At 36.0% G+C, this 144179-nt stretch overlaps 3 protein-coding genes across 6 annotated transcripts; all 3 read right to left on the bottom strand.

Moving 5' to 3' along the window:
• Positions 1 to 34550: 34550 nt before the first annotated feature.
• On the bottom strand, positions 34551 to 90240 carry LOC145030648 (uncharacterized). 4 transcript variants are annotated; one of them, XM_078979033.1, is made up of 4 exons: positions 89815 to 90240; positions 84789 to 84866; positions 64836 to 64905; positions 34551 to 34569 (listed from the first exon to the last, which is right to left on the bottom strand). In XM_078979033.1, the coding sequence occupies exons 1-3, from the start codon at positions 90172 to 90174 to the stop codon at positions 64837 to 64839; spliced, it is 507 nt and encodes a 168-aa protein (XP_078835159.1). In that variant the 5' UTR covers positions 90175 to 90240; the 3' UTR covers positions 34551 to 34569; position 64836. The 4 variants fall into 4 exon arrangements, with proteins under 4 accessions (XP_078835159.1, XP_078835158.1, XP_078835157.1 ...); XM_078979032.1 differs by lacking the exon at positions 34551 to 34569 and adding an exon at positions 39157 to 39303; XM_078979031.1 differs by lacking the exon at positions 34551 to 34569 and adding an exon at positions 64225 to 64399.
• Positions 90241 to 122438: 32198 nt separating this feature from the next.
• Positions 122439 to 128019, bottom strand: LOC145030650 (la-related protein 1C-like). Its single transcript, XM_078979035.1, has 6 exons — positions 127337 to 128019; positions 126586 to 127168; positions 125305 to 125461; positions 125125 to 125215; positions 124189 to 124260; positions 122439 to 123061 (listed from the first exon to the last, which is right to left on the bottom strand). Exons 1-6 carry the CDS (start codon positions 127802 to 127804, stop codon positions 122870 to 122872), a joined length of 1563 nt encoding a protein of 520 aa, XP_078835161.1. The 5' UTR covers positions 127805 to 128019; the 3' UTR covers positions 122439 to 122869.
• Positions 128020 to 130580: 2561 nt separating this feature from the next.
• Positions 130581 to 132520, bottom strand: LOC145030651 (expansin-A11-like). Its single transcript, XM_078979036.1, has 3 exons — positions 132358 to 132520; positions 131655 to 131973; positions 130581 to 131174 (listed from the first exon to the last, which is right to left on the bottom strand). The coding sequence occupies exons 1-3, from the start codon at positions 132488 to 132490 to the stop codon at positions 130868 to 130870; spliced, it is 759 nt and encodes a 252-aa protein (XP_078835162.1). The 5' UTR covers positions 132491 to 132520; the 3' UTR covers positions 130581 to 130867.
• Positions 132521 to 144179: the final 11659 nt, after the last annotated feature.

The raw sequence follows: 144179 nt of genomic DNA on the forward strand, positions 1-144179 counted from the left end.
TTTAGGTTTTTCTCATGACATCTTATGTGGGATAGTCGTATGGTGGTGGGATAGGTTAAGGTGATCCTGCTATATGTTCTAGGCCAAGAAACGTGGTGCGGCCGGCTGTAAGGTGTAGGCACGGAGGCTCGAGAAGAGCGGTTAGGTTAAGGCGACATGCCGCCAAACCATGGGTATTCAAGTCTGATGACTGATTGGATTTATTGCATGTTGGCATTTCAATCCGATAACTGATTGAGCCAAGGTATTCAAATCTGATGAGTGTGGGCTCGTTATGCAAGATAATATGTTTGTTGTATCGAGTATTTTGGGGAAAATTGACAAAACTTTATGCTTACCCAGTTGTTTGTGTTTTCAGGTTCTATTATTGATCGTGGCAGGGCGAAGACATGATTGTACGCAGAGACCGTCTGTGAGGTTTTTAAAGATTAGAGACTAAACGTTAGATTTTCGGAAACCACTGGGACCATTTTTGAAGTTTTGTCTAATAATCATAATAATAAAAAGACTATCACCATTCTTTGTTCATGTTAAAAACATGTATGCTTGATGAATTTTGAATGTAGTAGAAGAATTTTTGGATTTTCTACTATCCAAATATGATGTTGTAATTTTTCTCTTTCCTTTAGCATGAGTATAGATAATGTTATTATTTGAATCTGTTAAAAAATTAATAATGAATATTAAATATCATTTGTAAACATGTTATAAGAAATGAATGAATAACATTTAAGATTTGTAAAATATTATTAACTCGTAAACATGTTATAAAATAGGAATGAATAACATTAAAGATTTTTAAAACATGTTACATAGTTGACGGTATTTCTATGAATTTTATCACATATAATGTCATGTGCGATTAGATATATTATATAAATTTGTATATATTAAAAAAAAATAGAATTATAAGTTAAATTTATATGGATTTAACATGCCTATATATGGCATATAATTATTTATGTTAACAAAAATAAAACTTAAATTCAAAATATTAATAAAATAGTATTTATAAATTTCATTTTCAAAAGTTTACTTCATACATGAAATATAATTTTTTTTATGAACTCAAATGAAACAATTCAATATAATAAGATATTTTAATAAATATCCCTTGAATATATATATATATATATATATATATATATATATATATATATATATCCTCCCTAATAAATAAAAAACTTTTTTTACTACATGGTAAGCTCTCTTTCAATTTGACAAATGTCAATTTATGGTAATTTTGAATTAATTTTTTTCCGCATGTATTTTTTGTGTTTTCCTATTTTATTAAATTTTATATAATAATTTATTGTTATAATTGGAATAAATATTGTAATAAATAGATATGAATTTCTTTAATGAGTTTACCCTTAAAGGAAGAGTATATTAAATCTTGAACATTTGAAATAGCCTAAATTTCTCAATCTCTTCCATCACAATTTTCTACCTAATTAATTTTAATTGATTCAAATAATTCAAACTATTTTGTTTGACATAGACTACCGACTCCTTTCACAATTTTCTACCGATCACCCCAAAATAATGCCTAAAACCTACAATATACTCCTTTAACTTCAACCATCCATATAAGTTCTTTATTAAATCTATTTTCTCCTTTCTCTTCATCTCTTATCACCACCATTAATATACTCTGATTCTCAGAAGAAAGTTGCACAACAGGTATGAGATATTATTTTCTTACAATCTCATTTAGGTTCCGTACTTTTGTATAACCACAACCTACCATCTATTGAAGAACGTCGATAATATATAGATACGCCAGTGAAGACACGATTTTCAAAAGAAAATAAAGACTAAGTCAAGTACCTAATCTTGAAGATATGTTGTTCAAGAACAAAGATGAGGTGGAGATTGACATAACAAATCAGTAGGGCCAACGGAGAGCCCATCAACAGCGCTAGACAAAGATCTGGAGAAACGTATTGGATAACGACAATGGTCGATTGTAATAGTGCTTTCACTCAGGAATTGGTGACTCACTGTAACACTCCGTTTATTTATTTAATAAATGAATAAATTAATGAATGAATAGTAACCCTGAAATAAATAATTATATGTAGAAGGTTGGTCTCGAGGAGTTAATTGTCACACTTTAAGAGATTGGGGGTTAAAAGAGTAACATATGGACCTTATTTAGAAAGATCTTGAAGAGAGAGGGGGGGGGGGGGGGGCTGTTTGGTAAGTATTATACTCAATTTGTAAGGAATTTAAGACTGAGGGCTGAAAAGGTAAATATCGGGTTTACTTTGAAATAATTTCTAGCTGGAGGGTCTAAATCGTAAATTTTGGATGTTATTTAGAAAGAATAATGGAAGGAGGGACATTTTTGCGTTTATGGGATAGATCTTAAGGGAACCGGGTATTTAACTGTTTCATTGTCTCATAACCCTAATCCTAAGTTGAAGCAACCGCAACCCTCTCCATCTTCACTTCCGGTAGCCGCTATCTCTCCCTCCGTTGTCAAGGATGCAATCAGTGTACCAGAAAATATGTTTTACCACAGCCCTATGGTCACCGATGGAGACAAACCTTAACTGTTGCTATTACCGTCCATGGTCGAAGAAGTGAGCCTCTCCCATCTTCTCTCTGTATCTATTCCGGTGGTACGCTATTGCCGTCGATCTCACGCTCAACACCTTCTCCGCCATCGGTTTCTATGCTCCTGCTCATGCTCCGCCGCCACTGTGACATCTCCAATTTCACGGCCAGAAAAGACCTTTTTGTTTATGCTTTGTTCTTATCAAATCTGAGTAATCTTTTGATTAAAAGAGTTGCGGAATTTGTTCCCAAAATAAAATATGATAAAATTTATCAAAACATTTCCCAAAGAGAATGTATTTTCATTAAATAATAAAACCTCGGGATGTCATGTTCGATACAGACCAAAAGCATAAACAATATTAAATAAACCTTACGACAGTTATTTATAACTACTGATCTATAATTCAAAATCTCTCGTCAAGTCCACCAACTTATACTCTTGTGCCATCACTTGTAATGTAAAGAAAACTGAGTGGGTCAGGCTTGGGAGCCTGGTGAGCATATAGGGTTTTCAACCCACAATAATACATTTATTATATTCAATTATCAAACAATCAACCCAAATACCCATTCCCATATCTACTTTATTTTCTCAAGGGTTTACCCTAAGAATCCACTATCCTTCATTCATTCATTCCTAAGGATTTACCTAAGGAATTGGCACAAGGTCTATTTGCTACCACGGTTTATACAACATGCACTACGTCACATAGTTAGTAGGGTTCATACAATAGGCATGAAGTCACATCGTCACCAAGGTTTATCAAATAGGCACGAAGTCGCATCATCACCAAAGCTTTACTTAATAGGCACAAAGTCACATCGTCACCAAGGCTTTACTTAATAATAGGCGCTAACTCCATAGTCACCAAGGTTTACTTAACAATAGGCGCTAACTCCATAGTCACCAAGGGTTACTTAACAATAGGCACTAACTCCATAGTCACCAAGGTTTACTCGATAGGCACTAAGTTGCATAGTCGCCAGGGTTTACTTAATAGGCACGAAGTCACATCGTCACCAAGGTTTACTCGATAGGCACTAAGTCGCATAGTCTCCAAGGTTTACTTAATAGGCACAAAGTCACATCGTCACCAAGGTTTACTCGATAGGCACGAAGTTGCATTGTCGCCAGGGTTTACTTAATAGGCACGAAGTCGCATCGTCACCAAGGTTTACTCGATAGGCACTAAGTCGCATAGTCGCCAACTATTCCATCTACCCATGTTCTACCCAACATTTTTGTAGATATAAATACAAACACAATTTAAATCATTTAACACCTGTATAAGAAACATCAATTCCAAGCCCATCTCAAATAGACAAATAATATATAACACATAGCACGTATTTCATAGATAATACTTTATATTTATATGTTAGAAGAAAGTAACCACACACTGATACATATAAACAACAATATATATATACACATAGTACGTATTTTATAAAACAGTTCATATCTATGTGTAAGATGAAAGTGACTATACACTCACTTGATTAGACGATGCTCGGACAACACTACGACTCTTCAAGTAGAACTCTTTGGTGAAACCGGGATATCTTCACACACCGGGTTTCTCACGGACAGAGCTTCGGCTCGAAAACTCTTTTCATCTCGGGATCTTCGGGCTTCGGGACTTGCTTCGGGTCTCGGGGTTGATACCGGGGCTTCAGGGGGTTAAAATAGGGCTTAGAGGGTGTATCGGGAGTGGGAGAGAAGGGATGGAGAAACCATAGTCGGCTGGCCCTTTAAATCTATTTATAGGGCAAATTTGGCCCTTGCCACGTCGTGGCACCCTTTTTCCACATCGTGGGATTGGTCTTCACTGCATACGTCATTGCAAGTTGCATCTGGAGGACTCCCAGAGGTGTCAGGAGACTTGCCACGTCGTGGTCTCTGACACAGCTTTTGGGTTCGCGCCCCGAACTTTAGAAATTCATAACTTTCGCATACGAACTCCGTTTTCGACGTTCTTTATATCGACGCGAAGGTGAGATTATGCTCTACAACTCTTGTTTAGACTCCATTGGCTAATTTTGACTTTATTTTTAATATGTTATAATTATATTACTTATATATTATTTTTAGTAGGTCGGGACAGGAAAACTCCGTTATAAACTCAGAACTCCTTCGTCCGACGTCCTTTTTCGTCCGTCTTTCCGTCGTTGCACTACTATCGATGAGATCTTTAATTATCATTTAGATTGTTTTGGATAAATATCACTCTAACGTAAATTCACTATTTACGTCGCGATGTGTCGTGCCGGTTCTGTCGCGAAACTTCGACAGGTCATAACTTCTTCGTTACAACTCGGATTTCGGCGTTCTTTATATTTTCGGAAACCTTGAGACCTATACTAAAACTTGGTTAAGATTAATCCTTCTAAATAATCTTCCAACAAAAAGCCATTTTTGATGCTTATTGTCTCTAAATTGACTAGCCCTAATATACGGGTGTTACTATTATCTCCCCCTTAGGATGATTACGTCCCGGAATCATCAACGAAATAGGACTTTCATAATGATTCCACATGTTATTTCTTCATCCTAGGTCATAACCGTAACTTCTATGTTTCCTTGAAAGAGTATTTAACTCTATGGCTTTCTTGACCGCAGAAGATGCCCAATCTTGCATCTGCTTATCGTACTATGTTGTACTTTCAATCGTAACCTTCAAGTTACCAAATAAGTCCTTATTGTGGACTCCTTCTTCTCAGGATAAATTCTTTTATCTATCTATTGTAACAGACCGATGGGTCATGTTCTAACGACCTCTCATCATAGTCAGACTCAATTTGATATGACCGCTTGGGTCGGAATAACAACCATCTTACTAGTCATTACCGAAACAATGGTAACGACATAATTGAATAAAAACGAACTCAATTACAAGCTTCTTGGTAACCTTGTGTCACACCCTGAAAACCAAAGGCAGAAACGTTTCCGGGGCGGACTCCATGTTAAGTATCAAATCCAATGCACATAGTAAAGCAGTAATCACAAAACATTACATTACATAATATTGTTTACATCTGTTTGCAAGTAAAGTTGTACAAGTGTTTTATACATATATGATATGAACAAAAGTAAAGACGAGTCTTCGGGACGCTCCGTCTTCTCCAAAAGGTTGTGATGTACCTGTCTAACGCTGACCTGAGAATACAAGCAGTTTAAAAATCAGCATAAAGCTGGTGAGTTCATAAGCGGTTTAGTTTTGAAAAGAACGAGTTTCCTTTGCTATCTGAAAAGTTGTTGATCAAGAAACTCCCATATTTTCTTATGAAAACGGTTTGATTATCCTTTGTTACAATTTCGAAAACGGTTGGTTATATCATTCCAGAAAAATCCCATATTTTCCTTATCGTTTTAGTTATTCGTTTGTTACTTTATTCGTTTATGTGTTGTTGTACTATCCAGGAAAATCCCATATTTTCCTATGTGTTGAGTTGTCTAATTGTATCTAGGTTTGTTACTGGTTGTTATGCTATCCCAGGAAAATCCCATACTTTCCTATATGTTGAATTGTTTGTTCGTTTCTAAATTCATTACTAACTGTTATGTTAACCCAGGAAAATCCCATATTTTCCTATGTGTGGTGGTTGGCTCTTAGGTCTGATTTCGAAGTAATAGTAATTAACATGTGTGTAGTATTAGTTACGTGTTCTAAACCCTTAGTTATTCTACATTCGAATGACTATTATCTACTAACTTAGTTGTATTTTCGAATATTTGGAATCACACAGAAGCGTACATTACACTATTTTTGAAGTTCTGATGTTTCCAAAAGAGTACATTATTCGTATATTCGAAGCTCTGTCGACATTCTGAGGCGGATTCATTCGAAACTCAGTAGAGGTCCAGAGGCGTATTTTCGCATTCGTAGTCGTATTCGTAGTCGTAGTCGTATTCGTATTCGTAGTTTTATTTGTGTTCGTAGTCGTATTCCTATTCTTAGTCGTATTCCTATTCGTATTCCTATTCGTATTCGTACTAGATTACATTCGTATTCATATTCGTATTAGGTTACATTCGTATTCGTATTCGTATTAGATTACATTCGTATTCGTATTCGTATTAGATTACCTTCGTATTTGTATTAGATTACCTTCGTATTCGTATTAGATTACATTCGTATTCGTATTCGATTACATTCGTATTCGTAGGCGTACTAGATTAGTATGATTTCTTATTTAAAGAGAATATAGTTATAACACTTTTAAAAGAAATCTATATTTAACCTGCAATTCGAAACGTTAGTTATCACAAATATTTGGAAATCAAGACATTTAGTAAGTAAAACCATTGAGTTGAAAATCAGTTTTAAGTTCAAAATACACATGTACTTATTGCTTGTATTCCCCCCTGAAAACATTGAAAAACACGGAAAAAGGGTAGGGGTATGAACTCACCGGACGAGATATGTGACGGTTTGGATGCTAAGAGTTGATCCGGGGCTTGTAAACACACGAGGTTGCTACGTATAATGTAAAGATACACATTTGTATCTAATTAGGACTTAGATTGATTATTTGATAGGGACAATTGTTTCTAGTCGCGAAAACACTCCGATACAAGTGTTTGGAGGGACCCGGGGGACATTTAGGGACACATATAGTTAGGATATCGAATTTGGACTTCAAAGGAACACTCCTTAGGGAGTTTACGGCCACAAGACCCTCTACCCATGAGTTTACGGCCGTAAACTCATGGTGGGGTGAGATATGGCACAAAATGGCTTGTAACACTTAAGGACATTTTTCTAGGTTTGGATTTAAAGGCTTGGAATGGATTTAAATCATTCAAAATGACATATTTATGGGAGTTTATGGCCTAGCATAGGCTCCTAGCCGTAAACTCCTTAATACTCTTGAAAATGGTGTTAAATGATGCTAAAACAAATCACATGTGATTGGAAAAATTGTTTCAAGGCTCTACATGCATTTTCTTGATGTTTTGAAGAGATTTTTGGAGTTTACGGCCTATGAGACCCCTCTCATGGCCGTAAACTATCTTAGAGAGTATTTCCATGTGTTTTAAAGCCAAAAACTTGTTTGTATGGACTTCTAAAATTCATTCCAAGGCTTTAGGGGTGTTATAGGGGATTTTTGACACTTTAAAATGAATTTATACCATATTTTAAGGAGTTTACGGCCCAAGCTTTTGCCTTGGCCGTAAACTCACAATAACCCCTCAAAATTTATGTTTCAAGTGTCCAAATGATAAAACCAATATTCTATAATTCATATCTAAGACTTATTAGTGATTTGGAAGGGTTTAAGGTCAAGAAAACCCTATAAACATGAGTTTACGGCCCAAGCTTGTGCCTTGGCCGTAAACTCCTTCAAATCCATTAAAATCCATGATTAAAATGTTATAAGTCCAATTCATGAAGCCATTAAGCCATATTTAAAGTCCAAATGTGTTTAGGAAAGGTTTTAGGGCTTAAAAACCCCTTAACTATGAGTTTACGGCCTAAGCTTAATCCATGGCCGTAAACTCAAATTCAACGCTTTAAATCATGATTAAATCCCTAATTTGGTAGCCAAATATGCTATAGATTAAGGTTAGGAAGGTACCTTAGGGATTTGAGGCCTTAAAATTGAGTTTTGGACTCTTAAACTTTGGATTTTAGGAGAGAGGTTAGAGAGAGAGTAAAGAGAGAGGGAAAAAGCTTCAAATGAAAGGTTTAACTTGTTTATATAGTTCCCAAAACTTGGACATGGTGGAATTCTACCCGATACCGGCCTTAAACGAGGCTTTAGGTCGCACCCGATTAAGTTTCCCGTCACCCGGCGGGGACGTTTCTAAAACTTATGAAATAAATATTTTGGGCTAATTACATGAGTTCCTAAAGACTTTAGACACTCATTGGAGGATAATAAACATATAACTTTAATTAATTTAACCCAAAACGACATCGGGACGTTTTGATATACGACGAGTTATACGGGTAGATTGTGTTTTCGGCGATAGAAAACTTCGGGTTGTTACATTATCCCCCCGTTAGAGGGAATTTCGTCCTGAAATTCTAAGAACAAGATACAGATCATGAATTGGAATGAGACATGAATGGATTTGTTGTCTCGGATCTTCACTTTCTCAAGTGGAATCAGTTCTCTATAGGGCGTTCTAACGAATTCTCACTATCGGAACGTGTCTTTGTTTTGCACATTGACTCTCTCTCAATCGGTTTTCTCATGGAAGTTCCAATCCTGGACGACTTCGGTTTCCTCAAGGAATCACTAGGGTTTCGTTGAGCAGACGTTTCTAAGGATTCGAGATATGATGGACTGGATAGATGTTACCAAGCTCTAAGGGCATCCGAACCCTGAAGATTGCAGAATCAATCTCTACGAAGATCTCGAAAGGGTTGATGTGGAACTAAACTAGACGTTCACAAGAAACTCCCGGGAATCCTTCGGGATAGACATTTAGAGGAAAGAGCTGCTAACTTCCCGTTTCTCAATAATCACAGAAACGAGGGATACGTGGTAATTCACATGGGGAAAACTTTTGATTTCTAAGACATGGAATGATACGAAGGTTTGATGCCGAAGATCACGAGAACCGGGTCGAGAAAAAGATCTAGACGAGCGACCCTTTCGAAACCAAGGATAACAACATGAATGAAACTCGGTCATTTCATGTTAAACATAGCATCAAAGTATTTCCATGAAAGGTTTACCTTTAGATCAAATAGAAAGGGATAATCATCCGAATTGAGGATATGATCTAAGGGTATGGCGTTAACGTTTTCTTTCTCACTGGTTGGTCACCTCGACGGTGCACGTTTTGATTACTAACGAAGGATTTAGTTTAGAAAGATGTTTGAATTAATGACTAGCAAATTCTTACGGCATTAGAATCGAAAAGGATTACGGGCACAAGATTCATCAAGGAGAAATATACCTGTGGCAACGGTGGGGTCGGTGATTGTTCTTTCCTGTCCCAAAGTTAGGACTCTCCCGGTGTTGCCAGATGCTACTGTCTTTGGACAGCTTCGCTTTTAGTGCCCGACCTCTCCACAGCTGTAGCAGGTTTGACCGATACCAGCTCCGGAAGCTTGACTAGTTAATGGAGTTGGGGTTTTGCAGGTTCGTGCGAGGTGACCTTCCTGGCCACAGTTTCTACAGAACTTTACACGACAAGGGCCAGAGATGCGATGGTGGTAGTTACATCGGTCACACCACGGGAGGGTACCGACATATCCGGTAACAGGTACTTGAGATGTGGAATTGACAACAGAAACAACAACAGGAATAATGGCAGCGTGGACCGCCACTATTTGCTATTTCTTTGAGGGTTCTGGAGAAGACTGACTCTTCTTCTTCTTTTTCCAAAACTTTCTTTTCTCGCCACTCTTTTCTGTTGACTCGGGAGTGGTGTCTGCTTCTTCTTGGTCATCATTGTGATCGATCAAAGTTTGTGCCAGACACTTGGTGTTGTCATAGATATCTGGCTTTGCTGCAATAACGTTCCCTTTGGTCGGCTGAGTCAATCCCTAGATGAACCTTTCTACCTTCTTGCTTTCCGGAGTAACCATTCCCGGACAAAGAGGTGCCAAGTCATCGAACCTTGAAGTGTAAGAGGTGATATCGGAACCTTTCATCTTCACGTTCCACAGCTCATGTTCTAGTTTTTGGATTTCACCCCAAGGGCAATACTCCGCACGTAGTTGTTCCTTCATAACTTCCCATCCCATAGCATTGGCTATAGGTAAAGTCAGGGATTTGACTCGACCGTTCCACCAAGTCAAGGCCTTATCAGTGAGCGTACAGGCGGCAAATTTCACCTTATCAGATTCCGAACAGGCACAAATCTCGAAGATAGATTCAATTTTCTCTAACCACCGAGTTAGAGCAATAACACTCCCTGTGCCATCGAAGAAGGTCGGTTTTGCGTTCATGAAGTCTTTATAGGAACACTCCTTCCGGTGTCCATGAATACCTTCTGGATTTTGGTTTTGGGAACCACCTCCTGGACCATTGGGGTTTAGTTGAGGCAGGAGAGCTGATATAGTGGCAGAAATGGTTGCCTGAAGTCTTTCTAGATCGATTTGAATAGGAGGTGGTGGTGGCGGAGGGTTGTTGGTGTTCTTCAAGCTGGGTCTTTTCCTTGGAGGCATCTTGATATAAAAAGATCAGGAAAGAGAGGATCATAAGTCCTCTGAATTGACTCAAGATATATGGATCGGGGGATATCTCATCAAGACAAATATAACATTATATTAACGATAAGGCAGGAAAGAGTTATCAAGGCAGAAAATTTTATCACTAGAGGAATGACCAAGGAACAACGCGTATACAAGGACTTCTACAAAGGATCGGCTCGAGAAATACTCCCATAGTATTTCATGGTTCGCTGCAGCGACGACTCGTTGTTTGGAATATTGGGTAAGTTTTAGGCATGCTGCGTACCACAGTCACTCCCAAGCACATGTTGGCAGTGTCTCGAATGAATATAGTTGGCCAGGCTACATTGATCCTAGACACGACTACATAACTGCCCAGGTTTAACCGCAGTGTACAACACCCATTTACTTATATTTTGTTCTACTTGCAGTTACAGATTTCGATGGTCGATATACTTGTATACTTTAGAAAATACTTATATTTGTAGAGTATACTTTTAGTTCAGAGCACTTAGGCCCTTTAATGTTTATAGTCTTATACCATGTAAGCTTTGGTATACCAGTTCACTATAAACAAGGGCTCTGATACCAATCTGTCACACCCCGAAAACCAAAGGCGGAAACGTTTCTGGGGCAGACTCCATGTTAAGTATCAAATCCAATGCACATAGTATAGCAGTGATCACAAAACATTACATTACATAATATTGTTTACATCTGTTTGAAAGTAAAGTTGTACAAGTGTTTTATACATATATGATATGAACAAAAGTAAAGACAAGTCTTCGGGACGCTCCGTCTTCTCCAAAAGGTTGTGATGTACCTGTCTAATGCTGACCTGAGAATACAAGCAGTTTAAAAATCAGCATAAAGCTGGTGAGTTCATAAGCGGTTTAGTTTTGAAAAGAACGAGTTTCCTTTGCTATCTGAAAAGTTGTTGATCAAGAAAATCTCATATTTTCTTATGAAAACGGTTTGATTATCCTTTGTTACAATTTCAAAAACGGTTGGTTATATCATTCCAGGAAAATCCCATATTTTCCTTATTGTTTTAGTTATTCATTTGTTACTTTATCCGTTTATGTGTTGTTGTACTATCCAGGAAAATCCCATATTTTCCTATGTGTTGAGTTGTCTAATTGTATCTAGGTTTGTTACTGGTTGCTATGCTATCCCAGGAAAATCCCATATTTTCCTATATATTGAATTGTTTGTTCGTTTCTAAATTCATTACTAACTGTTATGTTAACCCAGGAAAATCCCATATTTTCCTATGTGTGGTGGTTGGCTCTTAGGTCTGATTTCAAAGTAATAGTAATTAACATGTGTGTAGTATTAGTTACGTGTTCTAAACCCTTAGTTATTCTACATTCGAATGACTATTATCTACTAACTTAGTTGTATTTTCGAATATTTGGAATCACACAGAAGCGTACATTACAGTATTTTTGAAGTTCTGCTGTTTCCAAAAGAGTACATTATTCGTATATTCGAAGCTCTGTCGACATTCTGAGGCGGATGTATTCAAAACTCAGTAGAGATCCAGAGGCGTATTTTCGCATTCGTAGTCGTAGTCGTATTCGTATTCGTAGTCGTATTCGTGTTCCTAGTCGTATTTGTATTCGTAGTCGTATTCCTATTCTTAGTCGTATTCCTATTCGTATTCGTACTAGATTACATTCGTATTCGTATTTGTATTAGGTTACATTCGTATTCGTATTCGTATTAGATTACATTCGTATTCGTATTCGTATTAGATTACCTTCGTATTCGTATTAGATTACCTTCGTATTCGTATTAGATTACATTCGTATTCGTATTCGATTACATTCATATTCTTATTCGATTACATTCGTATTCGTAGGCGTACTAGATTAGTATGATTTCTTATTTAAAGAGAATATAGTTATAACACTTTTAAAAGAAATCTATATTTAACCTGCAATTCGAAACGTTAGTTATCACAAATATTTGGAAATCAAGACATTTAGTAAGTAAAACCATTGAGTTGAAAATCAGTTTTAAATTCAAAATACACTTGTACTTATTGCTTGTATTCCCCCTGAAAACATTGAAAAACACAGAAAAAGGGTAGGGGTATGAACTCACCGGACGAGATATGTGACGGTTTGGATGCTAAGAGTTGATCCGGGGCTTGTAAACACACGAGGTTCCTACGTATAATGTAAAGATACACATTTGTATCTAATTAGGACTTAGATTGATTATTTGATAGGGACAATTGTTTCTAGTCGCGAAAACACTCCGATACAAGTGTTTGGAGGGACCCGGGGGACATTTAGGGACACATATAGTTAGGATATCGAATTTGGACTTCAAAGGAACACTCCTTAGGGAGTTTACAGCCACAAGACCCTCTACCCATGAGTTTACGGCCGTAAACTCATGGTGGGGTGAGATATGGCACAAAATGGCTTGTAACACTTAAGGACATTTTTCTAGGTTTGGATTTATAGGCTTGGAATGGATTTAAATCATTCAAAATGACATATTTATGGGAGTTTATGGCCTAGCATAGGCTCCTGGCCGTAAACTCCTTAATACTCTTGAAAATGGTGTTAAATGATGCTAAAACAAATCACATGTGATTGGAAAAATTGTTTCAAGGCTCGACATGCATTTTCTTGATGTTTTGAAGAGATTTTTGGAGTTTACGGCCTATGAGACCCCTCTCATGGCCGTAAACTATCTTAGAGAGTATTTCCATGTGTTTTAAAGCCAAAAACTTGTTTGTATGGACTTCTAAAATTCATTCCAAGGCTTTAGGGGTGTTATAGGGGATTTTTGACACTTTAAAATGAATTTATACCATATTTTAAGGAGTTTACGGCCCAAGCTTTTGCCTTGGCCGTAAACTCACAATAACCCCTCAAAATTTATGTTTCAAGTGTCCAAATGATAAAACCAATATTCTATAATTCATATCTAAGACTTATTAGTGATTTGGAAGGGTTTAAGGTCAAGAAAACCCTATAAACATGAGTTTACGGCCCAAGCTTGTGCCTTGGCCGTAAACTCCTTCAAATCCATTAAAATCCATGATTAAAATGTTATAAGTCCAATTCATGAAGCCATTAAGCCATATTTAAAGTCCAAATGTGTTTAGGAAAGGTTTTAGGGCTTAAAAACCCCTTAACTATGAGTTTACGGCCTAAGCTTAATCCATGGCCGTAAACTCAAATTCAACGCTTTAAATCATGATTAAATCCCTAATTTGGTAGCCAAATATGCTATAGATTAAGGTTAGGAAGGTACCTTAGGGATTTGAGGCCTTAAAATTGAGTTTTGGACTCTTAAACTTTGGATTTTAGGAGAGAGGTTAGAGAGAGAGTAAAGAGAGAGGGAAAAAGCTTCAAATGAAAGGTTTAACTTGTTTATATAGTTCCCAAAACTTGGACATGGTGGAATTCTACCCGATACCGGCCTTAAACGAGGCTTTAGGTCGCACCCGATTAAGTTTCCCGTCACCCGGCGGGGACGTTTCTAAAACTTATGAAATAAATATTTTGGGCTAATTACATGAGTTCCTAAAGACTTTAGACACTCATTGGAGGATAATAAACATATAACTTTAATTAATTTAACCCAAAACGACATCGGGACGTTTTGATATACGACGAGTTATACGGGTAGATTGGGTTTTCGGCGATAGAAAACTTCGGGTTGTTACACCTTGTGACTTTCGCTGATCCAAGTGTGAGTCCTGTGCTTTCAGTAGTATAGATCTCTACTACTATTCACACCTACTCATACTCGTCCCAAGTATTGTCTCTCAGTCCCCAAGTCCTAAAATCACAAAACAATTTAACACATACGAATGTGTACAATTAATCATAAATTTTTTTCCTAAACTCTACTAGGACTTCTTCCAAGCGTATCTTCTATCATCAATCGTGCTTCAACTCGATTAGTGGTGTAAAGTTCATCCGATAGGACAACTTCATGAATAACACCAATTGTTCCATCATTCCGCCAATCGAAGGTGTACTTCAGACGTACCGTACTCCTCTAAATGTTTCGTTATCTTATCAGACATAAACTAAAGGCGAGACACCACTCTTACGATATCTTCCGATAGGTGTCATTCACTATCATAAGCCTTTTGATTTCCTCCATTTATTTAATTCTCTACGAGTCTTCACCATAACGCTTTGTACACCCAAGCAGACGTTCGGTGCACCGGGCGAGAATTTAAGATAAGAAAGCTTTATTTACCATAGACGTATAAATCTCCTTATCACTCCGAAATGTTTACATGCTAGTCCTAATATCGTAATCATACGCTTAGAATCCTAAACACATAAGGTTTCCAGATCCGGTTGGCAACAAACCATAGATCCAAACAAACAATTTCATATATGGCAAACATATAGCATTTAGCACATAAAACCATTTTAGGCATCTTTCCTAAAATATAATAGTGCTCGTGCCTAAAATATGGTAGACACTCATCTCACAATCATCGCTTAGCATTCTAAGTTTAAGTCTAGAAATCATATAAATTCCTTGTTCGCTTAAACTAATGCTCTGATACCAACTGTCACATCCCCAATTTCACGGCTAGAAAATACCATTTTGTTTATGCTTTGTTCTTATAAAATCAGAGTAATCTTTTGATTAAAAGAGTTGCGGAATTTGTTCCCAAAATAAAATATGATAAAATTTATCAAAACGTTTCTCAAAGATAATGTATTTTCATTAAATAATAAAACCTCGGGATGTCACGTTCGATGCAGACCAAAAGCATAAACAATATTAAATAAACCTTACGACAGTTATTTATAACTACTGATCTATAATCCAAAATCTCTCGTCAAGTCCACCAACTTATACTCTTGTGTCATCACCTGTAATATAAAGAAAACTGAGTGGGTCAGGCTTGGAAGCCTGGTGAGCATATAGGGTTTTCAAACCACAATAATACATTTATTATATTCAATTATCAAACAATCAACCAAAATACCCATCCCCATATCTACTTTATTTTCTCAAGGGTTTACCCTAAGAATCCACTATCCTTCATTCATTCATTCCTAAGGATTTACCTAAGGAATTGGCACAAGGTCTATTTGCTACCACAGTTTATACAACAGGCACTACGTCACATAGTTAGTAGGGTTCATACAATAGGCACGAAGTCACATCGTCACCAAGGTTTATCAAATAGGCACGAAGTCGCATCATCACCAAAGCTTTACTTAATAGGCACAAAGTCACATCGTCACCAAGGCTTTACTTAATAATAGGCGCTAACTCCATAGTCACCAAGGTTTACTTAACAATACGCGCTAACTCCATAGTCACCAAGGTTTACTTAACAATAGGCACTAACTCCATAGTCACCAAGGTTTACTCGATAGGCACTAAGTCGCGTAGTCGCCAGGGTTTACTTAATAGGCACGAAGTCACATCGTCACCAAGGTTTACTCGATAGGCACTAAGTCGCATAGTCGCTAGGGTTTACTTAATAGGCACGAAGTCACATCGTCACTAAGGTTTACTCGATAGGCACTAAGTCACATAGTCGCCAGGGTTTAATTAATAGGCATGAAGTCACATCGTCACCAAGGTTTACTCGATAGGCACTAAGTCGCATAGTCGCCAACTATTCCATCTACCCATGTTCTACCCAACATTTTTGTAGATATACATACAAACACAATTTAAATCATTTAACATCTGTATAAAAAACATCAATTCCAAGCCCATCTCAAATAGACAAATAATATATAACACATAGCACGTATTTCATAGCTAATACTTTATATTTATATGTTAGAAGAAAGTAACCACACACTGATACATATAAACAACAATATATATACGCATAGCACGTATTTTATAAAATACTTCATATCTATGTGTAAGATGAAAGTAACTATACACTCACTTGATTAGACGATGCTCGGACAACACTATGACTCTTCAAGTAGAACTCTTTGGTGAAACCGGGATATCTTCACACACCGGGTTTCTCACGGACAGAGCTTCGGCTCGAAAACTCTTTTCATCTTGGGATCTTCGGGCTTCGGGACTTGCTTCGGGTCTCGGGGTTGATACCGGGGCTTCAGGGGGTTAAAATAGGGCTTAGAGGGTGTATCGGGAGTGGGAGAGAAGGGATGGAGCAACCATAGCCGGCTGGCCCTTCAAATCTATTTATAGGGCAAATTTAGCCCTTGCCACATCGTGGCACCCTTTTTCCACGTCGTGGGCTTGGGCGTCACTGCATATGTCATTGCAAGTTGCATCTGGGGACTCTCGGAGGTATCAGGAGACTTGCCACGTCGTGGCACTGCTTGCCACGTCGTGGTCTCTGACACAGCTTTGGGGTTCACGCCCCGATCTTTAGAAATTCATAACTTTCGCAGACGAACTCCGTTTTCGACGTTGTTTATATCAACGCGAAGGTGAGATTATGCTCTACAACTCTTGTTTAGACTCCATTGGATAATTTTGACTTTATTTTTAATATATTATAATTATATTACTTATATATTATTTTTAGTAGGCCGGGACAGGAAAACTCCGTTATAAACTCATAACTCCTTCGTCTGACGTCCGTTTTCATCCGTCTTTCCGTCGTTGCACTAATATCGATGAGATCTTAAATTCTAATTTGGATTGTTTTGGATAAATATCACTCTAACGTAAATTCACTATTTAAGTCGCGATGTGTCATGCTGGTTCTGTCGCGAAACTTCGACAGGTCATAACTTCTTCGTTATAACTCGGATTTCGGCATTCTTTATATTTTCGAAAACCTTGAGACATATACTACAACTTGGTTAAGATTAATCCTACTAAATAATCTGCCATCAAAAAGTCATTTTTGATGCTTATTGTCTAAATTGACTAGCCCTAATCTACGGGCGTTACAACCACCATAGCTTCAAGCGGCCACCTGTTGCGATGCTCCGGTTGCGTCTGTCACCCTGAGATGGCGAAGGTGTGTGAGAGTTTTTGGTTACGTATCGTAGTTGCAGTGGTGCTACCGTTTGCAAGATGGTTTATGTGTGTGTTTGCTGGCCGGTAGCCGAGAAAAACCACCATGGCCGCCAGCCATGGTGGCTGCCGCTTATGTTCGATCGTTAGCCATTACTGCTGCCACTAGCCATCGTGGAAGGTGGTTGTGCGTGCTTTGGTGTGTGTTGTTTATTGCAATAGTGGAGTGGGTGTTGTGTGGGGATTGTTTGATGGCTGGAAATGGAAAATACCTACCATTGCTGCCAGCCATGGTGGCTGCCACCTTCTACCACCACTGGCCACCATTGGGTGGCTGTATGTGTGTTTATGTTGTTTAGTGTGTGTGTGTTTATTTTGAGTTTCAGAATTGTAAAGTGTAAATTACAAATTGAATAATGAGAGGAAAACGAAAAACCACCACCTTGAGGTGGTGGCTGCCGCCACCGGCTACCGTATCGGGTGGTGGTGTGCTTTGATGTTGTTTTGACTGGTTTGGATGGTTGGTCAAAGGGACTAAGAAACCCTAATGGGCCCAATGAAGCTTAATGGACCTAAAATCCCAAACAGATGACTAAAGGGTCTAGTGAAACCTCAATAATTCTAATGAACCTTAATTGATCAAAAGACAAATCGATTGGGTCTATTGGGCTAAGATGGGGTTGGAAACCCTAATTAGGGTTTAGAAAACCCTAATATTAGATTTATGGGCTTGGACTTATTGGGACCCACTTTTGGGCTATTGGAATGGAATTGTATGATTAAGCTCAATCACACCATATGACTTACTTAAAAGAATGATGGACTTAATGGGTTAAGGGAGAGACACTTAACCCTAATCGTCATTTTATGTGAAACCCTAATTTCACTTAGGTCTATTGTTAGGCCTTTTATTGGGCCTTGATGATTGGATTATTAATGGGCCATCCAAGATCAAGCAAATGGACTAGAATAGTTAATGGGCTTTGAGGTAAGGCCCATATGAGGAGTTAGGCCTAATTTTGAAAATTAGGCCATAGATGGGCCTTAATGATTATATAATATTGGACCATTAGACTGTCAAAGTTTGGACTGGACTTTTGGTTGAGCCTTAGAATGAGACCATACAAAGGTTTGGGCCCAATTTGGAAAATTGGGCCATATGTTGGGCTTTGATTCATAGTTAAATTTGGGCCTATGGATTGGGCCTCGGGCTTGAATAAAATCCAACCTTGGGGTAATTTAGTAATTATCCAAGTATGTATTTATGGTTATGTGTTGGGACCAAATTATTAATTGGGTGCTATTTTGGTGTTGATAGTTTGGGAATCTGTCATCCAGCAGCTGAGGTTGAGTCTGCGGGACTTTAGCAACGTGGGGTTGAGTCTACAGGACTTCAGCAGTGTGAGGTGAGTTACCTTCCAGTAGGGGTGGGTCTAAGGCACCAATGCTGGCTCACCAGTAGGTGATTATGCTTGAGATGATTGTCTCTGTGATAATTATCTGTTTGCCATTATTTGATATGCTTATTGTGCTGGGATGCTATGAGATATGTGTTAGTAGTAGTAAGGGTGCAATAGTCCCTAGTTACTGGTTGAAAGATACCGAAGATGTTTACCAGTTGAAAGATACCGAAGGGGTGGACAGAACCCATGCATGCCTAGTAGTATGTTTATGATATGTTATTATGCGACCTTTATGGTTATGATATGCCAATATGTGAGCAGTATGTTTATGATATGATATTATGTGACCAGTATGGTTATGATATGCAATTATGTGATCCAGTATGTTTATGTTATATGATCATGGAACCAATATGTTTTTGAAATGTTATTATGTGATAGTGATAGGGGTGAAATAGTCCCCAGATACTGGTTGAAAGACGCCGAAGGGGAGGTTAGCTCCCGGTTACCGGTTGAAAGATACCGAAGGGGAGGTTAACTCCCGGTTGCCGTTTGAAAGATACTGAAGGGGAGTCTAGCTCCTAGTTATGCCAGATAGACACCAGTTGAAAGATACCAAGAGATAGACATTATGTGGTATGATGGGGGAGCTCACTAAGCTTCGTGCTTACGGTTTTCATTTTGGTTTCAGGTACTTCATTTCCAAAGGAAGGGAGCTATCTCGATCGCAGCGCATCACACCATGTTTTCCGCATACGAGATCCTTGGGATTACACTCTGATATGGTTTTATGATACTATGTCTTGATTGTAGACACTTTGGTTTTGACATGAGACATTATTATGAATGTTTTTATACTAATGGTTTTATGTAATAACTTAATTGAAACAAAACTTTTGGCATGTATTATTAGGATGTTACACTCACGAAGAGGGTTGAATCGAAGAGACGTAATCACTACAGATAGGGATCGACGATGTAGAAACATATCTTAGAAAAAGGTATTTAGTTTTTTTGATTGAGGGTTATAAGTACATTAGAATAAATAGAGTTTTACAAAAATTTAATCTCAATAATGAAAATACAGTTTTCAAAAATTTAAATCAGGATTGAGAGTATATTAATGCTTGTGGTTTTAGGGTTTTAGGGGCATTTGAACGCGATGGAGGATTGTTAGGGTAAGGTCCAAATGACACAAGGACGTTTAAATAGGTCACAAGTCCGAATATTAGGGTTTTTACCTCAACCTCGTACGCCCCGCGTATGAGCCTAAGTCACTCTATGTTTCCGATCGTGTATGCTAAGCGTACTCATATGTACGCCTAACATACGAAGGGTCCTCAAAGCCATAAATAAAATACTTCAAGGGGGTTAAATGGAATACTTGGATTTTTGAATGTTACAATACATATGGAAAAATAAACTAGAAAGAAAACATTACAAGAAATAATAATAACTTGACAAATTGCCTTATTCTTGAGTCTTCAATTTTTGAACTTTTCTTTATGATAGATCTTGATCTTCATGGGTTTGTAGACTCTTATTCTCAAAATTTTGCAACTTTTTTACTTTTTTCTACTTTTCTCTCTCTCTCTCTCTTTTTTTTTTCTTTTTTCATAACTTTTTTATTTTTTTCTTTTTCTTTCTCACCTTTTTCTCTAAAAATAAATACCTAAAATGGAAAACATATGCTTAAGAAAGGGAACTTGACTTCAACCCTTATTGGTTAGAGGTATTAGTCTAAAGTTCAATGACTACATAAACTCTCATGGATACATTTCTAGTGCACGATTCTAAAAAAAATGTGGCCCTCAAAATAAGCAAGGTCGTGTTTTTGTTCCATGATTTCAATAAGATAAGGAAGGCTCAAATACACTATAACATCTATTGGCTCAAATAAACATTGAAACTTGCATCGGATTGTCCCACACTACAATAATATCTTAGATCTCAACATAGCAATGTTTAACTAGATTCAATTTTAGATCACTATTTCAAATCTTTCTAATAATTTTTAAAATCCTATAATCAACCCCTACCCCACACCTAAATGATGCAATATCCTCATTGCATGCCAAAACAATTAAAGAACATAAAATTAAAAAGGAGAAATTGGAACAGAGTCCATTAGGATAGTACTGGTGAGGTCGAATTCTTGAAAGTGTGTGGAAAACTTAGACATCTTGAATTTGTACTGGAACTGGACTTGGGTACCTACTCATAAATTTGTTGAATAAAAGTGTGAACCACAAACTCACATCTTCAAAAAGCGTGGTGCTTAAAATCTTCAAAGCAATGCATTGTAATCTGGGAAAGCATACAACACATTTTATAGTTGAAAGAACGACAAAAAAATTGATTTCTTGATACCTCGTGTCACGTGTATAGAGAGCCACGACATGAGTCTAGAATGAATGTCTGAATCGTCAAAAACCAAGCTCACGACGTGTAGTAGAGAACTCACATCGTGAGAACTAGGCCAAAGCAGAATGTATGTCTTCTTCAAATTCGACATGTCGTGTAAACTCTAATGTCCGCTTAAGTCATTTAGACTTATTTTAAGACCATATGTTTTGCACTCTTTCCTTTCTTCTTTAGAATTGCACATGATTGTCACCCCACACTTATCAAAAAGTGTGGTCTTCGATTTTAAAACTACAAAGCTCTCGGTTTCTCTCTTTTCTCATCATTTTTTTCCGATAAATAAAAATTCTACAAACAAAACAAACTCCTAGGTTGCAAAAAAGAAAACAAACGTTCACCATTTCATTACATAATTTTAAACAAACCAAATTAAAAATAAAACTAAACATTAAAACACACCAAAAATAAACTAAAAAAAAACTCAAATAAAAGGATGAAAAAATCATCATGCATCATCATCATCACCTCCATGTGCTCTACTAGGACCGACTCTGTCATGTTGTCTCGATGCCCAAAGCTTTTCCCAAGTCAGTATATAGGATAGTAAGGTGGCATGGTGGCTAGACGCTCTATATGAAAATGTGAAAATAGTACGTACACGGATTGGTTGTGATAATTTACACCCCCTCGAAGATTGTATAGATAAGTACCAACCCGACTTTGAAATGGGTCAGTAGGTACACTTCCAATGGGAACCTCCTAAAATTGTTGTTGAGTTTGACCCTGCTCTCCTCTACCTCGTACATTCCTACGCCCCCGTTTTCTTGAATGCTCTTCGGGTTGCTACAATGGTCCTACTTCATCCGCCAAGGTATGCCATATTTGCCACCCAAATTTACTACAACATCCATGAGTCCCAATAATTGATTAGTGAGATCGGAATCTTTAAAACGTGTTAAATTTTGAAAAAAAAAACAGACTCAAAATTCCATAGGAATGTGCCAAACATGTAACCAAATGAACCCCCATAATTGGACTCCCAACTCTAGAATTGACCGCTTTTGCTCCCAAAAATCTTCCCAACATATATGGAAGATCACAAAATACCCCTGGTGTAACAATACTCCAAAGGTAAAATATAATTTGAGAGGGCACTTTATCACAATGATGTTTATGATTTATGGTAAACATGACTAAACGTTGCAAGAAACGGTGAATAGGTGATCTAATGCGGTGTTCTTTAAAATCCCGAGAACTATATTCATAGTTTGCTATTATTCTCCAAAATTCCACATCAATTGTTCTAATGGTGAAATCTCTAACACAAACTTTTAAAAACAAGATGAAATTTGGCTAGCGTGTTTCATCTTCCATGTATAACCTCATGCGTCATGCAAATTCAATCAAGCTAAATTTTCTATTAACTCCTCCTAATTGAAACACGAGAACCCGACTGTATGTAGGATCAACCGTTCGTTCTTCAAAGTTAATAGTGGCAAAGAATTCAATAGATAGTTCATGAAAAACCGGCTCATGTATCATAAAAAGATTGTGCCACCCATTGCACGTGAAATCAAACCCATTTCCAATGTATTGCTTTTTCCAATACCATTCCAATTTAGCTACAAGTCCAACCCTGTGTAACCAAGACCAATCAACTATAGGAGCTAGAGCAAACTCCCGATTGTATAACTAACCCAAACGGTTTGTGTGATTGTTCAACATTGCTAGTGAAACATTTTGCGGGTGGAGACTAGAAACATCCCCATTTTCTTACTCTTGGGTAACTGCCCTTCTTGGGCCCATAATACCTACAAAACAGAATAAACCAAATCCAAGCAAAAACAACGAAATTAGTGTTAACAAAAATCTCAGCGAACTTGTTTTCTAGTTCTCACGTCGTGAGCATTAGATCTCACATTGTGAGATGGGTTCGGCAGAAAAATGAAATCGACCATCATCATGTGCAAATCGAACCAAAACAACCATTGGGGTTTGCTTAAGCAGTACTTCTAAGTCCATAAAACACACATGCAACAACAATTCCCCTAAAATTAGGACTAATTTTCGACATTTTCATCTCAAGAACAAACCATAACTATAAATGCACAAAATTAGTAAAATTAACAAGATTATTGTATGGGTATCTTACCGAAATCGAAGTTAGAACACTAAATTGAGAAAAATCGGATCTAGTTTGCAGAAAATCAAAGTAGGGACCAGAAAACGTGAGTGCTCGTTTGAAAGTGACTTCTAAGAAAGTGAAAGTCAAATGTTTGTGGTCGAGTATAAGCTGGTCCCCTCCTTGTTTTTAAAGCTTGCATCATGAGGGTAAATGCTCACATTGTCAGTTTTTAGCTGAATAATAAAACGGGTTTTCTTTGATTTCCCACATCATGGTTTCGAACATTTTGACCAAAAACTATATTTTTCCTTTTAAAGTTTTTACCACTCTTGAATTTAATCCCACACTTGATGACTTATCCTGGATGTAGTTTGTTGAAAATCGAAGTGGGGACCAGAAAATGTAAGTGCTCGTTTGAAAGTGACTTCTAAGAAAGTGAAAGTCAAATGTTTGTGGCAGAGTATAAGCTAGTCCCCTCCTTGTTTTTAAAGCTCACTTCGTGAGGGTAAATTCTCACGTTGTCAGTTTTTAGCTAAATAAAAAACGGGTTTTCTTTGATTTCCCACATCATGGTTTCGAACATTTTGACCAAAAACAATATTTTTTCTTTTTAAATTTTTTACCACTCTTGAAGTAAATCACACACTTGATGACTTATCCTAAAAATTAAATGGAAATGTGAAACTAAATAAAAAGAAGAAAAAAAAAAGTAAATTCAAAACGAGCTTGGGTTACCTCCCGAGAAGAATTTCTTTTTGAGGAGTCGTGAGCCGGTCTCCTTTCCGCTCTATGTTGTTGCGGGTGGGAGTGGTCTCTCCTGATGCTTCTTCCATATTCTTTTGTATTCTTGAAATCTCCTTAAGTACACCTTCTTCGAATTTTCTTTCATTCTTTGATTAGCGTTTTCTTCATGCTTGTGTTTCAATCCCATATTTTTCCGTTTTATCTTCTCATCTTCTTTTTGTTCCTCTTTTTCTAAATCCTAATTGGTAATTAATCTGTTTTTGTTCTTTCTTAATATCCTTTTTGATCAACTCTTCTTCTTTTTCTTTAATTAGCTCTGTGACTTGATCCGGTGGTCTTATGTCGAGCTTTGGAATTACTGCACTGATAACATGTTGACCTCCATCTTCACTTGATTCTTCTATAGAGAAATCCTCCTTTGGGTTGTGATACTCTCTTGAATGCTTAGAGAATTCTTCAATCAAAGATGTATTCGTTGTCGGATCCTTCTTGTTCATGGGCCCTTGCGAGTTTAGAAGTTTAGAGTGCACACATTGACTCCATCATAAAATATTGAGATTTCTTGTTGCACATTGAAGTCAAGTTGAGGGAAAAGTCATAATAATATTTTGTATTGTTCCCAAGCTCCATACAACAACTCCCATTCTAATTGTTGAAAATTTGTATGTTTTTTTAAGCTTTGCCACTTTCGAATGAGGGGTAAATTGGCTTATGAACTCAAACTTAAAATCAGCCCAAGTCATGATTTCTCTAAAGGTAAGTGATATAAACCATTCCTTAGCTTCACCCTTCAATGTGACCGGTAAAAGTCGAAGCATCACCGCATCTTTACTCACGTTTGGTGCATGAAAATAGTTAGAAATTTCCACCACCTCTTCTATATGCTCATAAGTGTCCTTATCCTCCTTCCCATAAAATAGTAGTTCCTTTAACATGCCAAGAATATGTCCTGGTAAACTTCGTAGTGGTTAGGATTTTTGGTGGATCAAGACCTCATCTATTGACATTCCTTATATTTCTCTTATACTCTTCCATTGATATGGTCGTCAGTTCCCCCTTTTTCTTGCTAAAGTACACTAGAAAACACACATAAAAACGAACTAGAAAGAAAATAAACGAAAAACTATAAAGCACTGAACTCACTTCGTGAGGTATATCCCTCACGTCGTGAGAACTGAACAATTTATGCAATTTATATACTACCTAGTTTTAAATTTATAATTCTAACCTTCTTAACTAACTAATTGCACTTAGGCATTGTACCTAGTCAAATTTATAGAATAGTTTAGGTAAGCTAAGTATTGAACGTAGGGAACGGATTTAACTAATATTATAATTACTAAAATTAATTTGATAAATGATTAAAGATGGGGTTTTTATATGATTTTGCAAGTTTAGATTAACTTAAAACTAAGCACAAACAATTGTAAACAAGATTTAGAAGACACTTCATTTAGTTTTGAATCCCTCCTTTTCCTATGTTAAGAAATACTATGTAATGATCATATACAAACAATCACAAAATTGATTATTAATGATAAGTGGTCTATGTTAGATATATCTAGATAATCATCTGTGATCATGACAATTAATTTAACACAATTATGATCAAATTATGTTCTCCAAAACAGTTAAAGTTGTTACCTTTGTTACTTAATCTAAGATGTGATTAACTCTAGCTCTAGCAATTTAATGATCATAAACTACTAGGTAAACAAGTCTATGCAATTCAAATGGTCATTAAACTACACTTTAACATGAATCTAAGCGACAAAGATGGAAAATTGAACATGCTAGGTAATGATTATCAAACACATGCATTATCCAACTTCATAAAAGCCAATTATAAGCTAGAAACTAACACATAGTATTAGGATTCATCTATACTAAATGAAAGCCTAATGATTAGCTACTCATAGCAGAAAATATGCACACAAAAGATAAGAATTCGACATTGTTAATCTAATGCAAATTGAATGTGATATGTAATCTTCAAATTTTAGTCTCCAAGTGTTATCTCTTCCAAATGGTTGTTTTTCGCAGATCTCTTGCCTTTAAAATCGATGATCTCTCTAGAAAATTAGATCCAACATCCTTAAATTCGATATGCAAAGGGATATTTATAATTTCCAAATATCACTTCTCACGTCGTGAGTAGTAATGGCTCATGTCGTGATCTCAGTATAACCCGTGTTCGGCAAGGAAACTGCATTCCACATACCTATCTTCTAGAATCTTCATTCTCACGTCGTGAGTAGTAAAGTCTCACATCGTGAGCTTCTATTTGACTCAATTTTCTCTTATTTTACGCTCCATTAAGCTCCCAGCTCAGCTCCAGTCCTTCTAGGTTCCAATTTTTGGCAGTTTTGGTCCATTTTCCTCAAGAATGTCATATTTGGCTATAAAATGTAATTTATCTCAATAACTACCAAATATCTGTGCAAATAACCAAAATATAAATTAAAATGTATTAAAATAATGCCTAAATATATGTATGAATATGAAAATATCACTTAGACACCTTAATCCAACAAAAATGTCTTATTTTAGTTGAAAAAAATAAACATAGTTTCAAGCATAAAGCGTGATACGTCGACTGGATCATCATATTATTTTAGTCAATTGTTATGCACGACCGTGTATGTGATAGAAAGTTTAATGGGAAGGAGTTTGTGAACTATACATGGCTTCCTTTCAGTTCTTAGAAGGGTTCTAAAGTTTTGATACCAATAAAGAAAGTTGTGATGATCTAGTTTATCTTAAAAAAGGATTGAACGTAGGAACGATTTAATCAAGTTGGTTGCATTATGGTCCATCTATAAAATTTAACAAAAAATCATTTTGTATTTCCTTAAATATTTAACAATTAATACCCTTTATGTTTCTTAAACACTTATTATTAAAATCTAGGATCCAAGCTGAAAAATAAATAAATGGGTAAGTATCATTTATCCCATTTACTTAATTCAACAAGGTAGGTAGTGATTACCAATTACGTCCAAATGTAATTCCTAGTGGTATGATATATTTAACAGTTTTTTTTAATTGACATATTTGATCTCATCAATGCATTGGGTCTCTAATGCTTAGGTTTTCTTTCTCGTAAAAGAATCTCAATTAAATCATCCAACTTCAAAAACTTGTTCTACCGGTTTATAACTAGTTATAGGATTCGTGAAAACACCTCGACCATAAAAAAACAATATAAGTGGTTAGATATCATTTATCCCACAATAATTATACAAGTAAAGTGTGAGTGTTTTTCAAAAACATGACATTGATTTGCATTTTAAAAAAAAGGGTTTTATATATTATATAATTATACTTTTTTAAAACATATAATATCATGAATAGTACATGGATCAATATACCATGATACCTTTATTGAAATAATCATAATTTTCATATTAGGTTCTTTATAAATACAATCCAATTTTATTATTTGTTTCAATCGTGGTCGATTTTAAAATTAATATCTTATGTTAGTGTTTGACGTTTAAGCGCTAAAGAGCCAATTATAACCTTTTTAATGAAACTTATGTTTTAACATTTGGAATTTGGATAAATCTCTAAAATCACTATTTTGATACTTATTAATATTAGTCTCTCAAAATTTATCATTTAAAAGTTTGAGTGGATAAAACTCCATGTATTTTAAAACCATTTTTATCATCATATATTAAAAGGTTAAATTTTGAAAATCAAATTCATATGATGATTATAATGTTCAAAATACTATTTCACATGAAAAATCATATTTTCAACCATATATAATATTAACATTAATATAAACATCACAAACATACAAATATCCATAAACCAATCCATAAAACTAGTGACAATTTTTATTAGTCATCACAAGAATTATCATATCTATTCATAAATGACATAATGATAAAAACTCTATATTATGTCTTCAAGCTCCCACATGTTAACACGATGCTTGCAAGATCTTCAAGACTTCATTATGTGTTAGAAAATATCATCAAAATTATAGGATTTCAATCCTGTTAAATTTTTTATAAAATAAACTTGTTTAATATTAATCTATTATTTACAAAAAAAAAAAGAATTGAAAAAGCTAACTTTTAAATTATTACATATTATATGAATAAATAAATAACTAATATCGTAAAGGCACCATGACTTGTTTATGCACAACAAACATACATTTACATAAAAACAATTATGACCCAAAAGTACATGTAAACTTTGGTGATAAAAATAATTGTCATAAACTTTTAAAGTCGCCATAAAAAACATGTATGAGCATTTTCTTACAAAAATAAAATCATCAATAATCTAAACATGAATGAAAAGATGGTTGATACCACTTGTTAGGTTTGATACAAAATTTCGGTTTAAAAAATGACAAAATTGGCAACGTAAGTTTTATAAATCTTGAATAACATATAACAATTTTCTACCCACCAATGATTATTTTGTATGAACTTGAAAGTCTAAATCACAAGAATAAGAGGATCATAAATAACAACCTTTGAAATATTTGAATCCTCTTGAAAAGTCCACCAACATGTAATTAAGACCTTGGATGATAATCAATGACTTGCAATATAAAGCTCTAAAGCCTTTAAGAGCAAAACCATTTTTGTATTACAAGAGTGAAATCATCAAGATTCTTCTTTTATGTTCTAACACTTTAGATATAAAGAAGAGAGTAAAAGAGAAGATATCAGTTTGCCTTGTAAAAGGGATAGCTATGCATGAAAGCCTTTAAGCATTTTATTAACTAGTTATTACCCTTTTATTCTTAACATTTTAAGACCCATGCTTAATGATTATAACAAAGTATGCTTTATATACTTCTAAAGCATGACATATTTAATTAAATAAGCAAGAAAGACAAACCTATGTCCCCATGCTAGTCCAAGGTTTTGCTAGACAAAAAGAGGAAGAAAGAAAGAAAGTCTTACACTCTTTGTTTCTTTTATATGTTATGTACATTTTTAAAAGAAAGACTGGTTAACTTCAAAAAGATGTACATGTCATTATAAATCATACCTTATGATATTGGTTTGATATTACAATTGAAAATTATTATTTTCATAAAATATTAATTTCATAAAACTTTAATTTCCAATTAAAATTTAAAGAGTTACTAATAATTTTTCAAGAATCAAATTCTTATAAGTATTCAACTTGTGTCTATTTTTTATTGGTGTGGGTGTCTATGATCATATGTATTGGTAATATCATTGTAAAATGATTTTTGAGTGTGTGTGTGTGTGTATATATATATATATATATATACACACACACACACACCAAATTGGTACATCTATAACTCAAAGCATGTCAATTGATTAAAATATAACTCAAAGCATCTCGACGCTCAATAGTTGTAGTTGACTATTGATGTGACATCCCCAAAATCACGGCCAGAAAAGACCGATTTTATTTATGCTTTATAAAAATAAGAGTACTTCATTTTATAAAAAGGTTGCGGAATTTGTTCCCAGAAAAACATGGTAAATACGTTATTAAAACATTTTCGAAGAAACGTATTTATTTCATTTTAAAACGTTTGGGATGTCATCGTTAATACAGGAACATAAGCATAAACAGAACTTACAATTATTCACACTAGTGGTCTACATCTCTTTAAATCTCTCAGTGTAATGTCACTTCATATCAACACCTGTGATATAAATAAACTGAGTGGGTCAGGTTGGGAAACCTGGTGAGCACATAGGGATTTCAATCCCACAATGTTATACCATATATATAGTTTAAAATTCACAAAATATACAATTTCACCATACATATATATAAACAACTCTTATCCCACCCCGTCGATCCTCGCAACGAGGCTATCCATACTCTCGGACCTAAGATTAGTCGTTTTACCTACTCCATACTCTCGGATCAGGGACAAATGACTAATCCATACTCTCGGATTAAAGATGAATGATTATGCCTAATCCATACTCTCGGACTAGGGACAATAGTTAATCCATACTCTCGGATTAACGAATGATTATGCCTAATCCATATTCTTGGACTAGGGACAATGACTAAGTCTAATCCATACTCCCGGATAAGTGACATATACTAACTTCTATTCTCTGAGTTTAACTCACTTGTACTCGTGAGAATATACTACCCAATATTCCTCATATTTAATTTAGGTCTACTCTTTATCCTAAATTATCAAATATAATCAGGTATGTTCTTTAACACGAATTTCAAGCAACATCAATTAACTTGCACATAAACATATAATTAATATTTCAATCAATACTTGTATTAAAATCATGTTCATGAAAGGGACTATGCACTCACCTGAGAAGGTGGTGACTCGGTACTCGGACAGCGCTTCGTTTACTTTAAAATAATTTCCTTCGACGAAACCTAGTATTATCACCAATAGATTTTAGTCTATTATTCGCCGAGACTAATTAATAGTCTAGCTATTATTACTATTATATAAGCGTTAAAAAAAATACTTATATAACCCATAATAATAGCCCAAGTATTTATTATATGTCCTTAATAACGTTAATATAATTAAATAAAAACTATATTAAAAATAGTGTAGGCGTAGCTCACTTACAGCGGGTTTTATAGAAAACCAGGCTTTGCTTGGAGCAGCCTTTCCGAGCCGAAAAGCTCTTCTTCTCGGAGCCGTCGAGCACTCCGGGGCTTCCGCCTCGTGCTAGGGAGGTTCCCTAGGCTTTTCGGGGGATTTCGGGGCTAGAGAGAGGTTCTAGAGAGAGAGTAAAGAGAAGAAAGAATGGGAAAGTTGTGAAGAAAATGAGGGTGGGAGAGGTGGTATTTATAGGGTGAAAATGGCTGAACTTGGTGCCACATGTCACCATCTAGTGGCAAGACTTGGGGAGAAAGCAATGGCCAAGATTGTGCCACATCACCCATTTTCGCACAACACACTTCCGACTTCTAAAATCCGTAACTTTCACATACGACCTCCGTTTTTGACGTTCTTTATATCCACGCGTAGGTAAAAATAATATCTACAACTTTCATTTTGACTCTTTCGGCTAATTCTCGACCGATCTTAAATTTAACAGTACGAGGCGTTTAGACTGTTAAATGACCGCGAAGAATTCGTAACTCCTTCATACGGACTCCGTTTTCGTCTGTCTTTTTACCGTTGAGTTCCTATTAATGAGATCTTCAACTCTCATTTATTTCACGTAAGCCAAAAACCGCTTGAACTAAAGTTCGAGTTTCGGGTTGTACACTGCTAAGCCGAATCTTAGAAAAATCATAACTTCCTCATACGAAGTCAGATTTGGGCGTTCTTTTTATCGACGCTCTTAGTTTAACATATTCTACGACTTTTGTTTAGATTGCTAAGGCTAAAAAGTCTTCTATCGTAAATTCACTATTTACGTCTTCCGGTGCCGTGCCGGTTTTGCCGTAAAACTTCGGCGGGCCATAACTTCTTCGTTATAACTCGGATTTCGGCGTTCTTTATATGTACGAAAACCTTGTGACATATTATAAAACTTGGTTAAGAATATTCATTCTAAATAATCTTTTGTTGAAAAGTCATTTTTGACCCCTATTGCCTCTAAATTGACTAGCCCGGATCTGCGGGCGTTACAATTATCTCCCCCTTAGGATGATTACGTCCCGGAATCATCAACGAAAAAAGGATCGTATAATGACTCCATACATCATCTCTTCATCCTAGGTAATAATTATAACTTCTTTATTCCTTCAAGTCTATCTCTTAGACTTATTGACTGTAAGCAGTACTTGATCGTGCACCTGCTCTCTACCTCATATTAGACTCCAAATTATGACCTATCATCATGTGATGTACGTTTAGACTCAGGTCTCTTAAATTCTAAAATAGACTAAGCCTTCCTTCATGTTCTAATGTGATATAATCATACTTTAACATGTAGCATTTCTAGCTACCAACGAGCGCGATACTACTATTGATCGCTTTGATTTTTAATCGTTTGGTTTAAGTCGGATGCTATATCAAACTTGGTTCTCTGAACCACGTAACCTACTCATCGTAGTCGGACTCAAGGTGATATGACCACTAGGGTCGGGATAACAACAATCTTCTTAGTCATTACCGAAACAATGGTAACGACATACTTGAATAAAACGAAATCAATTACTGGCTTCTTGGTAACCTTGTGACTTTCCCTGATCTAAGTATGAGTCCTGTGCTTCCGGTAGTATAGGCCTCTACTACCATTCACACCTACTCATACTCGTCCCAAGTATTGTCCCGCAGTTTTTTTCCAAGTCACCATACAAGAAAACCATACAACAACTTAACACATCAGATAACAAAACAAAGGTTTTATATTATTTCTTGAAACTGTTACATAGGTGTTCAAGTTCACCCTAGACTATGCCTCTAACGGGCTACATCGTGAGGTACTATCTACACGATTACTCCATAACTCGATCCTCGGATGTCAAGCCTTCACTCTTGAATCCTTGCATTGCCATCTGCTTCGTCAAGGATCATTTGAAATGCTCTCGCCTTTGGCTTTGGTGGCACATTTGGCTTTGTAGCCCCTTCTCTCTTTGGGCAGTCTTGTTTGAAGTGTCCTTCTTCTCCACACTTAAAGAAGACTTCTCTCTTGATTGTGCATTCGCTGGCGTAATGACCAGTCTTCCCGCATTTAAAGCATGTCGTATATTTAGAGCATTTCCTGATGTGCTTCTTTCTACACTTGTCACACCATTGCGTTCCTTCTTCAAACTTCGAGAATTTTCTCTTCTCGCTGGACCTTGAAGATCCTTCAATATTTCTCTTCTCGCCAACCTCCATCTTGCTGGAGGTTCTTCCCTTGATCATATCTTCGACAGACTTGGCAGCCCAGATAGCTGCCTCTATAGTAGGTGCTTGACGCACTGGCACCGCATACTCCCATGGAAGTCCTGTTGCGTACTTGTCGATTTTCGTCAGCTCATCCGGAACAAGACGCAAGGCGAACTCCATCTTCTCTGTGAAGTTGTTGGTGTATTCATCGATTGACATGCTTCCCTTCTTCAAGGTTAGAAACTGGTTCTCTAGCTCAAGCAGGTTTTGAGCTGAGCAGTACTTTCGTTTGAATTGCACCAGAAATTCTGCCCATGTCAGTTGCAGAGGCTCATTAGGGCTCAGAGTCTTCCCCAAGGTATTCCACCAACGTACAGCGCCTCCTCGAAACTGACGCACTGCAAATGTGGTATGTAGCTTCCCTCTACAACCGCATGTCATGAAGGCTAACTCCATCTCCGAGATCCAATCCATGACCCCGATCGGATCCTCCTTTCCAGTGAAAGTCGATGGCTTGCAAGTCAGAAAATCCTTGTACTTGCATCCATTCCTCTCGACCTCGTCATCTTGCTTGTTTTGTCGAACTATTGGTGGGTTGACTTGACCAACAGTCCCACTGTAGTTTCCTTCCTCAGTCTGCCCTTCGTTCAACTCGGGCTGTTCGATCTGAATAGTGGCTTCCTCATGATTTTGCTGGAGCAAACGTCTAGTTTCCTCCATTTGACGATCCAACATCGCTTGGATCATCGCTTGCACTCCGGCCATTGTGACTGGCTCAGCGGCGACTTCCATCACCGGTATTTGCTCAATCACTGGAAGTTGGTTTCTGTTCCCATTTGCATTCACGTTTCCGCTACGGGTTCTTGCCATCTTGATCTATACACCAAATAAGGTGAATCTAGATCTTTACTTAGGATTGACGGTTAAATCATCCTTATCACTCTGAAACGTTTATATGCTAGTTCTAATATCGTAGTCGTACGTTTAGAATCCTAAACACATAAGGTTTCCAGATCCGGTCGGCAACAGACCATAGATCCGAACAACTAACAGCATATCAGGCACAAGTATTTAGCACATAAAAGCATTTTAGGCATAATTCCTAAAATAAGCTAGTGCTCACACCTCACAATCATCGCTTAGCATTCTAAGTTTAAGTCTAGAAATAAATCCATATTCCTAGTTCGCTTAAACTAATGCTCTGATACCAACTGTGACATCCCCAAAATCACGGCCAAAAAAGACCGATTTTGTTTATGCTTTATAAAAATCAGAGTACTTCATTTTATAAAAAGGTTGCGGAATTTGTTCCCAGAAAAACATGGTAAATACATTATTAAAACATTTTCGAAGAAACGTATTTATTTCATTTTAAAACGTTTGGGATGTCATCGTTAATACAGGAACATAAGCATAAACAGAACTTACAATTATTCACACTAGTGGTCTACATCTCTTTAAATCTCTCAGTGTAATGTCACTTCATATCAACACCTGTGATATAAATAAACTGAGTGGGTCAGGTTGGGAAACCTGGTGAGCACATAGGGATTTCAATCCCACAATGTTATACCATATATATAGTTTAAAATTCACAAAATATACAATTTCACCATACATATATATAAACAACACTTATCCCACCCCGTCGATCCTCGCAACGAGGCTATCCATACTCTCGGACCTAAGATTAGTCGTTTTACCTACTCCATACTCTCGGATCAGGGACAAATGACTAATCCATACTCTCGGATTAAAGATGAATGATTATGCCTAATCCATACTCTCTGACTAGGGACAATAGTTAATCCATACTCTCGGATTAACGAATGATTATGCCTAATCCATATTCTTGGACTAGGGACAATGACTATGTCTAATCCATACTCCCGGATAAGTGACATATACTAACTTCTATTCTCTGAGTTTAACTCACTTGTACTCGTGAGAATATACTACCCAATATTCCTCATATTTAATTTAGGTCTACTCTTTATCCTAAATTATCAAATATAATCAGGTATGTTCTTTAACACGAATTTCAAGCAACATCAATTAACTCGCACATGAACATATAATTAATATTTCGATCAATACTTGTATTAAAATCATGTTCATGAAAGGGACTATGCACTCACCTGAGAAGGTGGTGACTCGGTACTCGGACAGCGCTTCGTTTACTTTAAAATAATTTACTTCGACGAAACCTAGTATTATCACCAATAGATTTTAGTCTATTATTCGCCGAGACTAATTAATAGTCTAGCTATTATTACTATTATATAAGCGTTAAAAAAAATACTTATATAACCCATAATAATAGCCCAAGTATTTATTATATGTCCTTAATAACGTTAATATAATTAAATAAAAACTATATTAAAAATAGTGTAGGCGTAGCTCACTTACAGCGGGTTTTATAGAAAACCAGGCTTTGCTTGGAGCAGCCTTTCCGAGCCGAAAAGCTCTTCTTCTCGGAGCCGTCGAGCACTCCGGGGCTTCCGCCTCGTGCTAGGGAGGTTCCCTAGGCTTTTCGGGGGATTTCGGGGCTAGAGAGAGGTTCTAGAGAGAGAGTAAAGAGAAGAAAGAATGGGAAAGTTGTGATGAAAATGAGGGTGGGAGAGGTGGTATTTATAGGGTGAAAATGGCTGAACTTGGTGCCACATGTCACCATCTAGTGGCAAGACTTGGGGAGAAAGCAATGGCCAAGATTGTGCCACATCACCCATTTTCGCACAACACACTTCCGACTTCTAAAATCCGTAACTTTCACATACGACCTCCGTTTTTGACGTTCTTTATATCCACGCGTAGGTAAAAATAATATCTACAACTTTCATTTTGACTCTTTCAGCTAATTCTCGACCGATCTTAAATTTAACAGTACGAGGCGTTTAGACTGTTAAATGACCGCGAAGAATTCGTAACTCCTTCATACGGACTCCGTTTTCGTCTGTCTTTTTACCGTTGAGTTCCTATTAATGAGATCTTCAACTCTCATTTATTTCACGTAAGCCAAAAACCGCTCGAACTAAAATTCGAGTTTCGGGCTTTACACTGCTAAGCCGAATCTTAGAAAAATCATAACTTCCTCATACGAAGTCAGATTTGGGCGTTCTTTTTATCGACGCTCTTAGTTTAACATATTCTACGACTTTTGTTTAGATTGCTAAGGCTAAAAAGTCTTCTATCGTAAATTCACTATTTACGTCTTCCGGTGCCGTGCCGGTTTTGCCGTAAAACTTCGGCGGGCCATAACTTCTTCGTTATAACTCGGATTTCGGTGTTCTTTATATGTACGGAAACCTTGTGACATATTCTAAAACTTGGTTAAGAATATTCATTCTAAATAATCTTTTGTTGAAAAGTTATTTTTGACCCCTATTGCCTCTAAATTGACTAGCCCGGATCTGCGGGCGTTACAATTGACCTTCACGAGTTACTTGTCATCACCCGGAAATCACAAATCTTTACCAAGTGCCATAGATTGGTTTGGAACTTTCTTGAAGCATCAGTCTGGCATCCCAAAGCCAGCGTAGTCTAGGCAAACCCAATAATCCAATTTTCAAAATTGTGCCTAGCCAGCCTATCCCAGATCGGGCACTTATCAACGATTGACATGACATGAGTCAAAAGACAAGGCTTCTAGTTCCAAGCGCTTGCCCTCATGCCTGGTAAGGTCCTCCAAGGAAGAGGCACGAGCTAATCTTTTACTGGATGAAGGCCGGGGCGGTATAAAGGATAGGCTGGTCCAGCTAGATTCTCTCAAGATAAAAGGGTAGTTTACCCGCATTGGCATTTGTAACAAAAAGAAAGACTTTGAAACCAGTTAAGACTTTAATGATTTATTTCTATATACAAAAAAGTAGGTGATAAATAAAAAGAAAGACTTACAGTATGAACTGTGAGAAAGGTTTAAACTATTGATTTATCCCGCCTAAAGAAAGAAATTATAACATGAGAAAGAAAGCCTACGGACAACCTAATCTTCATCTCTAGAGGTTTAGAAGGAGATGTCTATGTAGTGACTGGAGTTCAAGAAGGAAGGACACTCTATTAAAGTAAAAGGAAGGGAAGCAAGATCATAAAGGCTAATGTCAGGTGTTTTTTGCCAAATCGGATTCGAATAGTTGATTCCCAATGAGTTAAGTCGTTGACATCCAAAGGAAGATGTGACATTAGAATCTTTTGTAGCAGAAGCCTATGGATAGAGATCACCTTCTCCACTCTACGCTGACTTGGTCAAGGTAATAAAATAAAGTAAACAAGATCATTGAAATCAATGCTGTCTTCTCGGGTCAGAATTAAGGGAAGATAATTACTAAATTTGGTTAGCTTGAAATTGAAAGAAAGGTCGCTTCAAGAAGCTATGCTGTATCCTTTCGTTGTTCTCTCACTCCTCTCTTGGGACTGTAAATGGATTAGAAACCTTTGGCATTACATTCAAAATTGAAACAAGGCATGTGTAACCGAGTCAGGGACGTAGCGATAGGACTAGTAAAGTCAAGCCTTACCTTACTCTTGCAAGTCTTTGCATGTGCTTTGTTGTTTTCAGATGCTATATAATAGCTCCTATAGCAGAATAACCGCTATTAGTACGAATCATCTGCTAGTATGCCTTCCCTTCGTACCGATCGTCACTGTCTTTCCTTGATGACTCAAATTAATAAGACAAAGAGTTACTAATAGTTGTAGTTAGGGCCTTTGCCAAAGAAGAAAGACTAACTTCTCCGATTTCTGTTCTAGAGCCGAGAGAAGAATGCACACTGCCTATCCCGCTTGAAGATTGCGAGATTTGCATTTACAATAGCAAGACTCTTATATTAAAGTAAAGATATTGGTTGTATTTGTTTTGTTTGATAAGTCTCTCCTTACTATACTCGTGACCCAGGAACTCCCCCTTAAGGTGCATTCATGGGGAGTAAGTCCAATCCCTTTTTTTGGATAATCCTTTACTGCACTATCAAGTAGTCGATCAAACAATCCGTTTATGACTCCGCTTTCTGAGTCATCCACTAATTCAACTAGATCAAGGCGTACAAGTATAAATTAACAATCCTAAGAACGTTCTAAATTCTTGATTTAGAAATTCCTTCAATCAATGGATAGTCAAACTAAGAAAGAAAGCCAGAACATCCATGACTAGGACAAAAAAAGACGAATGGAATCCTTTCCTTTTGCCTCTATGGCCATCCAACCCTCTCAAGAAGACCTAGTTAGAGTACTTTCTATCTTTATAGTTATCAGGCATGTGAAGATGCAATCAACTTAGAAGGAAAGTTGTTGTTGCTCAACTTTAGAGCACCATCTCATCATGTCATAAGCTTTCCAGATGTCAGTCTAGTGCCAATTCAAAAGAAACACTCTTGGCCGATTAGTTGGCTTAAAACGACCGATATAAGCTGAGATATCGGTCCTATGAATCTGTTCACGAGGTTTGAGCTACGTTAAGCTCTTATTCTCTGATTCTGTTAACGTCGTCAATGCAAACTGCTGATGCAGCTTCTGACTATGCTTTCTACGGTCTTCGTTTCGAATCTTCCGCTGTGAAAAGAATAGGTTGTTCTCTGGTGTAAAGGAAGAGCTGCTAGTAACAAGTGAGGGAAGGAACCCTAAGGAAAGAAGAAATCAAAGCTCTCTAGCTGGGATATCAAGATCCACGTGCGAAGGGACAAGCGAAAGGCTTCCTGGTATAAGAAAGAGAGTAGAGCTAGGCAAGGTCTTCTGTGAGTAAACAAGATGAGGATCGAGGCAATTAAGTTCCACCAAGGTAGGTGCTTTTTTTTGCAATTATGTATGTTGATGGCGTAGTGTCCTATCTGCTCAAGGAAAGCTGCCCAACTCAATGTGTTATGCATTAGCGAAATTTGCTACATAATCCACATCTGTTGTCAGATATTTTACTATAAGGTAAGTGAGGACTTCTTCCAAGAACAGATTCTTCTTAATCTTAATTAAGTTGATTTGTTGTTGTTGATTTCAATAGCCAAGTCAAGTGTAACATTCCAAAAATACAGACCAAAAATTTCATTTTTAAATACGTCATTATAAAACCAACAGTGTAATAAAACATCCGTAATATCATGTGATGTCAAAACCAAAGTAGAAATAATCAAACGTGTTATCATAAAATAATATCAGAGTGTAATCCCAAAGATCTCTTGTGCGGAAAACCATAGTGTGATGCGCTGCGATCAAGCCGGCTCCTTTCCTTTAAACACGAAGTACCTGAAACCAAAACTGAAAACCGTAAGCACAAAGCTTAGTGAGTTCCCCCATCATACCACATACCATATAACCACATAACATACATATATTTTCAGGCATATTTGGGTGCCCAACCTACCATTTCGGTCCTCTCGACCGGATATTGACTAGCATATCTGGGTGCTGGTCTCCCCTTCGGTCCTCACGACCGGATACTGACTAGCATATCTAGGTGCTGGTCTCCCCTTCGGTCCTCTCGACCGGATGCTGACTAGCATATCTGGGTGCTGGTATCCCCTTCGGTCCTCTCCACCGGATGCTGACTAGCATATCTGGGTGCTGGTCTCCCCTTCGGTCCTCTCGACCGGATGCTGACTAGCATATCTAGATGCTGGTCTCCCCTTCGGTCCTCTTGACCGAATGCTGGGGACTATTTCACCCCTACCACTACCAGATAACACGTATCACATAATCTATTTAACATGGTTGGGCATAACTGCCCCTTCGGCCCTATCGACCGGTAACCTGGGGACTATCTCCCCTACTATCACTAGCACATAGCATCATATCATACAAACACATAAACATAACACAGGTAGTAGCAACCCTAGATGAATATCACAGAGACAATCATCTAATCATACAATTCCTACTAGTGGGTCGGCATTGTGGCCTTAGACCCACTCCTACTAGAAGGTAACTCACCTCACACTGCTGAAGTCCTGAAGACACAATCCCACACTTGCTGAAGTCCTGCAGACTCGACCCCAGCTGCTGGCTGATAGATTCCCGAACTAATGGTGGTTGGCGGTGCGAACGGCGGCAGCCACCATGGATGGTGGCCATGGTGGTTTCTTGACAACTCCGTCCAATAGAAAAAGGACCATACACCAGATCACACACTCATGGCGGCGACAACAGAAGACTTGCGATGGCACCCACCACCTCACGGTGGTGGTGGTGATTCCTTTGGTTCTCAGTCAATTAGCCACACATACCAACAGCCCCAACTCGGAAATTAACTCGATACCCACCTGTGGTGGGCAGCAACGGTGGCAACAATGACTTGACGGCGGCAACAACCTAAAACCCATCCCCGATCTTCGATAGTTCCCCTCATCGGCCGTCCACGACGCCACAGGCGGCGACTGTGGTGTTTGGGTGGCGAAGTAACAGCATCAATGTAACAGTGGAACGGCGACGCCGATCCTTGGTTGCCATAGGGCTCCAACAGCTGCGGCTAGGGTAGGAAACTCCCACCGGATGCGATGCAACGTCAATGAACAGGAAAGGGAGGAGAAAGTGTGAATACGACGAGGCAGAAGGCGGTGGTCTTATCGTCATCAGCGAAGGGTGGTACGGCAGCAAGCATCCTCACCGGCATCAACGACTTGCGGTGGATTCGGCGGTCGGAGAAACGAGAAATAGTAGGGTGGTGGTCGGCTTGGAATGATAGTGGAGAAGGTGGCGGCTAGAGGATCCCGACGATGGCGGTTGCGCTCTATCAATTAGGGTTAGGGTGGACTGGGGGGTGACGGGTTATATACCCCGATCCCCCGTGAACATAATTTCCATAATGCCAAAAGTGGTCCCTCCCGTCCCCATTCCTTTCAAAATAAACCCGATAATTACCATCTAGACCCTCAGCCTTAAAAGCCTTACAAATTAGGTACAGAAGTTACCAAACAGCCCCCAAAATACTAATTATGACATATTCTGCCCTTGCATCTCATTTCCTTTTAAATTAGACCCAAATAGTTACCACAGAGCCCCTGACCTCTTAAATACTTACAATTTAAGTCCGGAACTCACACTTTTAACCCCTGACTTCCAGAACTGTGACAATTAGCCCTTCGAGACCATCCTTTGATATATAATTATTTATTTTTGGGCTACTATTCGTTCGTTAATTAATTTATTTATTAAATAAATAAACGGGGCTTTACAACTCTCCCCCACTTAAATTAGATTTCATCCTCGAAATCATTCCTTACCAATACTTACCTACCAAGCCACTCTAGTAACATAGTCATCTTCCTAGACACACCCTAGCCTTCCTAGTGTAGCCGTGACCAATCTTCGCAAAGCCTTACAATATGTAGGTGAACGAATTCCCTGCAACAAGACCACATGTAATCTATCCGATATCTACTATCTCGAGATGGTCTAAATCCCTGACAGACCACTCATACTAAATCATTATCGATGAATCTTGTCTGTTCATCCCTCAACTGACTACTTAACTTCTGATAGCATGTGGTTCTCGCCATAAACCTAGGTGACAACCCCAATTACCTCCGCAGATCACTTATTCTCGGCTAAGGCTCAACTGATCCCACTGTGGGTGACTTGTCACTCCCAATAAACCAGCTATTACGTGCGCATATGCAACTCAAACACACATACTATTACTGCCCAACGTTGAAACTGCTCGAACACTGAACCACCTAAAGCAGTATACGCTGCTACATAGCTGCTTACCAAAGGCTACCAAGACCTTCCTGGGTCCTAATTCGCTTGCTAATCCTTTGAAATACTGGGTTTCCACCCGACTGCGGAGTCAAAGGACTCCCTACTTATTTGCCTCACATGACTTCTAAGCGAAATCCTTCTCTGGAACTAGTTGCCACTAGTTATCATGCCACTATGACTCTACTACTTTCTGATTTAATCGATCGGGTCCATGCGTCGGATCCTGTCATCATCAAATCCAAGACTAAAAGTGATCGATACTTAACCAATGGTAGCCTTACATCACCCACACCCTTACGTAGTCCATTACTTCCTTGGTCTCATAACTACAGTGACATCCCGACTGTCATATCGTTGGCTCAACCAGATCTAATCCATCTGGGTAATTCCGAAATTCCAATCCGTGGATTTCCTTATCCTTACTGCTACACCTGAACTGGTGGGTACTACTGTTCCTCTACATCCTAACAACGCGCTCACACTATCTACTAACCTAGTGAACGCTGCGGCTACACCCGCAGTCTCACAACATTTTATCATTATCTGACCGCTAGTGAATGCTATGGCTACCCCCGCAGTCTTACAACACTTTCCATACTATCTTACTACTAGTGAATGCTACGACTACCCCCGTAGTCTTACAGCACTTTCCATACCAGGTCGGACACGCACTCGACCTAACACATCACTGAACTAGAGTCCTAACTGGGACTCTGACCTGGTTCCCAAAACCTGCTATCATGTGACCCCATTGTATTAATACCGTACCCATGCCCGTGATCAAAGCGTCATAGTAATCTATGAAATCATCTACACCTTCTTGCAGGGTGAGAATCAGTGCCTCGCACAACTGCTGTCTGAGAGTATTGAAGGTTGCCTGCTGCTCGGGCCCCCAACAAAAGGCCACCGACTTCTTAGTCAGTCGGGTCAAAGGAACCTCAATCTCGGAGAAGTCTCGTATAAATCTCTGGTAATAACCCGCTACACCAAGGGAATTCTGAATCTCAGATGGAGACCTCGGAATCTCCCACTGCATCATGGACTCTATCTTGGACGAATCAACTAGAACACCCTTCTGGTTGACAAGGTGTCCAAGAGATTGCACCTTGCGCAACCAGAACTCACAGTTGGAGAACTTTATAAAAATCTCTCCCCCACTTAGACTCGACTAAGTCTTCCCATTACATGAGAATTGAAGGATTTCTAATCCTTCTCGCTTTCTAATATCCCACTGATGACAACATGTGCCTGCCAATGTTAGCGTTTAATTGCCGATTAAACCTTGAGATCTCCCATCCTCAGAAATCTCGATGAGTACTCTTGGACTCTGATCCAGTCTGACTCCTTAGTCCATCCAAAATGATGCCAATTGAAGACCCTAATCTTCACTCTAGCTGATGAATCCTCGTTCTCATTTCCAATCTTGCAGTACCACTGAACTCTAACCGAACACAGCCCATGCGAAAACACAATTATCCTGAACATGCGATGACCAACCACTTATGCACTTAACATCCGCGACTGACACTACCCTCTTCCTGTCACCAGTTCCGTGCTAGCAACGGTAGTGCCTTGAACTCCAAAGTTCATCCATAAACAATTTCCGACCATACCTGAACAATGATAGAACCTCTGAACGCTGACTTCATTGGAGAACAATCACTCCAACCCTGATCGAGTATCCTTAAAATAATACTTCCTGCATAGATCCTGACAAAGATCCGAAATGATAACGGTATGCGCAGAACCCACTCCGCAAGATGCGTTCCTCTTTGGCTTCATCAAGGACCTTTCGGCATGCAGGATAACATATATGATCCTTGGTACCCAAACACTAGCAGAAAAACCGACCCGAGGTCTGACTTATCCCAACTCACTCACAATTCCAAAGCGGTATGTATTCCAAACATTCACCTAATATCATAGAAGATGACATACCCACAACACCTAAAGCAATACTGATCACCTTCTGCTGACATGACCAACCCTGCTACCATGTAGCAGACTAAACCCTTGGAGTGACAAACTCCCTTGTACACTGTCCTATACGTGCTGCACTGACTCTGGCCCTGCTGGCCCTTCACCTGATGATCAGAAATCATGGGTCTCTTCCCGAGATCCCTACTATATGCACCTGGCACACACCTCTCCTTCCAGGGTGCTCCCAAATCAATCCCGCATCTGTAACTCTGGGAAATCATATCCTTCAGGGTCTGACACTCTGTCACGCTCACTAGCTCGCTTGCCAATGGCTAAACTGCAACAACTAGAACAGCCTTTGTCCCCAAACTGGGTCACAAACTTTTCCCTGAAGCTTCTTAGACTCTCCAAGACTCTTACTGATTCTAGTATGGATCATGTGCTTTCAGTAGTACGGGCCCAATACTACCTTCCACACATATCCATACTTTCCTCAGCAATCCTCCCAGATCCCCCAAATCACTTCCTCAACATGTACACCCAAGTCTAACTGAGCCTCACTACTAACTCACTGAAACATATCCTAGGCTTCCCTAGGTTCCCGAACTCACCTAGTCCTCAGCTGCTGAAAGATTCCCAGTAATGTCAAATAGCTATCTCATGAATATAGCCACATGAAACAGAAATCAGATAGTCCTTCAAGTAACAGACTCATCCCTATAACGGTTAGACTCAAACGAGAGCTGTGCAATAGAGTCAAATCTATCACTCTGAGATTATCCAACTTGTGATACATGTGACTTAGCATATTCACTTAATAGCTAACTCACATTACTAAGAGTCTCACAAAGCACAAAGCAAGCAACATTCAGACAATGGAAAATCTAACCATCATATTCCAATCAAATCATTTTATCCTCTAATCAGGAATCTGTACATGCAAATAAAAGGCTTATACAATCAGGCATAACCTAAACAGGCTATCCTATCACTGACTGATCAGTACTAGCACGCAAGTCTACAAGCACATACAATAGGCATATAAGGCATCCTCCTAGATCCTTAGCCCTAATCTAGCATGCAACTCTCATAATCATATCATATCATACCATAACATAACATGTATAGGTATCTTGGGGAAAACTTACTTGAGCTCGGCTGATTGCACGCATCACACACTTTGTTCTTCTCAAAGTTCCTTTCTCTTTTCAGATTCTTTTCAAACTCTTTTTTTTTAAATGGTTTTACTTTTGAAAATTTTCATACCAAGCCCTTAGTTTGAGTTCAGACACACCCGAGAGTATATCCGAATCCCTCAAACCAAGGCTCTGATACCAACTTGTAACATCCCAAAAATATAGACCAAAAAGTTCATTTTTAAATACGTCATTATAAAAACAACAGTGTAATAAAACATCCGTAATATCATGTGATGTCAAAACCAAAGTAGAAATAATCAAACGTGTTATCATAAAATAATATCAGAGTGTAATCCCAAAGATCTCTTGTGCGGAAAACCATAGTGTGATGCGCTGCGATCAAGCCGGCTCCTTTCCTTTAAACACGAAGTACTTGAAACCAAAACTGAAAACTGTAAGCACAAAGCTTAGTGAGTTCCCCCATCATACCACATACCATATAACCACATAACATACATATATTGTCAGGCATATTTGGGTGCCCGACCTACCCTTTCGGTCCTCTCGACCGGATACTGACTAGCATATCTGGGTGCTGGTCTCCCCTTCGGTCCTCTCGACTGGATACTGACTAGCATATCTGGGTGCTGGTCTCCCCTTTGGTCCTCTCGACCGGATACTGACTAGCATATCTGGGTGCTGGTCTCCCCTTCGGTCCTCTCGACTGGATACTGACTAGCATATATGGGTGCTGGTCTCCCCTTCAGTCCTCTCGACCGGATACTGACTAGCATATCTGGGTGCTGGTCTCCCCTTCGTTCCTCTTGACCGAATGCTGACTAGCATATCTGGGTGCTGGTCTCCCCTTCGGTCCTCTCGACCGGATGCTGGGGACTATTTCTCCCCTACCACTACCAGATAACACGTATCACATAATCTATTTAACATGGCTGGGCATGACTGCCCCTTCGGCCCTATCGACCGGTAACCTGGGTACTATCTCCCCTACTATCACTAGCACATAGCATCATATCATACAAACACATAAACATAACACAGGTAGTAGCAACCCTAGATGAATATCACAGAGGCAATCATCTAATCATACAATTCCTACTAGTGGGTCGGCATTATGGCCTTAAACCCACTCATACTAGAAGGTAACTCACCTCACACTGCTGAAGTCCTGAAGACACAATCCCACACTTGCTGAAGTCCCACAGACTCGACCCCAACTGTTGGCTGATAGATTCCCGAACTAATGGTGGTTGGCGGTGGCGAACGGCGGCAGCCACCATGGATGGTGGCCATGGTGGTTTCTTGACAACTCCGGCCAATAGAAAAAGGACCATACACCAGATCACACAATCATGGCGGCGACAACAGAAGACTTGCGATGGCACCCACCACCTCACGGTGGTGGTGGTGATTCCTTTGGTTCTCAGTCAATTAGCCACATATACCAACAGCCCCAACTCGGAAATTAACTCGATACCCACCTGTGGTGGCCAGCAACGGTGGCAGCAATGACTTGACGGCGGCAACAACCTAAAACCCATCCCCGATCTTCGACAGTTCCCCTCATCGGCCGCCCACGATGCCATAGGCGGCGACTGTGGTGTTTGGGTGGCGAAGTAACAGCATCAATGTAACAGTGGAACGGCGGCGCCGATCCTTGGTTGCCATAGGGCTCCAACAGCGGCGGCTAGGGTAGGAAACTCCCACCGGATGCTATGCAATGTCAATGAACAGGAAAGGGAGGAGAAAGAGTGAATACGACGAGGCAGAAGGCGGTGGTCTTGTCGTCATCAGCGAACGGTGGTACGACAGCAAGCATCCTCACCGGCATCAACGGCTTGCGGTGGATTCGGCGGTCGGAGAAATGAGAAAGAGTAGGGTGGTGGTCGGCTTGGAGTGATAGTGGAGAAGGTGGCGGCTAGAGGATCCCAACGATGGCGGCTGCGCTCTATCAATTAGGGTTAGGGTGTACTGGGGGGTGACGGGTTATATACCCCGATCCCCCGTGAACATAATTTCCATAACGCCAAAAGTGGTCCCTCCCTTCCCCATTCCTTTCAAAATAAACCCGATAATTACCATCTAGACCCTCAGCCTTAAAATCCTTACAAATTAGGTACAAAAGTTACCAAACAGCCCCTAAAATATTAATTATGACATATTCTACCCTTGCATCTCATTCCCTTTTAAATTAGACCCAAATAGTTACCACAGAGCCCCTGACCTCTTAAATACTTACAATTTAAGTCCGGAACTCACACTTTTAACCCCTGACTTCCAGAACTGTGACAATTATCCCTTCGAGACCATCCTTTGATATAGAATTATTTATTTTTGGGCTACTATTCGTTGGTTAATTAATTTATTTATTAAATAAATAAACGGGGCTTTACATCAAGCTTTCCAGCAGGCGAGATAGATGTCGATTCTACCTCTGTCAACTACCTCTTTATTTTATATTTTGATAACTCTTTTTTCCATCAACGATTTCCACATGAAATCTCTAAGTCAAGAAGTCAAGCCAGCAAGAAAGTCTGAAAGTGAGAAGGTACGGTTTCATCATCCTAAGCTACCTCACCTCACTAAGTCCAGTCTATGCGCCTTTAGCCCAAGGATAGAGACATGGGTAATGCTTTGGTCATACTAGATGGAGAGGCTTACCGAACTACCTTTGCCGTAACTCAGAGAGAGAAGGCCGCTCAACCAAAATCTGAATACGACTCTCGCTAAACAAGAGCTCTTTACTACTAAGCCAATCACAACTTCATATTCAACAATAGCAAGAAGACGACTCTGTCCTGCTGAAATCTTTGAACATTCGCTTTTCTCGGGTTCCTAGCCCAAAGTTTCGAGATTTGAAGAGAGAAATTCCTACTATAAAGAAGGGAAGAAGGTAATCCAATTGGTAGAATAATGTTTTCTATTGGTTGATCACATTCAAGCATGAGTTAGTTCAAAGTCGGCAAAGGGAATCAGAGAAAGGGCAGTTTAGTCACATTCAAGCATGAGTTCATTTTGACTCATACTAGTCCATTTCTAATCCCTTTTAGCCAGTTTCCTTTTATCCCATTGAAGCTGTTGTACCAATTGCAACAGTCTTAAGGCTATTAGTTGGAGTGATAAGTGTTGCTTTGATAGTCTAGTTTTTTCTTACATCCAGTGCTACATCTAGAGGTCCAGTCCTCTAGGTCACTTGATATCTCTAGTCTGAGTTCTGTTCAATAAGCCAGTTCTGTTAGATCGCTTACAGTCCCTGTAGTGTCCAGTAGTTGTATCTTTTTCTTACCTTAACCTTAGGCAAGCAAAAGACAAAGGTTTGAAATCAAAGTTAAGATATCTCCATCCGGTGGGAGTTGCTATCCATATAGTTCCATAGTAGTTCTACTTGCAACCATTGATATTTCTCTTGCATCCGCTTTCAATCCAATAGAGTAAGGGGCAAAAGGATCTGACGCAAGTTGGAGGATTGACAGAAAGCTAGGGTTTTTCTTCTCCCTTATTATCCTTTTCTAAGGAACTAAGGAGTTAACGATATCTCGCTTAAGGAGATATCTAGCCAAGCGATTCACCTGATCCAGACACGCCAATAGGCGGGTTTGAAGATAGTAAGTAAGAGTAGTGGCATTCTCATCAAAAGAATAAGTAAGTTCGCAATCCAATGATAAAGTGAAAAAGGTGCTTTTTTCTATGTATATTCCCTGGTGAGGATATGCATATAATATTTTAGGTATTAGAGTGCATCAAGATTATAGGTTACAGTTTCTAATCTATAGGATTAATTCTGGCTTCTGTAGGACTACTAACTAGATTATGCTTTCTCTCTGGGCCTTTGCTAAAAACGTTGGAAGGAAATATGTGCGAAGGCTTTTTGTAGGTAAGGAAAAAGTAGATGTAATATTGCAATATGTGTCTTACCTTGGTAATTCCTTTATTTACCTAGTGGGTCTAACTTTATGTCTAAGGAAGAGGAGAATCACCCTAAAGAGATTTCCTAGTCCTTCTCGAATTCTGAGAGTTCTGTTCCATTTCGTAAGTGAGTGTTCAGTGTGAAGTACTTACATTCGCCCCTCCTCCAATTGCAGACTCCTTGGCAGAAGATTTACCAAGCGCAAGGGAAAAGACTAGCAAGCCAATTACAGTCTTAAGGGTTGGTGTTTGAATTATCTTCTCATTGGATCCAGTTGGAATTGTGGTTCTCTTTGCTATTGTGCCAAGCGAGGGAGTTCTTTGATAACTCTACCAAGAATTAGGGTGCAAGCAAGTTTACTCGTTTCTCCTCGAATTGCATAAGAAAGATGGTTCTTGAGATAAATCCTACCCGCAAGCATTTGCTTATAGAATGATGGAGGGAGAAAGAGGTAGCAATACATTTCGCCTGATGCTTGATCACTACATTCATGATATATCAATGAGCTCTCCGATCTATGATGAAGAGTTCCTGTAGATAGGATCATATTTCTTTCTAGTCCTAAGCATTTTAATTGGACCTTTCTCCTTGACTTAAGGAGAGAAGGTGAACCAAATTCATTTGGTTTCCTCTCTCGTTTGGTCGAGTAGCTTTCTCACCTTCCTACTTACTTTATTATAATATAAGCGGGTGGCCTATTGGAGATTTTTAGTCATAGTGGGAGCTTTCGGAAATAACTTTGCAGGTCAAGATCATAGGAAGAAGGAAGAACGAGGGAGAAGATCTTTTTGAAAAGAAGATGATTCCAAAAGAAACTCAAAATGAAGATTAGGATGCCTTAAAGGTAAATAAGAAAGATCATAAATAAAAAAGAAAGAAAATAGCTGCCTAGCCCGTGGGAAACAGAAGGTTAGGTTGGGAAGGGAGAAAGGATATTTACCAAGACTACTGAAATAGCACAGATTCGGCTTGGGAGTTCTCACTCATGCTACTAATCTCGTCTTCTCCTACTCATAAGAACCAGAATAGGCACTCGTAATCATCCCTAACCTCTGTCTCTAACCTATTCCTTTTCCTCTATCCTTTTACCCTTTGAACAGCAAGCTGGAACTGGATTACATTTCAATAGAGAAAGCTATCAATGGTTACATTGAGACGGGAATAGATGGGAAGTTCGCCCTCCGGTTCTATTCCTTTGGATGAGATGGCGGTGAGCAATCGATAGAGAGCTAAGGATGCTAGCACTCTTCTTCTCATATTCCTTGCTTCAGTTGGTTCCGGAAGCTTTGGCATCGAGACACATTATGATAGCTATAGCTAGGCCGGGTGGGATGCTCTCTCTATCTAATGGTTATGAAAAAATTGATGAATCAAGTGGATCCTTTGCCCCTTACCTCAGTAGCTGGGAAGGCAGGCCCTTAGATTAAACTAGTTCAACTTGAATCTTTCTCAGGAGTAGTTGCATTGCAAGTAGGCAGAAAATAAGTAGTGCATTAGCTTATCTGTTCATTTTCAAATAACCCTTGTTTGTGCTCCTTTATCTTTCTAAGCCACTCTCGCTAGCAGGGAATCTAGTTCAGCAAGGTCCATAGGGTGAGCTCGCTTGAAACTGGGGCGTGTCTGGTGGTATCGTATATAAGATCACACGGCTGCTTGCTTTTAGGAGCGATCTGTTCATCCAACTCGAAATATCGTAAGTAATAAAACAAGAAGAACAATCTGACGCCCAAAAGTAATGGCTTTTGTGCAACATCGAAAGGGTCCTAATGTAGTTGGATCATTTGGATTGTTACAACCTCTAGCAGATGGTTTTAAATTGATTATAAAAGAACCTAGTTCACCAAGTAGTGAAAATTTCTCCCTTTTTAGAATGGCTTCAGTGGCTACATTTATGTTAAGTTTGGTCGCTCGGGCCGTTGTACCTTTTGATTATGGTACGGTATTGTCAGATCCGAACATAGGGCTACTTTATTTGTTTCCATATCTTCGCTAGGTGTTTATGGAATTATTATAGCAGGTCGGTCTAGTATTTAGGGGGCTGCTATTCGGTCGCCTATGATACTAGGACTAGTAGGTTAAAAATGGGTTTGTGCCGCAGGTGTTGAACGATCCACTCTACACAGGTGTAGGCTTAAAGGGCTCATAATGCCTTTCATTCATCAATAGAGCCCTGGTCGGTCACTTTTATGGGTCAGGATCGATAAGTGGAATGGAATTCATAAAAAAAATATCTTGATCTTGGCACCTCAGATCAAGAGGAAGGGTAGCTTGTCAAGCTGGCATAAAATTTTAATTATTATTAATTATTATATATAAATATATATAATTAATATATAAATAAAAAATTGCCTTTTAACCGGCTGTTCTTCTTTGTCAACGCTACTAAGGACCTATAGGTTCGCAATAATTCAAATTGGTTATTTTAAAAAGAAAATGCGCTATTTAACCCTAAATTAGTAGAAGTAAGCGGTTGAGTTAGCCTAGCCTACCCTAAAAGTGGTATAGTAGGGTATAGTAGGCGATCGAGTTAGCAAATACACTTAGGATAATAGAAAAGAGAGTGTCAATGTGTAGCCTTCATTCTACTACGCTATGAAAAGGTTATGAAATCACTTAGCTCAACATTAGCAGAGTCAAGGGGGAACGCCATACCTAAATAGAAGAATCGTTGTTCGCTGACTTTATAAGGTATAACCTTTTGCCCCATAATGAAAAGGGGCAATTAGCTTTGCACCACTGATAGACCACTTAAGATTCAATTCAAAAGGCCCTACTTAGTTTCGCAAGCCTTTTTCATTGTCAGTCTACTAAGTAGTGCCTGAGGCCCCCTATGAATTCGCAAATCTGAGGAGCATGCCGCAACAAAAGGATGGTCCCCTATGCATTTCATTCTTTCCGGAAGGGAAAAAAAGAAGTACCCCCGCCCCCATCATTGCAAACCCCTCCTTATGATCGAGATGAGGTAGATGCCTCCCAGTCGGGGGGCGGATCGAATAGGAGTTTCCTTAGGTAGCCACTGACCTACAATTATCATTAAACTTATGTGCTTGGTGGAGAAGAAACAAACAAAGGTACACTTGCTTGCTGTCTTGTTCTCTGTCGCAAATTGGGATCGCTCGCCAGCTAGGCCACATTGGAGAAACATTGTATGAGAACATATTACCCATATTCAAGGACAAGGGGCGAAACGACCTCTTGATCGACTTACTGCAACCCAGGAAGAAAAACGTCGTCTAGGCGTTACCTGATGCTCCGATCTCCCTTAAGCCTAGGACGTTGTCTGGGCCCACCAAGAGCCATTGTTAGTTGTTGTTTCCATTTGGTAGTTTTTTTATCGTTGTTGATACCACGTGCAGTGACTGAAAGAAGTAAGAGGACTAAAACATGGAGAAGAAATTTTGATCATGAATATCGGTCCCTTGCTACTATTCATAGGATCAAAAGACAAAGATTCTCCTAAATGTTTAAGTATATGGTTTATGATTGAAATTGTTTATACAAATTTCATAATATTGTTCTAACTTGATTAAATGTAGAACGTTTTATATGTTTCCATTTAAAAGGAACATCATGAAATCTATGAATCTGGTGTAGGAACAATAGTTTAAAACTAAATTTGAATATTTTAATATGATGTACTAATGTGGAATCATCTTCTTGGAAATGAGAATTTCTTTACCAATGATCAATTCAGAAGGATTTTGGAATTCATTTGACCACGATTCTTATAATAAATGTAAGTTGTATTTGTCAAGATAGATGAATATCCAAAGGAATTAGTTTAACTGATGGTCCATTCGGGTTCAACCACAAAAACGTGTTAAATACATCGAATAGTTTGGCTGAAATGTACTTTGTGGAATCATAATATTGTTAATATAATTTCCATTACTAGATATCCAAGTGGATAGGAGTTTGGAAATCATTCAACCTCAAGTCTTATGATCAATGCAAATTTTGTTTATCAAGATTGATAATATTTCCATCACTAGGCGATGTGAATATCTGGTGGAATTGGTTTAGACTAATTACGTTGTTCAGATTAATCACAATGCTTGACCAACTTCCTATGAAAGTGAGTTTGGAACTTTTTAGGTGTTCAGAGCTCTTGTGAATTGAAACCAAGGGACAATTGGGCAAGAGGATGAGATACTCTGATCATGTAGGGATTGTGAGAATCTTACTCAAAACTATGTCGATCCTCTAAGCAATTGTTAAAGAGTTTCACGAACTATCTCCACCCATAACACCATTTCAAGAAGTGTAGTTGGAAAGAGAAACAAATCATTGTTTGATTTCTAAATTGATGAGTCGTATTGTGCTTAAAAGATAATGTATGGATTGTACCATGAATAGAGTATTAAGAGTCTTTGGTAATGCACCAAGTAGAAAGGTTTATGATACTCTCTAAAATGTGGAGTATGAGTTAATCCTTGGCTAGCACATTTTGAAGTTTATAGTTATGAGTTTTTCGCTAATTGTGAAGCGCTCGACAACATAGGACTTACAATAAGAGATTTGTTATCTCATTGGACATCCCAATAAGACTTCTTTGTAATTGTTTTACAAAATTTATAAGAAAAAAATGTTTATTGCTCAAAGTACAATCTTCCAAAAAACGAAGTCGATATCCAAAAGAGCAAGTTGGAGCCATATTGATCTTGATAAGATTCAAGAGTCAACTAACGAACAACTTAAGGTTGCTCCTAGCATTCAATTCGATTCTGAATAGGATATTAAAGAAACTACCATACCTCCAACTCTTCATAATTTGAATTGATATAGGACATCATAGGCCTAGTTATATATAATCTATATTATTGAGGAATATGAGTAACTGGTAAACAATAGTCGGAGTATGCCAACTATTGGAAGTCATGTATGCCCTAAAAAGCTGCAAGAAGGAAGGATGACACGAAAAGTAATAATCAATCCATGTAAGTTTGAATCTTGGTTGATAAAACACTTAACCTTAAAAATGTAATGTTTGTGTATCTTTAAGAAGATAAAAGTAATATGTATGGGTGCAAACACATTAGCAAGTAGAATTTTTAAGCTTATGAAATTCATTTCTAAATTGAAACAAACATCTTGCAAAATGGAATCTTTGTTTTAATGCAAGAATTCAAGGAGTTTTGAATTCCGAGAAACAAAGGAGGGCCATAAGTATGTCAAAACCAGTAGGATTAATTGGAATTCTTATTTTAATGAAAGTTAAAGGAGTATTGGATTTTGAAAAATGAAGAATAGTCATACATATGTCAATGCTAGTGGGAGTACCATTGTCACCCTTGTAATATATACAAAATTCATAGGAAAAAATGTTACAACTTAGCAAGTGTAGTAGCTTGGCTTAGCTTGTGAATTGATTTGCCTTGAATAACATGGGAGAAATAGTACACAAGGATCTACTGAGTCATTCGTTGAATTAAGCCAAAAGCATGGAATCTCGAGGAAACCCAAGATTTAGAACTTCAAGAAAATTCATACTTATGAAGTATGGTATGACGTTTAAACAATGTTAATGTCCTATTTCTATGATTGAGCTAGAAGAATGAGTCGTATCCTTCATTCTTCTTCGTGCAAGACCGACCATGACTTATACCAGATTTGATGATTCGTATGCCTTGAGCATGACAGGTATGATCAGATCAAGTTGGCAAGAATCAATGAAGTAACATCAAGTACATTCCTTAGTGTCTTAAGATGACAAATGAAATGTCTTAGTATGGAAGTCATGAATGTAAAGGTTACACTAATGATAAGTTCCACACAAATAAAGACAAATATGTTCTTAGTCAGAATTCATGCTTTTACTAAATGGTGAAGTACTAGCTTGGATAAGCACCAAGTAATACACCATAGTGGATTTATAATAAACTAATTGTGTATTGAAACTAGTTTAGAATGCAAAGGAAGCAATGTGACTTAAAAGAAATTCATTAGTGACATCACTGTTGAAGTTTAATCATTGATGGTCCTTATAAAGTTTCTTGTGAATATAAGGGTGAACTTACCTCAAGTATTGATCCTAATTCGCACAAGCTCACATTAAACATACTCTATAAGTACAATCACATTTAGTTGTTCGAGTGTGAGTACATCATAGGCAAAATTAGAAGATAATCTTGTTGATCCATTCACTAAGCCAATGTCAACGACCAAGTTTATTAGTCATACAAAGTATTGAGACATTAGATCTGCAAAATAATTGGCTTGAACACACTTGCATTTGTTTGATTTAATTAAGAATACACCAGTTTGAATTGTAATTGTTTTGATTTTTAGTGTGTGTAGACTTAATAAATAGCAATTGTTGCTATTAAAGTGGTGTTATTCATTACTATTTTTCACTTTTACATTTTTTAAACCCATTTCCAAAATATTTAATTATATTCATAACTCCACAGACGGTCATACTCTCAGGAGTAAGTATTGGAATTTAAGACTTTCATGAGTGTTAGTTAAGTGAACCATACGACATTCGACATCACATAAGAGATTGCGCTAATTGAAATGAGGAATTTAAGTATTAGAACAACCCACACTTAGAGATTACTCATGGATCGAGTCGTGAGTAATTCTAAGATTATAATATCTTTTATTCTTCAAACTGAGATGCATATGCAATTTTTTTTGCGTTGTGCATTGGAGTGCTCCAACGCTATCTGTAATTGGTAGTCATAAAGGTTATGACCATGTATGATTAGACAAGTAGAAAAAAACTATGTATTGAAATTTTATTTGTTCCTTATACCTGAATAGAATAAGAGATATCTATGGGATCCCTCCCCTTCCCTCCCTGATGATTCGATACTAACTGTAACAACTGGATTTCCAGGTATTATGTTTGAGTAAAAAACAGGGACTCAACGAGTTGAGGCGTAGACTCATCGAGAAGAACCGCGTTTGCTGACTGGATTAATGAGTGGAGTCGACGAGTCGGAAAGGGTGGACTCGACGAGTCCACACTGTGGGCTGGAACCCTAAATCCCCGGTCTTGTGCCCTATTTAAGGGTCCTTATAGCCCTCATTTTCAGCTACCAGTCCAGAGAGATAAACCCTAGAGAGCTTGAGCGAGTTGTGAGAGAGATTGAGCTATTTTGATCATTTTTGGTGTGGTTTAGCTAAGGAGAAAGTGTTTCCAACAAGAGGAGGTCAAGAGGGTTGCTATTCCGTGTATTTTTAGCTTGGATCTTCAATTTTGAGGTAGCAATTCGATCTATTCTTCTGTTTTGCATAAGAACCTTGAATCTAGGGTTTTCTATACCTTTTTATTGGTTTGTTTGGGCAAGTATAGTGTCCCATTGTGTGATAGACTCTGGATCCGAACCTTTAGAGATCCAGAGAGCCTTAGCCAACCTGCTTTATGTGGTTCCATGGAGGAAATGAACTTAGGTTGCCATTTTAGTAGTTATTTCACCAAGAAAAGCCTTGGGTGCATTTCATGTGAGTCAAGTTTCGACCTTTACGTGGTTATTGGTGATTGGGAAGTCAGATATATAGTTTAGGGAAGCAGATCTGACCTCAGAAGGTTATTTGAGAGTTATTATGGGAGCAACTCGCCGAGTCCGTAAGTGGACTTGACGAGTCAAGTCGGGGTTGCCCCGCGATTTGTTGTAGAGTAACCTGGCAAGTGGAGGAGGGACTCGACGTGCCAAATGAGGCTTAGAAGGATTCATGGGACCCACGTGGACTCGTCGAGTCGCCCGAGTGCACTCGACGAGTCTGGTCAAAGTTGACCTTTATCTAGAGTTGACTTCGTTGACTATTGGGGTTTAGTCAATGTTTGGACTTTTGAGCCATTGAAGGGTAGAATGGTCTTTTACCCTCCTAGGATAGCTTAGAGAGGGATTAGCCAAGTCTTTGAAAGTCGTATTGATTAGAGTAATTATGTTATGTGATTAGGCGGAGGCTAGATCAGTATTTCCGAGTTCAAGGGTTTCCGAGTTATCTGAGGTGACTCTTCACACTATACTTTACCTAGAGTGGTAATTTGAGTCATATGATAGACTATGTTGTATGCTATTATATGATGTGATATATATATATATATATATATATATATATATATATATATATGTGTGTGTGTGTGTGTGTGTGTGATTATGTGCTATATGTGATTCAGAGTTTATAGAGTTAGGACCAGAGGGTCCACAGAGTTATGGGACTGGAGAGTCCCACTGAGACACTTTGACCAGAGGGTCATACAGAGTTATAGCTTAGAGTGGATAATATGTGTTGTATGTGGTATTTTGGGTAACTCACTAAACATTTATGCTTACAGTGTTTTGTGTTATGTGTTTCAGGTACCAATGAGGATCGCGGGAAGGCGCCGACATGATCAGCACACACTATCGGAGTTTTATACGTTTTGATCTTAGGATGTGTTTTTTAATGGTTTTGAGATGTGATACAATGAGATTTGGGAATATGTATGAATGAAATTACATTTTTAAAAGTGAAAAAATGTTTTGAAATGTACGTTGTTACAATAACATTTAATGTGCTTCACTAGGTCATGACTAAATTGATTTGTTTGATTTAGAAGTCATATATGATCATCAAAAATCTTTACCAAGAAACAGAATTTTGAACTTTGATATTGACCCGTTATACATGTCTTAAGTTCGTACGAATATCTTGAATAAAGGAATATGTTATAAGTTATATAGGAACTAAACTTGACTAAGATCAAGTGTGTGACAGTTGCATTAGATGAGTTAATCTCTATTAGTTATTTGAAAATTATTAAGACGTTAAAAAGTTAATAATTTGTTCAAGTGGGAGACTATTGGAAATGGTGTCCAACATCATTAACTAGTTGGTAATATTTATAAGTAATAATAGTGTCATTTTGGGTTGGCCTCATGACATAATTAACAATAAGAAATTAGAGAAAAATAACTTGTTAATTTATATATAATTTAAATTGGAAATTATTTTGGTAATTAATTAAATAGTTTTAATTTATAAAAATGGTATAATATTAATAAAATCCTTTGGATTAATTGGAATATTTATAACGCTCCAGAAATAATGATACGGACGAATATATCACAAAGGATTAAGATAAGACACATTTTTTTAAAAAGGTTAATGATTATCATTAGGAATCTGATTGGCTTAAGGATTTACCTGGAACCTATAAATAGGATGCTTGGGGATCAAATCCAAGGGATTCCTAAGACTTAATTTTTTTTCTCCCTACTCTCTTCTTCTTCTAGTGGATGAAATTCACAACCCCTCTCTTAGGGTTAATGTTTTGCATAAACCCTAATATAATGTTTATTCCTTGTTTCCTTCTTGAAGTCTTGGGTCTAACTACATTAGATGGATTCTACTTTGGGTCCTTCATCCATTGGAAGAATGTCATTCACATAGTATAATGATCAAGAGGTAAGTGTCTTATCATTCTTTTAGTTAGTTTTTAAAGTACGTTGCTAAAACTAGTAAAACCTAGATCCTAGGGTGGATGTACACTTGAGTAAATTTAATTGTTTATGAAACCTAGTTAATGTGTATTTAATGATATTAAATCCCAACAAAAATAAGGGAATGTCATTAGATGACTATAAAGAACATTCTAAAAGTACTTGCAAAGAATTGAAGAAATGTTCGTAAGTTACTTAGTTTGGAAGAAGATCTTGATGTAAATTAGTACACAGATGCTAGCTTCCAAATAGTTGGAGTCAATTGTAAGTCACAATCTAGATATGTCTTCATTATGAATGAAGGAACAGTTTTTTGTTGGAAAGTAGTTCCAAACAAAACATGGTTGCACAATCTTACAAAATAAGAATACATTGTTGCTCTGGAAGCTGTGATACAAAGTGTTGGATGAAAAAGTTCATTAAAAACCTAAGATTGATTCCTTCCATTCAAGATCCCTTATAAATCTTTTAAGACAACAAGGTGCAGCTACATAAGCTAAGGACCCTAAGTCACATCATAACACCAATCATTTTCTCTACATTAACAATATACTAGGAATAAAGTTAAAGAATGAGATGATTATATTTGCAAAATTTACACATATCGAAATTTATTTAGACCTATTCATGAAGCCTTTACATAAGCTAAGAACGATGGTTGCGCTTGAGCAACATGACTTTGTTATTCTAGTAATGAGATTTGATTTGGACTTATTATTTAAATACTGGAAAATGTAAATAACAACTATCGCATCGAATTTGACATAACGGATATGATCTTTTCATTAATACGTTTTATGTTCAATATTATCATCTTAATCCCTGAATAATCTAGTTATTATAAAAGGTTCATAGTCATTCATAGTTGTGGTAGTTATGGGAAGAATTATGAAGTAAGGCTAATATAATTTAGATAGCTTGATTTTCATATGATGAAAGTGACAAAGCACTGCAACCAAGATTATATGTACTTGGTAACAAACAAGTATCATACATGACACATGTTCAAGATCAAATCATGGATTGCTATAATGAGTGATACTTGATAAATGTAATATATTTGTATCATTAGACATGAGATGCATATTTTGGACTTGAGTGTAGGGAATGTTCTGTTTGATATAGTTAAATGTTTTTTACCAGACATTTATAAAGGCCATTATTAAGTATAATATAAACTACATAATAGGAATATTTAGTGCAAATAGAATTTATTCCTCTTATATGTTAAGAGTTAGACATCTAAGGCACCTTACTAAAAGTTGAAAATAGATCATATTGATTGCGATCCAAATCTCATGTTTAACATGATGTATGTGGCAAAGCGATAATTGATAACTTACCTTTAGTTGAATTTGTGAGATTCTTAGGAATTGTATGTTGTTAAATAGCACCTATTTGTGTGTTGTTGGGGCAGTGAAATGTTACTACACATTTACCACTATCCATATCGATCTATAATGAATATTTTGTAAGTAGGATATTGAAATATCTATATTCTCAAGAATCATTTTTGAATGATATTACCAACAACATTTGATCATATAGGTCCATACTAATAATGAGTACACATAAAATGAATATTTATAAGAAGTTGATTCTAGATAAATATTAATAACTCTTTCATTTTTAATTGGAAATTAATATTAAATGAAACTAATAATTTTCAATGTTAGTATCAAAGTAATATCATGATATATGATTAAAAATGTTATGTACATCTTTCTGGACTTAAGATATTTTAGGTATTAAAACTGTGCATAACATATAAAAGAAAAAAGAGTGAAAAACATTTTTACCTTTTTTTTTCTTGCAAAACTATAAACTAGCATGGGGGGCAAGATTTTGTGCTTCTTTCTTATTTAATTAAACATGACATGCTTTAGAAATATGCCTTGTTATAATCATTAAATATGGTTCTTAAATTGTTAAGAGACAAAGGGTAATCACTAGCTAATAAAGTGCTTAAAGGCTTCCATGCATGGATGTCCCTTTTGCAAGTAAAACCATGAACTCCTCTCTCTTACTCTCTTCTTTTTCTCTAAAATGTTAGAACATAAAATAAGAAGCATGATGCTTTCACTCTCCTTTAAAACACAATTAGTTTTAGGCTTTAAGACTTAAGATCTTTATATTGCAAGTCATGGACTAGCACCCAAAGTCTTAATTACTTGTTGGTGGACTTCTCTAAAGGAACCCTCTTTTATCTTCTTATCATATCCATCAACATCCAACCTTCGAAGAAGATTCAAAATCTTGAAAGGATGTTATTTCTTATGGTTGTGATTTAACATTTTATGTTCATACAAAATGATCCTTAATAGGTATAAAGTTGTTTTATGTTATTCAAGTTTTATAATGCTTCTGCTGTCAATTCCATCGCTTTTGAAACTGAAATTTTGAATCAATCCCGACTATATATATATATATAAGAAATATTTGATATTTTGAAGTTGCATTGGGTTTATGTACCATTTGTATTTATATTTGAGTTCAAAAACCCTTTGATTAGATATGGTTCGAAAATTATCTTGGTTTTATATCTTGAGTATGGTTATATATTACTTGGGCTATGCTTTGAGACCGTTGAGATCTAAGTTACAAACTTAATTATTATTTGTAAAAGTGAGAAGCTTAATAAGCTTAGAATGTTAAAAGAGTAAAAATGTTGAAAATTCTAAAATAGGAAGAATGATGAGTTGGTTTGCTTCAATTATGGGTAGTTCATCCTTGCCATAATTGTAAGTTGGTTTGCTTCAATTATGGGTAGTTTATCATTGCCATAATTGTGAGTATTTAGTTGTTCGTTGTTTTCAAATGAGAGTAGTTAGTTATTGTTCTTTATTGCCCCATAATGAGGGTTGTGTTGTATTTAGTGTCTAAGGTTTTAACTAAATTAGTATAATTTAAAAAAAAAAAAAAAAAAAAAAAAAAAAGTAAAGTCATTTTTGGGTTTCCCTCATAACTGGGAAATAAATAGGAATTGTATTAGAAGAGAGTTATATGATTTATTGATATATTATTTGGAAATAGTAATAATTAATTAAGAATTAATCATAATTAATTTAATTATTGATTTTGGATTAATTAAAATTAATTAAAGTTGTAAGGGTTAGAATGCAATTGTTTAATAGTTGAACAAGGAAGGCATTCTAGAACCTCCCAAGGGGGGACAGTTTTAGGAGCCCTCTTTAGGGTTTCTAGAAGCGAGGTAATCAAATAAGGAAACCGAATTCGAACAGGTAGAAAATACTATTGTTTTATTATTTAAATTTAGGGGTTCTAGGTAATCTGGCAAATACAAATAGGGGTGTACCCTAGCCAAAATCGATCATACACCTCAACACATACATAATTTGGATTTTCTATCTCTCCAGTGTCTCCTTTTTCGATCATTAGGTTTCCTTGGGTTTGGGTGTGACCCATTAGACTTTCCCAGGAGATTTCAAGAAGACTTGTTTAACTTATTTTGATTTAAGCAAAGATATGTTTTCTACCTTGTGATTTTTTATTATCATGGTATTATTTTTTTTATATAAAGTATATAATATGTTTTAGGATGCATGCACTATAAGTGTTTATGTAAAATTCCGCATGTACATTGATTTTGTAACCTAAAAATCACAATAGTGGTATCAAAGCCTAGGGCTTTCACTTATAAGTGCATGATGGTGAAAAAAAAAAAAAAAAACAAAACAAAACAGGTTTTTCGCAGGCCGCGACGACTCCTAGGGTAAATCTGATTTGCAAAAAAAAAAGCTTGCATTTTTCAAATTTATAGGATAATTACTCATTTTTAAGATTTTTTAAATGGATGAAATTTGATTATTAAATCTAGATAATTAAGATATCCTAATTTAAAAATATGGAAAATTTATAAAGGTAATTATGCAATTATAAGATAATTAGATAATGGAATTATCCTTAATAAGATTTAATATAAACTAATTAACAGTTTAATTAAAGGAATCTAAATGGTTTAAAAGATTAATTAATTAAAAGTTTAAATAATTAAATTTAAATATTATATTTTCAAAATGTATTTAAATACATCATATATATATATATATATATATATATATATATATATATATATATATATATATATATATATATATATATATATATATATATATATATATATATCAAAATTGTGAAAATCAATCGGTGGTAGCTTGACGGTCGACTGACATTATAAGAATTAATCAGAGTAGACGACGATTAATCGGGACCCTAAATTATTAATAAAATTATTTAAAAAATTAAAAGATCCTAAAAAAATAAGTATTTGAAAATTTTAAATTTTCAAAATTTTAGTATAGTATTTTAAAATTTGAAAACATAAAAGTTTGAAAATTTAAAATTTTGGTGTGATGTTTGAAAATTAAAACATTTGAAATTTTTAAATATTTTCCGCCTACAACCGCCAAAGGCCGCCAAGCCCGAGTTTGACCGATTTTGACTAATTTCCGTCAAGCAACCTAATCGTCATCTTTAAAGTTTGCATCTTTAAATTCTTTATCAATCGGTTCAAGGTATCTTGTATCGTAGAATTTAATGAAACTAGTCGGCCCTTGGCGGTTCTCGGTGGTCGTAGGCAGGAAACATTTAAAACATTCAAATTTTTTAATTTTCAAATATTACACCAAAAATTTAAAATTTAAAATTTTTATGTTTTCAAATTTTAAAATCGGGCAACCCTTTAGCAATTATATTTGGACTGGATACAAAATTTAAAGATGACACTATGATACGAGAACAAAGATGATGTTTTTGAGAATCTTGTTCCAGAAATTGATAAAGAAACTGTTACTCCTAAGGAACTAGATTAATACAAAAAACATGTTGATAATACCACTAAGGTCCCTTGCATTATGATTGCAATCATGGCACCTGATCTTCAAAAGTCCTATGAGGACTACTGGGCATACGAAATGAACTTGGATCTTGCTCAAATGTTTTATATGAAAGCGAGACAAGAGCGTTATGAAGTTCAACGCCCGATGTACAATTTGAAAGAAAAGCATTTTTTTTATGCTCATGTGTAGAAGATGCAAAGACACGTAGAGAGATTGGAAAGCTCGATGTGAATTTTGACAAAAAGCTTGGGATTGACATGGCGCTCAAATCATTTCTAAGTAGTTATGATTAGTTTATTCTAAATTATAATTTGAACGCTACTAAAAACACATTGATTAAGCTTGATAATCTCTAGCAAATTATTAAAGTAGAAATGAAGAAGTCTCATTCAAACAGTTATGTTGGCGCCCCAATTTTAGCAATCCATCAAGATAAGGGGAAGAAGAGGAAGGCATATTCTCAACCCAAGTGGAAAGAGATAACCCACATTAGGCATATTCTCTCTCTCTCTCTCTCTCTCTCTCTCTCTCTCTCTCTCTCTCTCTCTCTCTCTCTCTCTCTCTCTCTCTCTCTCTCTCTCTCTCAATCTTAAGGTTTCCTAGGATTTAGGTGTGACACATTAGAGTCTACCACACTGTTGGAGCTAGACTTTCAAATTGTTTAGCTTAATTCGATTTAAACAAATGTATGCTTTCTAGCTTGTGATTTTCGATTACCATAGTATTAGTTTTGTTTAATAAAGTATTTTGCCATAATAATGAAAAGTCATAAAATGTTTCTGGCTGCATGTACCCATAAGTGTTTATGTGAAATTTTGCATTTACATTGATTTTGTAACTTAAAAATTTTCATAGGTTGTTCGTCGTTGCCCAAATAAAAGTAGTTAATTGTTGTTGGTCGATCCCACTTAAGGCCGGTGATTTGATGAGTTTGAGATATAGAGAAAAAATCTATTATATACTTATGATTTTAAATGTTAAATGTTTGGATGTGAGAATTGTTAGACTTATGATGACTTTCCGGGTTTGATCACTCAATTTTATATTATACTTATCTAAATATACATTGTTTGTTGACGTACATGTTATAGGGAGTGTGATGCTTATAGTAACGTGCTTTGACATGTGCTATGTTTTCTTCCGATTAGGGATTTTGTTGGTTTCTTAAGTTTTATGAGGTATGGATTAATACCTTTGCATATAAAATAGTGTTCATTTATATACGGTCTTTATAAATGTTTGACCAGAAATGGCTCAAAAAAAAAAAAAAAAAAACCCCTCAAAATTAACATGAATTTAAACTTTGAAGGAAGCGTATACATGATTATGGGGATATTTGTCTGCTTTCTCATGATGGATACTTGCAACCTGTATGTAAAATATCTTGATATCACATGTTAAACCATAATACTTTGTACCAAATTTTGTCTTGTTATAAATATCGTGACAACTCGTGTTCTCGATATTTGCTATAATATCAAAACAAAAATACGAAGTTAACACGAATAACCTCACATTTTATAGTTTGGTCATATATTTTTAACTATTAAATTATCGTACTTCTAAGACTACTTTTAAGTCCTTGAACCAAAGTTAGTACTTTTTAGCGAAACTAATTAATTTTTATCGTACAACCGATTATTAATAAACCATAATCAGAAACCGATTTGTTGTGAAAAAAGTTAAATTGTCTCTTTTTATATACTTTTAGAAATTCTACGATTTAAAGAGATTCCTTGATTACTAAAAAAATTAATAAAGATTGGAATTGAAAATTAGAAATTCCGAAATGAACATGAGTGACCTTAGAAAGGGGCACTTCTTGTTCTTTGAAGCTTGGGCTGTTTAGGAAACTGGGAAGAGGCAGAGCATAACTGGAAAAATAGAAATATAAAATATAAATTAATTAATAATCAATAATCAATAACAAACACACTTGTCTCTACATTAAAAGAAACCTTTGTAACTGTCCATAAAAAGCAAATATATATATATATATATATATATATATATATATATATATATATATATATATATATATATATATATATATACACCACCATTAATAAAATTTTCAATTCTTATTTTAAAGTTTATCTTTTATCAAAAAAATATCTAAAAATATATAAATGTATCATTTTTCAATCTCTTCCTATATTTATATTAAAAAAAATATATGAAACATGTGAGCCATATACACTTTTTAATTGATAAAATGTTTTTCTCTAATTTCTTTTTCAACGAAGCACATCCATACCAACGTCTTAACCAATTAAAACGTTATTTAATATATATATATATATATATATATATATATATATATATATATATATATATATATATATATATATATATATATATATATATATATATATATATGTGCACAAACTCGAATATGAATGAATTTTAAAAGAAAAAAATAAGTAAAATGTGCAGATGTACCATATGCACATATACACATATGCAAATATTCAAATACCCACTTATGCATATGTGCATATTAATATACATATAAAAAACATGCTAATAAGTTAAAACCTTGCAATATAAAATGATTTGTTGAAAAAAAAATTGAAAAAGAAAAACGTTTTACTGTTAGATGTGCATAAGGTGCAAATTTTACGTTTTATTCAAAAAAATTGAATATTAGTATGGGTAAATGTTAAATAATCATGAATTTATATATTTTTAGTTGTTTTTTTTATAGAATATAAGCTCCAAAGAATGTTTTTCCAAATTATATACATATGATGCACATGTTATATATATATATATATATATATATATATATATATATATATATATATATATATATATATATATATATACTATCTTATAAAAAAAATCTCACTATTTATAAAAATAGATTGAATATAATAATATTATTTTTTTAAGACGTTCAAATCGTTAAGCTAATAGTACAAATAGTCATCAATAAAATAATATTAAATTTTAACTTGTGTTTTGAATATTTATTTGTCTCAACAAATTCTATTTCTTTTCCTGAATTTTGGATAATTCAAAATTTGAAACCATCAGAAAATACATGTTGATTCAAATATCCCTCCTACAGATATCTCTTTCTTAACAAGTTTTTATTCTAATTCTTACTTGTAATTGATTTCATCATTTTTAACTTTTTGTATTTTTATCTTATAAATATATTGGGTGAAGGCTTTATTATATCAGATTTGTTCCTAAAAAGGTTTTACTATGTTTGTTTAATGTGTTGGCTTTGCAGGTTCAAAAAACTCAACCAAAAGGGCCAGTTAGAGCATTGTATTATCATTAGTTTGTATATTTTGACATCTTACTTTTGCAATAAAGAACGGTTAAACACAAGATTTGACATGATTAAGGTAGTTTGTATATTTTTCATCTTGTTTAGTCTAAAAATGAAACCTTTTTCATCATTGGTCCTTATAATATCAAGTTTCATCACATGGACTACCTCATTACGGTGATTATTGTCCTTTTTATAAGGTTCTATATAGATTTTGTTCAATATTTTAAGGTTTCGAGAACCTAAATCAATATGAATTCTTGAATTACATACCATCGTTGAAAATGTTTTAATTTGTGATCAAACTTGGTTTAAAATCACAATGAACAAGTTGACACCTGAGTATTTTAGCCTTCTCAAAGGCCTATTTATCGACTTTTGAATCATAACACCTGATATTCTAAAAGTTTATTTTTATAAACTATTATTTATATATTTTAGCATTTTACTTAGTAGGATATTAAATTAATAAAGGAATTAAGGAAAACGAAAAAAAAAAAAAAAAAAAAAAAAAAAAGTACGATAAACAGTACAAGTGGTTTGGGTATGTATAAATTGAAGTAATAACCATTTAGGGGGTGTTTGACAAAAAAAAGTTTATTGCTTATTAGTTTATTAGCTTATAAGTTAATAAGTAAGTGTAGGGTAACTTATGAAAAATGAACGTATTAGAGGTTCCCCACCGGAATAAGTTATTTTAATCCAAACACTTTTTTAACTTATAGTAATGTGGAACCTAATAAGTTGTTTTAAAAAAAGCTTAGCCAAACACCTTCTTAATATGGTATAATGCTCTTGAAAAATAGATGTCATTTAATATTCATTTCTCGAACTGAACGCAAAATGGTTTTAACTCTAAAGATATCAAATTATTTGCCGTCCGCCGCTTTGCGCGGGTAGACGGCTAGTATATATATATATATATATATATATATATATATATATATATATATATATATATATATATATATATATATATATATATATATATATATATATATATATATATATATATAAGTAATGAATTTACATACACCCCCCCCCCCACACACATACACACATATATATATATATATATATATATATATATATATATATATATATATATATATATATATATATATATATATATGTATATATAAGTATAAGATAAGCTCTAAAACAAGGTTTGAAAAACTAATCATAATGATACTAAAAATGTTAGTGGTTCATTAGAGACCATTCTAATTTTATGATATATGAGACGCAATCATAGCTAGTAATCTTGGTGATCAAAAAAATATTTTTAAAATGAAAAATAAATGAAATTTTTTGAATTTTTGTAAATAATATTTTCATCATTTAATTAATCCAAATAGAATAAAAAATAAAAATATATAAAATAATCATTTTTTAAATATATGTGTAATATTTTAATAAAATATTATACTATAAATATTAAAACAAAATTGTAAGAATATTCAAATATTCTACTAGAATATTAGAGTATAAATATTCAAACAACTCTAATACATTATTCTAATATACACACAATTCTAGTAGAATATTAAAATATTTTTATATATCCAACAAATCTAATATAATATCAGAATATTCTAAAATTATAACAATTATATTTGAATATTTATATTATAATATTTTATTAGAATATTTCACGTATATTAAAAAAAACAGTATTTTTTATTATTTATTAATTATTTACTTATTATTATTTTTTTGGATAAATTAAATGACAAAAATAATATTTTAAAAAATAATGAAATTTTCCTTTTATTTTGCATTTAATATTTTTTTTTTATTTCTTGATCTCCAAGATAAGTGGCTAAGTTAATATCCCAATGTCTCATAAAATAAACATGGTTATATATATATATATATATATATATATATATATATATATATATATATATATATATATATATATATATATATATATATATATATATATAGAGAGAGAGAGAGAGAGAGAGAGAGAGAGAGAGAGAACGAACTGTGTTCAAGTATTCTAACTAATTATTATGCGGATATTGTATTCTATGAGAATTGCTAAGAGAATAAATTGTTTAGCAATGCGAATACATTTAACCTTACAAAAATATCATCATTTTCATGCATTCTCGCTAATTATTATTTATTTTTGTTTTCACACATCGTTTTTCACTTATTTTCATTTTGACAGAATACGACCCAATAAACATTCTGACATAAATGTGAATAATAATAATAAGGTAATAATAATTATTCACTTAGTAATTCTCATAGCATACGATATCCACACAATAATTTGTTAGAATAGAATAACCTAAGCCTCTCTCTCTCTCTTTATATATATATATATATATATATATATATATATATATATATATATATATATATATATATATATATACACACACACACAAAGAGAGAGAGAGAGAGAGAGAGAGAGACGAAAGCAAATAAAAAATAGTGTTTTGGTGATAATATAAGAAGTTTTCATATAAATGCTTTTTTAATGAATAAATAAATAGAAATTAAATATTTTTTACATCTTCATCCTACTTATATTAATATTCATGTAAAATGGTAATAAAAGTCATATTTTAATAAAATTAATAATATTATAAGACACTTGTCATCATTTCATATTGGTAGAAGGATAAATAGGAAGAAAAAGTAAAAGGATATTTAATTTCTCATAAATAAAATAAATCGAAATAATACATAATAATATGATTTTACAAAAAAATAATCCCAAAACCTAACGAGTAGAAAATTCCTTCATTTTCGTCGGATTTAATTTTCAATTTATAATAATAATATGTAATAATGTAAAGTTTTAAAAGCTTAATCTGTATAGAAACATTTCAAATCGCGACAATAAACTTTTATTAAAAACAGAACCTTAGTTAGTAAGAAATTAGCAAAGCAAACAAAATTATGGAATGATTGGATTATTCATCCAAGCAGACCAACTAATCCTAGCCTTAGTATTATGAAAAGAAAACCATTTAAAAGAATTCTCAAGAATGCTATGACAAACAAATTGCTTCATGTACTTATGTACTTGTTGGGAACAAAATTAAGTGCATTCTTGTAAGTTCAAAGAACCCAAATCACGATCAAACATATTGACTCCGCAATCACTTTTTCCATTCTACCCACCAGCCTAACATCCACTAATCAATCAAGTGAGTTGGAGAACCAAAGTCTTGACAATATATCTTAAGGAAATTAATAAAAACAAAAATTATAAAAAGAAGTTATGTAAGGGACGAAAATATAACTTTAATGTGTGGAGGAAATCTTTTGCAAATCGTATGTATATAGAACGTAAATTAAAAATGTCAACACTCCATATATATGATGATGACTATTATATCATATAAGTGGAACAAAAAAAATATAAAAATAAAGTTTTGGTCACAATTATGTATGGAGGAGATGAAGGAAAATATAACTTTAAAATGTATCTTAATGAAATTAATAAAAATGAAAACTATAAAGAGAAATTATGTAAGGGATTAAAAATGTAACTTTTAAAACATAGAAAGGAACCCAAATCGTAACATATAAAATACTAATATTTTAAATTTAAAATTATGAATAATAAAAACCGTTAGATCAAAATTATTTGAGAGGAAAAATATAAATATAAATATATGTTTTGATGAGAGACAAAATCTTTATTTCTAGTAAGATGTTTATTTTACTCTTATAGTATATATGATGTCAAAGTAGTAACATGATATGTATTTAATCAATTTAATACCAAAATAATAAAGCAATTGAACGATAAAAAGCTCTTAGAAAAATTATATATATATATATATATATATATATATATACACACACACACACACTAGTCGTTTCCCGCGCAAAGTGGCGACGAATAGTTTCTTTCAAGCAATTAGTTGCATTCGGAGACATGTTATATTTCTAAGAACACTTGCATCATCATCGATCGGTTTCACAAAAATAAAAAGTGCAATGTCAAAACAAAAAAATATTGTGGTGGTGTATTTCATGGAGGAAAGGGAGATGAAGATTTGAATTAGTCTCCAGTCAACTATATTTTATGCAAAAAATTAGGGAACTCCAATTTGAATGAACTTTTAAATTTCAAAATTATGGAACTCCAATTTGAATGAACTTTTAAATTTCAAACAATTTGTCGAAAAGAAGTGTTTCAGATTTCGAATGCACCAGATACCAGAGAAAATATATTTTAGGAGTACAAGTTGGGTCAAAATTGATGAAAATACTAATTCAATCCCTAAAAATAAGGAAATACTAATTTAAATGTGTTTTTTAATACTTGTATCCCTAGCATTATCATTTGTAAGATATATATTATAATATTATTATATTAATAGTTGGTTGTACTTTAAGCTTAAAGACTTGACTTTTAAAAAAATATTATTATTATATTGATTCTATTTATAGAAATATTAAAATTTCTTTTATAAGGTAGTATAGATATTGCTAGGTTTTAATGGGGATTGACATCTATTGTGCGGACGTGTAGATAATGTTATTCTGTGCAAATTACAAAGAAAATATGTTGTTTGATAATATGATTACGTTCAATCTTATATAATTATTTTAATTATTAAGCATTTTCACTAATTAAATCGTCTATAACGTTATTATACATTTTTTTTAATTATTTTCATTCTGTCAGAATGTTATCAGGATATTTATTGAGTTGTATTCTGTAAGAATTAAAATAAATAAAAAAAACGATGAATAAGAAAAAAAATGAATTAGAATTAGTGAGGATCTATTAAAATAACAATAGTTATGTGAGATTGAACGTATTTACATTACTAAACAACATATTCTCTTAGTAATTTTCATAAAATAATATTATCCACACGTCCACACAATAATTGTCCATCCACATTATAACCTACCATATATATATATATATATATATATATATATATATATATATATATATATATATATATATATATATATATATATATATATATATATATATATATATATATATATATATATATATATATATATATATATATATATATAGGTTCTGTAGCACCTGGTTTCCGGTATGTGAATTTTATTTGAGCATTGCCCTATTTTAGCCTTGGACTCGGCGAGTCATAAGGTCCGACTCGCCGAGTAGGGACGAGACTCAGGACACGTTTAAGTGGGCGACTCGGCGAGTCCATATCCTGGATTCGGCGAGTCACCGCTGCTGGATGAAACCCTAAGTTTCAAGGGTTTGCACCCTATTTAAACCCTCATTCTGCCCCAACTCGTCCCCATTCACCCCCCCAGAACTCCCCAACATCGTTTTCCCTTAATTCCTTGAGAGATTGAAGTGCTCTTGGTGTGTTCTTGAAGGTTTTGAGGAGAAAGAGGTGTAGATCAAGAAGAGGAGAAGGAGATCAGGCATCTTTGTGTCATTTCAACATATTCCTTGAGGTATAGCTCGTTTCCCCTCTGTTTTCAAGCTTGTAATCCCTTTTTGCTTCATAGGAGTCCTTCTTGGGCTCTTCCCCAAGCTTGTTTGTGCTTTGTGGGTGATAATAAGTTGTTAGCCTTTAGATCTAGGCATGATCTAGTCCCTGGAACTTGGATCTAATGCCTTTATGGGGTCATATTGCATGAAAGCCCTAGATCTACCTCTTTTGGTGCACTTTGAGCCTTAAAATCCATATTGGTGAATATCTACACGTAAAGTTGGAAACTTTACGTGTTAATTGTGTCCTAGAAGCCCAGATTTGTGAATGGTATGGACTGGAATCGAGCAAATCGGTGTATTTGATGGATGCATGGCTGCGACTCGGTGAGTCATATATGTGACTCGACGAGTCTGGTCGCGAGTCACTGAACTGGTCCCTTTAAGATGTATCGAGTTGAGCCGTGAGTCACAGGGGGTGACTCGGTGAGTTGGAAGCTGAACTCACTCATGATAGGACTCGGCGAGTCAATGCCCTGACTCGGCGAGTCCAAGGCAATCTTCATAGATCAAGAACAAACTCGGCGAGTTGTTCATACAACTCGGCGAGTCTTAGCATATGTGTTCTTCGGATGAAGATGAACTCGACGAGTTGTTCATACAACTCGGCGAGTAGGATGAAGGAGTTGAATGACAGTTTAGAAGATGAACTCGTCGAGTCATAGCCCAACTCGACGAGTAGAATCAAGGACCCAGGACAATAGTTTGCTAGGGACTCGGCGAGTGGAGATCCACTCGGCGAGTTGGGTCAACTAAAAGTTGACTTCGATTTGACTTAGGGCTAGACCAGGGGTAAAATGGTCTTTTTACCCAAAGGACAGTTAGCAGTGTATGATTAAGTATATTGTGGGAATTACAGCCGGGGAGTTTCCGGAGCAGCAGCAGCAGTAGTAGGTGATCAATTCCCACACAGACCAACAGCTATTTCGAGGTGAGTTTCCTTCCAGTAGTAACGGGTCTAAGGCACCAAGGCCGGCCCGTATAGATGAGACGTTAGTATTATAGTGTGGGCCGAGCCCGTATCTATTAGTTGAGTTGATTGTGTTATATACCAGCATGATAGAACTGTTTACACTTGTTGTCTGTGCGATACTTGTATGATATGAGTTGGCGGTTGAGTGTGGGCGGGGCCCGTATCTCTCCGAGAATGGAGTGTGGGCTAGGCCCGTATCTCCCAGGTAGCGAAGTGTGGGCGGGGCCCGTATCTTCACGAGTGTGGGCGGGGCCCGTATCTCTCAGAAAGTGAGGTGTGGGCGGGGCCCGTATCTTCGCGAGTGTGGGCGAGGCCCGTATCTCCTAATTGCATGTTATATGTTAAATGCTTGTATGGTATGGGGTATTATGGGGGAGCTCACTAAGCTTTGTGCTTACGGTTTCAGTTTTGGTTTCAGGTACCTCCTCAGCTAGGGGAAAGGAGTCGGCGCGGTACCAACATGTCACACACACACTCTTCGGTTTCCGCATTTACGAGATTCACTGGGATTGTTCTCTGATATTTGACGGGATGTATGGTTTGACTTTTAAAACATGGTTTGCGATGTGTTATGGTGTGCTCAAACAATGTTTTTATTTATTAATGTTTTCTAAAGTAATATTTTAAAATGAAATTTTCGGACATGAAAATTGGGTCGTTACAAGTTGGTATCAGAGCCCTAGTTTGAGGGATTCGGACACGCCTTCGGGAGTGTCTGAACTCAAATCGAGGGATTGAAAGATTTTCCAAAAGAAAATGTTCTCTAAAACTCGGAAAAGAGTCATAAGAAAGAGCGAAGTGTGTGACGTGCGCGACCGACCGAGCTCAAGTAAGTATTCCCCATAGTACCCATACAAGTTTATGTTATGTTTATCAGCTTACGTAGAACCGCATGCTAGAATAGGGCTAAGGATCTAGGAGTGATGCCTTATGTGCCTGCTTATGTGTTACAGCTTTATGAGTATTGCATGCTAGAATTGAGTAGACAGCAGTAGGATAGCTTGTTTAGGTTATGCCTGATAGTATGAGCTTAGCATCCTATGCTAGTGTCGTTTCTTGTTATAAGAATAGTTTTGGCTTGAGTCTGTTTCCCCTTATCCGAATGCTGCTTGCTTCGTGCTTGGTGGGGTTCTGAGTAATGGGAGTTAGCCACTAGGTGAACACGTCACACCACATGTAATCAGGTTTGAATAATCCCAAAGTACTGGAACTGGCCCTATTGCGCAGCTCTTGTTTGAGTCCAACCGTTGTAGGGACGGATCTTTTACTTGAAGGATTATCTAATCCTCATCACATGTGATGGTGTTTAGGTGGTGGCTAACTGGCATTATGAGGAGACCTACAGCAGCTGAGGACCAGTCATGTTGAACTTGAGTTTTCCCTAGGGCAAGCCTAGGATGAGAATAGCAGAGAGTAGCAGTAGTAAAGGGGATCTGGTGAAGTCGAGGAATTCCTCGGAGAAGGTACGGATAGATGTGGAAGGTAGTATGGGCCCGTACTACTGAAAGCAGAGGATCCGTACCCGAGCCGAGGAAGTCCAAGATGAGACCAAGGAACCTGTAAGTAGTTGAGATCCCTCAGAAAGTAGCAGCATCACTAATGATTATTATGATGTTTTGCAGAATGGTGGTACTTCGACCGAGACCGACAGATGGCGGTTCAGGAGAGGGGTCAGGTTCGGGATCAGGCACCGAGCCGATTGATGAGAGGCTACGTGAGTTCATCACGTCGGAGATCACCAGGGGCATCCTTGAGTCGACCCCCATCCTCTTTGGGTCGATCAAGGAAGGGATCATGGAGTTGATGGAGGATCGCCTACGGGCATTCAGGAGCGATTTAGCCTCTAGCCAGTCAGGATCTCGCACACTGTCCTTCAAGGACTTCAGGGGCAGTGGTGCGCCGGATTTCCATGGGGTGAAGGACCCCATTGTCGCCAGGCGGTGGATTGCGGATATCGAGTCTGCCCAGTTGACTAGCTTCTGCCCCGAGGGGTCGAAGGTGAGGTACGCAACAGGGTGTTTACGAGACCGAGCCCGGGATTGGTGGGAGTCAGTGGGTGACTCGTTGGGAGCCTCAGCTATCGAGGCAATGACCTGGTCGGACTTTGTGACTAGGTTCAGGGCAGAGTTTGCACCGGCGGTCGAGCTTCAGCAGCTGGCTAGGGAGTTTCTAGACATGAGGCAGACGACGGAGACTGTGGCGGAGATCACCGCCAAGTTCCGGGAGAGGGCTTTATTGGTGCCCCAGTATGCTGGTGACGAGGACATGAGGAGGACTCGTTACCATGATATGTTATGAGCTGACATCCGGGAGCATGTTAGCTTTTCGGCTTGCCCTACCCTGGACTCTATGATTGCCAGGGCTAGGGAGAGGGAGATAGATTTGGAGCACATCCGGAAACGGAAACTAGAGGACGGTCAGGCAGGAGGGGCTTCGGGGAAGAAGCCCAAGGGATCAGACGGTAGACCGAAAGGTCATTCAGGATCGAGCCGCTGCGGGAAATGCGGCAGGACGCACGTGGGGATATGTAGGATGGGATCAGGAGGCTGCTACAAGTGCGGCAAGACAGGGCACTTTAGCAGGGATTGTACTGCCCCAGCTTCAGCTATTCAGACATCCGAGTTGCTGTGTTTTCACTGCAACCAGAGGGGCCACAAGAAGGCCAATTGCCCCCAGTTGTCAGTTGCAGCGCCAGTGAAGGCGCCGGCTCCAGCGACCCTGCGGATCACGGATGGTCGGCAGGGCAAGGCAGAGGCTCCAGTGGTGAGGAGTCGGGCATTTCAGTTGACTGCCGAGGAGGCACGCGCCACGCCCGATGTGGTGACGGGTATGATTCTTTCCTTCTATCTTTTGTTTTATGATGTTATGGTATTGATATGTGCTCCGTGTGTATACATGTGTATTAGGATCGTTCCATGTGAACGGCATCCCGGTTCAGGTATTGTTCGACTCGGGTGCATCCCGATCGTTCGTTTCTCTTGCTCTTAGCAAGAGATTTCATGAGACTTCAGGCGAGTTAGATTGCCCGTTAGAGGTAGAGATTGCTGACGATCGATCGGTGCGAGCATCGATGGTGTTTCGAGATTGTGTTCTGCGACTATTTGAGGAGCGTTACCTGGTAGACTTGGTTCCCATCCCGTTGCGTGGGAACAAGGTGATTATTGGTATGGATTGGTTGTGCCCTAATGGGGCAGTGATAGATTGCGCGCAGCAGCTAGTGCGAGTCAGGACCCCAAGCGGGGGAGAGTTAGTGATTAATGGTGAACGGCCGCAGTGTGGACCCACTGTATGTTCATCAGCGAGGGCTAGGCGCTACCTTCAGCAGGGATGCGCGGGATATGTCGCGTATGTGATGGATACCCGGGAGGCGGGTAAGGCGACCATGAGCGAGGTCCCGGTGGTTCGAGATTTTGCAGATGTTTTCCCGGAGGAACTACCTGGGATACCTCCAGAGCGACAGGTGGAGTTCAGGATTGACCTCATTCCCGGTGCGGCTCCGATAGCCAAAGCACCGTATCGGTTGGCTCCTCCCGAGATGCAGGAGTTGTCTACGCAGCTGCAGGAGCTGCTAGACAAGGGATTTATTCGTCCGAGCAGTTCACCCTGGGGAGCCCCGATTCTGTTTGTAAGGAAGAAGGACGGGTCGCATCGGATGTGCATAGATTATCGGGAGCTGAACAAGGTAACGGTGAAGAACCATTACCCGCTTCAGAAGATTGATGACCTATTTGACCAGCTTCAGGGGGCATCTTGGTTCTCCAAGATTGATTTGCGTTCGGGTTATCATCAGATGAGGGTCAGGGAGGAGGATATGCAGAAGACCGCGTTTCGGACGCGCTATGGTCATTACGAGTTCGTGGTGATGCCGTTTGGGCTCACCAATGCCCCTGCCGCGTTCATGGACCTCATGAACCGCGTATGCAGACCGATGCTGGATCGGTCTGTGATAGTCTTTATCGATGATATCTTGGTCTATTCCAAGACTCGGGAGGAACACGAGGAGTATCTGAGGGAGGTATTGGAGACCCTGAGGAGGGAGAGCTTGTATGCCAAGTTCTCCAAGTGTGAGTTTTGGTTGCGCGAGGTGCAATTTCTTGGACACCTCGTCAACCAGAACGGGATTCTGGTTGATCCGGCCAAGGTCGAGGCCGTGATGAGATGGGAGGTCCCGAAGTCTCCATCTGAGATTCGGAGCTTCTTGGGATTGGCGGGCTACTATCGGAGATTTATCCAAGATTTCTCCAAGATAGCCGTACCCCTGACACGACTGACGAAGAAAGTCGTGGTCTTTCGGTGGGGACCCGAGCAGCAGGCTGCGTTTGAGATGCTGAGACAGAAATTGTGTGAGGCACCGATCCTAACCCTGCCTGAGGGCGTAGAGGATTTTGTGGTTTACTGCGATGCGTCCATTTCAGGGTTGGGCGCAGTTCTGATGCAGAGGGGGCATGTCATTGCCTACGCTTCACGGCAGCTCAAGCCTCACGAGGCGAACTACCCGACGCACGATTTGGAGTTGGGGGTGGTGGTCTTTGCCCTCAAGATTTGGCGACATTACCTCTATGGGGTTCAGTGTACCATCTACACGGACCACAAGAGTTTGAGGTACCTCATGGACCAGCCGAATCTGAATATGAGGCAGCGGCGGTGGTTGGACGTGGTGAAGGATTATGATTGCGAGATCCTTTACCACCCGGGGAAGGCCAATGTGGTGGCCGATGCGCTTAGCCGCAAGACGGTGCCGATCAGGGACGTTTGCTTGAGGATGACCGTGGTGACTCCCCTATTGGAGCAGATTCGGGAGGCTCAACAGGAGGCTATCAAGGAGGAGCATCGGAAGAGCGAGCATGTGGTGGGTCAGGTTTCCTCCTTTGATTATGATGGCAAAGGACTTTTGACACTGCACCGTAGGGTGTGGGTGCCGTATCACGGTGGCGTGCGTCAGATTTTGATGGAGGAGGTGCACAAGTCCCGATTTTCTATTCATCCCGGGGCGACGAAGATGTATAGGGATCTTCGTCCGGATTACTGGTGGCCTTGCATGAAGCGGGATGTGGCATGGTACGTCGAGCGGTGTTTGACCTGCAGGAAGGTCAAGGCCGAACATCAGAGACCGCATGGCAAGATGCAGCCGTTGGACATCCCACTGTGGAAATGGGAAGATATCACGATGGATTTTATCACAAAGCTTCCCAGGACCGCACGTGGAATGGATTCGATCTGGGTCATCGTGGATAGATTGACCAAGAGTGCTCACTTTATTCCAATACAGGAGAGCATATCGGCCGAAAAATTGGCCGACATCTATATCAGGGAGATTGTGGCATGACATGGAGTGCCAGTATCGGTAATCTCGGACAGGGATGTGCGTTTTACTTCCAGATTTTGGAAGAAATTCCATGACGAGTTGGGCACTCGTCTGCATTTCAGCACCGCCTTTCACCCGCAGACAGATGGTCAGAGTGAGCGGACCATCCAGACTTTGGAGGACATGTTGCGGGCGTGTGTGTTGGATTTCGGTGGTAGCTGGGATACCTATCTTCCCTTGGCTGAGTTCTCCTACAACAACAGCTATCACGCGAGTATTGACCGACCACCGTTCGAGATGTTGTATGGGCGGAAGTTCAGAACCCCGATATGTTGGGGTGAAGTTGGCCAGAGAGTCATGGGAAGCACCGAGGTGGTGCTAGAGACGACCGAGAGGATCCAGCAGGTTCGGAGCAGACTTCAGACTGCACAGAGTCGGCAGAAAAGCTACGCCGATAGGCGTCGATCCGACTTGGAGTTCCAAGTCGGGGATATGGTTCTCCTGAAAGTGTCGCCTTGGAAAGGTGTCATTCGATTCAGGAAGCGGGGCAAGTTGGGCCCAAGATTCATCGGGTCGTTCAGGGTCGCAGCCCGGGTGGGCAAGGTGGCGTATAGGTTGGACCTGCCAGCCGAGCTCAGTCAGATCCACAGCACCTTTCATGTTTCGCAGCTGCGGAAGTGCCTGGTGGACGATTCAGCAGTAGTACCATTGGAGGATATTCAGGTTGATGACAGCTTGAATTACATTGAGCGCCCAGTCGCAATACTTGACAGAAAGACAAAGGCTTTGAGAAACAAGAGGGTAGAACTAGTAAAGGTGCAATGGCAGCACCGCAAGGGTTCGGAATGGACTTGGGAACCGATGGACGAGATGATGGAGCATTACCCCGAGCTGTTTCAGGACCGGGCAGCAGACTTCGAGGACGAAGTCTAAAATAAGTGGGGGAGATTTGTAGCACCTGGTTTCCGGTATGTGAATTTTATTTGAGCATTGCCCTATTTTAGCCTTGGACTCGGCGAGTCATAAGGTTCGACTCGCCGAGTAGGGACGAGACTCAGGACACGTTTAAGTGGGCGACTCGGCGAGTCCATATCCTGGACTCGGCGAGTCACCGCTGCTGGATGAAACCCTAAGTTTCAAGGGTTTGCACCCTATTTAAACCCTCATTCCGCCCCAACTCGTCCCCATTCACCCCCCCAGAACTCCCCAACATCGTTTTCCCTTAATTCCTTGAGAGATTGAAGTGCTCTTGGTGTGTTCTTTAAGGTTTTGAGGAGAAAGAGGTGTAGATCAAGAAGAGGAGAAGGAGATCAGGCATCTTTGTGTCATTTCAACATATTCCTTGAGGTATAGCTCGTTTCCCCTCTGTTTTCAAGCTTGTAATCCCTTTTTGCTTCATAGGAGTCCTTCTTGGGCTCTTCCCCAAGCTTGTTTGTGCTTTGTGGGTGATAATAAGTTGTTAGCCTTTAGATCTAGGCATGATCTAGTCCCTGGAACTTGGATCTAATGCCTTTATGGGGTCATATTGCATGAAAGCCCTAGATCTACCTCTTTTGGTGCACTTTGAGCCTTAAAATCCATATTGGTGAATATCTACACGTAAAGTTGGAAACTTTACGTGTGAATTGTGTCCTAGAAGCCCAGATCTGTGAATGGTATGGACTGGAATCGAGCAAATCGGTGTATTTGATGGATGCATGGCTGCGACTCGGCGAGTCATATATGTGACTCGATGAGTCTGGTCGCGAGTCACTGAACTGGTCCCTTTAAGATGTATCGAGTTGAGCCGTGAGTCATAGGGGGTGACTCGGTGAGTTGGAAGCTGAACTCACTCATGATAGGACTCGGCGAGTCAATGCCCTGACTCGGCGAGTCCAAGGCAATCTTCATAGATCAAGAACAAACTCGGCGAGTTGTTCATACAACTCGGCGAGTCTTAGCATATGTGTTCTTCGGATGAAGATGAACTCGACGAGTTGTTCATACAACTCGGCGAGTAGGATGAAGGAGTTGAATGACAGTTTAGAAGATGAACTCGTCGAGTCATAGCCCAACTCGACGAGTAGAATCAGGGACCCAGGACAATAGTTTGCTAGGGACTCGGCGAGTTGGGTCAACTAAAAGTTGACTTCGATTTGACTTAGGGCTAGACCAGGGGTAAAATGGTCTTTTTACCCAAAGGACAGTTAGCAGTGTATGATTAAGTATATTGTGGGAATTACAGCCGAGGAGTTTCCGGAGCAGCAGCAGCAGTAGTAGGTGATCAATTCCCACACAGACCAGCAGCTATTTCGAGGTGAGTTTCCTTCCAGTAGTAACGGGTCTAAGGCACCAAGGCCGGCCCGTATAGATGAGACGTTAGTATTATAGTCTGGGCCGAGCCCATATCTATTAGTTGAGTTGATTGTGTTATATACCAGCATGATAGAACTGTTTACACTTGTTGTCTGTGCGATACTTGTATGATATGAGTTGGCGGTTGAGTGTGGGCGGGGCCCGTATATCTCCGAGAATGGAGTGTGGGCTAGGCCCGTATCTCCCAGGTAGCGAAGTGTGGGTGGGGCCCGTATCTTCACGAGTGTGGGCGGGGCCCGTATCTCTCAGAAAGTGAGGTGTGGGCGGGGCCCGTATCTTCGCGAGTGTGGGTGAGGCCTGTATCTCCTAATTGCATGTTATATGTTAAATGCTTGTATGGTATGGGGTATTATGGGGGAGCTCACTAAGCTTTGTGCTTACGGTTTTAGTTTTGGTTTCAGGTACCTCCTCAGCTAGGGGAAAGGAGCCGGCGCGGTAGCAGCATGTCACACACACACTCTTCGGTTTCCGCATTTACGAGATTCACTGGGATTGTACTCTGATATTTGACGGGATGTATGGTTTGACTTTTAAAACATGGTTTGCGATGTGTTATGGTGTGATCAAACAATGTTTTTATTTATTAATGTTTTCTAAAGTAATATTTTAAAATGAAATTTTCGGACATGAAAATTGGGTCGTTACAGGTTCACTTGAAATTAAAATTTATTAGAGATTTTGAGATTCAACCTCAACCACATATTTTTCATTTGCCTCTCTAACGTTCCAACGTATCGGCAATAATGAGGTATGTCTAATCATAAATGATTATACATATATCTTTGTTCACAGATTGAGTAATCATATATGATTATGCCAGTTAGTAGCAGAAGAGGTGGTGATGGCAGAGGTGGCCACGGTATAAGTGACAGAGTTGATAGTAGTGGGGTCGGATGGTGTTAGAGGTGGTGGTAGTGGTGGTGGCGATGGCGGTTGTGGTAGTGGGGATGGTGGAGGAAGAGAAATGAACGGTCGGGGCTTTATAATAATTTATGATTCTAACATGTCTTATGTTTGTCGCTACGTCGGAGGGTTAGTGCGGAAGATGTGAAATATGTGGCTGAGGTTGAATCTCAAAATCTTTATTTTATTTTTAATTTCAACGAAATCTATATATATATATATATATATATATATATATATATATATATATAATTGATGCGATGAAAACCCAATCCTACATCGGTAAAAGAGAAACTAGATGCTACCATATAAATCAAAGAACAATCCTTTCTATCACCGATTAGTTTTAGAAAATGGAACCTCATTGTTCTTTTATATTGAACATGGTTATGCTAGTAGCGATACTTGAAAATGGTATCAGAGCTACGGTAGTAGCCCAAATGATGTGGTCGGTACATGTGGAACAATCCCTAGTAATTCCCAAATCAACGAAGTTGACCTTAAAGCCTTTTTTTTCCGAATGTCTTCCTGATGGCCCCAAGTAAGCATGTTCTTAAAGTATCAGTGGTATGAAAAGAGATTGAATCTGATGAATAGTCGTTGAATGGGAGGCCAATAGTGGAACTTGAGTTTGAAGGGAAGATTGTTGGGATGCAAACCTAATCCCACATCGGTAAAAAGATAAAGTAGATGCTAGAACATAAGACAATGGGTAATTTCTTCTATCACCAATTGATTTTAGAAAAAAAAAAAAACAAAACAAAACAAAACAAAAAAAAACAAAAAAAACTCACTGTTCTTCTATATTAAGCATGATTGGGATAGTAGCGATCCTTACAATAGTAAAATGAATAAATATTAATAAAGATAATTAGAAAAATCAGTTTGGATATAAATAGTTCAAATCTAGTGATAGACTAAAAGGGTTAAAATATAAACTTAAATTGTTAAGATATTTGACATTAAGGAATGTTTTTGTCAAAATGGGAAAGTTGAGGGGATAGAGTGAAAATATAAGGAAAAAGCCCATGGATCACTAGATATTAGCTAAACCACATATTTACCCAATGGATAAAAAACTTAACCACTCATCTTGCAACATAACCAGTTGTGAAGTAAAGAAAAGGGGAGGAATACCGAGAGAATAATGAGGCTGAGAAATATAAACTTAAATTGTTAAGATATTTGACATTAAGGGATGTTTTTGTCAAAATGGGAAAGTTGAGGGGATAGAGTGAAAATATAAGGAAAAAGCCCATGGATCACTAGATATTAGCTAAACCACATCTTTACCGAATGGATAAAAAACTTAACCACTCATCTTGCAACATAACCAGTTGTGAAGTAAAGAAAATGGGAGGAATACCGAGAGAAGAATGAGGCTGAGAAATGAGGTACTTGTTAGAGATTCTGACGAAAAGTGTCAAAAATAGAAGAGAAATAGTGGAGGTGGATGTTGGTGATTCTAGAAGCCCTTGGTTGGTACGTTTCTTTAGCTCATTCTTCTTTTAACTCAAAATCACAAAAAACCATCACCACTAGCAACTACCATTGTTGGCAGTGGTGTCTTTTGGAGGTCACTCCATCGACACCATAGGCCACCATGAGGTGGTTCTGGGTTATGCTTTTCTAGCCCATTAATGTTCATTAGATGTTTAGTCAAGCAAATCTCATGTGACCTTTGATTATAATGTTTTTGGTGTGAGGGTTTTAACCACCTTATCACCGTTATGTCACCACTACTTCATAGTGGTTGAGCGGTGATTCATTTTTTTCAGCTCAAAACAAGGGATTATTAAGTGTGTAATTAGTTTGAATGGAAAGCCAAACTCAAGATTCCTTTTATTGATCATCTTATGTGAAGAAGCATGGTTATTATGTTGATTTCAAGCATAAATCTTAATCTATTAAGATGCTTCTTTTATTCATCTAAAACTATATGTTGTAGGCTTGTTCCTGAAATCAATAGTCATGAGCTTATTATTCATTAAGGGATTAACGGGTGGGGTGAAAAGCAGGGGAAAATCTTTCATAGGGCCAGGGGGCTGTGCCCCCCCTCCCCCTTCTGATTTTTTTGGCATAAATAGTCCCTATGCTTTAACTTTATACATATTTAGCCCCAAAATATAAAATTTTGACTATGGCCCCCTTGTTCACTAATGTTTATACAAATTATATTTTTGGCTCCTCCAAATGAAATATTGAAGCTCCGCCGCTGGTGAAAAGTATATTTAAACATGTCAATGTGTAAATACATGAAATATGTCACCTATATTTCAAAAATCATATAAAATCAATAGAGTATCAGATTTTTATAAAAATTATATCCCTTCGAATATGTGGATATCTAGTTTCTTCCATATCCAAAGGGTTTGATTTGTTTTCGATTATAAATATGGTAAAATTTTCATTCAATACAGACTAGTCCAGAAAAATCACTAATCGCATAGCTAACTTATACATTCATATTAAATCTAGATAACTCATGTAGGTTTTGGTATTTCCTACAAAGGTCTTATCGTGGTTCCACTTCTAAGTTTAGTGGATATTGTATTCTTCACAATCTGACCCACACAAATAGCTAATTGTAATAGCCATATTGTATTATGCATAATTAATTATAGAAAATTCCATATGAAATGAGTTCATGGTCTATGTTTAGAGAAGAGATTCTAGTTTAACATATATTTTATCCAAGGAATGATAATCATTCCTCATAGGGTGATAGTGACCATATTTGCAGATTAATCGAGAATGTGGCTGATTTTTGTAGTTAATTTGTAAAAATCATAGAAAAATATAGAACAATCATTAGAACGTGTATTTTATATCTCCGAAAAGTTAAGAGGGTATTATATAATAATAAATATTAAATAGTAACTTAAAAAAATAATTGGGATAAAATAGACATGAACACACATTTACCAAATATTTAATTAAAACGAACACTCTAAAAATATTAAATAAGGTTTGGGTTTACAAACCGAGAAATGAATAGTGACACCTTGTGTGGTTGATTCGAGTGTGAGTGCGTTCCATGCCACATCTAAATAGAGTTTTTAGTGTTTTTTCTCATTAAATGAGTTGCACTAACTTATTTATTATATTGACTTTGGATGTGTGTTTTATAGCTATGAAAAAATATTTTATATTGAGATGACATAGTTATACTTTGGTAAAGTTTTCAGAACACAATATCAACATATAAATAAATAAAATATAATAATAAATAATATAAAAGTTGGTAACAACGTCATAACCATCACAAAAACATATGTCCCTAAAAGTAGACTGTAACGAATTTGCAACGAAACGTCTCTAATTGTTTTTTTTTTTTTTTTTTTTTTTTTTTTTTTCTATTTGGGAATTCTAAAAAATTAATAACATGTTGTTATTTATTATTTTTAATTAGAAAAACCGATTTCATAATTTTTACATGTAAAGGAATGAATAAATATTAAAAGTCACCTCTTTTTGGAGCCTTTTGAGTTTAGCGTTCTCTGTTTTTAGTCTTAAAACTTCATGTTCCAATTCATCAGCACGGGCCTGTAAATATTTAAAAGTTTAAAAATTTATTGAAAAGTTATAATTTATAAGGGTAATAAACTTTATCTCTTGTATATATTTAGTCATTTGTTGTTTTTTTTTTTAATATAGATATGATCATTAAATTTATTTATCATGTTCACAAAATACTATTAATATATATATGACCGATTTATTGATTTATATGACAATAAACTTTATCTTGTATATACATTTAACCACTTTGAAAATTTGTAAAGCACACGTAGCAAGAATCCAATAATGTTTCACTAAATTTTCAATAAGACAATGATGATCGCATAAAAAAATATGAGAGAGTCTTTAAAAGGAACAAAGACGAGAATAAGTGTCTAATGCTATTCGAAACCCATGACAATTTCTTTGTGCTTCTTTTGCAATAATTATTTTTCACTAGCATATGACAAATAAAGATAGAATATGATGTGGGAAATACATAGTATGTCATTTATAATTTGTAATCATAAAAGAATACACTTGACACCAAAACGTAATATTAACATCTAAAACAAGCATGTTTTGACACAAAGTGATCTTGCACATACTAAACGTCTCTTACCAAAAGAATTAACAAGTGATCTTACATAAGTTAATTACAATATGAAGTGATCTTATACAAGCAAATAATATATAAATAAGATGCAAACTAAAATTTTGTTAATATAATTAACTAAACTATGGTAGTTAATTAGTTAATTATTAATTTCTTTTATGTAGAATATTACGTGATTGTTAACTTTTTGTACGGGTAATAATTAGCTTGTGCAAACATATATATATATATATATATATATATATATATATATATATATATATATATATATATATATATATATATATATATATATATATAGAGAGAGAGAGAGAGAGAGAGAGAGAGAGTTAGGTTCATGTGAGATGGTCTAATTTTGTGAGACCGTAAGATGCATTTTTTTTTATTTTTTTATTTTTTTTATTTTTTTTAAAATTATTTTTTAAAATATATCAGTGTAATATTCTATTAGAATATTTCACGTATTTTTCAAAAAAAATAGAATTTTTATTTTTTTTAGTTAATTCAAGTTCCGAAAATAATATTTAAAAAAAGAATTTTTAGATTTTTCCATTTATTCTGCATTTTAAAATTATTTTTTACAATATCTTAGTGTAATATTCTATTAGAAAATTTCACTTATTTTTTAAAAAAAAACGGATTTTTTATTTTATTTTATTTTATTTTTTTAGTTAATTCAAGTTCCGAAAATAATATTTAAAAAAAGAATTTTTGGGTTTTTCCATTTATTTTGCATTTTAAAATTATTTTTAGATTTGGTCTCACGGTCTCACAAAATTAGAATCGTTTCAAATGAACCTGAACCTATATATATATATATATATATATATATATATATATATATATATATATATATATATATATATATATATATATATATATATATATATATATATAGGTTCAGGTTCATTTGAAACCTATATATATATATATATATATATATATATATATATATATATATATATATATATGTTCAGGTTCATTTGAAACCATTCTAATTTTGTAAGACCGTGAGACCAAATCTAAAAATAATTTTAAAATGCAAAATAAATGGAAAAACCCAAAAATTCTTTTTTTAAATATTATTTTCGGAACTTGAATTAACTAAAAAAAATATTAAAAAAATATAAAAAAATTCCGTTTTTTTTTTTAAATACATGAAATATTCTAAATAGAATATTACACTGATATATTCTAAAAAATAATTTTAAAATGCAAAATAAATGGAAAAATCTAAAAATTCTTTTTTTAAATATTATTTTCGGAACTTGAATTAACTAAAAAAAATTAAAAAAAATAAATAAAAAAAATTCTATTTTTTTTTTAAAATACGTGAAATATTCTAAATAGAATATTACGCTGTATATATTCTAAAAATAATTTTAAAATGCAAAATAAATGGAAAAATCAAAAAATTCTTTTTTTAAATATTATTTTCGGAACATGAATTAACTAAAAAAAATAAAATAAAATAAAATAAAATAAAAAAATAAAAAAATGCGTCTCACGGTCTCACAAAATATAGATGGTCTCAAATGAACCTAACCCTATATATATATATATATATATATATATATATATATATATATATATATATATATATATATATATATATATATATATATATATATATATATATATATATATATATAGAGAGAGAGAGAGAGAGAGAGAGAGAGAGAATTATTTTTATTTTTTTTAATTTTTTTTATATTTTTTTATATTTTTTTATATTTTTTTAGTTAATTCAAGTTCCGAACATAATATTTAAAAAAAGAATTTTTAGATTTTTCCATTTATTTTGCATTTTAAAATTATTTTTAGATTTGGTCTCACGGTCTCATAAAATTAGAATGGTCTCAAATGAACCTGAACATATATATATATATATATATATATATATATATATATATATATATATATATATATATATATATATATATATATATATATATATATATATATATATATATATATATATAATGAATTGATTTAACATCAATTCAGATAGTATAGCTATAGATTTTACCATGAATAGTTATCAACTAAATGATTAATGACCTATAATGATAATATATCAATAATAAGAAATATAAGAAAATAAATATTCAAAAATCGTAAATATGTATTTGAGGGATGAAAACTGCAACAAATTAATACCGCATTCATGGTTTCAGTGATAATTTATTAATACAAAAGAAACCCTACAAATTACACCAAATCATAAGGATGTTTTAGGTAATTTACTCTTATTAGCTAAAATATATTTTATAGTTTGTGCTATAAAAATTAAAAACCTCATATAAAAGAGATAAATATAGAAAAAAAAAATTGAGATCTTGAATATAATTGGTTTTAATTTTGAAAGACTATGATCATTGGATAAAGACTATGATCATAGCATCGAACTGAAACCGTAAGTTCTTATAAAAATGAAATATTTATAAATTTAAAACATAAAAAATATATCATCTATATGAAATAATTAAAATAAACTTCAAAGTAGATACTTTAACTATAATACGGTAAGACTAGGTCAAACAATATTGCCGTAATTTGTAAGTCACCATCTTAAAAGAGCTTAATTTTTTTCACAACTTAACTAGATACATGTAAGTTTAAGACCCTCAAACAATTTTTTTCTTCAACTTATGAGATCAGTTTTCTAAGGTTATATCGATCTCCCATCATGGACCTTACATATAGCTTCTTCATTTTCTTACATCCTTTTTCCACTAACTATATAAAAAATGTTACTAACTTTAACATTTTACGATCATTAACCATTTTTAAGAATTTTTTCTAATTAATTAATTTATATTTTTTTGTGTAATATTTTATAAAGCCACTCATCTAGTTTGTTAGTTTTAAATATATGTAATATTTATAAAAATAAAAAGTATTTGACAATAGCATTAAATAAACTCAAATATTCTAATACATACAATTAAATCAATACTACTGAACCAGAGAGTTCATATATCGTTTTTATCTTGTCACATAATATTACATATATTGTTATAAATATAGAAAACAATAAAATATGATATAGCTTAATACTGTATATCAAAATAAAATATATATACAAGTTGAGGTGAACTCATTTGGCTAACAAGGAGGTTTCTAATCTAATAATTAACTAGGAAGTCAAAAGTTTAATCCCAAACATAGAGATATTTAATTATTTTCCGATTCATAACTAAATAAATAAAATATATATAATTAGTCCAAAACAATAAAGCTTTAGAAGATAAATAGAATAAGAAATGTAAAAGGGAATATTATTAAAGAATGAGGTTAATTATACAACACATGAAGCAAAAAAAAATAGGGTAAAAGTGGTTATTAACCTAAACCAAATTAACTAAGTCTTTTAAAAAAACATATTTAGATTGATTAATAGTATTTGATATTTAAAAAAAAAAAAAAAAAAAAAAAAAAAAAAAAAAAAAAAGAAAAAAAAAGAAAACCTATTACTGAAGATGTTTTAGGAAAAAACATCATAGCTTACACTTGTATACACATAAGACCAAGTTAACGAATATGGGTAGCATCAGAGTGGTCTTACGAAATTAATACAGTGATGTCTTGCCATCTTAAATTCTTCAAAAATCTTATTAGGATCGGGATTGTATTTTGCATAAATTTTATACTAAGTGAACAATCTTTTCATGCTTCTGATTTCAAATAATCTACGACGAAATAACATATCTTGTATATACATTTAATCACTTAAAAAATTTGTAAGTGATTTATACTTTAATTAATACCTTACCTTATATTTATATATAAAAAAAAAGTACATAAATTATTTCCTCGACTAATGCAATTGGAATCAAAATCATGAGAAGATTGATCAATACTCCATCTTAATTAAAGTATAAATCCAAATCATCAATCCATTCGTCCAATTCAAGATAATAAATTAAATGATTTTGAATATTTTATCTTTTCATTTATATATTTTACAATAGCAAGTGGGTCAAAGATATGTTATCCTTGACAACCGTAAACACATATAATTTGCTTTTAATATATACATATTTAAAATGATCAAAATAAACGATTCGTTTTCTTTAAAATTGGCACAAACAGTCTTCAAACATGCCATAATGAAAATCCTAAAATATGTATTTTATATTTTTAATTAAATTAGAAGAGTTTTTAATATTTATTAAACGTCTTAAACGCTCTTTGGCAAAGAATAACATAAAACAACGATAGAAATAACTAATAAAAAGTCTTTAACAAGAAATGTTTGTAACTAAAAAATTAAAAGAATATAATTAACCATTCGTCTTTAATTTGTAAGCAACTTCATAGCATTAAAGTATTTGATTGTGATTCAAAGTATATTTTATGCCATTTTAAACAGACCTGTTTTCTAGCTCTAGAACGACCAGCTGATTCACGGTTCTTCATCAGACGCTTGAACTTTTCACTGTACGCAGGAGGGGATCTTTGATTTGCTACATGTGAAGTGGCTCCTGTTGATGGATTATTATGTATTGGTTCTTGATCATGTGCTGAGCTACCAGAAGTAGTCAGGCTTAACATGGTGGTGGGTGGCGGTGGCGGTGGCGGTGGTGGTTCTGGAGGAGAAGGGTGGTGGAGGGTGGCTCCACTACCCCTTCCACCAGCTGGAGTAAAGAAATCTTGGAGGTGATGAGTGGTGGTTGGGTGGTGAAGAGATGGAAGGCTGCTGATGTCTTTCCATACATCATCCATGGGTTTCATTCTTTAGAATCTCAGATGTGTGTTTTTGTGTTTCTACTTGAAGATATAGTAATGAATGGGAAGGGTGGGGTGGGGTTCTTGCTTCTTTCACTGTATAGTTAGTCATTAATTTATTATTATAGTAGAACATTTGTTTGTTAAATTACTTAAATATATGTATCTTACTTATATTATTATTATATTATAAGATAATAATTAGTGGTGCACAAAAAAAGGTTCGGGATCCAAAGTGGTTTCAAATCCGAATCTGTTTGAGATAAACAGGTATAAACAGGTACGGTTTTAATAGAACTGATCGTTTTTTATATTTTTTAGATTTTGCCCGTTGAATCCGGTTTGAGTCGAATTGATTTGAGAAACCGATTAAAAAAGCAGCGGTTTTGTTTTTTTGTTCTTTTGCATAAAATGTCATTTTTCCATGTTTGTTAGTATATATAGGTAGTGGTTTTATTAGTTTAATCACACCACTCAAAAACAATATCAAATTTCTCGAAACTCAAAAACACTTTCTAGTCTTTTACATGTCATTTGCAAGTGGCTAATCATAATTTTCCATTGGCGTTGGGGATTCAATTTCATCAACCAACATAATAGTTGCAAAAATAAATAAATAAATTAAAAGAAGAAAAATCCGACAATTTGGCTTGTGAAATATCAAACAGTCCAAAAAAATGTTTATTTTTAAAACAAAGAAAGACAACTTTTAAAAGAAAACATAGCAATTTGTATATTACAAGGCGGTTAAATATTATCCAGATAAAATAAAAATGACGATATGATGGTATTATTTGGCATTACGAGAATTTGGTGGTTTAGAAAAGGATAACAAAATTCATGATTCAACAAAGTTTACCTTTCGACAACCTTGATTGGCCTCTCTGGTCAAGATACTCTTCCACTGCATTATAATCATGTAAGTTACATGGACCTTATACGTGATTTCATTAATATGTGGAAAAATGATAAAAATTAAATTGATTTGAGGAATTGATAAACTAGAAACTAGTGTGGATTCGACTTGCGGTTTGTGGACGGATTCATTCAGTTCACGGGATGTCTATCTTTGCGCTCCCACTAATTAATCCCACTAATTAAGTAAATCCCAACACGTATAATGATAAAGCGTACGATTACGTTAGACTTATTTCGATATCTATATGCCAAAGATAATTTAAATAAAATTTTAGATTACGTATTAAAACTTATAAACTAAAATAAAGTATACTCTATACGTTGGAATTTAGAAATAGGTTTCCAATATCATAACTAATTGATATAAATTTAAGAATAATAACAAAGCCTTTTAAGAGTTGTTCCCAATAATTAAAATAGTTAGAAAATGATTTAAGAAAGTGAGATAAATAATTTATTAATTTATCATAGTTTGATAAATTAATTAGAAAATTGTTGAAATTAATTTGAATTCATTTGAATTAATTAGAATTATAAGAAAATTATTTAAAGATAATGTTAATTGTGCAATAGTTGAAAAAGTGAGATATTTTGGAACCCCCTTGAAGGGATGATGGTTTTTAAGGGATAAATCCCTTAGGAAATTTCATCTTTAGCTGATATATAGAAAATATTTGAATTAGGATTAAATCTGATTATTTAATTAATTTAAAGAATCTTTTTTTGCAAGTTTGTTTAGCTATAAATAGACCATTTGTTTAACATCCCCAAATCATGATAATTTTTTTAAAACCATATCAAAATCCATAAATCATACAAATCATAGTTTCCAAAAATCATTATCATAAATCAGAGTATCCCAAAATCATCGGTCAAGTAAATATCAAGGATGATGTGCACAATCACGCCTTCGTCTTGCTCATATCCTTAAATGTACCTAAAACCATAAAGTCAAATTCTAAGATAAAGCGTAGTGAACTTCCCTAAAAATACTCTACACAACAAAACATCTATCTATCTATATATATATATATATATATATATATATATATATATATATATATATATACACACACACACACACACACGTACACACATAAAATGCATGATGGGTCCGTACTCATTGGATTGTATTAACCCTGAGCCTACATCATAAGTCTAGATTGCCTTCCGACCCTCAACTTATTTCTAGATAGCTCACGAGCTTGTTGGCGTCTGCACAAAGCAATATCACATCAACCCAACCGCACTATGTCGACATATTTAACAGTTATACATATAACTAGCAAGTATAGATAATCATACATATCTACCAATATAACAGATCACTATAACATAACAACGTCCTATATATCAGGATAAATAACACAACCTAGTGGGCAAGTACTGGTGCCTCCGACCCACAAGTACAGTAAGGAAATTCACATCAAAGTCCAAAAGATAGTTGTACGAATCACTGCTGCAAATACCAGCTCTACAGGTCACATATACACAAACATGGACCAAGCCTCAATCTAGTACTCCAATTACTACATTTAACCTAAATTCAAACTTGGTCAACTGTCTATGGTCAAAATCTCCACTCTAGGTCACATAGTCAGTCGTCATGTCGTGACCACCTGTTGGTCACGTCATGACCTAATAAGATAAAACAGTCGCGAATGATCATTCTCACGTCGTGACACCTAAGTGTGCATGTCGTGAGAAACACTTTGGAAAACTTGATGTATAAAGCCATTAATCCTTTCAGACGTGCAACCAAAACTTCCAGAATGTCTTATCTACTTCAAAACATCATAAAGATCATGAATTTTTAGGCATGCATGACCAATACATGCATGAAACATAATCTAGGTCTAAAATGGTGCAAAATAGGGCCAAGATATAATATCCGTTCCAGGTGCATTTCTTTTTTTGGCTTTAAATATTAAAAGTTTTCAATTTAGGCCCTTATGTCATGTGTAGTCAAGGTACGCAGGGCGTACCTTGCAAATCTTCGACATAGGGTTTTCCCCCTAATAAGTTGGGCGTACATATGGTACGTTGGGAGTACACAGTCAGGAGAAAACCCTAATTTTTAGGGTTTGGACCCTATTTAAGCATCATTACAGACCATGAGGTTTTCCCCTCATCAACCTCCATTCCCTTGAAGACACCCCACGATACCCTAGCTTCCATTTGTGTGAATCTTGAGTTTTTGAGTGATTTTAGTGTGTTTTGGTGCATCGTGAAGAAGAAGAATGTAACACCCAAAGTTTTGAAGGCGAAGAAAGGAAAGAAAAGCCCTAACTTTAAGGGTAGACTCGGCGAGTCCAAGGAGGGACTCGGCGAGTCTGAGCGGGATCCGGGTCGAGGAGTAAGCGACCGACTCGGCGAGTCGGCCAAGGTGACTCGGCGAGTCTGGTCTGAACGGGGAAAACCCTAATCCCGGGAGTTGTACCCTATTTAAAGGGTGTTATGTCCCTCCCTCAGCCCCCATATCACCCTAGAGAACCAGTGCACCCTTGATTTCGTAAGAGCTTCCATTATTTGAGAGATAAAGCTTGGAGGAAGGAACTTTGGGGAAAGGAACTTGAAGATTAAGTGGGTTGCTTCAAAGGAGGAGGTGTAGATCCGAGATCTACTTCAGTGGTATTCATCTTGGAGGTAACAAGCTGCTATTTTTTCCCTTCTTTGCACCTAGATCTATGTGTGTATTTGGGCATTCATGCCATTAGAGTGACCTTTCGAGCTAGGGGTTCAGATCTAAGGTTATTACCTCAGATCCATGCTTATTTTGATCTAAAACCCCGTAAAGTATCAGCCCTTGAATTGATTTTGAAGCCCCTTGGCCTTAATGTAACACCTGTGTTTCTAGGCTTGCCATTTTTAGCAATGTGATAGTTTAGGTTAACCTTTGTAACCCGTTTTGAAATAATAGAAGTGTATTATTTGAGTATTATGTGTTTTGTGCTTAATTGCTTAATTATGTGGTTTGATTAATTAAGAATAAAAATAAGCGTCAAAATTTAAGTGTAAAATAAACTTGATATCTTTAGATAATGTTGTAGTAGTTGAAACAAGGTTTTCGAAGATATAAAGAATGCCGAAATCCGAGTTATAACGAGGAAGTTATGACCTGTCGAAGTTTCGCGACAGAACCGGCAACGCTGAATGACGTAAAAAGTGAAATTTACGTTAGAGCGATAGTTAGCCTTAGTGATCTAAACGAGAATCGAAGATCTCGTTGTTAGTATCAAATCGATAAAAAGTTAGGCGAGAACGGACGTCAAACGAAGAAGTTATGAATTTATAACGAAATTTTCTGTCCCGGCCTATTAAAAATAAATAATAAAAATAAATTCAAAATTAGCCGACGGAGTCTAAACAAAAGTTGTAGAGCGTAGTCTCACCTTCTCGTGGATATAAAGAACGTCGAAAACGAAGTTCGTATGAAGAAGATATGAATTTCCGAAGTTTATTAAATAATTTGTATTTAATTTTAATTGGAAAATCCGGCCTTATCCGAAGGCGAGTCACCGGACTCATCCGGAGTACGCCCCGCGTACAGCGAAGATGTCGACACTCGCATTCGAGGACTTCGGATGACGAACACAATGACGATTTCGGACCAGTACGCCCCGCGTATTCCGAGGCATCAGCCTCCTATAAATAGGATGCGAGGCTGCCGAGTTTCTTTGCTATTTTTCTCCATTCTCTCTCCCGTTTTACCTTGATTTGTGTGCCAAAAATATCCCGAAGCCCCGGTAATATTCCCGAGTCCCGAAGCACGTCCCGAGATCCCGAAGATCCCGAAAAGTGCGGTTTCCGAGCCGAAGCTCTGCCCGCGATTAGTTCGATTTTTGTAGTGATCTTTCAGATCTGCTGAGGATTACTACTTTTGCAAGTCGTAGTGTTGTCCGATCACTTCTGAACAAGTGAGTGTATACTACCTTTCATAAACGCAATAATAATACAAGTATGGTTTGAGTGTATTAAGTATATTGTTGTTTATACGTGTGAGTGCGTTGTTACTTTCTCCTAACGTATAATTATGAAGTATTTTATACGAGATACGTGTTTTGTGTATATTTTGTTGTTATGTGTGTGAATGTATATTCACTTTCTTCTATCTTACAGATATGATTATTTCTATATGAAATACGTGTTATGTGTGTGTTTCTCATATGTTATATGGAAAATGTATTGTTCAAGCATGCTATACAGGTTTTGAAAATATGTATAAAAATGTATGTTTTTATCTACTAATATGTTGGATAGTACATGGGTAGATAGTTGGTGTGTAATAAACAGATGAGAGGCCTCGTTGTTGTTTTGATCCAGTCATCTAGCGGAATTTAGATGACGACCACGGACTTTTCTAGACAGTCCAGTGGAACGCTAGCAGACTCATAACCTGTAGGTGTTAATGAACTTGGGTGTTCATTCACTATATTCCATCCCCCTCATGGTTGCCTTATTTGACTTATATTGCTGAGGAACCCCCGCAGCATGTGTTGTCACCCCGATGAAAATATTCTTAGATTAGGTCCCTTGTGTTAGTTATTTTAGGGATGTAAAGTGAGAATAACGGGAATGGGTAACTGGGTTATTGTTGGTTGATAATAATTAATTTAATTATTTATTGTGGGTTGAAAACCCTATATGCTCACCAGGCTCCCAAGCCTGACCCACTCAGTTTTATTTGTATTACAGGAAGTGGCGCAAGGGCGTAAGATGGATGAACCATCAAGTTGTTTTGTTTACAAGTCTGTATATGTATATATTTGTTGAATGACTTGTAATGTTATCGTTTATGCTTATTGGTCTATATCGGAACATGACACCCCGAGTTTTGATTATATAATGAAAAATACATTTCTATTACGAAATGCTTTGGTAAACATTGTTTTATCATGTTTTGTTTTTGGGAACAAATTCCGCAACTCTTTCAAATCAAAAGGATTTACTCTGAATTTTATTTTAAAAGCATAAATGAAAATCGGTCTTTTCTGGCCGTGATTTTGGGGATGTCACAGTTGGTATCAGAGCATTAGTTTAAGCGAACTAGGAATTTTTAGGATTTCTAGACTTAAACTTAGAATGCTAAGTGAAATTTTGAGATGTGTCTGTTACATTTTAGACACGAGCACTAGTTTATTTTAGGAAAGTTGCCTAAAATGCTTTATGTGTTAAATGTTATATGTTGCCATATATGATATTATTTGTTCGGATCTATGGTCTGTTGCCGACCGGATCTAGAAACTTTATGTGTGTAGGATTCTAAGCGTACGTCTATGATATTAGAACTAGCATGTAAACGTTTCGGAGTGATAAGGATGATTTGAATATCTATCGTGAATAAGGATCTAATTTCACCTTATTCGGTGTGTAGATCAAAAATGGTGAGAACAAGAAGTGGAGTGGGAAATGCTTATGAAAACAGGAATCAACCACCAGTGATTGAGCAAAGACCTGTCGTAGCAGCAGCACCTGAGCCAATAACCATGGTTGGTGTGCAAATGATGATTCAAACGATGTTAGATCGTCAGATGGTTGAAACTAGACGGTTGCTTCAGCAGAATCGTGAAGAATTGTCAATTCGTGTGGAAGAACCTAAATTAAATGAAGGGCACTCGGAAGGTGGAAACTTTAGTGGGTCTGTTGGTCCAGCCAACCCACCGATAGTTAGGCGAGACAACCATGATGGAAGGAATGATGGAATGGGATGCAAGTACAAGGACTTTCTAACTTGCAAACCATCGACCTTCAATGGAAAAGAGGATCCGATAGGAGTGATGGATTGGATCTCTGAAATGGAGTTAGCCTTCATGACTTGTGGCTGCAGAGGCAAGTTGCAGACTATCTATGCAGTGCGTCAGTTCCGAGGTGGAGCCGTTCGTTGGTGGAACACTCTAGGGAAGACTTTGAGCCCAAATGAGCCACTGCAATTGTCATGGGTAGAATTCTTGGTGCAGTTCAAACGCAAGTATGTGCCTGGTAGGGAGGTGAGTGTGGGCGAGGTCCCGTATCTGACCAATAGCAGAGTGTGGATGGGGTTCCATATCTCATTAGTAGCAGAATAGGGGCGAGGCCCAAACTAGAACAGGAGTGAAAGTGGGCTAGGCCCGTACCTCACTACCATTAGGAGCGTAGACGGGGTCCCATGACTCATCAGTAGCAGGACATGGGCGAGACCCAGGATAGGTGAGGCCTTAGGACAAAACCAGTTGCATGTGTTAGTTATGTGTTGTGAAATGTTAATGTGTTACTATTTATTGGCGGGCGAGGCCCTGTGACAGGCGAGGCCTAAGTAAAACAGATATGTATCCGAGCGGGGCTCAAAGCCAGGCGGGGCCTGGAGCGGCAGGGTCGTTGAAGCGGGCGAGGCCCAAGGTAGCGGGCGAGGCCCAAGATGGAGGGCGTGGCCCAGTATGTGCAGTATGTGGTTATGCATGGTATGTGGTAGGGTGGGGAACTCACTAAGCTTCGTGCTTACGGTTTTCAGTTTTGGTTTCAGGTACTTCCGGTAGCGGAGGGAAGAGCTCGGGGTGATCGCATGGCACACACCATAGATTAGACAGCCTGGGAATGTTTACTCTGATAACAAACATGTGTTTTGAAAACTTATACTCATATTATGTTTTGGAAATGATGATTTTACTTTGAGTAGTGAATTATTAAAAGAAATTTTTGGTCTTAAATTTTGGGTCGTTACAAGTTGGTATCAGAGCCTTGGTTTGAGGGATTCGGACATGCTCTCGGGTGTGTCTGAACTCAAACTGAGGAATTGGTAAGGAAGTTTTCAAAATGGAAAGACAGTTTTGTAAAAAGAGTTTTGAGAAAGAAAATGGTTTTAGAAAAGTAAAAAGAATTCAGAAAGAAAAGAACTTTGACAAGAGAAAAGAGGTGTGGTGCATGCAATCAACCGAGCTCAAGTAAGTACCCCAAAATACCCATACGAGTTTATGATTTGATTATCAGTTAATAGAACAGCATGCTAGATTAGGACTAAGGATCTAGGGAGGATGCCTTATGTGCCTATTATATGTGCTTTTGATCTGCATGATAGTGTTGAATAGTCAGTAGTAGGATAGCCTGATTAGGTTAGGCCTGAGTTTATGAGTTGTATTGCATGCTAGTTAAGATTCTTGCTATGTGGATATGATTTCTTGAGTATGTTATGGTTAGACTTTCCCTTGTCTGAATGTTGCTTGCTTTGTGCATTGTGGGATTCTAAGTGATGGGAGTTAGCCATTAGGTGGATACGTCACGTCGCATGTGATCAGGGTTGAATAATCTCAGAGTGTTGGATTTGGTCCTATTGCGCAGCTCTTGTTTGAGTCCAACCGTTGTAGGAACGAGTCTTTTACTTGAAGGATTATCTGAGCCTCGTCAGATGTGATGGTATCTAGGTAATGGCTAACTGGCATTGCAATGAGGCCTTCAGCAGCTGAGGACTGGTTTGAGTTGAGTGAAAGGTTTCCCTAGGGTAAGCCTAGGATGAGGTAGTGCTTGGAGCAGTAGTAGTAGAAAAGGGACCTGGTGGAATCAAAGCAGTTCTTGAGGAAAGTACGGATAGATGTGGAAGGTAGTATGGGTCCGTACTACTGAAAGCAGAGGATCCGTACTCGATTTGGGAAAGGCCGAGACAAGACCGGGAACCTGGTAGTGAGTATGTTTGGTCTCGCGGCAGTGAGGAGTATTCTGATAATGGTTATGTTATATGTTTCAGTATGGTGACATTGTAAGAGGGACCAGCGGGTGGATCAGGCGCCGGAGAGGGATTGGGCTCGGGTTTAGGGGCCGAGCAGCTCGAGGAGCGGATGAGAGAGTTGATATCAGCCGAGGTGACATGCAGTATTCTAGCTCAGACTCCTGTGATCTTTGGCACGGTCAAGGAGGGTATATGGGAGATTTTGGATGAGAGGCTGGGAGCCTTCCGTACTGAGATGATAGCCTTGTTGGGAGCGCGTACCTTGACATTTCGGGAGTTCAGGGCTTGCGGGGCACCAGATTATCATGGGGCTAGGGACCCCATCGCTAGCAGCAGATAATTGGCTGATGTTGCCAACGCATTCCGTACGAGCCGGTGTCCTAAGGAGGACAAGGTCAGACTCACTTCCTATCTTCTGAAGGATAGAGCGAGGGATTGGTGGGAGGAGATTGGTCATGCTTTGGGTGATGATGCCGCGTTGGACGCGATGACTTGGAGTGATTTCTCAGCTAGGTTCAGAGCGGAGTTTTCGCCGTTTATTGAGGTGCAGCAGTTGGCCCGGGAGTTTCAGGATTTGACGCAGACTACTGAGACTGTGGCGGAGATCACCGCCAAGTTCAGGGAGAGAGCCCTTCTTGTTCCACAGTATGTCGCGGATGAGGAGATAAAGAAGGCACGATATCATGAGATGCTGAGGGATGACATCAGGGAGTTCGTGAGCAGGTCCGGTTGTAAGATGCTGGAAGATATGATTTCTCGGGCCAAGGAGAGGGAAATTGATTTGGAGCAGATCCGAAAGAGGAAGCCGGATGAGGTTCAGGTAGCCGCGAGTTCGGGCAAAAGGCCCAAGGGATCGGATTCAAGATCTAGGGATCATCAGGACCGCAGTCGATGCGGAAAGTGTGGCAGGACGCACGGAGGCGCGTGCAGGAGTGGTAGTGGTGGTGAGTCTGGCTGTTTCAGGTGCAGTCGGACTGGTCATTTTAGCAGAGATTGTACTGTTACCATCACCCAAGGATCAGACTTGATACGTATTCACTACAATCAGCGGGGCCACAAGAAGGCCCAGTGCCCCAGTTTGTTTTCAGCAGGACGGGTGATGGCACCATCCCCTGCAACTTTGAGGATCATAGACGGCCGTCAGGGCCGTGCGGAGGCGCCTGCAGTTGGAGGCAGGGCTTTTCAGATGGCTACTTTGGAGACGCGAGCAGCGCCGGACGTTGCAAGTATGCGACTTCCATTTTCAATTCTTTTATTTTGTGCATGATTATATTGTTATGATTCTGCATCATTATCTGTATGCGTATTTTATTTTTGAGCGGGTTGACTATGATCGAGTTATATGCCATCTGCATACCTTGGATATTGGTTAGTAATTAAGGGATGGGTTGTATCGAAGAAGGTTACTTAGGGGCTGTTTGTTTTTTGTGTGAAGATCTGCGCAACCACTTTTGTCTGCGCCGCGCAGACAACGCGCAGACGTATGCCCTCGCAGATTGTTTGTTTTTTGGAAGTGCGCAGATCAGAAAACATCTGCGCGAGGTCTTCCTGGCGCAGACATGGGTCATTGTCTTCAAAGGTCTTCAGACCTTATTTTAACCTAAACCAAAAAAAAAAAAAATGGCCATCGTGCAGTTTTTTTTTTTTTCATTTTTTTTGTTAAAAATGCATTTTTAATGTTTATAACATGAAATTAAGTTTAAAAATTCAATTTATTTTAACGACCCGCAGACGTTAAAAACAAACAGTCTTCTTATTGCAGACTGCAGACATTTGGTCCATCTCTTCTGCCGCAGAGGCTTGCAGATATGGTCCGCAGACTGCAGACATTTTGACTTCAAAAAAACAAACAGCACCTTAGGGTGCAGTATCTGTAGCATGCCTTGGAGAGACTCGGTATGTCTCGCTAGTTCGGAGTCGTATAAGTTTTAGAATGGTTAGGTTAGACCCTTAGCTATGGTAAGCTTGGGATTCCTCAGCGGATTGATTATGGTAGCAAGGATTGGGATTCCTCTTCATTGAGCATCGAGGTGTAAGCAGGATCGAAGTGGGGGAGAATCCTCCGAGTGTATAAGGGTAAGGGCATGCAAATCCAGATCGGGTATATGATTTCTGGGAAGGAAAGGAGGTAGTTCAACGTTTGACGGATTGAGTAGTTCAGGGTTGGGAGTTTGAGAAACTTCCCATCAGTTCGTGCGTGTAAAGGGTAATGGTGAGTATGTGGTTCGGATTCAGGTTAAGGGTCGCCTGTAGGACTCGTGTGAGTCGGAATGGAGATCTTGAGGTCAAGTAGCAGGAGATGTTTTCGTGTTAGCAGTTAGTGGTGGAAAGTGATGTAAGACTACGGGGCGGCCGTAGCATTCACTAGCAGTCAGTGGTGGAAGTGTTGTTAGACTACGGGGCAGTCGTAGCATTCTGTAGTAGCCTCGTTGGCGGAGTCGGGGCGAGGCCCTTATCTCCTAGCATTCAGATAGGGATCGGGAATGGGGAATGGATGAGAATGGTATGGAGTTGCCTGTATAGCCATTGAGAGATGAGACCTTGGAAGAAGCCGCTCTAGGATATAGTCGGGTGAGACCCATGGGCGAGGCCCGTATGAGGATAGCAATATAGGTGAGACCTGAGAGCAGGGTTGCTCAGTAGTATGGTTGGGTGAGACCCGTGGGCGAGGCCCGTGAGTTTTAGCAGCACAGGTGGGACCTGGTAAGGATCTTAGTGTCTAGATAAGGGGATCGGGGATCCCAGGAAATGGTATTGCCAGCATGGTAGAATAGATTGAGCAGTATAGGTGGCGGAAGTATCTTCGAATGCCCTGGGAGTGACTAGTGGTTGTGCTGGGTCAGTAATCGGTGAGAGTCGGTAATCCAGATATTGATAGGTTGGTAGGGACCAGGATGGTCTCAGTTCATTCGGAAGCCAGATAAGGAATAGCAGGATTTCTAGTCAGTAGCAGTACGGGGATGCAGAGTATGGTGGAATTCAGTTAGTTGATCGTGGGGTGCTCGACACCGAATGATAGTAGAAGGAATGCCAAGTGGATACTAGCAATGATGACCCGTACAGAGTAGCGGGAGTAATAGATTGGGTAAATACAGGGTCTTCACAGTGGCAGAGGAGATAAATGGTTATGGAGTGTTGCCTCGGGAAGGCAAGGAAATCGCGCAAGGAAAGAAGGGGTGAACCCCTATGTTGCAGTACTTGGAGAATACCAGGAAGATTTTCGGTTGAGTAAGTTGTGTTTCCAGGATGTTCAGGGAGGGTTGCACCCGAGATTATTACCGGTAAGGATTGACGTTAGTCTGAATGACTGAGCAGTAGGTCAGCAAAGTTAGGCAGCTGGTGTTAGAATGGATGGTGGGGCATTGGAGGCAGATCGTCGGCAGTAGAGTATAGTAAACTTCAAGGATGAAGTTTAGTTTAATTGGGGGAGAGTTGTAACACCCAAAGTTTTGAAGGCCAAGAAAGGAAAGAAAATGCCCTAATTTTAAGGGTAGACTCGGCGAGTCCAAGGAGGGACTCGGCGAGTCTGAGCGGGATCTGGGTCGAGGAGTAAGCGACCGACTCGGCGAGTCGGCCACGGTGACTCAGCGAGTCTGGTCTGAACGGGGAAAACCCTAATCCCGGGAGTTGTACCCTATTTAACGGGTGGTATGTCCCTCCCTCAGCCCCCATATCACCCTAGAGAACCAGTGCACCCTTGATTTCGTAAGAGCTTCCATTATTTGAAAGATAAAGCTTGGAGGAAGGAACTTTGGGGAAAGGAACTTGAAGATTAAGTGGGTTGCTTCAAAGGAGGAGGTGTAGATCCGAGATCTACTTCATTGGTATTCATCTTGGAGGTAACAAGCTGCTATTTTTTCCCTTCTTTGCACCTAGATCTATGTGTGTATTTGGGCATTCATGGCATTAGAGTGACCTTTCGAGCTAGGGGTTCATATCTAAGGTTGTTACCTCAGATCCATGCTTATTTTGATCTAAAACCCCGTAAAGTATCAGCCCTTGAATTGATTTTGAATCCCCTTGGCCTTAAACCCTAGTTTATGGCATATTTTGCCTAGATCTCCTTCTCTACACGTAAAGTTTGCAACTTTACGTGTGGAATAGGCTTGGGAAGGGTAGATCTGCAGCTTGGAGTCCATGCATGACTCAAAAGTCCTCTGCATGTAAGGAGAACTGAAGGGACTCGGCGAGTCCTTTGAGTGGACTCGGCGAGTAGTATGAAGTTGTGGAGAAACTCGACGAGTGGGATGAACAACTCGTCGAGTCGTATGAAGATTGCCTTGTACTCGGCGAGTCTGTTCTTGGACTCGGCGAATCAGGTCGCGAAACCCCAAACCCTTCGAGTTGAGACTCGAATCAGTGAGTCGGGTGGAGACTCAGTGAGTTGGACAGGTCAGGACTCAGAAATCGGTAAACTCGGCGAGCCGATTCGCGAATGGAAGGAATCTGATCATTTTGAACTCGGCGAGTTAGTAGGGTGACTCGGCGAGTAGGGTTGACCTGGAAGGTTGACTTTGACCAGGACTTTGACCTTGGACCAGGATTAACTTGGTTGTCTTTCGGGGGTCAGTTAGACTCAGTGTTGCATTGATATTGGTAGTTCAGGGAGTAAGGGGAGCAGGAGTTTCGTGAGTTGTCGGGCAGTAACTAGTGAGATCATCTACAAGTTCAGCCAGTGCAGGTGAGTTTCCTTTTGTGTGAATGGGTCTAAGGCTACAATGCCGGCCCATGTAGTTATGAGTAGAAGACCCGGTGGTTAGCCCTAGGCACAGTATGCTAGTATGACTTTCAGGACGAGGTCCAGTAATAGCGGGCGGGTGCCCAAAGAATTGTTTATATGATAGTTTATACTTGTTGTCTGTGGGATACATGTATGTGCCTGGTAGGGAGGTGAGTGTGGGCGAGGTCCCATATCTCACTAATAGCAGAGTGTGGATGGGGTTCCATATCTCATTAGTAGCAGAATAGGGGCGAGGCCCAAACTAGAACAGGAGTAAAAGTGGGCTAGGCCCGTACCTCACTACCATTAGGAGCGTGGACGGGGTCCCATGACTCATCAGTAGCAGGATATGGGCGAGGCCCAGGATAGGCGAGGCCTTAGGAAAAAACCAGTTGCATGTGTTAGTTATGTGTTGTAAAATGTTTATGTGTTATTCTTTATTGGCGGGCGAGGCCCTGTGACAGACGAGGCCTAAGTAAAACAGATCTGTATCCGAGCGGGGCTCGAAGCCAGGTGGGGCCTGGAGCGGCGGGGCCGTTGAAGCGGGCGAGGCCCAAGGTAGGGGGCAAGGCCCAAGATGGAGGGCGTGGCCCAGTATGTGCAGTATGTGGTTATGCATGGTATGTGGTAGGGTGGGGAACTCACTAAGCTTCGTGCTTACGGTTTTCAGTTTTGGTTTCAGGTACTTCCGGTAGCAGAGGGAAGAGCTCGGGGTGATCGCATGGCACACACCATAGATTAGACAGCCTGGGAATGTTTACTCTGATAATAAACATGTGTTTTGAAAACTTATACTCATATTATGTTTTGGAAATGATGATTTTACTTTGAGTAGCGAATTATTAAAAGAAATTTTTGGTCTTAAATTTGGGTCGTTACAAAGAAGCTTGGTGGAGGATCATTGATTGAGTTGGAGCTTGTAGATCCAGGGTACATTCATCTTTCTCAGCCTCCAAGAGGTATAAAGTATTGACCTTGGTTATTTTATGCTTAGATCTAAGATTAGTTGAGATTGGAGCATATTTAGGTCCCATGGATGAGTTCTTGTGAGTAAATGCTACTCCAGATGCTTTGAGTGGTCCTTTCGATTTTTTTGAGGCTTATTGATGATAAAGTTTGTATCTTGATGGTTGAGGACCATGATGGGTTTTGGTCATAAGACATCCTATGTGCTCATACAAACCCTAATGCTTGGATCTAGGTTTCTCTATTGTACATGCTTTGAATCCAAGACTATAAACCCTAATTCTAACATATGAGTAATCATATTAACATAAGAATGAGTTTATAGTGTTACCTTGATTGTTATGTAGCAATAACAATCCCAATTCCTCCTTGAATTGGCTTTGGAAGGCTTAGAGTCACAAGTGTCACTCCTCTAATGGCTTACAAACACCATAAGCAAGTGGAGAAGGTATAAAGAGAGAGGTGAGAGGTTAGAATTTGTATCTAGGACCTCTTGGGAAGGGATACACGAATTCATGACCCTAGGGGTATTTATATAGGTGTAGAGATAGGGTTTCAGTCATTATCCTTATCTAGTTGATTATCCATTAAGCAACCAATAAGATAATCCTTGAATCCTTATCATACTCGAATTCTAAGGCTTTCCAACCTTAAATTCGTCCACCATATAAATAAGATAATCCTTACCTTATTTTGTAACTATCACATAATTACAAATCAGCCCCTCTAATTTAATTAATTACACTTGATCACAAAATTAATTCCTAATTAATTATTGACCAATATTAATTAAGCAAATATGATTTCTCCTTTAATATATTATTCTTATAACATATTAATAAATCATATTATCCTCTCTCTCTTTATTCATTTCTCCAATCAAGTTGCTTTGGTGAAGGCAACCCAAAAGGACCATGCACCATCGAGTCAAGTACATACCAAAATAGTTATCGACTTAGACACTAATCCAACAGTCTCCCACTTGGATAAGTCTAACAACTATTCTGCGTATGACTTCAGATCCCGATCTGCAATCGTAGCTTTCCAAAGCCGCTGTCAACTCTGATCATATCAGATACGCGTGTCCTTAGATAAGGGATCATATATTCCTCCATTCTAGATATCGTATGAGATATGATTTCAAATCATTCTCTTTGTACTATATCTCGATTTCCGATTTATGACAACAGACTAACTGAACAAATCAAATTAGCCCTAGCCCGGCCGAGCATTTACGTATGTCATCACTAAACCATCGAGGGGCCCAAAGATATCGCTTTTATCCTACTTTGGATAAAAGGAACGGATAAACTTTGATACAATGCTTGCTTGCACTCACTCACCGAATTATACACAACAATATGTTTTATAACACCAAGTTACTGATGCGTTTACATATTATCAATGTGCAACTGATTCGCAAGATACAACTCACACATCTCGGTTTCAAGAATATAAGATGTTATCGTCTCACTAATCACTCAAGATAGTGATCCAAGTGAGCGTGGGTTTAATCCAATGCTCAAATCATATTCATAAGCACTCATGAACGTTGCAGCAAACATTTTCTTATGTCTAATACTCTTCTAGACAATCCACACACCAATTCACGACAGTCTTCATTCATATCTACTTCCAACATATGAACAACTGTGGCCCGTTTGAATAATTCGATTATTCTTAATAAACTCAATTATTCTGGAAGTCAAAACATGCAAGGTGAAACACAAGAATAATACTAATCCCATATGGCTTCAAACCTTTGAGTATAAACAAAACACGTTTTATTTATCACCATATCGATTACTCATTATTTGTCGTTTCGGGTAATCAACTTTTTACTTGAATTATTACACTTGTCCCATGCTCCTAGCATGCACACAATGTTTACCTATGGTTCTTACTTTTGTGAAATAGACAAATTGAACACATTTCCAATCATTCTCATTTTACAACTCCAAATCCATTTTCTTAAGTGTAAGAATATCAAATTCTCGCTACTTATAGAATATGCTAGATTCTAACACTTTATGCAACGATCCTTTCGTAATGTCACTGCACCAAGGTCACAAAGACTATTGCCAATGATATTACAAAGTCCTCTATCGGAGATTGTTACAAGACAATTCCTTAGATACGATGTCTCTCACTCAAAGTACATTCCTTTGAACATCCTTTTGCATAAAGGTTTCTAATCTAGACATAGATTTTCAATATTTACTTCCCAATATGGACACGCTTCCATATTTTCCATATGACAACTAATTTCTTAATAGAATCTTATCTATTCGTAATGATGTCGATATTGTCCATCCAATATGGAAACATTTCCATAATTTCCAATACTATACTTCCAACTACTCACAAGCGACCAATCCTCGTCGAACTTTGGATTGTCCTTTGATAGTTGTTTAATTATTTTAGTCAAAACCAATTCTAGTCCCTTTTCCCTCTAAATGCGCTGGACATTTGGAAAATTTTAGAATGGTCAAACATTAAAGCATTTGCAATCGATCCTATACCCGAAGCGTATGGGACACGACGCACAATGTTTTATTTTCTATGTTCTCAAAATTCGAATTGTGAAGAGGAATGCCGTAATCATAATCGAAATTTTAAGAACACACTATGTACCCTTGACTAAATTTATTAACATTCCACAACCTAATCCTTTAGATTTGAAATGAAGCATAATATTCTCTCCCTTAATTATAGCAAAACAACTTTATAACCCTTACTACTTTGCAAGGTTTAACTCTTGTTTTCTATAATTAATATTGCTAACATTGCAATACTTGCCTTAATAATCATACAATCATAACATTTACGCTCCCACTATCATGATGATTATTATAAAACATAACACTTATGCTCCCACTAGCTTCGACATGTATTCATAAACATCTTAACTTTCAGAAAACAATACTTATTGAATTTATTAAGTTCATGTTTCTAATACTTAGTGCTTTGATAATCTTTTATCAAGACTTCTTGAACTTATACACTTTTGCCTTAGATAGTTCATATGTGTGTCTTAACAATTAAGACTAATTGCCAAACCTCACAATTCAAATTATGGAAAGGGATGCCGTAACCATGATCGAATTCGAGAATGCAATTTTACAATCACTATCTTTAAAATCTTTCTTAGTGAAAGCATTTTCTCACAATCATTTTCATGAAGGAGGAAATCTTATGACACTTAGATTTAAACAGTGTATGTGTTCCTATCCATGTGAATTTGTTAAAACAAAGTTTACAACAAATTCAGACTCATATGGACCGAACTTTCTTAATCTTGATTTATTGCCTTATGGTAGCACAGCTGCCCACCATGTCTTCCAAGTAGTTAAGCAGCTCTCCTTTTCCTATCAATTTACTTTCCATTGATCAAGGTCCTTGCCTTTTATGCATTCAAATGAGAACTCATAGGACTCACATGCATAATTAACTCGATTGGATTGGCACAGAAACAAAATAATGTCTTCATGATAGGTTGTAAACCTCAACTCGTGTGCTAGTGATGATCGATAAGGTTTATTTGATTTGTTCTTGAAACTTTTCAAGACTATTAAGACTCCCACTGACTCCTTGACATATAAGATTCTCTTGTCAATAAACATTTGTTGACAACCAAATATTCAAGAGTTAGTGTAGCTTTTATCAAAACACTTCATAAATTGGTCCAAGTTTGTCTTTGTCTTATCCAAGACATCACAACTTTCCACAATTGATGAATGTTATAAACCTTCTTAATACTATTCACTCAATGTCACAATCTTGACTTTAAGACTTGTTTTGGAACGAAGTATGATTGACTTCTTGATTTGACCATTTCTTCAATCTTTGATTCCTCTTCTTGGACATACAATTGTACCAAGACTCATTAGAAGATCAATTGAGATATGGTTCTTAATCATTAAGACGTATCATAAAGCATAAAAGCTACTCTCCCTTCTTCTTAGAATGGAGAAACTCTTATCTTTCTGCCTACTTGATTCTTCTTATTCGTTTTGCTATTGATCTAAACCCTTTAATCAATTCAAAATTACACTTAATCTTGTAAGTGTAATCATATTTACTAAGCCTTTAGTAAATCATGACGAATATCTTTGTTGCTCTTATGGTGAACTTGATCAACACACAACTTTGTGTACTCGATCTCCTAGTCCTTCACTTGACACTTTGTCATTGAATTAGTCCAATTTCCAAATACAAAATTTCTCATTCATCGTGCATCCACGTTGCATGATTCCAAGTTTTTGTCCAATTGAAACTTGGGCGATGAGAAACTCTCCCTATTTGGTAAATTCTTGACATTTCCATAAATAACATAACTAAGAATCATATCCATTCGTTGTAGAAATATGCAAACATCAATTTTCACATAACGATTTCATTGCAAGGAAGTAAACAAATAAATAAATAAGTCAAACAAAATTTATTTAATTTATAAAAGCAGCGGAAAAGCATTTGGCCTTACAACAATCTATTGAAAACTATGTAAAAAGAAAAATTCTAACGACTCTATCATAACTATCTAAGCTCAAAATCCAATCTTCAAGTCCATGAGATCAAGATCCATCTCTTGTGATTAGATTCATCTTGCTCTCTTATTAAGCTTCCTTTCTTTTCACCGATCCTACACAACATTCAAATGTAATCTTATCACATCATGTATTAAAAATCAATGAATAGGAACTTAATGGAGTTAGATAGTGGATTCTTACCTAAAGCGTAGTCATACTTTTGACTCTCCCATCTCTTAGATCTCTTAGGTAAATAGGGCAACTTCGTCTCCAATGCCCATTCTCTTGGCAATAAAAGCAAATTGACTCCTTTGGAACAACACATGGAACTACTTCAGACATCGCCTTTCTCTTATGATCAAACTTTTTGATCATTGCATGTCTTTCATTGCCATTGTCTATATCCATAGAGGTCTTGAAGGCAGATCAACTTTGCTTTTCTATTGCGCCAAACCATTGTTGATTCAGCAGCAATAAGCATGTAGGTGAGATCTATAAGTGTCACGTCGTTGTTCATCATATAGTACTCTCTTACGAACTCACTATACGAGTTAGGAAGTGACTGAAGAACCCAATCAATAGCCATCTCTTCACCGACAACAGATCCCATCATTCTTAACCTATCAATGTGTGACTTCATCCCTAAGACGTGTGCACACACCGACTTGCCCTCTTTATGTTTACTTGCCAAAAGGGCTTGAGTGATATTGAACTTTTCAATTTTACAATCTTGTGGGTTAGGGAGAATAATTGGAGGAGGAGGAGGAAGTGAAGCATGATTTCTTGTTCCTCGATCGAATCGTGGAATATCATCTTCATGTGGAATGCTTGTTCCACGGGATTGAGAAGACCATAGTTGTCGAACTTTGACATCGGGAGAAAAACGAATTCAAGTTAGTTGATTGATTGAGTCCTTGGTAAATCACCCAAATGAAATTCCAAGGCTAGGACCCAACACAATATCCTACAACTCGGGAGAGGGATGCCGTAACCCAAATTGAAGAACATTTGAAGGTAAGTGAATGACGATTCACTAATTTCCACCATGAAAACGAAAAAGAAATTTAAGTTTTAAATCTATGAAAACTCCTAGATCCTTTGAGATTCATTGAACATTTCAATGGCATGTTTAAATCTCGATATGCCCCTCTAGTTTGTGACTGGGATGCCGAGGATCACAAAGCGGGTGTGAATAACCATGCAAACCACATGGTGCCCTCACATGTTACAATCACCTATTCGATGTGCCGGTAAACCACACACGCTCCACCGAACTATGACAAACATTGAGTCACCCTTTGCTACCTTTGCTTAGAACCATTTAGTGTGCCGGTAAACCACACACGCTCCACTAACGTCTTCGCAAGGGCACAAAGTGTAATTTCATGGAATTGCATCAATTCACTTTTGCCTAAGTAACTAAGATTGGGAATTAGAAAAACATTTAGTTACTTTGTATTTCATTATACTTATAATGGAAGGTTTCGTCCTATCCTACCCGTTCGGCTAACGACCCTCCACTAGTGAAGAGTGCGGTGGGTAAGAGTGGATACCCATTCAATCGCCATTTTATAGGCAATTTCCTTAAACACCCCTTATAGACCAGCTTCGTGAATGAGGCCTACTAACGGTAAGATTGACTTTTACTCATACATATATATAATGTTAGACTTTTAATGTTATATATAGTATAGAGTGTATTTTATACTTTTAAAATACTATATGGTTAACTTTAACAATTACACTTTTAATTCAATTAAAAGGTTAACCTAAACTTTTATGGATTTATTAAATCTCTTTATATTATACTCCTTAATTAATTAATAAAACCATAAGGGTGTGATTTGAACTTTTCAAAACATTACTAGGGTTTTAGAATTTAACATTTCTAATTAAACTTTTAATCAACTTTTAAATTCCAAAACTTGAGGGCAAGTTTTGAAACATTTCAAAACATTAGGGTTTTAACTATTTAAATTTCAAAACAACAAAACTTTTGGGGTTCAAATTTAAACTATAAAACCTAAAGGGATAAATTGAAACTATTTCACAAGATAATTCAAATCTAAATTACAAATAATCAAACTTTATCTAATAAAACAAGTGATTATCTAAATTTTGACAATTATCTTCTATTTTGGTAAGGATAATCACATAATAATGAAAAATTTTGGATTTTATCACAAAAACAAGTTTATGGTAATTATCCAAAACCAAAACAGGAAGAAAATCGCGAATCTGAGCTGTCAGACCCTTTGACTCGTCGAGTGTGGACCTGGACTCGTCGAGCACAGCTGACTCGGCGAGTTCACCAAGTGACTCGGCGAGTCAAACATTCAGAAACTCAAAAAATCGATCTTCAGTGCTTATTTCGATCAAATATGCATCAATACAATTGAAACCAATCTAGGCTCTGATACCACTGATGGGTTTTGGTCATAAGACATCCTATGTGCTCATACAAACCCTAATGCTTGGATCTAGGTTTCTCTATTGTACATGCTTTGAATCCAAGACTATAAACCCTAATTCTAACATATGAGTAATCATATTAACATAAGAATGAGTTTATAGTGTTACCTTGATTGTTATGTAGCAATAACAATCCCAATTCCTCCTTGAATTGGCTTTGGAAGGCTTAGAGTCACAAGTGTCACTCCTCTAATGGCTTACAAACACCATAAGCAAGTGGAGAAGGTATAAAGAGAGAGGTGAGAGGTTAGAATTCGTATCTAGGACCTCTTGGGAAGGGATACACGAATTCATGACCCTAGGGGTATTTATATAGGTGTAGAGATAGGGTTTCAGTCATTATCCTTATCTAGTTGATTATCCATTAAGCAACCAATAAGATAATCCTTGAATCCTTATCATACTCGAATTCTAAGGCTTTCCAACCTTAAATTCGTCCACCATATAAATAAGATAATCCTTACCTTATTTTGTAACTATCACATAATTACAAATCAGCCCCTCTAATTTAATTAATTACACTTGATCACAAAATTAATTCCTAATTAATTATTGACCAATATTAATTAAGAAAATATGATTTCTCCTTTAATATATTATTCTTATAACATATTAATAAATCATATTATCCTCTCTCTCTTTATTCATTTCTCCAATCAAGTTGCTTTGGTGAAGGCAACCCAAAAGGACCATGCACCATCGGGTCAAGTACATACCAAAATAGTTATCGACTTAGACACTAATCCAACAGACCAACCATGCAAAATTTTATGGTCATTTTATGAAAGAAGAATGCTAGATCTAGGATTTGGACCCCTTGGAGCCATCAAAAGGCTTAAACTTTATAGATTAAGACCTTATTTAGACGTAGATCTGAGGTTTGGACGTTAATGTATTAAGCAATTAAGCCATGCAAATGAGAAAAAGACACTAACCAATACATTGGGCATACTTCTAAGTATGTTGCACGTACTAGGTTTAAGTCTTGTTCCTTCCTCATTGTAGAGACTTGCACAATGGGTGTAATCTGGTGGTACGCTTAGTGTACTCACCAGCTGGGCATTTAGTCCTTATAGGTTTAGACCATAGTTTGGCCTTAGGTCTTTATGGATTTGGGTCATTTATGGGCCTTAGGCTATTTTGAGCTTTGGGTCGTGATTAGTTAGGCCCAGTCAAGGAAGGGTAAAATGGTATTTTATCCTAGGAGTTAGGATTGAGGATTTAGACTCTTGGTTATGGTTTATGGCCTAATTGTTAATTATGGTCTTATTATTTGTGATTTAGTGCAAGGATTTTCCTGTTCAACAGTCTAAGTGTTACTTATTTATCAGCGGACCGAGGTGAGTCTCCTCATAATGTTTGGCAGTTCAAACCCACCAATGTCGGCCCATTATTTATGTTTATAGGATGCTAGCTATCTATGTTAATCTTGCATGCATGGTATATGTTTGTATACAAACTGTGCATGGCCTACTTAATGTGTTGGGTAAGGCCCATGGCATGTTCCGATTAGATCTGTACTGAGCGGGGCCCGATGTCGGGAGAGGCCTGATAGACATCGAGAAACATTATATGGATGGTATGGGTATGTTGGGGAAACTCACTAAGCTTTGTGCTTACGGTTTTCAGCTTATGTTTCAGGTACTTCCGGGTCGAAGGGGAAGAGCTCAAGATGATCGTATTACACGATTATTGACTCTGATGTATTTTGGATATGGGTGATATACTATGATTTTCCATTGTGGTTTTCTATGAACAAGAATTGGTTGGTTATTTGTCTAATATAATTGGAAATTTTTGGTTATAAATTTTAGGACATTACAAGTTGGTATCACAACCTTGGTTTGAGGGATTCAGGCATACTCTCGGGTGTGTCAAAACTCAAACTGAGGATTTGGTAAGTTTTTCTCATTAAAGAAAATGTTTTTCTAATAAAAGAAAGGGGTGTGGTGCATGCAATCTACCGAGCTCAAGTAAGTTTTTCCAAAATACCCATACATGTTATATGTTTTATGTTGTTATTTGAGAAACACATGCTAGATTAGGGCTAAAGATCTTCTAATGATTGCAAAATGTAACTGTAACACCTCAAATTTTAAACCAAAATTTTCATTTTTAGTTTACTAAAATAAAGTTTCACAAACCAATTCATCCAAAAACATAAGTGTCTAAAACAAACATCATTACAAAATAATAGATTATCTCAAACTGTCTCGGTGACAAATCTCCCAGCGAGTGTGTACAATCAGACCTTCGCCTTCCCACGGTCCTCAAAATTACCTTAAACACATAGGTCAACAACTATAAGCACGAAGCTTAGTGAGTTCCCCAAGATACCATATATAGCACGACATAAATATACATCTATGGGTTATCAGCAACCCTGGAGACTATCAGCAATCCCAGTGGGCAACAACACACCATATGGGTTATCAGCAACCCTGGAGATTATCCGTAGTCTCAGTCACACATAACAACTTAATACAAAAATAACAGTATACCATATGAGTTATCAATGTGATTCCATATTCTGTTTTTCAATCTCTCAATGTTAGACCTTTGGAAGAAACGGGAGTAATCATTCAATTAGTGGACAAGTCAAGTGTGTCTCCAAGAGGAGTGTTGGAGGATATGTTAGTACAATTTAATCAACTTGTTTTTCCCATGGATTTTTATGTCATTGATCTTGAAGAGAAGATTCCTTCCAAATCATCTATGATCCTCCTTGGAAGACCTTTCATGAATACTGCTCACACAATCACTAATGTCCATATAGGAAAGATAACTATGGAGTTTGATGGAGAAACCATTCACTTCAACATCTTTGAAGCATTAAGATACCCTAGCAACATATCTCCTATGTATCAAGTTGATGTAATTGAGCCAATAACCTAAACAATGTTTGATTTGTCTCATAGGGATATTTTAGAGATGATACTCAACATGATCTTCTATGGTGAAAGTTTGAAGAAAACACTGGAAATGTTTACATTGGACTCCGAAGTTGAAAAGATTGTGAAGACTTTGGAAGTAAGCAATTCAACTAGGAAGGATATCTTTCAATTTGCCTTATCTCATTCTCCAAACAAGATGCCCCATTCCATAATCCCCCACTCATGACCTGGAGTTGTGGGCGGTGGTGTTTTCCCTCAAAATCTGAAGGCATTACTTGTACGGAGTTCGGTGTACCATCTTTACTGATCACAAAAGTTTGAAGTATTTGATGGACCAGCAGAACCTTAACATGCGACAGAGGAGATGGTTGGACGTCCTGAAGGACTACGATTGCGAGATTTTGTACCATCTAAGGAAGGCCAATGTGGTGACCGATGCTTTGAGCCGTAAGGCGGCGGGTTCTCCGATCGGGAAGGTTTGTTTGAGGATGATGGCGGTCTCTCCATTATTGGATATGATCAAGAAGGCTCAAGTGGAGGGTTTGAAGAAAGAGAACTAGAAGATAGAGCAGATTCGGGATCAGTTTCCCTTGTTTGTACGAGATGGTCGGGGACTCTTGACACAGTGTGGCCGAGTGTGGGTACCAGTATCTGGGGGAGTGAGACAGAATATATTAGAGGAGGCACACAAGTCTAATTTCTCTATACATCCGGGGGCTACGAAGATGTACAGAGATCTGAGGTTAAGTTACTGGTGGCCCTGCATGAAGCGGGAGATTGTCTGGTTGGTGGAGCGGTGCTTGACATGTAGGAAGGTCAAGGCCAAACATCAGCAACCTCATGGCAAGGTTCAGCCACTACCTATTTGTGACAACCGTCAAAACTCAGGTTAGGACTCATCTAGACCTTGGCATTTCCATGCATGCACATAACTTGGCTTTAGAAGCAACAAGTTGAGCTAGATCGCGACTTAATAGATTCCTCAGAACAAGTAGTGTAACATAGCTTGTACTAAGTAGCCACATTGATATGTGAATACTCCAACTAGGTTGTAAAGTGCCAAAGTTCAGTCTCAAAACTAAACATGGAACCATGTTCATTAGATCACAACTCAAGGGTAAGTTAAATACCCTAATTTATTAATCGGAACATGTGAAGTGATTAACTAGTTTAAGTTCAAACTCAATTTACTTAAATCATGATTTTATTTAATTTCAAGTTGAAAATAATATCCACATATCATAATTTGAATTATGAGCCAAAAATATAATCCAAAGATTGTGTAATCCTACATTCATATGTTATGAACCTTTATTTCATTTATTTGAAATAAAAATTTGATTTTATAAAAATCAAATCATAAGTTATCATTTTTATAACTTAATTCAATATGATTCAAGTTTATAACTTATTTCTAAAAACAAAATACTTGAATAAAAACCAAGAAATAAACTCTTGGAAGTTTATAAAAATACATAGAATATTTATAAAAACTAAAGATCTACTTTTATAAAAATGGTTAAGAGTCAACATTATTAAAGATTTCCAGCTTTAAAGAGCCTTATAAATCCTTTTTTCAACCCAAAAATTCAGCCTTACACAACCCTCTCTCTCTCTCTCACACACACACACTCTCTCTCTCTCTCTCACTCATTATATCTTGTTTCTTTATGCAAAATCCCGAGGTCAGATTTTGCATGGCCTTGAGAGAGAGGAAATCAGATCTTAGAAACATATTCACTAGGGGATATTTTTCCATTTCGTTTTTCATAAGTTAACTCACATTACTGGAGTTTTATGGATGATTTTGGTGGAGTATAGACCCAAAGAGATGATGGGAGAGATGGTCTATCCAGAGAGACAGAATCCCACTTTTATCTCTTCCTTCTCTCTAGAAACCTAGCTTTCTCTCTTAAAAATCAGCCCCTCAACCATGAATTTTCAGCCTTATTTTAGGTGTTCTTGAAGCTTCATATCAAAAGGTAAGTTATTATCATACACCTCTTGAAGATCCATAACAAATTTTACTAGTTCTACTCACTTTCTCCTTCAAATTTTTGATTTCTAAGGCATGTTCTTGCAAAGAACCTTTGTTTGATCTTGATGTTTCTAGATCACCAAAAACATGTCGCATGTTCTGTAAATTGTGTTGATCCATGATCAAAACAAAGTCAATAGCAAAGGTGAGCACATGTAAGCATTATCTAGCACCAAAAAAGGATTTTTCAAAAGTTTAGTCTCATCTAGCTTGGTTGCATGTAAGATCAAATGGTTAGAAACAAGTATTTCTAAAGAATATCTTTAATATAGTGTTTTTCTATCTCAATCTAAGCAAAAGAAAAGGATATCAGTAGGTAAAATAGAAGTTTGAATTATGTTTTCATGAGTTTTACTCTTCAACATTCTCTCAGATTTGTTTACTCAACTTTAACAGGGGATAACTCACTCATTTTTTGACCAAATAACAATATTCATTTTCTGAGGACTAGTTCCGTGATTTAAATTTTGAACCCAGTTGGCCTTACTGTAATACATTAAAAATATGTTTTTTTGACAATTTTTACAAAACAGTTGCGCAAACAGCACTGTTTCTGTGATCACTATTTTTGCATTATTTTCTTAAGGCCATTAAACCCCACAATAAATCAGGAGAAAATTATTTTAGGAACTTAACTCATTTTCCTGGGAAGACCTAAAATTTCATGCACAAAACTTTATGGAAGTTTCTACAAAAATTGTTGAACTTCCAGCTACATTTGGAACTTATGGATTAGTTAGTGCTACATTTCTAAAATTTGTTGGGGTTGAATACCCCCATTTAGCTCTGAAATAATTCTAAACCAATATTTTTATGTAGATGTTCTGTGAAACCCCAAGTGCTAGAACAAACTCTTTATTTTTTTTTACAAAAATAAGGATTTAATGGCCAAAATTTCAAAATAAATACATAAAAATGAGATAAAAATCCGAAAAATTCTGGAACTTATTTATGTACGGAATAAGAATAGAACCTAAAATTTCATGTAATTTGGTCATTGTTTGGTATTTTATTTGGATTTTGCATTTAATTAGGGCACGAATTTACAAAATCGGGTCTTAGGACTCATGAGCACAAACGAATATTTTTCCTAGGTTTGGGAACATTATTAGAACATGTAGAATATTAATTTAGCAATTTTTCGAACTGTTTGCCATTTATTATGAATTTTTCCTATTATTTAGACTTAAATTACAAATAAATAACAAATTACCTTCAAAATTCTCTATAAAATTTCTAGACACATATACCCTCAGTTAGAACCAGAATATAAATTTTTATAAATTTTGAAGTTCATTTTCATGCCTTTATGGATTTTTGAACACAAGGCACCATGAATTTAATATTACCAATAATGAACCGAACAAACTTTGGGGACATTACAACACCACTAGTAGGATAGGTAGTTCTTACATAATGATTTGGTGAATTGTATCTCACTAGAAACTATTTGTTCTTTAGGTCACTAGTAGAAATCAATCTCTACAACACCGAACCACGAAGCTCGAACCGCAAACTCTCTCTAGTGAGTATTCACAACCCCCTTTTTATTGTTTTCATGTTGTGGGGTGGAAAGCATGCTACTGTTTTATGAGCTATCTGTACTATTTTATGAACTTGTTGAACTTTGTTTTATGAACTTGTTGAACTCTATTGTGTGAACTTGTTGAGTCTTGATTTATGAACTTATTGAACTTGGAATGATATGGTTCTATGAACTTAATGTACTTGGAACGATATTGTTTTATGAACTTAATGACCTTGGAACGATGTGGTTTTATGAACTTGGAAATATACTCTTTTATGAACTTGTACTATGAACTTTATGATATGAACTTTGTGATATGAACTTGTTATAAACTTTGTATGTTAAGTCCCCGGAGAACCGATACAACCTATTAACTCGTATTTCGAGCCAATGGTCTTATGGATAGTGCTATTTAGGGAAGACAGCCCCCAATCACCCAGAACCGTGAGTACATATTTTCGTGAACTGACATCTTGGGAACCATGGATATGATGGAATTGGGCAAGAACGGTCGTTAGGCTTGGTTGTGAACGGAGTGCCTTTATAAACCTGTGAACTCACCAGCTATATTTTCTTACTGAAATGATGTACCTTTATAAACCTGTGAACTCACCAGCTATTTTTGAAAGACCCATACTTTCATATGATTGAGAGGACCACTTTCAATAAAACTTAAAACTACATCATATTACTCCAAAACGTGCTACATGCATATTCATAAATAATATTTTACATTGATAATTTAATTACAAAAGACTGGATACAAACCGATTATTAAGACTATTACAAAGTATTATATTTATTACATAACTACCCATGATATTATAGTTTTGTACATACATGAACACTAATTACAAAAGTAATAGTATTATCTATTCACAATCTTCTAACAGTATATGTCTATATTGGATCCTTATTACCTGCAATGTTAAACACTGAGAGGGATAAGCGGAGACGTTTAGTGAGTTTAATAATAGGTACAATATAACATTATGCCATATATATACATCAATATGGTAGAAGCAAAAAAGGAACAAGGAACAACAAAGGCATATGTGAATCATGTGACAAGCTTTCCATATCAATCAATGAACTGATTCAAAGATATACAATCAATGAGACATACCAATTTCCATACTTGATATACATCAATAAAGCTTCAGCCCAAATGGCACAGAAGACATACACTTTCTGATTAAACATTTTGGTAGATTTCAGGCTTTTAGCCCTATCTAACCTTCTGCTAATGTCATAGGGGTAGAAGTCATTCTCTTACGAGGCATGCTTTACACGGCCAGAGGCTACATACCAATACCATCGTGAATTTAAGTCCTTTCATAGATCACATGGTCAGAGGTACAACTTTGCTACCATAATAGCATGAAATAATAACACGAGATAATAACACAGAAAAGCACATAACACATATAACACATAACATACAATTGTTCCCATATATTGAACTCACCGTGAAATAACCGGAGGTTAAAATAGTAATTTGGACAGCACTTCGTTCTAATAAATAAGTTTCTCCGATGAAAACCGGGAACTTTATTGAAAACCGAACCCTGCGAGGGTTGAGCTTCAAAACCGAAAAGATAAATTTTTTGGGGTCTTCGAGCACTTCGGAACATTTTTCGGGTGTTGGGTATGATCCCGAGGCTTCAGGGAAGTTGGAATAGCAAAAAAAAAAGGTTTTAGGGGTAAAAAGTGTGACTTTTCTAACATTAGTCGGGAGGGTTCGCACCCTCCTATTTATAGGCTGAACTTCGGACCGAGGGGGGGCACGTGGCTTGCATGCGAGGGTGCCAGGCGTCGAAGCTCGGACGTAACACGCGTCGGTCTCGGACTGGGCCGCGCCATCGGATGCGAGGGGTTGCAACATGTGGGTCAGACACGGGGCAAGCTGCGAGGACCCGGGCGACGTGTCTGAATTTTGACCTTATACATGCGAGATTTCTCGGTTTCTGTGCCCCTATCTTCAAAAATCCATAACTTTCACATACGAGCTCCGTTTTAAACGTTCATTATATGCACACGTAGGCGAGTTTATAATCTACAACTTCGTTTAGACTCCGTTCGCTAATTTGAATTTATTTTTAATATTATTATTTTTAACAGACCGGGACAGGAAAATCCGTTAAAAATTCATAACTTCTTCATCCGACGTCCGTTTTCGTCTGTCTTTTTACCGTTATGCTACTAATGACGAGACCTTCGATTCTCGTTAGGTTGTGTCAGATAAAAATCATTCGATCTTTATTTCGAGTTTTTAGCTGTCTACTGCTATTCCGAAACTTAGAAAAGCATAACTTCCTCATACGAAGTCAGATTTGGACGTTCTTTTTATAAAAATTCTCGGTTTAACGAATACTACGACTTTCGTTTAGATCACTAAAGTTAAAAAGTAGTTTCTCGAAAACTCACTTTTTACGCTAAATAGTGTTTGCCGGTTTTGTCGCGGGTCTTTGATTGGTCATGACTTCTTCTTTATAACTCGGATTTCGATGAGGTTTTCGCCTAAATGTTTCTAACGAGATTATTTACAACTTTCAATAATAAAATTTTACTTATTTCAAATTTAATATTTTCATTAAATTTTAATATTTGACATTTGATTGGAATCTCATAAGACTTCCAATATTTTTCCGAGTGATTCTAAACATAGTTTTACTTCATTTCTAGTAAAAACTATATGTTAGAATTCAACGCTCAATATCATATAATATTTCATAATATTATTTATTTTTAAAAAGTATTTTCGAACTCAAGCAGACTTCGTTTCAATGAATCTAGAGGAGATCTTCTTGAATGATAGAGTCTTCAGCTTTAAGATCGAGAAGCATCAGAAGATGAAGGTCGCATATGCTAAAACTTGTGACTTTCTCAAGTCTTTAGTGTGTGACTTCGCAACAATAGATGTTGAAATTCATCCGGTATTTGCAAATCGAATGGGTCTTCCTCCATTTGATTCACCAACGATGATTATCGAATGCATTCAAGAAATGAACTGTGGAGCCACCAATTCTCCTGATCTCGACATAATCTTCAGGACTTCCAAAGATACCAAAAAGAACTTCCTCCCTATAAGTGTATTTCATCGGTGCAACAAGAAACAGTTGGAAGATATTCTCAAGCTTACTGAAAAATAAAAATTCACTACTAATGAAGTGAAGTTTGAAACTGAAATGAGAATCAAATGGTTGTTCGTTGTAACGAAGTTCTGGTGGCTCCTTATCAAATTTCTCAAACTTAATAAGTGAAAAAAAATAGATGGGAGGTCTCTTAGGGGGAGATTAATAAGGATTCTTGAGAAGATGTAAAGGTGAAGAGATGAAGCCTCACTGAACCGAAGAGTTTCTTGTTTTGATGTATCGAAGAATGTACGAAGACCGGAGAAAAAGGAGACATAGTGAAGAGTTGTTGGCAATTTGTCGTTTTGTATGACCGTGAAGTTACAACAATAGCCAGCTTTTGCTGACATTGAGTGTTTGATTGTATGTGTCAGTTTAGGCATGGCAAGCATGTCCGCCTATCCTTATCTTACTTCTTGTATAGACTAGTTCGAGACATGTACTCTTTGCTTCTATAAATAAATGATCTTGTTGATCAATAAAAGTGTGTCTGATTTTATCTTCCATATAATTTTCTCGATACTGAAATACAAGTCTCGTTATCTCCATTCATACCAAGTTACGATTCAACAAGTATCTTTAAACTTGTTTACATTTATTGACTGTATTTTGCTGCTATGTTTACTTCTTAATTCCGCAATCTTATTATTGTTAAGCTAACTAAAGATCCATAAGATTAGCTTAATATTACGCACCCTAATCTCTTATGCATAAGTTCTCTCAACATCTTTCATAAATGGTCTGTGTGGTTAGGAAAAAACGATTTTACCCTCACACATTACACATATTCAGATTTAAAAGATAAAAATAAATGGTATTAATCATAGATGATCCATTAAAAATTTTAAAACCATAGTGACCATCTTTTATATTAAAAATAAGCGCGGATATACTTGGTATTTTCAAAAACAACCGGAACCATTTACGAAAATTTGCTTTTTATTAATATTGATAAAATAGGTGTACACCATTATTCCATGTATGTTAATTCCAATCCACGTCGGTTTAAAAAAACCTATCAAACCGGCTATCAAACCGGCAATAACATGTAAGAGTGATCGTAATGGAAATTTTGTTAAAAAATGGTTGGCTTTTAGAAGACAATCTAAATATATTTGTTTAACCAAAAAAAAAAAAAGCCAATATATAACGACTTATATGTAAATTATCTACTAAATAAAGTTGGACCGAAAAGACACATCTTGAAAAATACCTTTTCAGAAATCCAAACAACTAACACCAAAAAGAGAAAAATAATCTTTTTGCATCTATAGAAGACCATTAAAACGTCAAGTCAAAATGATCGGCATAAAAAAACTTACAACATGGGTTGCTTTATTTGATAAATGAATAATATAGTGATAAAATACAAAACGATCAAAATATAATGGTTTTTATATAATTTACCAAATATTTAAACACACCGAAAAGAATAAAAATCAACATCTACAAATCTAAAAAACAATCCCAGAAATTAAAAGGTAAAACCATAAAACATTCTACCAAAATCACAAAAAACAAGTCTAGGTATATCAAGAATCTATAAATTCAAAGTCATTATATGGTTCCGAAACCCAAAAAAAAAAAAAAAAAAAAAAAAAGGAGGTAAAAATCCAAGTTAAATCCAAATCCAAACACATCCCATCCAAATCTTCATCAAAAAAACACCAATCCAATTCCCATCCTCTCACAACCTCAAAATTTGGCTTCCAATATCTATACAATCAACGAACCCCATAAAACACTTGACTTGATCATCATCCAACCACTCATCATCATATTATTTACTTCAAAATCTGGGTTTAATCAAAGGTCTTGATTTGAATTTGGCATCCAAGACTGATCGCCATTCGGTGAGGCTGCATGCGCAGGATCTGAACTGCTGGTGCTTGTTTCGCCAGGTGTCGATTCGGTTAAAGTGAGGTTCTGTAAAGAAGCTTCTAGAAGTGGGCCTTTTGCATACTTTTGCCAATCTCTGCGACTTCTAATGCTTTCACCCTGAAATGTAATAAACCAATGGTCCAAGAGTTTTGTATAGAAATGTCCATTAGTATCAAGAGGGAATTGATACTATTATAAGAGGTTTTTTTAACATTTTTGAGGCCCTATTATAAGAGGGAATTGCATTTTAATCCCTGGACATACTTGATTTTTTTAATTTTATGAGTTTTTGTAACGCTTTTTGGGTCCCTGTTCTAATTAAAAACAACATGTGGACAAGATTTGCAAAAATCAACAATGCCTTGAGGACCAAAAACAGTTTTTGTAATTGGAACAGGGGCCAAAAATGTTACAAGAATAAATTTGGGACCAAAATTGTAAAAATCAGCTATAATCAGAGACTAAAATGTAGTAATAAAGTAATAATAATATATCGGTATCTATTTAAAAATGGATGTATTAGGGTATATACAAATATTGAAAAAGCACTTGTACTTCTATATAATCACAATATGTAATAATAATAAACCATTTTTCTCTTTTAAGTAAATTATATGCTAGGTGAATATAACTGATTTTTGCAACATTGGTTTTAAAACGTTTTCTTGCAAATTTGGTCCTTATTTGAGGTTTTTTTAACGTTTTTGGTCCCTATTCAAAGTTAAATTACTATTTATGGTCTACAAGTATAACTGATTTTTGCAATTTTTGTTCCAAAAGTAGTCATTATACCACTTAAAAAATCTCAAAAGAAAAGCCCAAAGTTTGACCTTTATATCAACTTAGCTAATGAAGTATTATTTTTTTAGCGATTTAGCCACTGAAGTGAACTATTATATAATAATCATAATGAGTAATAGTCCATGGACTAAAATGATAAATTGATGGAAGTACATGAGCTTTTTTGTAATTTACTTTTTTCAGAACTTTGTAAACAAGAAAATTGGTTTTTTTTGTGGTTAAAAAGTATAATGGTTTAATCAATAAAAAGATAGTCAAGTGGGTAAATTGATAAATAGGTGAAAATACAAGTACTGATATGTATTATGCCCTAAATATATAAATAATATAACAATAATTTATCTATTATAGTGTGTGTGTGTGTGTAAGTGCTTTTTATTTGTATATTTTTACTAATTAATCGATAGAAGTATATGATTTAGACATATGCATATAGAAGATACCTGAACTTCAATAACAGTAGAGTCTCTCAAGGAATTTAAGATTAGTTGAATGTCGCTTGTTAAACTTTGAACCTGAAAAATCACACACACACACACACACACACAAAAAAAAAAATACTGTGGATCAAATTGAGAAAAAAACATGAAAAGCATTTACAAATTAGAATAAAAGTATAAAACATTTAAGAATAACAAGCAGAAATACACACACACACATACGAAGTGAAGTTAAAAAAAAAAATCAAAAGTTTTAGTTTTCAAATTTTAATAGTTTATACGTTTTTTTAACTATAGTACATACAATATACATAATTTTTCAAATTACTTTATGATATAACATAAAAAAAATTAATTTCAAAATCACATTTAAAACATTATAACTTTTAACATCAACATGGCTTTTAAACAGGAGGTTAAAATAGTCATTTAGTCATATTCATACAGTTCATCCAGTTAAAAAAACACTCTTTATGTATACACACTAACAAACATCATTTTCCATTCAACTACTTTTATAACTTACTCCACAATAAATAAATAAAGTAAACTACACGAATGGTCCCTATGGTTTGGGGTAATTTGCATGGTTGGTCCCTAACTTATTTTTTTTAACTCTGAAAGTCCGTACTGTTTGTTTTTGTTACGCGCTTGCTCCCTACTGTTTGTTTTGTTACACTTTTGGTCCCCGTCTTACCTAAAAAGACTATGATTCAAATAGGGAAAAATGATGGGGTAAATAAGGAAAGTGGGGGTTGGGGGTGTATTTATTTATATAAATTAAAAAATCAATGGCAAAATAGTTTTTTTAGGTAAGACAGGGACCAAGCGCGTAACAGAAACAAACATTAGGGACCAAACGCGCAAATTACCCTAAACTATAGGGACCATTCGTGTAATTTACTCAAATAAATAATAAAATAAATAAAAATTACTTACTCTTCGAAATCCAGCTATTAAACTGAGTGGCACCCAACCTTCTTCATCCATGTTTGACTTCAAATAATCATCTTTCTTCAGATTTTCTTCACTGTGATAAAAAAGAATTGCATTATTAAGCCAATATATACATACATACATACATACATATATATATATATATGAACGAAGATAAAATACCTGAAATAATATTCAATCTGTTGTAGGATCTTAACAGGTAAAGGTGTGTCCACAAGAGGGATAAACATAGGAGGTGGAGGAGCACGAGGGAGAATGGGTGCATTCCTGTAAGCCTCTGTAGGTAGTGAGGACACATACACAAATGGTGCTGCCATTTCTAAAAAAAAAAAAAAAAATAAATAAATAAATAAATAAATAAATTATAAATAAAAGAATTTTTCATCAAGATATATATGTCAATACAGCATATACCTTTAACATTATTTGATTACAATCAATGATATGTTATGGATATAAATAAAGATAACAACAGATCAATAAAAAAAAAAACTACAATAGAAATTAATCTGAAAGGATAGTATTACAACGCTCATTCATTCGATGATAAAATTAAAGTGTTTGGATGTGCATTTTGAAAGTGATTAATTCATGATGAACAATCAAAAAGTATTAATTAACTGTAGATTTAGCAACGCAAAGTAAATTTAATTAATCTTGAATCACAAATTCCATTGAGTCCACCATCAAAATGAATTATTGATTCAAAGGGTTATGTGCAAGAAATATCAATGTACATTCATTAAATTGTTCATTATTGCATCCTACTTTTATTTCTTCTCAATCAAACATACTAATTTGAAAAATCAACACAATTATAGCAATGTCATCCAGATAGAAAGCAGATGACAATGCCAAAATTGGACAAGATTTTCAAAATATAATCTCCTAATAAAAAATAAAAAACTGAAAGCATAATGCTATAATCATATAAGAACAATGTACAATGCTATAATATACAAATAAATGAAACTACATTGTTATTTATTGCATTTACCACCTATTTAAAACTCAGATTAAAACATTAAAATGACCAAAATGGGGATGTCATGTTACAAAATGACCACTTTAGGTAAACATTTGTCATTTCGTGAAACTATTTCTCAGCATAAGAGCAATTTTGTGAAATAAGAACAATTTGGCAAAAGAGAAACAAACATGCATATTCAAAAAAAGAAAAAAAGTGGTCAAGATTCATTGGAATAGTCATCAAAGATAGTTTGCAAATGAAAGTAATTTCTCAAAGCCCAATTTGCAAAACAAGTGGTCATTTTGTGATACTTTTTTTCAAAAGGGGGTCATTTTGTGACAAGTTACCTCTCATTTAGGTCATATTATAGTTGTTAATCCTTGTTTTATGTTTAATCATATAACCAGAAGCAGAGCATGCAACTTGAAGTTGTAATAATCACTTATAAAATGTGCATCACAATATGAACTCACCATAACCCATGGGGGGTCCATATGGTCTTATAGGCTGGGGAGCAATAAAAGGAGCAGGACCCAGGTGAGCTTGTTGCATATAACCCCTAGGAGGAGGTGGAGGTGGTGGAGCCATTGGAGGTTGTATAGCAGCATGATTTTGAGGACCCCTCCAATCACGATCATGGTGATCTCGCCTACCTCCATGGCCATTGTTAAGAAAAGGTCCTCCATCACCACGAGGACGAGGACCAAAGTTATTCCTCCTCCTATTTGATGAATGATGATCATTCATGGCATTTGAGTGACCCATAGGTCTTGGAGCAAAACTGTTGCCATTATAGGGTGATTGCTCTCTTACTGAAGTATCCAACACAGCTGGTACATAACCACGATATGACATGTCATAAAGAGGAAAACGTGGCATGGGTGGTGGTGTTGGTGGTTGTGGTGGAGGAGGTGGTGGTGGTCGATTGTAGCCACCCCCTGAACTTCCACCTCGTTTCATTGATCTTTGCCGGACAGGGTTGACATGGTTTTGATTAGCGTGATGGCTTGCATTAGGTCTAACAGGTCTCTGCGGCTGATGTGAAATTACAGGTGCCTGTAGAAAAGCAAGAACTATAAACAATCATGAACTCGAACAAAATGTGAGCAACTATTTTTTTTCCTGAATTTGGAAGTATTAGTATTGATTGTGACGAAAATAGCAGTTTCACGATGAAATATGTATTTGATTTTATAAGTAAAAAATCAAGCAACATAATCGAACCTGAGAGACAGTGACGGATCCATCAGATGTAGGTTTAGATGTCTCCGACGTGAAAGTCGTCGATTTCGGTAACGCTCGAGTCAATTCCGAGAGCGCTGGCCAGGAAGCAGCGCCCATGACAGGCGTACTACTCCCCTCAACGACGCCGTTTGGCGAGGGTTTGTTCCAAGCCGACTTCTTTAAACCACTCGCATTGCCGTTACTACTACCCTCAGACGCCTCCAGAAGCGTTTCCACAGCCGCCGCCTGCTGCGGCTCCGTTACCGTCAACTGATCGGAAACCACAAGGTTTTGCTCCGGCAAAACAGACGATTGCGATGCAGACGGCGAACGCGGAGCAACCGGGTCCGGCTCACCACCTCCACGAACGACTTGAGCCCACGGAGATGGTAAACAGTTCCGCTGCGAATAACTGTTAGCACCGCTGCCGCTAGTTCCTTCCGCGGAAGGGGACGAATCGGACGTCATTCTGTTTGTAGATTTTTTATCAAATTGCAACAATGAGGGTCGGTTGGATTGAAGAGAAGATGGAATTTGAAGAAACTTTACATTAATCTAATTAGGGTTTGCAAAAGTGAGTGATCGAGCCGTCGTCGACTGCTACAGCCACCACAAGGGAATGATCGGAAAGTGAACGCGAAAGGGAGGGGTTTGCCCAGGGCTTTGGGAATCTATAAACTATAAGGCCCATTCACTCTTCTGACTGGGCTTTTTACAAATCTCATTTGCCTCTATAATAACAATACCACTATATTGTATGGAAACATTTTTCGGAAACAAAATGGTATTTTGGGAATATGAGAAAATCAAATAAATTCTTTTCATTCTTAATTGTTCACTAGACTTTCATATCTATGAAACTATCAACATCATTCATAACCATTACAAGAGTTGCATCTGCAATATAGGCCCATGTTGCAAAGTTTAGAAATTTAATGAATGAATTTCTCTTGATGATGTTGTTGTATGTGTAGGGTGGTACGTTTTTTTAAAGATTATGTGAAAATAGTAAGAGTGGACTCTTAAATATATAAGATAGGTCATACCTAATTATATCAGTGACTAGGATTAAAACTGCAAAAATTGTTTATTTATAAATAACCAAGGAACTGCGACAAAATTCATTAATTGCAATGTGTTTTCAAAAAGGTAATTCGGTCACTAAGTCCCTCCCGGATTTCGTTGCTGATATGTCATTGTTGGCCTTTAATGACGAGTTTTCAAGGGCATGTCCATTGTTGATTCATATGTTTCTAGTAGGTAAACAAAATTTTTGACCCCCCTTCATCATGTAGGTCATATGTGGTTGCACATTTGACAACTCCTCAAATTCAGCATTCTGTATATATTAGCTTGCTAATCCATATATTAAAGATTTTAGAAAAATAGATTTTACTTTTATAAATAATACGTGTAAAAGGTTCTATTTTTCTAATAAGGGATGTTGAGGTCTGAAAAAAAAATATATCATCAATGAAGTCATTAACAACGTGAATGCCTTTATATTATCTCCATTTTTTTACGATATTATGGAATTAGATAAAAATATTCTTTGGATTTAAGTTTAACATCCAACATTATTGGATTCATGTTGATCATTGTTTAGTTTGCGAAAAGGAAAAATGAACGGGTTGAAATAAAGGAAACATTGTCACATAACTAAGTTAGCTTAAGCTAAATACAAGGTGACATCAAAATTATTGTGAGAACGTAAAAATAATCAACTAAACACATGATGTCATCGAAATTATTGTAAGAACGTAAAAAATGATTATATAGCTTTGATCAATTTGAACCTAACTATCAAATACATTCTCTTAATCTTGTATATTTACTAATATTTATCCATGATTAGTCTACTATAATTTAGGAATTTTCTAAATAAAACAATATCATATTCGGAAGATCGTTATATTGATTAATGAGTAGGATATCGATTCATGGAAAATATCTGAATATCAGATTGCATGTATTCAACCATGATATGTGTTGGAATTTTATAGTATGATAGTTATTTGAGGTATTCAACCATTGTTGATTCCTATGTTTCTAGTACGTAAACAAAGTTTGACTCCCTTCATGATATATACCATATGTGGTTGCACACCTGACAACTCTTCAAATTCAGCCTTGTGTATATATTAGCTTGCTAGTCCATATATTAAATATTTTGGAAAAATAGATTTTACTTCTATTTTTCTAATAAGGGATGTTGAGGTCTGAAATATATATATATATATATATATATCATCAGTGAAGTCATTAACAATGTGAATGCATTTATAATATCTCCATTTTTTTACCATATTATGGAATTAGATAAAAATATTTTGTGGATTTAAGTTTAACATCCAACATTATTGGATTTATGTTGATCATTCAATGTTTAGTTTACAAAAAGGAAAAATGAACGGGTTTAAATAAAGGAAACATCGTCACATAACTAAGTTAGCTTAAGCTAAATATAAGGTGCCATCAAAATTATTGTGAGAAAGTAAAAATAATCAACTTAACACATGATGTCATCGAAACTATTGTAAGAATGTAAAAACTGATTATGTAGCTTTGATCAATTTGAACCTAACTATCAAAGACAATTCTCTTAATCTTGTATATTTACTAATATTTATCCATGATTAGTCTACTATAATTTAGGAATTTTCTAAATAAAACAATATCATATTCGGAAGATCGTTATATTGATTAATGAGTAGGATATCGATTCATGGAAAAATATCTCAATATCATATTGCATGTATTCAACCATGATATGTGTTGGAATTTTATAGTATGATAGTTATTTGAGGTGTTATTTTTGTTATTTATTTAGTATTTGCAAGATTATATATATATATATATATATATATATATATATATATATATATATATATATATATAATCAAAACGATGTTATTTGTGTAATTTTTTGTCAAAAAGTTTAATTAATAATATATTGTTTTATATGTATTTGGAGTTGCTTTTTTGTTAAAAGGGCAAAATAATAATAATTTGCTCATTTAGTAGATTTGTTCATCATCCTTATGAGACAACATTTAGACCTCTTAAATGGTTCTTCTCTTAATAACTCAGCACTAAATTATTGGGTTTTTGTCCAAACTACCTCTTACTTTGTTGTACCACTATTACCTTACAAAATGTTGTCAAAGCGGTTTAAAAAAAAAACAAAAAAAGAAAGGTACAATATAGAAAACAACATGTTTTACATCATTAACAAGATGAATGATTACATATGAATACTTTTTTCGGATTTTTTTTCTAGTGATAATCATTGTTTCCTTGAAGAATACATGTAACATCTTGTACAATATAAGTTTTAAATTTTTGGCATTGCCACACACATTTGAGTGTACATGAGTTTCCTTGTTTTGGTAGGAAAACTCGTTATTCTCCTATATATAATATTTTCATAACATAATTGTCTTGAGAAAAAACGAATGGATTGCTTCCTTACAGAGAACATGCATACCGCTCCTTGAAATCCTAAAACTTAAACCTTCAGATAAATATAATTTAAAATTGTACTCGACTTGAGTAAGTTTGACCAAATCTCCAATTTGCAGGAACGATGTCTGAAAAAGTTTTTGTCACACCATCTGTTGTTGTGACCATGAACGAAAGAGATTGGCCGTTCAAATACGAATTTGATTGCCAATTAGACCCCCAATTGCTTGACATGGATGTATAACCGGTTCTCGACCCCTTCACCCGCACCGATTGAATCGACCCGGCCCCACCAACATTTGTAATCAAAACAAGCTCAAAATAGTCTCTCCCATTCATGGCAAACCGAACTCCACCATGTCTGTTACATGGTACCCTAAAACCCACAACACAAAACACAATTAGAAACTTAAAATTCCTCATGCCCATGTCGATAAACAATTTTACTATATTTTTTAAAAAGTAACATATTAGTTTATATTATATTTTGTTTATAATCTCTCAAATGGGCAATATTTAAGAAACCATTTAGGTTTAAGACCTCCCGAGAGTATACTATCCACAATCTTCAATTTTGATTTAGTAAAAGAATTGTATAATTGTAAGTTGCATGCAAATGCAACATGTTTCTTTTACTATTGACTATTCTATGTAACGCATCCAATAAATGTTAGCAATTAAATCTTGTGATGATAATAATTTTTTGCAATCTTAACTACTTACAAAATTTAAGAAAATAACCAAAAAAAGTGTAACAAATGTCAAACATTATATGTTAGACCTATTACTCGATATGTTTTGTTTGACTGCATAATCAATCACCGATTCATACAGTATAAAGCACGAGAAAAAATACCTTTGAAAGATAACAGGAATGATTCCAGCCTTATAGATTCCAATTTTCTCCCAAGCAGGCTGAGCCATATCGAAATGCTGGAGAGGCGGGTTACACCACCCTCCAGCATTATTCGGTAGAGCATAATTCGGTGGGCAAAAGTTCGTTGCGGTAATAGTAACCGAGCCCTTCTTGCACCACCTTGAGTCAACCTTGCGATCGCATACAATCTTGTAGCATTGGCCACACGCTTTGCCCTTGTTGAAAAGAGATGTACTCAATGCAGCAGTTCTTGTACCATATCCGGCTAAGTGCAAGTCACCATAGCCACATGCTCCACCTGCAACCAAGGGAATATAATCAACATTTGTGCTTCATGGATTCTACAATATGCATTAGTGACGAAAAAACTCTACACAATGGCTGTAAATTCAGGATTTTTAACTAGGGTTTGTATTATTAAGAGTAGAAGAAATGCATTACGTACGATTATGAACTTTAACTTAATGATATTCATTTATAGTTGCTTCATGTGAAAAGTGAGACGCATTTTACAATGTAGTACTACTTTTTACAAAGGTGTAAATGCCTATATATATGCAATAATATTTCAAGTTTTTACTATTTTTTGAAACACATTTTTAATAATGTTTTGCATCAAGTTTCTTGAACTACAAGAGAAAATTGATGACTAACAGAAAGACAAATGATAAGAACACATTACCCATTGTTCCTGAAGCATCGCTGCCTCCATAAAACGTGGCATGACCTTTACTCCACCCTGAAGCAGTCAAGGCATCAATGTCAACAAAAAGGTAACAGAAAATATATAACAACAAAATGTTGGTTTTTGCCATTTTTGGTTTGCAAATAAAGTGAAGAAAAATGTGAGGAATGAAGAAATTTGAGAGGAAATGTATGGCATTTATGGATTTACAGGATCGCGATTGGGAAGATGCTAAATTAATGGCAAGTGTATCAACTATGGAACATCTTCACATGTAACCATAGTGTAAAATAATTTATTTTTAGATTATAAATATCATTAAAATTATTTTGATGAAATGTTGGGATCCTGTCATAGATTTGAATCTTGAAAAAAATCACTAAACTTCTAAGAAAACAAAGGGATCATTGCATAATATTTTTTTTTGTTTGTATACAACAGGTTATGTTTTAAAGTATTATACAATTTGGATATTGTAAAACCATTTAGAATATAAATTGTTGTATATGAAAAAAAAAATATTACGGATTAGCTCCACTAAGAAAATCATGCTAAAAATACCTATTGAACTTGATAGCAAATTTGGTGTTTTAGAATTTAAAAAATACAAGTTAAAATAATAGTTTTTAAATTTGAAATATAAAATAAGCAAAAGACCTCGGTGGTTTTGGTTTCGGATCAAGTTAATTGCAAAATGAACTCTAATTGATTTAGTTTTTTGGTTTTGTCATTCGAGCCACATTGTACATATTTATATTGAGAGTGGTAGAGCTAGGATGAAAGTTAATTGTGGTCCATATGAAACTAAAAATTAGTTAATATAACAAAACACCAATTGAATTTTCTCTTGTAAATAAATCAAAATCTGTGGAAAAAAAAAAATCAAACCTACTTAAAAGATTACTATTCAAATGCGAGAGAGAAGAGAAATCAATTGAAAAGAGCAACTATAGAAACACACTTGATGCAATAAAGACTAAACAAAAAACGCAATGTAAATTTGTTTACAGTCTATGGAAAGAATTGATACATTAGGTTATTGCTAAATTGCTAATAGCCTTTTATTGCTATTTCAGTTGATTTGAAATTAATTAAATCTTTAAAGCTGAATCGTGCAAAAATCCTCAAAATCTTTGGTTGAATTTATTAATATTAATGCATATGCTTTTTGAGGTGCCATAACTTCCCTGTCTAAGTTCTATTATTTGATACATGTACTAATTTAAGATTTATTATATTATAAAAATATAAAGTACATGTTTTAGTCTTATGTATGGTGAAACGAGTTTAGTAACAAGTCAAAAATGTTAAAAACAAATTTTGGTACGGATTGGAACATTAGGCCGGGTTTGATTGATACATAGTACATTATTGTCTCGTACTTATAAATACACAATACGATAAACTTGATAAGGAAAAGTATATTATTACAATATTTGAACTCTATTAGAAAGTGATTTAAAAATGCTATATTTTATTAAATATTGAAGAATTTGCATCTATTTTAAACTTTCGATGACATCATACAAAAAGCCATGATAGATGTCTTTGTGTAAAAAAAAAGATTTACGAATAGTATATTGGTTTTTTAATTAGTTTGAGTTATTGGTTATAAAAAAAATGATATAAATACATATAGATGTTTTTTTGTCGATCAATAGAAGGCAAACTTAGATGTTTGGTGTCGATTAATAGAAGGTAAACTTTAATTATGTATTTACTATGACTAAGGGTGCTCATTATTATTGTTTTCCAGTCAATTGATCATCACGTCATTTCCTTCTATTTTTCCTCACCCCTCATGATAGAAAACGACCACTTACTATTTTTTTTTTTAAATTAATAAAAATACATATTGCTTGGCTTCCTTATAATTCTTGCATTAAAAAACATACAGTGTTTAACTTAAAAAGATGGAAGAGAGGAAACGCTTGAATTTTATCTAATTATATCCCACGGTAAATGGGCACCATACAAGAAAGGACCTGTGGGTATGGTCCCACCCACCGCAGTGCCAGGTTGGCATACCGCAAGGTGCGGTGGTGGTACATCCACCAACCTAATATCTTATCCGGCTCGCTTCTAAGATACAAGAGAGGAAGATAAGTTGTTGGTCAAAGTGAAAGCAGAAATGATGTATATATGTTGTAGTAGATTAAAGAGTGCAATGATTTTAATTATTGGACGATTTTTTCTATACTTGACTTATTTTCGGATAACTTATATTTTGTGTTATCAAATTGTCTTGATAGTGATGAAATAATTCAAATCAATTAATTCATAAGCAAAGAAGTTAAACTTATCTTCTTTTTACTCTAATATACCATAAATATTTAGGGGTTTAATTTGACTTGGAAAATCCAAATTTTGTTAAATTTAATTATTTAAAGATGACATTTTAATTTGACTCTGTCTATGAGAAATACAAATTATATATACCAATAATATCTTAATTTAATATTCTTGAGGAATCTCTTCATATTCATAGCATCCACCTTAAACATGGATTTTCATAGATATGCAAAGATATGGACATTATAAATTTATATCCTTTTTGGATTATATTTATAATTAGATTTTCCATTACAAAGATAAAAACTTTAATATTGATTATAATAATTATTTTTTTTCTTAAACGACTTAGTTCACAAATTCACTAAGTTTATTCACAAATTACATATTTGGTCCTAAATAAATTTTGAACCTATTGAGTTTGATAATAGAAAACGGCTAAGATAATTAGCATTTTTATCTATTTCAATAATAAAACAAAAAACATCTCCATATATATATATATATATATATATATATATATATATATATATATATATATATATATATATATATATATATATATATATATATAAGAGGGAGATGTTGTTTTTTGGTTTATTATTGAAATAGATAAAAATCCTAATATTATATATATATATATATATATATATATATATATATATATATATATATATATATATATATATATATATATATATAGGGTACATACAAGAAAGACCTAGGAAAAATAGGAGAAAATAAGGAAAATATAAGGACCCATATATGGTCAATATACAGTCTTCAATACTCCCTCTCAAGCTGGAGCATGGATGTTAATGTTCAGCTTGCCAAGAAGAAGATTAAGTTGATGAGCTCTTAGTCCTTTCGTAAATAAATCTGTTATTTGCATCTTCGAAGAGATGGGAAGAACACTCACTTCCTCACTTTCAACTCTTTCACGAACGAAGTAGCAATCCATCTCTACGTGTTTGGTTCTTTCGTGGAAAATCGAGTTATTGGCGATGTGTCTAGTTGTCTGGTTATCACAAAACAAAGGAGATGGTCCATCAATGGTAAGATCGAGTTCACTTAGAAGCCAACGCATCCATAAGAGCTCACTGACAATGGATGCCATTGAGAAATATTCCGCCTCGGCAGAAGAGCACGGAATGACGGACTGTTTTTTCTTTTTCCACAAATTAGGAGCCCCCCCCCCCCCCCGACCCCCCTAAGAGAAGGACGTAACCTGTCCTAGATCGTTTAGAAAGTGGGTAGCCAAGCCAGTCGGAATCACTGTATGTTGTAATATTGTATCCTCCGCCGTGACGAAGAAGAATCTCTTGTCCAGGAGTGGATTTAAGGTACTGTAAGACATGATGAGCTGCATCAAGGTGGGTTTGTCTGGGATCTGCATCAAATTGACTTAAAACATTCACAACATATGTGATCTCTAAGCGGGTAGCTTTGTAACACCAACGAAATTAGGGTCAAAATTTAAATTCTATAAAACCATAATTGGGATATACCAAGTGGTATATATCGTAACAAGGTTTTCGAAACTATAGAGAACACTAAAATCCGAGTTATAACGAAGAAGTTATGACCAATCAAAGATCCGTGACAAAACCGACAAAGCGTAGTTTAGTGTAAAAAGTGAGTTTAAGATAGACTACCGTTTAGCCTTAATTATCTTAATGAAAGTGGTAGAGTATGTCTCCACCTTCGCGTAGATATAAAGAACGTCAAAAACGGAGCTCGTATGCAAAAGTTATGGCCTTCCGAAGATACAACTATCTGAGAGCAGGACGCGTGTCAGAAACCCTAATTTAACTGAACTCATGACGTGAGCATCATTTCTCACGACGCGAGGAGTCAAATCACCACTTTTCAGGCCTAGAATGCAGAAGACAAGTCTACGTATAAGACTCACGACGTGAGCCTTAAAACTCACGACGTGAGCAGTCTGAATGACCCTTCCAGAGCCACTTGACGCGTGACGCATGCCATGAGCGAATTGGGAGTAGACTCACGACGTGAGTATATAAAGCTCACGACGTGAGACCCAAAATTCACCTTATAAATAAGAATTTGAGGCCAGCCGGCTTTGGTTGTTCATTTCTATCCTTTCTCCTACTTCTACACACTATTAAGCCCCTCTAAACTACCCAAAGGCCCGATAACACCCCCAACACACGATGCAAGTCTCAAAGTCTCGAGATTTCTAAGAAATTAACTTCTTTCCAGTCGAAATGCTGCCGAGGAAAGCCTTATTATCATCAAATTGTCACTCCTAACAAGTGAGTTCATACCCCTACAACCACACTTTAAATGCTTTTGAAACACCTTTAGGGGGGGGGATACAAGTAAACACATAGTTAAAATCGTGTGAAACACCAATCTTTTGCTATACTTTTCGTATTGTTATTTCAACTATCATATGAAGTTGTTATCATGCAAAACACCTCACAACACAACTTTACCCTCTTGGGATACAATATGTTTTATAAATAGAAATATGTTTTATTTATATGTTTGCATACTACATCATATCAAGGGTAACCATTTCAACTATAACATGATGCTTTTACAAGAAAACACAACTCATCATCACGCCTTTGTAACACAGTAGAAAAGGAAATCATTTCATACAAACGATTTTTCATCATATTACTCGTGAACTTGTTGTTAGCAATCATGTGATTTCATATGGCTTTGTTTGTACCAAACGAAAGTCCCCACCTATAACCAGAGTCTCTTGGAGGGATAGCGTGACAAGTGTGTATAGATCTATACGGGGCTGACGACTCCGCACCCTGACTGTTAGCTACAGTCCCCGGGGTGACAAATGTCAACATTAAGTACTGCGTCTAGTATGGTTATGAGGAACTCACAACACGCGAAAACAATGACTGGTACACGTAGTAATACATAACTCAATCTTGCTCGGGGGGGGGGGGGGGGGGGGTAATAACTATATTCTAGGGTATTATCAGCATGTTCAGAATTTAGGATAAACACTTCCACAACTAGTTTTATTTTAATAATAAAACTATACATTCTCAGTTTAAGTATGGCATATTTACTTACATTCATGGTCTTGGTTCATATAAGACTACACCTCACTTTTAGGAAAACATAGGATTTTCCTGGTTCAAACACATTCATTTGGTACAATAACGATTTACAACATCATTCTTTTGAGCATGTCATAGTTGCTTACAGGTTACGGTCTTGGTCATTTGAGACTGCATTTCACTTGTAGGAAAATATAGGATTTTCCTGGTTCAAATACATACAATTTATACAACAAACACTCATACTCATTTCATACACTCATAAGAAAATATTGGATTTTTTGGAAAACGCACATGAACTTTCGAATGACATACATTTTCTCAAAACACTACTTATGAACGCACCAACTTAAATGTTGACACTTTTTCTTTGAAATAACTTGTATTCTCATGAAATCGCTAAATTAGGTTAGCAACAACTTTTGAAGACTTATACTCAGGCGTTAGTTTAATCTTTTGGACATCATATTGTAATTGACTTTTGCAAACATGTAATACTACAATCATGTAAACTTTACAATTATGTATATGATGGTTGTGTGTACTTTCTTTACTATTCATTTGTTATGATATTGTACATGACATCCTCCGCCACCGAACGTTTCCGTAGTTCAGGTTTGGGGGTGTGTCAAGCTTATACATAGAGAAGTCGGCCAACCATTCTTCGATATTGATTGCCATCAACCTTTGGTTCTGTCTCTCCTTTATCGAGTTTTAAGTTAGGATCGATGAGAAACGAGTTAGGACAACACCCTTGAAAGCCACAATCTTCAAGGATATCAAGAGTATACTTTCTTTGACTCAAAACCATGCCCTCTGAAGTACGTGTTACCTCTATAGCAAGAAAGTAGCTGAGAGTCCCTAAATCTTTTATGTTGAATTGTCTATCCAAATCAGCCTTTACAGACTCAATCTATTCTTTGTAATTTCCAGTATTTATGACATCGTCTAAATATATCAAAGCTGTAATGAAATTGTTGTTTTGTTTGTAGATGAAAAGTGGGTACTCGACCTTGCATTGTTTAAAACCGAGATTAATGAGGGAGGCAATGAATTTATGGTACCAATTGCGGGATGCCTATTTGAGCTAATAAAGAGACTTTCTTAATTTACAAACTATGGTTTCATTTTCTTTAGAATAACCTTGTGGAATCTTCATATAGACTTTTTCATTAAGGCCTCCGTGTAGGAAAGCATTAATAACGTCGAGTTGATTAATGATCCAGTTTTTCTTGGTAAGTACAGCTAAAAGGATCCTAACTGTGACCAACTTTTCCACTGGAGCAAAAGTATCATGGTAATCAACCCCCTTCTTGTTGCGTAAATCCCCTTGCATCAAGCCGAGGTTTGTATCGTTCAACTCCACCGCTGGGTTTGTATTTAACCTTGTGCACCCATCATGAGTCTATGGCGCGGCCCGAATCTCCTTTTGCATAGCATCTTTCCATTTTTCATCCTGTATGGCTTGATTAAAATTCCTTGGTTCATCGTGGGATTCGATGGCCACTAAAAAGCTTTTGTGAGAACTAGAAAAATTATCATATGAGACAAAGTTAGAAATAGGATGTACCGTGGAGAGGTCTTGAGTGGAAACAGGCTGCAAATGGTCTATCGATGAGGGCAGGTCTACATGAAAGTCTTTGAGGTGAGTCGGCTGTGTTTTGATTCTTTTAACATGTTCCTAGGCAAAAATGGTTTCCCTATTGTTTTCAAAATGAGGTGTTGGGCTATTGGAGTCATGATCCAAGTCATATTGTATTTCATTTGATTCATTATATTCTTGTGATGGCCTATCTGTTTCTATTGGCCCATCATTTGTTTCTTCATTGTTTCTATAGTCCGCTTCAGTATTTTTAATGCTAATAGGATCTTCAATCTTTTCAAATAAATCCTTGTGTAGAGGATTGGGAGCAACCTCCTTACAAGAGAAGATATCTTCACAAAATTTGGTGGCTCTAGATACAATAATTTTCTTATATTCTAGGTCGTAAATCTTGTAACCCTTTGTCCTGGTTGGATAACCTAAGAAATTTTTGGGTCTACCTCTTGTCTCGAACTTGTCTCCACCATTATTAGTGTTCCGGTAGTACACAAGACATCCGCAAACTCTCATGAAGTCATAGTTCGACTTTTCCTTATGAAGTAGCTCGAAAGGAGTTTTATCATTGATTACCTTGGATGGTAAGCGGTTAATGATATGTGTTATGGTCAATATACATTCTCCCCATAATTGTTTAGGGAGCTTAGCCTCAAACCGTAAGGCCCTAGCCGTCTCAAGAAGGTGTTAATGCTTTCTTTCAACGACTCCGTTCTGTTGAGGCATATGGATGCAAGTAGTTTCAAGTAAAATATTGTTTTCTTGTTAGAAAGACAACATTTTGTTTGATGTAAATTATCTCCCATTGTCACATCTAATTCTTTTAATATTTTTGCCAAATTGCATTTGAACCATTTTGTGAAACAACCTTAAATGACTACTTGCTTCATGCTTCAACTTTAAAAGAAACAACCAAACATATCTGCTATAATCATCTATGATGGTAAAAAATATCATGCCCCGGTGGAGGAAGGTGTACGATAAGCACCCCAAATATCACAATGCATTAAATCGAAACAATCCTTGGTTTTAGTAACACTACTCGAAAAGTAGACTTGGTATGTTTAGCCCTTGAACAGAAATCACACATGTTATTTATAACAATATTTTTAGGAAAACTAATTTTGTTGAGTTTCGTAGCGGAAACATGTCCTAATCTTCTGTGTCACGTCTTATGTGTAAAAGCCATAGCCTTTCTCTCACTTCTAACCATGCCATCTGATAAAGACCCTTCTCGCATTTACCTGCACCAATCAAGCCTCTTGTGGAAAGGTTATGCATGACACAAAAATCTGGGAAGAATGAGATAATACATTGTAAATCGTTGGATAATTGTCCAACAGATAACATATTGCAATTAAAATCCGGGACATAAAGCACGTCTTTGATTTTAGTATCCCTGTGAGTGTACATTCATCAATAGAAAAACTCTAAGTACGAAATACAAGTCACACCTCCAACTTGAAAACACATCACCCCATCGTCGTCATCACTATGGATCTGAGACAAGACCATAACATGGACCAAAGTAGGTCTCCATGAGTTTTTGAAACATTTTATTATGACCCAAATTAAACATGATCTCCCAAACAACTCCTTATGAGATAGAGACAAACAATTCATCCCTATTACACTTATGATACTGAGCTTGTCCTTGGTGGTAAGTATTCTATGCTAGTAACCTTGATCGAAATTAAAAACATATGCTAGAAAATACGACAAACTAGAATATGGTCAGTAACTATAATTTTAAATTTTAGCGATTGATTATCAATTCTCGAAGAATAAGTTTCTATAGTGTAATTCATTTTCACATACTAAAGGAAACTACATTACTGTTGGAAATTATGTAAAAACAAAACTATAAACATTTTACAAAGTTAGTAAGGATTCAAGAAGTGCGTATCGAAATGCCAATGGAATTTATATACACACGACGTGGAAAGATTATGGATTGCTTAACTACAATGCAACCATTTATTCGTATGAATTGGCCACAAAAAGCTTTGACGAATGTTGATTGAGATAGAGGGGTTTCTAACGAACTTCATGGAACAGTGCGAGAAAGAGGTGGAATTATATATATATATATATATATATATATATATATATATATATATATATATATATATATATATATATATATATTTAGGTTCATTTGAGACTATTCTAATTTTGTGAGACCGTGAGACCAAATCTAAAAATAATTTTAAAATGCAAAATAAATGGAAAAATCCAAAAAAAAATTAAATATTATTTTCGGAACTTGAATTAACTAAAAAAAATAATAAAATAATAAAAAAATCCCGTTTTTTTTTGAAAAATACGTGAAATATTCTAATAGAATATTACACTGTACATATTCTAAACAATACTTTTAAAATACAAAATAAATGGAAAAATCTAAAAATTCTTTTTTTAAATATTATTTTCGAAACTTGAATTAACTAGAAAAAATAAAAATAAAATCTCGTTTTTTTTTTTGAAAAATACATGAAATATTCTAATAAAATATTACATTGTACATATTCTAAAAAATAATTTTAAAATGCAAAATAAATGGAAAAATCCAAAAATTCTTTTGTTAAATATTATTTTCGGAACTTGAATTAACTAAAACAAATAAAAAATAAAAAAAATGCGTCTCACGGTCTCACAAAATTAGGCCGTCTCACAGGAACCTAACCATATATATATATATATATATATATATATATATATATATATATATATATATACACACACACACACACACACACACACACACACATTTGTCTCCTCTTCACGAATCACAAAGTGAAACTCATCGGGTAGTCATTATGTGATATAGGCTGAAACATTATTTCGTCGTGATACATGTTATCCATATATAACCATTTTAATTAGGTTTTTTTTCCACATGTCACACTCTCATTCAGTTTATTAAATGTAATTTTATGGTATTTTAAATTATTTTTTCCACATTTATGGTTTTTTTTTTCTATTTTAATAAATTACACATAATACTTTAATGTAATAATTACAATAAATATAATAATAAATAAATATCAATTTCATTAATGAATTTAGCTTCTTATTTCAAAATTCTCAAATTAAAGCTCATTAGTTTATTTTGTTTATTTATTTAAATTAAAAAAAAAATTTAAGAATTCATTATTTTTCTTATTTTTTTATAAATCCAAAGTTATTAAATATTTAAACTTTTATATATATATTTTTAATTAAATCATATAATATACGAGTCTTACACCTAGTAGTTATTATAAAAAACAGTCACTAGTCAAATTAAATAACAAATACTTATATTTGATTATAAACTCACATGTACCCATTAAATATTTATTTAAAAGTTATATCATTTAATACAATGACCGAAACAACTTCAAAGTTATATCATTTCATACAAAGACTGAAACAATTAAGTTATTTTCGTATTAAAAAAGTGAAAAAGGATACTATAATAATGATTACATAAACTTTATATATTAAGAAATAGGGTAGAATGCAAATAATAATAATAATAATAATAATAATAATAATAATAATAAATAAATAAATAAAGAAATAAAATAAAATAAAAAGGGTACTCCGCAAATGCATGAACTGCGAAGGAGGCACATGCTGCATCCGTACGATCGATTATATTATTAGGGCATGCTCATTAGTGGCCTTTTATAAATGAAAAATAGATGAAACAGATATGAAGTTTGTAGTGATCATATCTTTTGGTTTTAATTAGTTTATTAAGTTATTGGATCCTAATTTGAAATTACATATATTCTAATTAAGCAAACCATTTTCTTATTAAAAGTAACGAAGTCATAAAATAGAAACATATTTATTTGATTTGTATCGTTTAGGTTCATGTTATTTTTTTTACATACCGAATTAATTACTGTAGATTATATAGCACGAGTCCAAATTCAATTCACTCAATCACAATATATATAACATGTTATGTTCTGTTTTTTCTTGTCATCCAATAAAAAACTGAATGGAAGGGGACTACTTCCTAGCTAGTTCCTACCCACATGCTCATCATTTTACAAGAGAACAACTTATCTTTTATAATTAGAAAAAAGTTGCAATCTATAGTGACTGTATGCTAAAGAATCAGCGTTATTTTTTTTTCCTTAAAGGAAAATTGAAATATAGAAACTAACCTTACTTTGTTAGTATTGAGACTTAAACCCATAACTTGATGTTAGATTTAGTGATCGAGCGACATGCTACTTGAGTCAAGGGCTACTCGTGGAATAACCCAAGTTCCAATTAAATATTGTTACGGCTAACATGACACCGTATGTAACGGAATACTGTGACAACTAACAAGTGCTTGTATAAACAAAACATGAAAAATTAATGATTTATACAGTATAAGTGAAGTACACATATAAGGCATCGTCTTATAAGTGTCATTAGGGGAGAAGATGGGAGGACCTTAGAAGCAACAAGGATCTCAAAGAGATATATCAAGGCTATTTGCAAACATGTATTGTTGGTCTGCGACATGTGTTCGGTCCCAGGTTGAGAGGTTTTCTGGGTTTAACATAATATTACGGAAATTTTGAAAGGGGTATAGGGTTAGTAGCCACTGACCAATTTAATGAATTGAAAAAAGATAGATTCACCTGGAAGAAGCAACACGGGCTTTCGATCGTTATTTTAGACAAGATGTCCCATGAGATTCAACAGGTGCTTTTGTGGATATTTTTTGTTGATGGCACTATGGTGGTGGTTGAGACTAGCATGACTAACCTTAAGTTGAATGCTAGGTCGACTGGGATGCCATTAGAAGAGAAAGTGTTTCAGATCAAAACTATGAAAATGAAAAGAAATAGTATCTTTGGTGTAGTTTTCAGGGTCGGTCCAGA

The sequence above is a fragment of the Lactuca saligna genome, chromosome 2 (genome assembly GCF_052625555.1).
Source record: "Lactuca saligna cultivar CGN05327 chromosome 2, ASM5262555v1, whole genome shotgun sequence".
NCBI classification, from domain to species: domain Eukaryota; kingdom Viridiplantae; phylum Streptophyta; class Magnoliopsida; order Asterales; family Asteraceae; genus Lactuca; species Lactuca saligna.

What these genes read in the sequence shown, in the direction of transcription:
- LOC145030651 (XM_078979036.1), bottom strand. Translation starts at nt 132,490, where the DNA reads ATGGCAAAAACCAACATTTTGTTGTTATATATTTTCTGTTACCTTTTT. An exon ending in CGATGCTTCAGGAACAATGG is followed by an intron (nt 131,974 to 132,357) that starts GTAATGTGTTCT and finishes CCTTGGTTGCAG; the next exon opens with GTGGAGCATGTGGCTATGGT. An exon ending in ATTCCTGTTATCTTTCAAAG is followed by an intron (nt 131,175 to 131,654) that starts GTATTTTTTCTC and finishes TGTGGGTTTTAG; the next exon opens with GGTACCATGTAACAGACATG.
- LOC145030648 (XM_078979033.1), bottom strand. Translation starts at nt 90,174, where the DNA reads ATGAAACCCATGGATGATGTATGGAAAGACATCAGCAGCCTTCCATCT. An exon ending in GTTCTAGAGCTAGAAAACAG is followed by an intron (nt 84,867 to 89,814) that starts GTCTGTTTAAAA and finishes AAATATTTACAG; the next exon opens with GCCCGTGCTGATGAATTGGA. An exon ending in TCAAAAGGCTCCAAAAAGAG is followed by an intron (nt 64,906 to 84,788) that starts GTGACTTTTAAT and finishes CTATTTTTCCAG; the next exon opens with TTATGCTCTGCCTCTTCCCA.
- LOC145030650 (XM_078979035.1), bottom strand. Translation starts at nt 127,804, where the DNA reads ATGACGTCCGATTCGTCCCCTTCCGCGGAAGGAACTAGCGGCAGCGGT. An exon ending in GATCCGTCACTGTCTCTCAG is followed by an intron (nt 127,169 to 127,336) that starts GTTCGATTATGT and finishes GCTTTTCTACAG; the next exon opens with GCACCTGTAATTTCACATCA. An exon ending in CAGATTGAATATTATTTCAG is followed by an intron (nt 125,216 to 125,304) that starts GTATTTTATCTT and finishes TTTTTATCACAG; the next exon opens with TGAAGAAAATCTGAAGAAAG.